Source organism: Nicotiana sylvestris, chromosome 6 (assembly GCF_000393655.2).
Source record: "Nicotiana sylvestris chromosome 6, ASM39365v2, whole genome shotgun sequence".
In the NCBI taxonomy this organism is placed as follows: Eukaryota; Viridiplantae; Streptophyta; class Magnoliopsida; order Solanales; family Solanaceae; genus Nicotiana; species Nicotiana sylvestris.
The window spans coordinates 204136399-204280577 of record NC_091062.1 but is presented as its reverse complement, the minus strand read 5'-3'; the positions used below and the strand labels follow the sequence as shown (position 1 = coordinate 204280577).

General features: G+C 38.9%; 8 protein-coding genes across 16 annotated transcripts; 5 read left to right on the top strand and 3 right to left on the bottom strand.

Moving 5' to 3' along the window:
• The first annotated feature begins 23321 nt into the window (after positions 1–23321).
• LOC104248783 (uncharacterized) lies at positions 23322–24570 on the top strand. The gene is made up of 2 exons (XM_009805107.2): positions 23322–23675; positions 24185–24570. The coding sequence occupies exons 1-2, from the start codon at positions 23465–23467 to the stop codon at positions 24328–24330; spliced, it is 357 nt and encodes a 118-aa protein (XP_009803409.1). The 5' UTR covers positions 23322–23464; the 3' UTR covers positions 24331–24570.
• Positions 24571–26641: 2071 nt separating this feature from the next.
• LOC104248785 (uncharacterized) lies at positions 26642–31014 on the top strand. Of its 5 annotated transcripts, none has more exons than XM_070147818.1 (6): positions 26642–26788; positions 26867–26974; positions 28284–28540; positions 29253–29340; positions 30571–30637; positions 30754–31014. In XM_070147818.1, the coding sequence occupies exons 2-6, from the start codon at positions 26907–26909 to the stop codon at positions 30805–30807; spliced, it is 534 nt and encodes a 177-aa protein (XP_070003919.1). In that variant the 5' UTR covers positions 26642–26788; positions 26867–26906; the 3' UTR covers positions 30808–31014. The 5 variants fall into 5 exon arrangements, with proteins under 5 accessions (XP_070003919.1, XP_070003921.1, XP_070003918.1 ...); XM_070147817.1 differs by having other exon boundaries at positions 26647–26788; positions 28279–28540; XM_070147819.1 differs by having other exon boundaries at positions 26649–26788; positions 28257–28540.
• Positions 31015–31783: 769 nt separating this feature from the next.
• Positions 31784–40785, bottom strand: LOC104248784 (ankyrin repeat-containing protein ITN1-like). Its single transcript, XM_070149873.1, has 4 exons — positions 40761–40785; positions 32969–33327; positions 32726–32743; positions 31784–32161 (listed from the first exon to the last, which is right to left on the bottom strand). The coding sequence occupies exons 1-4, from the start codon at positions 40783–40785 to the stop codon at positions 31784–31786; spliced, it is 780 nt and encodes a 259-aa protein (XP_070005974.1).
• A 34330-nt stretch (positions 40786–75115) lies between these two features.
• On the top strand, positions 75116–76617 carry LOC104248781 (uncharacterized). The gene is made up of 3 exons (XM_009805105.2): positions 75116–75604; positions 75742–75914; positions 76025–76617. The coding sequence occupies exons 1-3, from the start codon at positions 75167–75169 to the stop codon at positions 76305–76307; spliced, it is 894 nt and encodes a 297-aa protein (XP_009803407.1). The 5' UTR covers positions 75116–75166; the 3' UTR covers positions 76308–76617.
• A 7390-nt stretch (positions 76618–84007) lies between these two features.
• LOC104248780 (methyl-CpG-binding domain-containing protein 11-like) lies at positions 84008–87224 on the top strand. Its single transcript, XM_009805103.2, has 2 exons — positions 84008–84480; positions 86075–87224. Exons 1-2 carry the CDS (start codon positions 84388–84390, stop codon positions 87011–87013), a joined length of 1032 nt encoding a protein of 343 aa, XP_009803405.1. The 5' UTR covers positions 84008–84387; the 3' UTR covers positions 87014–87224.
• Positions 87225–87349: 125 nt separating this feature from the next.
• Positions 87350–89838, bottom strand: LOC104248779 (phosphatidylcholine:diacylglycerol cholinephosphotransferase 1-like). Its single transcript, XM_009805102.2, has 3 exons — positions 89277–89838; positions 88437–88574; positions 87350–87805 (listed from the first exon to the last, which is right to left on the bottom strand). The coding sequence occupies exons 1-3, from the start codon at positions 89556–89558 to the stop codon at positions 87446–87448; spliced, it is 780 nt and encodes a 259-aa protein (XP_009803404.1). The 5' UTR covers positions 89559–89838; the 3' UTR covers positions 87350–87445.
• A 27296-nt stretch (positions 89839–117134) lies between these two features.
• LOC138871946 (uncharacterized) lies at positions 117135–117563 on the top strand. The gene has a single exon (XM_070149872.1). It carries the CDS (start codon positions 117135–117137, stop codon positions 117561–117563), a length of 429 nt encoding a protein of 142 aa, XP_070005973.1.
• Positions 117564–125122: 7559 nt separating this feature from the next.
• On the bottom strand, positions 125123–129070 carry LOC104222072 (putative F-box/LRR-repeat protein At3g28410). 5 transcript variants are annotated; one of them, XM_009773254.2, is made up of 5 exons: positions 128875–129070; positions 128398–128504; positions 126974–128150; positions 126463–126651; positions 125123–125473 (listed from the first exon to the last, which is right to left on the bottom strand). In XM_009773254.2, exon 3 carries the CDS (start codon positions 128117–128119, stop codon positions 127070–127072), a length of 1050 nt encoding a protein of 349 aa, XP_009771556.1. In that variant the 5' UTR covers positions 128120–128150; positions 128398–128504; positions 128875–129070; the 3' UTR covers positions 125123–125473; positions 126463–126651; positions 126974–127069. The 5 variants fall into 5 exon arrangements, with proteins under 5 accessions (XP_009771556.1, XP_009771559.1, XP_009771558.1 ...); XM_009773257.2 differs by lacking the exon at positions 128875–129070 and having other exon boundaries at positions 126974–127160; positions 127241–128150; positions 128398–128632; XM_009773256.2 differs by lacking the exon at positions 128875–129070 and having other exon boundaries at positions 126974–127160; positions 127236–128150; positions 128398–128620.
• Positions 129071–144179: the final 15109 nt, after the last annotated feature.

Genomic DNA, 144179 nt, shown 5'->3' with positions numbered 1-144179 from the left:
GGTTATGGACCGGGTTGACCCAGTTCGAAATGGACTGGGTCGTAGGGAAGATTGGGCCATTTTTTGGGCCTGTGGCTTGAAATTGAAGAAAAGGCCCAATTCCGACTTTATTTATATTTTCGCTCTCTTTTCTTCTTTTATTTTTCTAAAACTAAATTATAAAAATACTTAAACTATTATTAAGAACTAAATTAAGTTATAAAAGCGCAAATTAACTCCCAATAACAATTAACGCACAATTAAGTATTAATTAAGCATAAAATTGTATATTTGGACATTAAATGCTAAAAATGCAAACGATGCCTATTTTTGTAATTTTTAATTTTTGTAAAACAAATTTAATTATTATCAATTGTAGAATTAAATCCTACATGCAAAATGCGACATATTTTTGTATTTTTTATTAATTTAGCAAATAAACATGCACAGACAAATACAAATAATTATTCAAAATATCACAAAATTGCACACCAAAGAAAAATCATTTTATTTTTGAATTTTTTGGGAGTAATTCTCATATTGGGCAAAAATCACGTGCTTACAGCTGCCCCTCTTTGCCCGAAGACACGAAGGGTTTTCGTGCAAAGATAAAGCGAGCGATTTTTTGCCCATCCGAGTACTCCGTGTGAAGCATTTTTTTTGAAAAAGATTTGACCGAACCTTTGCTTCAAAGGTTTCCTACATATCCTGGGCTAAACAGGAATCAGGTCAATGTAGTTCGGGAAGTCTTGGTAGCTGGGACTACCATGGGACTGCAATGTTACTGCTGTTGCATGCTACTTTTACTGTTTGCTGACCTCCTTATTACACCATGCTTAAAAAAATAAGAAGCTAGACTAAGCTAGAAATTACAGAATCTTATCTGTTTTCCCCCTTGCTCCGGTTGCCTTGCCTTTTGTCGGTTTGTGTTTCCTCTGGTGCCTTTTTACTAAGACTTCTGGCCCTTGATTTTTTTTTTAATACCAGTTTTCGTCATTTTGTTCGGTCCGCTGGGGACATGGCTTTCTTCATTAAGCTTTTTGGCGGTTCCTCTTGGGACACGATTATCTTCATCAGATTCATCAAGACGCGTCTTTTCTTTCTTTTGACTCATGCACTTGAATTTGCTCTGGGACTTCTTGTTGCCACCTTCTGCCTTCCGGTGTTGGGATTTTTATTGTTTCCTGCTGGGGATTCTTGTTGTAACCTTCTGCCTTCCGGTGGGGTTACTGACTTCAAAATCTGCAGTATAAGACTGAAAAGTATTCCTCTCGTTATACAGGTGGGTGCCTGGACATGAAATGAAAATGTATACCAGCATTATACTGGTGGGCGACCTGGACATGAAATGAAAATGTATACCCGCATTATACTGGTGGGCGACCTGGAAATGGAAAACTGAAATGTATGCCCGCATTATACTGGTGGGCGACCTGGAAATGGAAAACTGAAATGTATGCCCGCATTATACTGGTGGGCGACCTAGAATATGGAATGAACAAACAAAATGTATTCCCTCATTATACTGGTGGGCGACCTAGAACTGAAATGTATTCCCGCATTTTACTGGTGGGCGACCTAGAACTTAAAAGTATTCCTGCATTATACTGGTGGGCGACCTAGAACTGAAAAGTATTCCCGCATTATACTGGTGGGCGACCTAGAACTGAAATGTATTCCCGCATTATACTGGTGGGCGACCTAGAACTGAAATGTATTCCCGCATTATACTGGTGGGCGACCTAGAACTGAAATGTATTCCCGCATTATACTGGTGGGCGACCTAGAACTGAAATGTATTCCCGCATTATACTGGTGGGCGACCTAGAACTGGAAAAATGAAATGTATGCCCGCATTATACTGGTGGGCGACCTGGAAATGGAAAACTGAAATGTATGCCCGCATTATACTGGTGGGCGACCTAGAATATGGAATGAACAGACAAAATGTATTCCCTCATTATACTGGTGGGCGACCTAGAACTGAAAATGTATTCCCGCATTATACTGGTGGGCGACCTAGAACTTAAAAGTATTCCCGCATTATACTGGTGGGCGACCTAGAACTGAAAAGTATTCCCGCATTATACTGGTGGGCGACCTAGAACTGAAATGAAAAGATAAATGCATGCCCGCATTATATTGGTGGGCGACCTAGAACATGAAATGAAAACATAAATGCATTCCCGCATTATACTGGTGGGCGCCTAATTGGTAAAAAAATAATTTGAATTTGTTTCCTCGATTCTCCGAGAAAATTTTCACTTGTGGCAGAAAATTTTCTGCCCCAATTCTGGCGATCTTTCTTATGGCGTATCTTTAGGCCATCATCAACACTTTATTTTCCTGTTCAAATCAAAGAAAATTTAGTTAGTTTTTTTTTTTCGAATATGGCGAGTGGTCATGTCACTCCTGATGGGGATGATTGTCCCCTTTCCCTTATTCCTGTCCGGCGTTCTCAAAACTTGTTGGGGATGATGTTATTTGTTGGAGATAACATTCTGCTGGGGATGGTTTTTCCATTTATCCCTTCACCATTTTGTATCTCAAAAATTTCTGGAGGTTATTTTGCCGAAGATGGATTTTCCTTTCTTCCCTTCCACTTCTGTGTTGTCCGACCACCTCGGAGCTTGGTCGATATTCGGTCGGAGTACTCTGGGGATCGTCTTGGAACTTGGCTTACAATTTCCTCAACATGTAAGCCATGTTGGGGATCGTCTTGGGGATCGTTTTTCTGCTTGTTCGTTTTTTTTTTCCGGCTCTTCCCCGTACTTTCCTTGCCATTTTAGGACAGTATTATTCGGCCTGGCAATCAACGTCTTTTGCCTTATTGCCTTGTCTCTGGATTGCCCTTTTCACCTTTTATGTTGTACCATTTTGGCAACTGGTAGTAAGCTCTGAAAGACCTTTCTTAAAACATAAATTTCTAGAAAAATTCTTTTAAACAAAGAAATGAAAAGATAGAAAAATGAGAAAATCTTTCTGAACAAAAAAAATGAACTTATCTGGGTGATACAACCGATTCCAATGATCATGTTGTGCATTCCGGATTAATCAACCCAGTCTATTTGTGTCGATCAAACTTTCTGATGTCTTCACTTGCTGGGGATAAATAGGTGCCCAATTCTTCGCAAAATACGGATCTTTTCCGTCAATCTATCTTGTCGCCTTATAGTGCCCTTCGCGGGGTTTTCACTAACAAGGCTCTCTCATTTCTCACAACTCCCGTCGCCTTATGGTGCCTGTGAAGGTTTTCACCGATAAGACTCTCTCATTTTGTATTTCTCAGCTTACGTCGCCTTATGGCGCCTGTGAAGGTTTTCGCCGATAAGACTCTCTCATCTTATTTTCTCAGCTTGGGATTGGAGTGTTGCCGATAAGATTTATCTCTGCCGGGAATTCTTTTGGCTATAAATTCTTTCAATTCATGATCCTCATTCAGTCAGGGACCGACGTTTTATTCTTGGTTTTCATTTGCCTATCTTAACACCTCTCGGATACTGATCGGGAGGTCTTTTTTGGATATCAATATAGGTTTTAGAAGAAAAGGATATAAAATTCAAAATAACTTTGATGGGTAAAGTTTTACAACTCTTGGAATCAAACTCTTTTTTTTCTTTTTTTTTTCAAAATTTAGAAACATAATTTCTGCCCCAGTTTTCTTACTTGGGGATTTTTCTTTTGATTTTTTTTTCCTTTTTTTTTATTACCTTATGACCGAGCCGTGAGGCGCCTACGTATCCTCTTTGAGGAATCAGGTCGAACGTAGTTCACTGACTCCTTTGTTTTCTTGCGACCTTCAAAAAGTTTTTTTTTTCATACATTTTTTCATTAATGATTCCAAGAGAGGGGTATAAAAAGATAAGTATGGCTCAAAGGGGTAAAGCAAAGGTTAAAAGTGTTTGGATAGAAGAAAGAATTGCCTCCGTCATTTCATTATCCGATAAGCACTAAGTACAAACAAACAAATAAACAACAAAAGAAATTACACATAATATCTTTTGACTGCATCAGAATTGATAGCCATGTCGACGCATCTTCCTTCAACATCCGTCAGACGTAAAGCGCCATTGGATAATACTCTGGTCACAATATACGGCCCTTGCCAATTCGGGGCGAACTTGCCTTTTGCCTCAATCTGATGTGGGAGGATCCGTTTCAATACTTGTTGCCCTACTTCAAATTTTCTGGGGCGCACCTTCTTATTGTATGCTCTTGCCATTCTCTTTTGATACAACTGGCCATGACATACTGCTGCCAATCTTTTTTCATCCATTAAACTCAGCTGCTCTAGTCGGGTTTTGACCCATTCATCATCGTCAATCCCGGCCTCAGCGATAATTCGAAGGGAAGGAATTTCAACTTCCGCTGGTATTACTGCTTCGGTTCCGTATACCAACAAATAAGGAGTCGCACCTATTGAAGTACGAACAGTAGTGCGGTATCCTAACAACGCAAATGGTAGCTTTTCATGCCATTGTCTGGATCCTTCAATCATTTTCCTCAATATCTTCTTTATATTTTTGTTGGCTGCCTCAACTGCTCCATTCGCCTTGGGCCGATACGGGGTGGAATTACGGTGTGTAATCTTAAACTGTTCACATACTTCTCTCATCAAGTTGCTGTTAAGATTAGCACCATTGTCCGTGATTATTATTTTTGGGATCCCAAATCTACAAATGATATGGGAATGGACGAAATCCACCACTGCCTTCTTGGTTACAGACTTGAAAGTTTTGGCTTCAACCCACTTAGTGAAATAATCGATGGCTACCAGAATGAACCTGTGACCGTTCGAAGCTGCCGGCTCGATAGGCCCAATGACATCCATGCCCCATGCTACAAATGGCCATGGTGCGGACATTGTGTGCAATTCCGTTGGTGGAGAATGAATCAGATCTCCGTGTATCTGACACTGATGGCATTTTCGTACGAAACTGATACAATCATGCTCCATAGTGAGCCAATAATATCCCGCTCGCAGAATCTTCTTTGCCAACACATATCCGCTCATATGGGGCCCACAGACTCCAGCATGTACCTCTGTCATCACTATCGTGGCTTGACCTGCATCAATACATCTCAGCAATCCCAGATCTGGGGTTCTTTTGTACAACATTCCTCCACTGAGGAAAAATCCATTTGCCAGTCGTCGAATGGCTCTCTTTTGATCTCCGGTTGCCTGCTCCGGGTATATTCCCATCCTGAGGTATTCCTTGATATCATAAAACCATGGCTCGCCATCCATTTCTTCTTCTATTATGTTGCAGTAGGCATGCTGATTACGAACCTGAATATACAATGGGTCAACATGGATTTTGTCTGGATGGTGCAACATCGATGCTAAAGTGGCCAAAGCATCGGCAACCTCATTGTGAACTCTCGGGATGTGTCTGAACTCCACTGATCGAAATCGCTTGCTCAAATCGTGCAAACATTGTCGATATGGTATAAGCTTCAAATCCCGTGTTTCCCATTCACCCTGGATCTGATGTACTAGGAGGTCCGAGTCTCCCAAGACCAAGACGTCCTGAACATCCATGTCTGCAGCCAATCGTAGGCCCAAAATACATGCCTCATATTCAGCCATGTTGTTGGTACAATAGAAACGTAGCTGAGCTGTAACAGGATAGTGATGTCCTGTTTCTGAAATAAGTACTGCTCCTACTCCAACTCCTTTTGCATTAGCAGCCCCGTCAAAGAAAAGCTTCCACCCTGGTTCCTCATTCAGTTCTAACTCCTCTATATGTATCACTTCTTCATCTGGAAAATACGTCCTCAAAGGCTCGTATTCTTCATCAATAGGATTCTCAGCCAAGTGATCGGCCAATGCTTGGGCTTTCATGGCCGTCCTCGTCACATAGACAATGTCGAACTCTGTGAGTAATATCTGCCATTTTGCCAATCTTCCTGTGGGCATAGGCTTCTGGAAAATATACTTTAATGGATCCAGACGTGAAATAAGGTATGTAGTATGTGACGACAGATAATGCTTAAACTTCTGTGCTACCCAAGTTAGAGCACAACATGTCTTCTCAAGTTGAGTGTACTTATTCTCATAGACTGTAAACTTCTTGCTGAGATAATAGATGGCTTGCTCTTTTCTTCCTGTGATGTCGTGTTGACCCAACACGCAACCAAACGAATGATCCAGGACCGTTAGATAAAGGATTAATGGCCTCCCCGACTCAGGTGGAACCAATACAGGTGGATTGGATAAATAACCTTTGATCTGGTCAAATGCCTCCTGACATTCTGCCGTCCATTCTATCGCGGCATCTTTCCTCAGCAATCGAAAGATGGGTTCACAAGTTGTTGTGAGCTGAGCGATGAATCTGCTGATATAGTTCAACCTTCCCAACAGACTCATTACTTCTGTTTTGTTCCTCGGTGGCGGCAATTCCTGGATGGATTTGATCTTTGACGGATCCAACTCAATGCCTCGCCGACTGACGATAAATCCTAACAGCTTTCCAGATGGAACACCAAATGCACATTTGGCTGGGTTGAGCTTAATGTCGTACCTTCGAAGTCTTTGGAAAAACTTCCTAAGGTCTGCTACGTGGTCTTCCTGACGCTTGGATTTGATGATCACATCATCTACGTACACTTCGATCTCTTTGTGTATCATATCATGGAACACAGTAGTCATTGCTCTCATGTACGTTGCCCCAGCGTTCTTCAAACCGAATGGCATTACCCGATAACAATAAGTCCCCCATGGCGTAATGAAAGCTGTTTTCTCTGCATCTTCTTCATCCATCAAAATCTGATGATACCCAGCGTAGCAATCCACAAAGGAGCCGATTTCTCGCCCGGCGCAATTGTCGATCAAGATATGGATATTGGGCAATGGAAAGTTATCCTTTGGGCTTGCCCTGTTCAGATTACGGTAGTCGACGCATACCCTGATCTTCCCATCTTTCTTTGGTACTGGCACTACATTAGCCAACCAATCAGGATATCGAGAGACCCGAATAACCTTTGCTTGCAGCTGCTTGGTTACTTCTTCTTTAATCTTCACACTCATATCTGTCTTGAACTTCCTCAGTTTCTGCTTGACGGGAAGGCATGCCGGGTCAATGGGCAATTTGTGAACCACTAGCTTGGTGCTTAAACCCGGCATGTCGTCATACGACCATGCAAAAATATCTTTAAACTCAATGAGTGCTTTGATTAATTCTTCCCTGATGCCAGGCTCAATGTGGATGCTGATTTTGGTTTCTCGGACATTATCCGCATCCCCTAGATTTACAGCCTCGGTGTCATTCAGATTAGGCTTGGGTTTCTCTTCAAATTGGCATAGTTCTCGGTTTATTTCTTCGAAGGCTTTATCCTCATCATATTCAGACTCATCGTCATAATCGATCTCTTGTATCATTAAATCAGAGTCAGATTGATTTATTAGACTAGGTCGAAGATCCGTCGTGCATGCCATGTCATTAGAACCAGTAAAAAGAGAACTGTTCAGAAAGAGAAAAGAATAAAACAAAATTAAAATGAGACAAGAAAAGAATTTTATTAAAATGCGGGATAACAGGGTTCACACTTTTACAAGATAAAATAAGATTTGGATTACACCCTGAATAATCCGAAAAATAAGAAAGCAAAAATCAAAGCCTACTACCAGGACTCTCCCCGAGTAGGAAGAGGAGTAACCGTCCAATTGTTGGTTTTGGCCTCAGGCCCCATAAACTGTATGTCTGTTCCGCTGGAACCCTCTCCGACTTCTACCATATTGACATCAGTGAACAATCTTTCGAAGCTCTGATTCAGATCCCCGTCAATCCCAATCAATGGCCCGAGAACTTTCGGGACCGGTGACCCCTTGGCGCTTGCTCTAACAAAAGATCTTGAGAGACGTGGCACAGGTTTGGGAAGAAACCAAACTTTCTTCTTCATTTTCCGCGCTCGTTTTACATCTGCCGCAGTCGGTTTGAACCCCAACCCAAAGGTCTCCAAATTCTTGGGCAAGGAAACAGGTTGAACAATTCCCTGAAGTTCAGCTCCCAAGCCTTTTCCTGGCATAAACCCATTACCCAGCATTTCTGAAACCATCATAACCGTTGCGGAAGCTATCCTAGGATGCTGAATGATTTCACCCTCGGGGATCTTGTTTGCCGACACTGCATCAAAAATCTGGTAGACCCAGGGACCTTTGTCATCATTGGTCTCTATGAAGGGTACAATGGCGCCTCCTACGGTGCACGCAGTGTCCTCGCCGTGCAACACGACCTCTTGTCTATCCCACTCGAACTTGACCATCTGATGCAAGGTGGATGGCACTGCTTTGGCTGCATGGATCCACGGTCGTCCCAACAGAAGGTTATAAGATACCGTAGCATCTAATACCTGGAATTCCATGGTAAACTGGACTGGACCGATGGTCAACTCAAGTACAATATCCCCCACGGTGGCTGTTCCATTTCCGTCAAATCCTCGGACGCAAATGCTATTCTTTTGGATTCTTCCGTGGTCGATCATCAATTGGTTCAGGGTGGATAATGGACAAATATTGGCACTTGAGCCGTTATCCACTAATGCCCGAGTAACTGCCGAATCTTCACATTTGACAGTTAGGTAGAGAGCTTTATTATGCTCCGTGCCCTCCACTGGCAGATCATCATCTGAAAATGTTACCCTGTTCACCTCGAAAATTTTGTTGGCAATCGTTTCCAGGTGATTTACAGAAATCTCATTGGGCACATGAGCTTCATTCAGTATCTTCATCAGGGCCCGACGATGTTCATCCGAATGGATTAATAATGATAGCAGTGAGATCTGGGCCGGTGTTTTCTTCAACTGTTCGACCACGGAGTAATCCTGCACTTTCATCTTCTTTAAGAAATCCTCAGCTTCTTCTTCTGACACAGGTTTCTTTATTGCAGCTGGATTGGGTCTTCTCAACTCCGCCGGAGCAAAACACCGTCCTGATCGAGTCAGTCCCTGCGCCTCACAACTATTCTCCTCCACTTGTTGTCCCTTGTACATCACCACTGCCTTCTCATACTTCCAAGGCACAGCCTTGCTATCAATCATTGGTGTTTGGACTACTGGTTTTATGATGACCAGTTCCCTGCAGACCCCTTTCACAACAACCACGGGTGTAGATGATGCTCCCGTTATTACCAACTTGGCTGGTTCTGGTTTCCTTGTAGCGGCAGATGGATTCTTCCCCAATATCACCACTGGCTTGACATCTTCCCCCTTCAACTGTACCCCTGCTTCCTCATTGATCGATTTTTCTTTCGGAGTGGCACGGATCATCATCACTGTCTGTGAGGGTTTCTTCGGCTCCCCTCCTTCGTGCACAAGTTCGATCATGTGGGCTTCAGGGTGCTTTGGCAATGGGTTCTGGTTAATGTTGGGTGCCTCCGGTGCCTGTACCTCGATCTTGTTGGTATCAATAAGATCTTGTATTGCATGTTTCAGCCTCCAACATTTCTCGGTATCATGTCCGGGAGCTCCCGAACAATATTCACATCTTACCGAGTGATCCATATTTTGGGGTAAGGGATTTGGTAATCTAGGCTCAACAGGATTTAATAAACCCAACTGCCTCAATTTGTGGAACAAGGCAATATAAGTTTCCCCCAACTCAGTAAAAGTTCTTTGCCTCTGCAATCTTTCATTTCTGGCGGCCGGATTTCCCCTGAAACCCATCCCTGGAGGGTTCCTGTAGGCTCTTGGTGGTGGATAGGTGTTTTGTGGTGGTGGGTATGTGTTATGTGGAGGTGGGTATGTATTGTGGGGAACCGGCGCGCGCCATTGTGGGCGAACCGGAGGTTGGGTGTATGTCTGGGCTTGATGGACGGTGAAATGTTGTTCTTGTGGTTGGTAGTAGGGTTGTGGAGGGTAATTTGGAATGTGTGGGTAGTTTAGACGATGGGGTCTGGGTTGGTAATGAGGGGAAGGACCTCTAGATCTGGACCAATTGTCGGCCTCTAATGTCGTGACCTCCTCTCTCCTTTTCTTCCCTAGCGCACCTCCCGTGCCGCTCTGAATGGCCTGAGTTGTTGCCTTAATTGCCGAATAACTCAGGATCTTATTGGACTTAAGTCCCTCTTCTATCATACCTCCCATTTTCACAACTTCATTAAATGATTTGCCAACTGACGTCACCAAGTGACCAAAGTAAGTTGGCTCGAGAGTTTGTAAGAAGTAATCCACCATTTCTCCTTCTCTCATTGGGGGATCAACTCTGGCTGCCTGTTCTCTCCATCGGAACCCAAATTCTCGGAAGCTCTCTCCGGGTTTCTTCTCGAGCTTTAGCAATGTGAGACGGTCTGGGACTATCTCAAGGTTGTATTGGAAATGTCCTGCGAAAGCCTGTGCCAAGTCATCCCAGGTGTACCACCTGCTCGGATCTTGTCTTGTATACCACTCTAACGCCGACCCGCTCAAACTCTGGCCAAAGTAAGCTATTAATAGCTCATCTTTGCCCCCTGCTCCCCTCATTTTGCTACAAAAACCTCGTAGATGTGCCATAGGATCACCATGCCCTTCGTATAAATCGAACTTGGGCATTTTGAACCCTGCTGGTAATTGAACGTCAGGGAAAGGGCATAGATCCTTGTAAGCCACGCTGACCTGGTTACCTAACCCGTGTATGTTCCTGAAGGATTGCTCCAGGCTTTTAAATTTCCGCATCACCTCGTCCTGCTCTGGGCTCTTAGCCGGCTTTTCAATCTCCGCCGGGACCTCAAAGTGGGGATTATAGGTATGTGGCTCGGGTGCTTTGAATGTGAGTTCAGGGGGGTAGTATTGTGTATCGTGAGCCTGAAACAGTGGCTCACTAGATGATCTGTGCAATGGGGCTGGGGGAGGTGCCACAAAGACGGGAACATTTGGTGGAGGAGGGTTTTGAGTGGGTGGTGGAGCTTGGGAATCATAAGCCTCTCTTCCCTGATAATAGTGATGGCTTGGGAAACTTGTTGAAGGACCGGGAGAGGGGTATTCCGGCGTGTGTGTTGGTTGGAGGGTAGGAGTAACGGGTAGTTCTTGCCCCTTCTGGGCTCTAGCTAAGGCTATCTGCATTTCATTCATTTCTAGCCTCATTTTTTCCATTTTCTCCAGGGCTTCCTTCAGCATCTGATTGGCCGTTTTTTCTGACTCAACGCTGTTGTCTGACCCAGTCATGCTTTCTGGTATAGGACCTTTTGATCTTGTCTGATAATGGTACGGTGCCAGTACGCTCTAACAACTAACTGATATTGATTGGAAAAACAACAAACTTGTCAGTGTTAGAGTCTTAACAGATATTGTAATTGCACGTTAGGGGGATGCAATGCTCCTAGGCAGTTAATCATTTCTAACATGCTTTTGCTCTGACCGCATGCATCATCCCGGCTTATTTTTGCTCTGACAAATATATATTCTTCCTCTTTTTTTTCTTTTTTTCTTTTTTAATTACGGTCGAATCCTATAGAGATTGCCTACATATCGTGACCCCGCACGAATCAGACCAAGCGTAGTTCGTGCCATAAGACCAAATATTTTTTTTATTACTCAAAATAATGCTATTACAAGCCATCACAAAAAAAAATACAGACTTTATATATATATATATATATATATTTTTTTTTTGAGAATGTTTGAAGAAAAAAACATATGGGTAGACAACAGACTCGAAAAACAAACAAGTGCAAGATTGAACTAGGGATACATTAAAGCTTTGAATTTTGGTGCCCGCGAGGCATCATTCGGCCTTTCCGCGGGCTTGGGGGCCAGGCTTCTTTGCAAGCTTTTTAGTTCCTCCATGATCTGATGGACATAACCCATGATTGAGGCAAATAGGACATCACGAGGCATCTCTTCACATGTTAGGCACTTTGTGGTGATATAGCGCCCTATATCATTGATCCTACCCCTGATTCTATCCCTCTCTATGCACAGCTGTTCTATCCGTTGATTCTTTAGTCCCAATATTCGAGTATTGTCAATGAGCTGCTCTTGGAACCTCTCCATTTGTTCTTCCATCCGGGCTATCGACTCATGGCAGTGTTCTCTATATGTTCTAGCATCCTGGGCTTGTTTGAGGACCCGATTATTGAGAATGGAGTTTATCTCTCTCAATGTCGCAACACTCATTTCGTAGTCCCTTTTTACTTGCCATAGGTGCTCTCTCCGTGATGTTGTAACTGTAGCCCACCTGACCCGCATTCTTGTTATACAAGCCTGGGATCTCTCCAAGTCTTCTCGGCTTTGGCTGACTTGATTTCTCAATTCCGCTATCAACCTTTCATCAGAGCGACGTTTCTGTCGGTCGCTATCACTCTTACTGACTTGGCGAATTCGGGCTTTCAGTGCCTGGTTTTCTTTGGCTAATTTGTTCTTCTCACCCTGCTCTGAGGCTACTTGAACGTTGTTTTCAAACATAAGCCTTTCAATTTGTCGCTTCAGCTTCCCGATTTCAACCCGGTAGCCTTCCTCTCTCACTAACCAGCCCCACTGTTCCTGCGAATCATCCGTAAATTGTTGGACGTGAGCTCTTTTGGCAGGCCTCTGACGAATCTGGAACCTTTTCCCGAACCAAACATCGTATTTTGGGTCTACCTCACCCTTAGCCAGCTCTCGAACCATAGTCTTGGGTTCAAGGAATCTACATTCGTGCCACAGCTTTCTAATTTTTCCTTCGGGGAACACGACTCCTGGACTCAACTCAATGGCGTGCTTGCTTAGATCCTCATCAGTGGGAATTACCTGAAATCTTCCTAGTTGGCGCAGTACCCGATGAGGAGCATATGGTTGGATGCTACGAAGTCCCATCAAAAGAACATGACATTCCTCGGCCGCCATGTATATTACCTCAGTATCATTCAACCACCCAAATGCCCATTCAACTTGGTCGGCTGTTGTTGACCTCAATTGTGCAAGCCATGCTTCGACGCCTTCGGGAAATATGACGCCTGTCATTCGTTTCTCAAAGCCGCTAATGCAGTTTCTCTCAGTCAACCCGTGGTTCATGTATCCCACTCGGTGATGGAGGTGTTCTTGCATCCACAGCTGGAGTAACAGATTGCATCCCTGAAAGAACTTGCCTCCTTCTCGGCATATAGTTAAAGCTCGGTAGATTTCGGACAAAATCAAAGGAACCACAGTACTGTCGGTTCTTTTGATTGCAACATCGGCCATCCCTACAAGGCCTATCTCTATTTTTTTATCTTTGCGGGGACAGACCACAACTCCCAGAAATGCTGTGATAAATGCCAAAGTACGTCTTGCTTCCCACTTGATTCTGTTCCCAGTGTGAATTAATCCGAGGTTTGGTTCTTCCAAACCCTGAGGAATTCCGTACCGTTGATACAAGAATTGGAGAGTACAACATCCCTTCGACAAATCATCATTCTGTACCTTCCGACTAATGCTTAGCAAATCCAAGAACGCGTGCGGAGATACTGGTCTTGGTGAAAGTAAATACTGCCCTCTTAGTTTCCCATTCAACCCCGCATATCCGGCGACTTCCTCTAGTGTAGGTGAAAGTTCAAAGTCAGCAAAACGAAACACGTTGCGTGTTGGGTCCCAGAACGGTATTAGAGCCTCGATGATATCTGTCCTTGGCTTGATATTCAACAGATCGACAAAACCTCCCAAAACTCTTTCCACTATCTTTATACTATCCTTTCCCATATCATTCCACCACATGTGGAGTTGCGAAGGGACCTCGCTACACACTGAGAATGGTTCATTTTGACTTGTGCTCATCCTGCACATTTATTATAGTGATTAAAGAAGGAAAAACTTTTATTTGACTTAAAAACTATCTATATTCTAAAGAAATATTTTTTGGATTTTAATTTTTTTTTCTTGAAAAAAAAACTTTTAAGGAGAAAGGAAATATTTTTGAACCAATATTCTGAATTTATGAAAGAAATACTACAGAAAAAATATTTTTGAATTTTATTTTGAATATCTTTTAAACAAATAATTGGGATTTTGAGATTAAAAGGAAATATATATTTTTTTTTAAAAAAATTGAGGTCTAAAAGAAAAACTTTCTAAAGAAGTGAGTAATGTTAAATATTTTTGGATTTTTTTTGAATATGGTGAGCCGAAACCAAAGAGGTTTGCCTCTGATCTCACATCCGGTGAGAATCATACCCGCGTAGTTCAAGCTATAAACTAACTAATTTTTTTGAAAACAAACAAATTTTTCCTTTTTCTTTTATATCAAAAAAAACTATTTTCCTTTTTCATTTTTTTTTAAATAAAGCAAATTAAAATAAAAGACTTATTCCTACACACTTTCTGCTTTCTAGGCAAACCAACAATTCTAAAAGTAAAAATATATATGTTTTTTTAAAAAAAAATTCGGCAGCATTTCGACAGTACTTGGACACTGATTTTTTCTAAATTAATCAAATAACTTTCCACTTGCTATTTTTATTTTATTTTATTTTTTACACTCCCGAGACTCAGAAGCCGGTCAACATGCAAGACCGAGCAAATAAATGCACATAAAACAAATAAGATGCATCAGGATGGTCATTTTCATTTTTGGTGCACCTGTCCTAGACAGACCCAACCCCTGTGTTGAGCCTCCAAAGTCAGATGCACGTGATGCAAACAAACGTTCCTACTAGGGATCCGACATGTGGTTTTGTTATACTAGGTTCAGAACCTGGGTGTTTGTTCTAGACCTGGCTTACCCGAGCGGACAGCTCGAGCCGAGGGGGGGTAGCGTACCGGGAATACAGAAGCTTCACCGGCTTAGCAACTTGTCCGAACCTCGTTCTAAATTGGGATTTTACACTATACAGAAAAGAAGTCGTACGAAGTACACCCTTCTTCATGATTTAGAAGACTCAGAGAGGAGATGGGTTTCGGCACAGTTTATACACAGTTCATGTAATATCAAAGCGGTAAAAGCAGCATTTAGCACATTAGGCTCAAACATGTAAAAATCAGATAAAACCAAATATAACAATTTATATGAGCTCGAATTTCTAACCCTGAACCACTGGTTCTGGGTTAAGTCCCCAGCAGAGTCGCCAGAGCTGTCACACCTCCTTTTTCCGCACCGCGAGGTGCGTAGGGAGTTTTTCCAATTAAAGGACAATCAAAACGGGATTTATTTATTCATTTCAGAGTCGCCACTTGGGAGATTTAGGGTGTCCCAAGTCACCAATTTTAATCCCGGATCGAGGAAAAGAATGACTCCATATTACAATCTGCGTACCAGAAATCCGGATAAGGAATTCTGTTAACCCGGGAGAAGGTGTTAGGCATTCCCGAATTCCGTGGTTCTAGCACGGTCGCTCAACTGTTATATTCGGCTTATTTATCTGATTTTAAATACAATTATGAACCAATGTGCAAATTTAACTTTTTACCACTTTATTATTATTATTATTATTTTAAAAAAAATTGTGAACATCGTTTAAAACATGTCTTTGGATTACGTCACATGAAATGCACCCGCAATCCGGAACACATTTTTATTCAATGTTTTAAGATTTAGATTTGGGTCGCATGAAATGCGCATCCGAGTTTAAGAAGGTAAAATTGATTAAATCGCGCCTAAAGAGTCTAGCGCGTCATTATCTTTGGGGAAGGAAGTGAAATTCACTAAACAATCCATCCCAAATTCTAAAAAAAATTAAATAAATAAATGAGATTGGAGAATCCTGTAAATTTTGTATTATTTACATCTATTTATTTTTAGCGAAATCCTTCCTTATTTTAAGAATATCCTTTAATGACTACCTTTTTATTATTACTAAGTTTGTTTATAAATATAAAATCAATATCTACATTCTTGAAAATGACATATTAAATAGAAGAGAAAAACAAATATTAACAGAAAGTAATAAAATTATAATCATAAATACAACATGGAATTATCGAAAAGTAAAAAAATAAAAAAAAAAACAAAAAAAAACTAATTATCCCATAGTTGGATTAAAATTCAAATTGTTAGTAAGACTTAAGCTTATTGAAACTAATCATTTACAAATACTGAAAATTGAAAGAAATAAAAATAAAAACTTGAGTACTAAATCATATTTCTAAAAATTTAAACAATTTAACATTAACTAACTTTGTTTAATTCATCATGTCCTAATACTTGTTCGCAAACTAATTCATGTTATAACTGAAATTGACTACATGATTCTGATTAACTTATCGTTGACGAAAAACCTTATGAATAAGGAACTTAGTTAATTTTTGCCAAACTGATTCAATAACGCCATTTTTACGTTATTTCTTCTATTTTTTGTTATTAAACAGTTTTAATTAATAATCAAGCTTAAATATATTTCCTAATAATCTGGTTAAGGCGTTATTTAATATGTCGCTATAATATGCCTAGTTATGCCAAATGACAGTGATTTACAGAATAATAATACATGAATAACCTAAATACAATACAAAAAATTAAATTAAACTAAATTAAAAATTTAATTCTCCATTCTTCATTTCAGCTTACAAAATGCCAAAATTACAGTTGTGTACCTGATATTGTCAATATAAGAAGAAGAAAGTCAGCAACGTAATACGTAACACAGCAACAACAACAATAACCAGCAATAACCAGCCAACGAAAATCCCAGTGACAGTTTTGAAAAATTCAAAATAAAATCCAAGAATGCCGAAAATAACGGACAGAAACCAAGGGAAATTTTCAGATTTTTGAAAGGCTATTTAATCTTCAACCCTTAATTTCTACACCTGTATACCAGAATATTTATCAGGTGTGTACTACTTTCTCTTCTAATTTTCAACTTTTTATTTTTATTTTTCTCTTTGTATGTTTTTCTTTTCTTGAGAGTTTGAATGTTTTTTCGGAATAAATGTTCAGCTTTTTTTTTAATCTCTCTTTTTTTTCTCTGTCTGTATTTCTTCTCCCTTCTTGTGTTCAAGACTTCACATATATATATCTCATCCCATAAATCAATTAAAATCAATCCCTTTCTCTACCAAACCCATTATCTTCCCACTCATCCCCATTACATTAAATAAATATATCACACCACCCCATTATATTTTGTCCCCCATGCCTAACATAAAATAATGCAAGATTCCCTTTAAATTAAATCTTGTCCCCCCTTTATATTAAATAATCATATCACAACCCACCCCATTTCATTTTGTCCCCCATGCTTCAAATAAACAATTACAAAATGTACAATTCCTAAACTACCCCTTTCGACCTTACTGAAATTACCAAACTACCCCTGAACGTATTACAAATTTACCAAACTACCCATCAACTATAACACATCAATTAATCAAACTTAACCAAAATATAGACAATATGATCAATTTCTAACAATGTTCAAACAACAATATGAACACGGATGAACATCATAACAACAATATCATATGAACATGATTTTAACAACATTTCAACAACAAATCACATGAACACAAATTGAACAACCAAGAACAACCAAAATTTGATTGAACAATATTTTTGGCAACAACAAACCTATTTTTCGGATTTAAACAACAACAACAATCAAACAAGTATATTTAGATTCTTAAATTCAATAATATTGAACTTAAAATCAACTCTAACAACATTATAACAAACAATTCTTATATTAAACTTTAAACAAGATTATGAGACTAATTCAAGAAATAATCACAAATGGTAAACAAGAAATCAAACTATACACATTTCGGATTCAAAATCAAACAAACATAATATGAACATGAATGAAAAGATTCAACCACAATAACAAACTTTATTCAAATTTCGAATTGAACTTAAACAAAACAAATAAACATATTCAAATCACTAATCTTCAAATAATCAATTAATCTTTCTTAATTAAATCCAACAAAAAAAATATAACAAAGATACATGATCATGAATGAAATCTATATTAAACAAACAACGGATTCAAGCGATTTAAACTAAATCTAACAATATTAAACTTAAACTAACAATTACTTTTTTTGCAAAAATTAAATTAACTGAAAATCAATTAATTAAATTTTCATTTGACTCTGAAAATTAAACCAACCAAACATATAAACAAACTAAAAAAAAATTATTTCAATGATGAACAAACAAAACAAGAATTGAATCATTTATCGATTTTGGATCCGAAAAATACCAAACAAAAATATGGACGATAAATGAGATCCAAAAAACCACTAACCGGAAATGAAACGACGAACAACGACCAACCAACGACGAACTCGGACAGTGATCGACGACATCGACCAAAACTACTTCATGTATGCGAACTCGACTGGACTGAATGATGAAGACGAAATGGAAGCAACTGATGATGAAGAAGCCATAGCCATCGAGGTTTGCGAGCTCGATATGGACTGAAGCAGTAGCATCCGCTACTGCTGGACATCGGAGCTTAAAATGGACGCAGCAGCAGCTCGGACGCGAGGAGGAGCAGCGGCGACGGTGTGGAGGAGCAGCGGCGACGGTGTGAAGGAGCAGCGGCGAACGTGTGGAGAAGCAGCGGCGACGGTGTGGAGGACGACGAAGCAGTGGCTATGGCTGTTTGAACTGAAGAAGACGATGTGAGGCAGCAACTATTGCGGACGCTGAAGCAGAAGCAGCGGGTAGTCCTTGGTCGAGCTTGAGCTCGTCAATGGAGAAACAACGCTGGGACGATGGACTGTTGTGTCGTTTGTTTGTGTATGTGTGTGTGAGTGTGACGACGTGAGGGGGTGTTCGTGGTGGAGGGTGGTCGACGTTGGTGAGGGCAGCCATGGTTGTGCTTTGGAGTTTTGAGGAAGAAGAAGGAGAAATGGGGGAGGGGCGGATGCTTAGGCAATTTTTTAGGGTTTACTATTTTTTTTTTGTTTTTCTTTGTTTTATTTTTTGAAATGCAAGATAATAGGGTGTTGGGTTATGGACCGGGTTGACCCAGTTCGAAATGGACTGGGTCGTAGGGAAGATTGGGCCATTTTTTGGGCCTGTGGCTTGAAATTGAAGAAAAGGCCCAATTCCGACTTTATTTATATTTTCGCTCTCTTTTCTTCTTTTATTTTTCTAAAACTAAATTATAAAAATACTTAAACTATTATTAAGAACTAAATTAAGTTATAAAAGCGCAAATTAACTCCCAATAACAATTAACGCACAATTAAGTATTAATTAAGCATAAAATTGTATATTTGGACATTAAATGCTAAAAATGCAAACGATGCCTATTTTTGTAATTTTTATATTTTGTAAAACAAATTTAATTATTATCAATTGTAGAATTAAATCCTACATGCAAAATGCGACATATTTTTGTATTTTTTTATTAATTTAGCAAATAAACATGCACAGACAAATACAAATAATTATTCAAAATATCACAAAATATCACAAAATTGCACATCAAAGAAAAAATCATTTTATTTTTGAATTTTTTGGGAGTAATTCTCATATTGGGCAAAAATCACGTGCTTACACCCCTCATGAAGAGTGAGAATGCAGGTTAATATATAAGGTAAATACGTCAAATGGGGGTATGGTCATGCCAGATGACCCTGATCCTATTTTGAATGTTCGTACATCGTGCTAACCCTATCGCTACTGGCGAGATGTGGGTTTTGCATAGATATTGGTTATAACTTCTACTTTTATGTAGCAACATGACCTAGATTAGTACGATTGTTTCGAAAGTTTATTTACTGCTCTTTCGAGCGGGTGATGACATCTCGCCGATTCTAGATCTGAAGGAAACTAAGAAATTTGGCTAAGAAATCCCTACAGACGGCGCTAAATTGTTTGACAAAAAAAGTGTAAAACCCATTTGTCGAACTAAGTATTGATAATAAAGAACTTAAATCTTAGCCAATCATAATTAATTCCAGATCCAAGAGTGCGAAATAGAAGAAGAATAAGAACGCATAAGTTTTCTTAATATAATAATCGTATATTTGAATATGAGAGATGAGCTTACATCTAAGACTGATATACATCATAATCATGAGAGCAAGGAAGAGGAAGAGAGGTCAATGTTGATGATGAAAAGATTCCTCTTGTTTTTTTCCATCCTCCCCCTTTATCTCCCAGAATACCCCATATATATAGTTCCTTTCCCCTTTGTCCAACGGTCTTTGACCGGCGTACTTTCTTACGGCTGTACCTTTCGTCGTCTGCTCGAATACAACGTTCGTCCTATGATGTACGTTTTGCGACGACTTGTCCCCTGGCTGAGGTGCTCTTTGCTATCCTGCCCTGTGAGTATGATTACAGCTTGGTCGACCCCTTATCGTTCCTCTTAAGGACGACCACTCTAGTCAGATTTTGACCCATATACTAACATTATCTAATAAATTAGGGAACTCAAAAATTTGTGGTTAATGTAACCCCCACCTCCATCCAGGGGCACCGTGTGACCTAAAGTCAAAGTTTAATATAAGGCCTAATTTTTAAAAGAAAGTTATGATATATATATATATATATATATATATATATATTTTCTATCTTCTCGAGATACAAAGTTATTAATAATTCCTTTATAATCGATTTTCTCTAATAATTCCTTTCAATTTATAATATAGCCAGCCCATTTAATCTATCTTGAGACATTGTTAATCTCAAATAGAATTTTATCAATTATAATCTTGAAAATTTTCTTTCCTTTGAGGCAACCGCTATAGAAAAATTCTTGTTTTGTATGAAAAGTATTAAATATTACTTTTAAAAATAACTAAAAAACCTATTATTTCTAAAAAAAAATGGGGCCCCAAAGGCAAAAGCCTTACTTGGAAGTTGGAACAACATTAGAGCCACCTCCCCCCTCCCCCCTCCCCCCTAAAAAAAAAAGAAAAAGAAAAAAAGAGAAGGATATTCCATTAGTAATGAAAAAAGGGGTGGAGGGGATCCGTATATGTTGTTCAGGTCGATTAGAAGGTACATAAATAGCTAGAACTGAATATAGGAAGTATGAAAAAATATCTCGTAATTTATTTAAACAGAAAATAGATTATGCTCCTGCGGAAGTATCTACTCGTTATGGAATCTCAGGTGTAAAAGTGTGGATTTCATATAGTAAAAAAAAGGATGTGGTATATTCGAAACGTACGGAATATAGTAAATATCGTAAAGACAAATATAGTAAGGGTTGCAAACCGGGACGATACACAACTTCGTTTTGAAAGATATGTCACTAAAAGTTGTAGAGAGAAAAGAAAAAAAGGGAGAATTTCACATAAGAACAACTGAGCTTCCCATTTTTCAATTTTATAGCCCATATTTTAATTTACAACCAACTAGCCCAAAAATAATAGGCTAAGATTTAACATCCAACTCCAATAGGTTCTCAAAATTACCATTTAATTTTTAAAAAAGATTGATCAAGCTTTTAAATTAATTTTTGAATCAGTAACTGTGACTCAAATATTAGTTTAACAAACCAAATTCATTTGGGTGGCGAAAATTAGATTTTTAACAGCTTAAAGATGTGGGTTTAAATTTCGAATTTGATTTTGTGAGAAATTTGGAGTGAGTGTTATTTATACTTGTTAGAAATAGTATAAGGAGGTTGTATATAAAATTTGAAGTCATTTAATGGAGATTTGGACTGGTTTTGAACAAGAATTGCAACTGAAAATCGTCGAACAAATTCGTCTACAGACGTTTGTATAAAGGTGTATAAAAGTGTATAATAATATATAAGGTGTGTTTATACACTCATATACACTATTATACAAGATTATACATGATTATACAAAAAAACTGACTTCGCTTTCTTCCTTGCGTTTTTTCTGAAATTTAACTCAAATCTTGCACAAATCTACTCCAAATTACTTCAAATTTAAACTTTGAACTCCTTTTGATATTTTCAATCAATTGGAATAACACCCAATCCAAACAACTAAGAATTACAAGAAATTCTATTTTCTAAAGCAAAGCTTTGAATGTCCTTTAATGGTGGACTTCTACTCTTCAATTTTTTACATTGCAACCAGGTGATACAGGGGGAGAAGCACTAATGGCGGACGACCCCTTGAAGCATATATATGTAAAAAATGTGAGAAGAAGAGAGAGTAAAAGCAATGGTTGTGAGAACACAGATTTAACTCCATAACTTTTAGAAGCAATGGTTGTAAGAACACAGATTTTGAATTTGCAAGAGCTAATATTTTCAAAATATTTACAATATGGACTAAATAGGGTAAAACTAAAAAATATGAGCTTCTTGTAATTATTTCAAGAAAAAAAACCCATTCCATGACACAACGTAGAGTCCTTCTCGTGACAAGTACATGATTGGCTAGACTTTGCTTGCACATGCTCCGAAGTAGTACTAGTTTTGTAAAGAGAGAAAACTTCCACGTCTCTAACTCTCTTTCTTTTTCCCTTGAGCTATGCGCACATCGGCACAACGTCATGAATCTTTTTACTTCATTAAACACACATGTACGCTAATTAAACACACAAAGGCTGGCCTTGTGTGGGGACTGTCTAGACAACCTTAACTGAACGCCAACTTTACACAACTTAAAGTTTGACCATCCTTCTCCACCTTATAATTTCTTCTCTCTTTCCCCTGTCCCGCGGCGCACTATTGAAAGCGAAAAAACAAAAACCAAACCAGAATATGATTAAATTCATTCCACCACTTTCCTTTTTTACACTAGGGTCGTTTGGTTCAAAATATACCAAAATTATAATTTTGGAATTAAAATCAGGACTATAACTTTGACTCTTTGAGTAACTTATCCCATCTTCTATCAAGACTTTTGTATATAAATAATACCGGCTTTACACGAGATAAATTTTTAATCCCAAAATTTATATTAAGATAACCTACCTAATTCCTTGAACCATGGCAGTATAGGGTGCTTTTATATTAGTATATAATTTAACTTATTGTAACAGCTTAGTTGCTACTTCCTCCGTTTACTTTTAATCGTCAAGTATTTTAAAAATAAATTTTTATTTTTACTTGTCACTTTTCGCGAGAAAAATAATTTATTTTTTCTATTTTGCTTTTAGTATTAATTACTCATTCCAAATTATTTTTCAAATCCATAAAAGACTATGCACTAATTAATATAAGTATCATGCTAAATTATACACTTTTTTATTATTTTTAAGAGATGTGCAAAATTAATAATGGACAAGTAAAAATGAACGGCGGGAGTACTATTTATACTAATAAAGTGACATGATTGTATAAGTATGTTGTACGCGGCTACGCCATCACATTGCACTAATAATCCGTACTATATATTGTGTATATAGGAGTATATACAGACTTCCCACCTACTCTGTCCTTCAGCCTCATTTAACGATTGACGGCAACAAGTAGTAGTGCATCAATTTCAAATTAGCTGGAGCCGGCTAATACGAAAATCATCAATTTCCATATATTACTGAACGATTATAAGAGATCTTCAACAGCTGAACTCTTTTTAATTCAATTACACTGTTGACCATCCATTCTCGTCTTTCTTCAATTCTCCGACTGAACTCTTTTTCCGTCTTCTCGAGCGGACGATCTATCGGAAACAGCCTCAGTGTCTGCATATACACTGTCCTCTCCAGACCAAACTTGTAGGATTTATGGTCCGTTGTTGTTGTACAATTATGTCAAGCTTGATGGGCTCAAATGGTTTGGTCTTGGCAACAGCCATGGCTGTCTCTGCCGGCACTGTGCTTCTTTTTGATCTTCTTCAGGAAAAGTATTTGTCAACTATTCAGTTTGAACTTACAAACAATAAACAAGAATATTCCCCACATGGAGAGCATATTCTAAAGTCTTGTTTATCTTCAGGTACTATATCTTCTTGGAACACTACCGTTTGGCTATAGAATTTGCCAAAATATATTTAGAATTTTTTTTTTGGCAAATACATATTTGGCCACAGATTTTATCTATATTTTGGCAAATTCCCAAATTCCAAAACCAGCTAGTTTTGACACAAAATATCACTATTACATCTTTTTTAAAATTGCCCAAGCTTTTGTATTTTATAAAAAAACTTACCATTTATTATTTTGTAATAATGTTGTTTCGTCTTCTCGGTCTTCTGATAGCATATTATGTAGTTCATTATAAAAATGATAACTTTGTACCAAATTTATTTATGTTTCGGACTATGATTTGCGATAATATAATGAATGTTATTGATAAAAGTACTTTTGGTTATGTGTGATAGTTTTTAGAACTTGTGGGTATAAGTCCTTTTTTTTTTTTTTATAAAAAAAAAAAAGTGAAATATGTTTTGAAGCTAGGTTGATTTTTTTTATCTCTATTTGCATGTGACACTTCTCATATCACAGGTGAAAAGAACAAAGATTTGAGGAAGAAGAAGAGAGTTCATTTTGCAGCTAATGTGAAAGATTCAAATGGAAATGGCGAGGAATATAGAAGGGAATTTAATTATAGCAAAGTTCTTAGTAATTCTTGTGGTATGCCAGAATCGTAGAACTTTGTACACTGGGATTCTCAAGAATGGGGTGCATGGACTTCACTCATTGATCAGTAAAAAAAAAAGGAAATATTAAATAAATAAAAAATAGAAATTGAGAGAGGAAGATTTTAGGCTCTCCCAATTTGGTTGTAAATAAATCTTGATGTATGAACATTACTTTAGAATATGAATATCTAGTCGATTGTTTTCTGCCAATGAAATTAACAACATTTAATTTATTACTTGAACCATCAATTTTGAGTTCTCCCTTTAGAGTTGATCAGTTGAATCATATAACACTTGTATTTTATCTAAAATCCAATTTCTGCTATTCTAAAGTAGTATTTTTTTCTAACAGAATGATCTATAGTAGTATGATAAAAAAAAATTCCAAGATACTTGCTCGCAAGGGCGGCTCTAGGTAAGGACAAGTAAAGTTCGTTAAAATAGCACGGACTGAGCTGTTTTCGGATTGGTTATTAAAAAATAGTCAGCGTTTGTAAAATCATTGAAAAATAATCACTATTTTGCTACAACAGGGACCGATCCAACATAATATATTGGAGATCGATGCACCTGTATATGAACTTCCAGCATATTATGCTGGAACTCCAATACACGGAAAGTTCCAACATAATATATTGGAAATTGAAGCACCCGTGTATGAACTTCCAACAGATTATACTAGACATGTATATTATACTGGAACTCTTGTATATTATGCTGAAGTTCCAGTATACTTGGAACTCCATTATAATATGTTGGAGTTCCAGCATCAGTATATTATGCCGGAGTATTTTCCGGATTTTGAATAGTATTTTCGTTCAGATTTATCTTTATATAAAAAATGGTTAAATTTCGATTACTTTTAAAATTATGACTATTTTTGAATAACCAATTGTAAATTTGACTATTTTTGAATTTCTCCCATAAAGTTCTTGCCTTAGGCCCGTCAAATACATAAGGCCCCAAAATGGAGCAGTACTTTATATTTATAATATATATGTAATTTATATTATTACAATTATCAATAAAATATTTTCGATTTTAATATTTTTTTTAAATTTGGTAGAGATAAGATTGAATAAGTTAATAGAATAAACTTTTCTCTAACTAAATTAAATTATATATTTATCTTCTCATCAATTCTATTTTTTTTATGTATAGTCTTTTTTCATATTTTTCTTTATTTTACTTTCTAATTTCAACTCAGATTCTCTAAGCGCTGGGCTAGCCCGTTTTGATAGCTCGACTAATCTCCTTACCAGATGAATCGCTTCCGTAGTCGAATGCTCCGGCATGAATCCAAACTGATACTCAAAAATAAACACGCACCTCCTCACTCTGGCCTCCACCACCCTCTCCTAAACCTTGATAGTGTGGCTCAACAACTTGATACCTCTTTAATTATTGCAATTTTGGATATCACCATTTTTCTTGTAAAACGGAACCATCGCACTCCACCTTCATTATTCGGGCATCTTCTTTGTATTAAAAATAATCTTAAACGCCTAGTAAACCACTCCAAACTTGCCCGCCCTGTGGTCTTCCAGAATTCCACCGGGATTTCGTCTGGCCCCGTCGCTCTGCCGTTGCACATCTTACTCATTATCCCCTCCACCTCCTCTACCGTAAATCGCCTACAGTACCCAAAATCTCCCCGACTTTCAGAGTGCTCTAACTCACCTAGCACAATGCGTCTATCCCCCTCCTCGTTCAACAGTTTATGGAAGTATGTCTACCATCTTCTCCTAATACGTGTCTCGTCCATCAACACTTTACCATCCTCATCCTTGATGCACTTGACTTGGTCTAGGTCGCGGGCTTTTCTCTCCCTCACCTTGGCTAATCGGTAAACAACCTTTTCCCTCGAGCTCCTCGTACAAACAAGCAAACGCCACGTGTTTAGCTATCGTAACTGCTAACTTCGCATCTTTCTTTGCCTTTCTGTAACACTCCCGATAAGTCCTTTTTTCCTCCTCGTTTGTACTCTTCACTAGCTTCAAATAAGCAGCTTTCTTAAAGCCCTTCGTGACCCTAGGACCTCTCTAGCAGTTACCCTTATGCAATTCGCAGTCGTGAACCACATATTAGACGCGTCCCCTACTCATCCAAGCCCTCATAGCCAACAACTTCTCCCCTGAGCTTTGTACTTGGTCAAGTTACCCCTTGATCTTAGGTTGTTTGCACCCCGCCCTCTTACTCCTACACCTCTTGATCTCCATTTGAAATTTACCAATAATTGGTGGATCAAAAATGCAATTAACCCATTTGGGTCTACATGGGGCCCCAAAAAAATAAAATGTTAAATCCATGCTTGATCATTGGGCTAGCTCTCATTTAAACAGTAGAGAAGCAGCGTGAAATAGCCATCTGATGATTGATTGAAAACGCAATTCTTCCCCTCTCCGGCACCGAATCCATTCCTGGAGCGGTATCTCCAGAGGGAGATTGTCCTGACTTTCTCTCTCAGGTATTTCATTCCTCTTTATCTCTTTCTCTCCTTCGATTTGTGCAATAATTTATTACAGTTTCGGCTTATCCATTTCAGGCCCTGTGAAATTACTTTCATTTTCGTGGGCTCGGTGTTTATGATAGCAGCATTGTTTCTAATCGGATCTATTTTAGCTTGGTTTCTCCAATTCATTGCATGCATGGGGTAATATACTTTTGACCTCCATCATTATTATGGATTTTTGTTGGTTTTTGTGCTTTTTATTTAATTAGGGCTTTTTTTGTTAAGGCATTTGACGATAAATTATATTTGAAGAAGGAATTATAGAAATTTTGAACACTAATGGTTGTGATAGGTTGAAAGTCAGCTTAAAAATAGTCTAATTATGTCAATAATCTGAATTGAACCAGTATAAAATGGATACAAAGGATTTATATAGTTAATCCAACTAATTAATCGAGGCATTTATATAGTAAATCCTACTAATTAATTGAGTCATTCTATTTTTATTAGGAACCCATTGGCCTGACCAATCCAAGTGTAGGGCCCAGTGTGAAGCCCTTCCTGCCAGTGTTTCTCCATTCCGCGGTCTCGAAGCCGAGACCTCTGGTTAAGGGTGGAGTGATCCCATCCACCCCACACCCCTTGGTGGTTTGAGTTATACTTGATTGATAGTGTATAGCTTTGAATAGTGATAAAATCAGTTCACTAGGGAAGTATTTAATTTGTTCAGATTTGTAATCCCGAACTTATGTGTTTTCTAACATTTTTGGTTCTCGATGTTTAAATTTCTTTATGAAGTAATTAGGTTGTGGTGGCCGAAAGATGGCGAAGGAGGAAGGCGGAACAACTTTATACATTTAAATTTGATTCTTTGAGGAAGAACTTTTCACAACATGTTTTTAGATGCAAAAATTGCAGTTCACTTGTCTTTGATGATGTAGCCTAGGAGTTTAGAGCAGTTATAAAAACTAGCTACTGCAAAATGTAGGTCTCTAAGTTATTTTCCTCAAAAGGTAATCAAACTTAAATCATGCTGTTATGTGCTCGAAGCCAGTCTATACGATGACGGAAGAAACTATACACGTAAGGGATGGTACTTTGCTCTTGTCATCAGATAGTCCAAAATCTCGATCTCACCATCCCGTATAAACCTCCATGAATTTGTAACTTATCATAGATAGGTAAATAAACTTGACATTTCAAATTGTTTATACAGTAGTTTAGCCTCTAAACCTCATTAAGAATACAGGTCCATATGGTTTTCATCTCAAAGAAAAAAAAAAGAACACAGGTCTATATGGTTTTTATGATCTCCAGAAGAGTCAATCTTGATGAGGTGGAAAAGTTGGTTCCTCCTTGCCCTATTGCCATTTCGTGCTTTCCATCATTTATGTAGCACAGGAATTACTTTTGAATTAACTGACTGTAGACCTCAGTTTTATGTACTCTTTACTGGTTTATGTATTCTAATTGATTCTTACAGAAGCAAATGCCATTTGTAACAGAGCAGTGGTTGTCTGGGATCCGACAGTAAAACCAAATTAACTTCCTCAGTACATGAGCCATTGAATGGGCAGGAATATCTAGATCAGGTAGTCCATAAAGCTAAACTATCAAAGGATTTTTGGACAACCAGCACGTGTGACATGGAGAGCAACAGTGCCGCTCAGTCACGAGGAAGTATCTCGTCAATTAGTACATCTACCCAGACACATGATGCTCATGGCGCTGCAAATACGAATGAACATTCCGAATTTGTTAATCATGGTAGGTATTGAATCTCCTATTGCTCACTTACCTTAATACCTTTTCATACCTTTCTTTGTTGCCTTGTTTTACGACAAACCACTATGCTTCCATTGCAAACTCTTCTACTCAACACGACCAACATAAGAGATCTCAGTTTGAATCTGAACTTTAGATGGATAAAGCAGTATTCATGCCTCAGCAATAGTTTTTTCCTTTCCTTTGTTCTCTGGTCCTTCTCCCTCCCTTTCTAGACGGATGTGGACCTGTTGTCAGCCATGGATCGTATCGACTGATTATTCTTCTCAAAATGTTCCTTTTCTTGCCCCTAGTGATTTTCTAGTCTTGAAAATGATTTCATAATGCCTCGCGAGCAAATATGTGGCAAGAAAGTTACTCCAATTGACAAACCTAGTGGGTGTTTGTTGTCAAACTTCTCTGGAGCCTAAATCACTTTCAATATAAAAGAAGATACTTGTAATTTTTATCAAATATCAATTCTCCAGAATGCGGATGCTCCAGATAATTTCTCCTAATTCCCATCCGGAATGTTAAAAGTTCTTAAAGATTGCTCTCTGTGTCTGTGTAAAAGGTCCTAAGTTTAATCAACCAATAGGTTTTGATTAAATATATTTTTTGATTTGTTGAATCTTTCCCTTGTTTTTCTGGTCCTTGTCATCATCTTTTGTCTATTTCTATGAGTTATCTTATGCAGCTAGTTCTCTTCTGTTAGGAGTCCTTCTCTGGAGCCAAATCAGACAGCAATGGGTTGGACATAAAATTCCCGAGAAACCAAAACAGCTGCTTGAACCCAAATTAAGGTTTGAAAGTTATAATTTTTACCGTACTATCTGATGTGTTGAGAACCCTGCACTGTCTTGCATCAAATGACTAAAAATGACCTAGTACTTCAAGTTTTAGGTTCTTATTAAACAACTGAGGCATGTTTTATTGTCACTGCCTTTTTCGGTTCTTTGATAAAAAACAAGGAATTAAATCGTACATGGTGTTAGGCTGCACCTTATTTGAAAAAGTGTGCTGTGCGGCAGCTAGATGCAGAAAATTGAAATTTAATTTTCGCCATCGATCCATTTGTGGAATTCAATTAAAAGATAATAATTTTGATTTCCACATGGCCGAAGGATCCAGTAGTAAATTCTTCTTTTCTTTACTCAATGAAAGCTATGTTTCTTATTAGACTAGACTAGATTCAATACTTGTGGAATGGGTAGTTCTCTAAGTAATTGAGTTTCTGAATTGTGATAATAAAATGTAGCGTTCTATAACACTGGTATGGCAAATGTACGACATTCACAATATCTTCTCTCTTAAACAAACTAGATCCAAGCAAAATAAGGCCCAACATGTTCTGTAGTATTGATGTTAGTTGTAAAGTTTTGCACTAAGGAGCTATGTTGCTCGGACTCTTCGAAAATGTCAGTGGGTGCGTGTTGGATCCTCCAAAAGTAGTGCATTTTTGGAGGATCTGACACGGGTGCGGCTGTATTTTGGAGAGTCCGCACAACATAGCTAAGGAGCATATTCAACGGTCTATTAGTTGGTGTGAACACCTCTTTGGTTTAATAACCTTTTTTAATGAGACATGTTGTAGCAAGTTTTAAAAATCAAACTGCTTAAAGCTCCGTAGAGGTTTTTATATCCCATGTGAATATGGCACACATTAGAGTTTAGGGGAGGCTCTTTGGCCTTCGCCAAATATGTTGAATTGTTTAACCGCATAATACTATTATCATCTTCTGTCTCATTACTGATCGCTATGTATTGGCTGTAGCATTTCCCTTTAAAGTTGGATACAAAGGTCAAAATTGAGTCAAAATTTGCTTTTCTATGGTGGTCCTACCTTAGGATTTAAAACTGAAAGAGGTAAGGCAGCAGCGGGGATGATGTTTGTCAATGATTTGCACAAGTAGGATATCCAAATGTTTAGTGTGGATTTTAGAAGAATAATCATGCTTGGACATTTTGTTCTCTGCTCAAGTACATTTTTTCTATTGATGGATCTTACTTTCAGAGAAAATTTGGTTTTGCAGCTGGAATGCTACCTATGATAGTCTGCTGGGAAGCAACAAGCCATTTCCCAAGCCTATTCCACTTGCTGTAAGTCCTCTAGACTAAAAAGCTTAGATGCACTGAATGCTTCTCATAACTTTCCCACTGTTATAAAAAATGAGCTTTATTTAACTGTTATATATCCGCTCATATAAAACGGGCAGGAAATGGTAGATTTTCTTGTGGATGTTTGGGAGCAGGAAGGAATGTATGATTGAGATGTTGCAAGGCTGTGGAAAAATCGTCAAAGGAGTAGGGCTTTTTAGGATGATCTAAACTTGATTTGGTTCACGGAGAGCTTACTAGGTGTGGCGTGTTTTGTAAATGACATGTAATCAATCTACTTCGGCGTACATTTAAACGAACTCTTGTGCTGGGAAAGTTGTTCACATTTATGAAAACTGATGACTCTTCTGGTTTTGGCAGTGGATGTTTATTTCTTATGCTCTATTAATCGATTAAGGGAAAAGTAGAGAAATTCCACATTTGGGCCGACGGATATGAAGTTTATCTTCAAAGTCTATCCTAATTAAGCAACTTTAAATTCCGTGTGATCATCTCCTCCTTTCAACCAGAGGGAATAATGGTTTGATTTCTTTGTTTTATTTTCTTCTTTGTGTCTGACGAAAATGACTTGTAAAAGCTTTATTAGTTTAGTTTTATAACAGAAACCGAGCATGTATCATTTCCTGTCCCAAGCATCGGGCCAGCGACAACTCAGTGGCATTACTACTAAATGGTTAATTCGTCAACCTTGTCTTCTATATTGGTTTGATTGTTCCTTCCGTCTTCAGATTTAAAATAGATGTGGAACAGTGATAAAGTTCGATAAATAATTTCGAAATGCGTTTAAATTACTGAGAAGTATAATGTTAACTTTCATAAAGTAAGTGCCCTAAACTTAAACCAGGGATAGCTTTACCTGTGATTTGTGAAGATGAGTTGGACACATATTATTCAAAATTGAAAGGAGCCTAGTAAATATTTTTTGATTGGCAACCGAGTGAGGTAGTGTAGCCTAGTAAATGTTAATATACAATAATAACTCTATTCACAGTAGATATTTAGTGGATTTTTTCCCCCACGGTGTGGGATAAGATTGTGTATGTTGTTGTTGTTAGTGAATTTCTTTTTTATGGAAATACAATGTCTACGCAAAAGTTACGGGATTTCCGGGAACCCATATACTATACTCTAAATCCGCCACTGTTTCCAGAGCCAAGGAAAACAAGATGCAGACAATAAAGCAACAACGCTTACCTCTGAACGCTTTTTCCTTGTGGCAATATGCAATGCAGTATTGCCAAACTTATCAGGCAGCATTACAATGGCTGGATCTGCTTGCAGAAGCAACTTCACTACTTCACTGCTAACGCCTTTTACAGTCATGTGTAGTGCAGTCTGTCCTTTCTCATCAGTTCTTCTTGCCAGTTGCGGATCCTTTTCCAGCAATGCTTTAACAATGTCCACATGGCCTTGACGGGCAGACAAATGTAACGCGTTTTTGCCATTGGATCTTGATATCTGGCTTGGAAAGCAATTCATGGACAACTGATGTATGTCCTTTTGTGGCTGCAGATACAAGAGGAGTTGCATTCGATTGGCCAACTGTCTTGCTCAACTATGGCTCATGCTCCAATAGTAACTTAACAATAGCTGCACATTACATTTTTCAGTAGTTAGGTTCTTCTCAGGCTTCGATGGACTATCTCCATCCTTCTCAAGTACTTGATCAAATACTTAGAAAGACAAAGTACGAGCTAAAATATCATTTCTAGGATAATACCAGTCAAACCAAAATAATGCATGGCAGTGCACAAGGCATTCCATATTCACGTAGGATCCGAGGAAGTGCCGCACCCAAAGGGTGTGATGTAGACATCCTAGGATAATACCAGTCAAACCAAAATATCATTCCATATTTCTAGGATACGAGTTAAAATATCATTTCTAGGATAATACCAGTCAAACCAAAATAATGCATGGCAGTGCACAAGGCATTCCATATTCACGTAGGATCCGAGGAAGTGCCGCACCCAAAGGGTGTGATGTAGACATCCTAATTTAATGCAAGCATTAGTGACTGCTTTCACGGCTCGAACCCGTAACCTATAAGTCACATGGAGACAACTTTACCATTGTTCCAAAGCTCCCCTACATGTTAAAAATAATGCATTGAAACTTAAAAACCAACTAATTATGGACATTGAGCCTAATTTGGCCTCAAAAACTAATTATGAGCTAAGAATTGTCTCAGATCATACAAAGAAAAGTTTTTCAATGAGATGACCACGCAGTTTTCACATACTAGTAACAACACCAAGCAATCCAATACTCTTTAAAGAAAATTCTTCCAAGCAATATACAAATGTTCATAACCTTGGTGACCTTGGCTAGCAGCAATATGCAAGGGATCAAAACCAGAGCGATTCCTTCCTTTGTACTATAAGGAAGCAATTCCTTAACCACATCAATATATCCCCGCTCAGCAGCGGTGAACAATGCCGTTTCCCCTAATTCATTCACCTCATTCACCATTGCCTCCCTTATCGCCGCCACCTCTGCATCAAACTCTGCTCCGCTCAATGTTTTCAACATTTGTGCATCGATTTCCTCCAATATCTCCCTCACTGCACCCACGTCCCTGCGCTGAGCCGCGAGGTGTAGCTCCGTGTCGTTGTGTCGCCCCGTCACCTGCTTCACATACTTTTTTTTCCCTGTAGGATCTATCCTTTTCCCTGAAACAACACATATCACAATATGACATTTTTAATATTCTTTAGTATTGATAGCAAAACGAAATGAAAATACTAAAATGAAGGGGTTTGGTTGTTACAGATATAGAAAAAGAAAATAGATCACCGATTATGACATTTGAGAAATAATTTCATGTCCTGGTTCTAAAGGTTTATATTTTAAAGTTATTTCTATATAATTCGAATAATCCAAGTCAGTTTTGACATAGTTTGTGTCCGCGCGAATACTAGTTATTCAAAATTGAAGGAGCCTAGTAAATATTTTTTGATTGGCAACCTAGTGAGGTAGTGTAGCTTCAACTCGAGAATGGAAACTGAATGACTTAACATAACGAATAGAATCGTCAAGTTAAACTCCAAGATTTCTTGCAGTTAATGACAGGAATATGTCTATGTGATGTCATATCAGATGCCACTTTAATATTTGGATTTATGGAGGACAGCACCCTGAAGCAGCTAGCCTAAACAACAGTGAAAAGACACTGGGTTCCGTTTGTGTACTCAATCTGGATCATATTCGTTAACAGGGGAAAAAAAAGTTTCTTTTTACAAAGTGAATCTCAATTTTTCTAAGTTCTTTTACTGGATTCTACGTTGTACTATCACTCAACGTGCAGAGTCGTTTCCAGATTAAACTAAATAAGTGGGAGGCTTTCGTATGCATGTGGGAAACAACCTTCCTACCCCACAAGGTAGGGATAAGGATTGTGTATATACTATTCTTCTCGGATTACGTATACACTATCCTTCTCACACCCCACTTATTGCTGCTTTTGTCTGCCTATCCATCTGGTCTTTTTAGGTGATAGTAACAAAAGTGTACTAAAATACCTTCACCAAAAGCAATTGGCCAAAGAAATTGTAAGGCATATATATTATAGTATAACTAGGTAAAAATCCCATATATATTTTCTAAGTTTAGAAACTAGAGGCTTGAGTTAGGAAGTTTTAAAAATGGGAAAAATATTTGCTAAGCTTGATTTGCATTTTCCATTATCATCAGTTTCATTTCTAAAGGAACACTGACAATTGTCGTTACCCTCAAAAACAAGGAAAGCAAAAGATTTGATTAATTGATTTGACTGATCAGAATGACCTGTTGAAAATGTTGGAACAATCAAGTTTGAACTTTGATGTAAGCAAAATTGTCAAACAGTCAACTAAGATGCATTGTAACCAGCAGCAATTCCCAGATAGAGGCACAGAAAATTTCAGAATTAAAGTTTCAATGTGAAATGTCATGTGATTGGTGAAGAAGCTTTTGGTATCAGCCTATTGTCCCTTCTTCTGGAAACATTAGTAAGCCTTTTCTATTCATAAATACCATTCCACTGCTTATAGTTCTTTGCTCATCCCCTGCATATAACTTTAGGACAAAGCCATTAGCAAACTAATGTCTCTTTCAAATACATGCATGTTTTGTCTGAAGATTGTAGTTACATTGGTCCTTTTATTGTCTCTTACATTTCAACCTTCTGAATCAGGTGAAGTCACAAGTTTACTTTTTGCTGAAATTTAATTCTTGTTTCAATTGTAGAAAGACTAGTGCACTAAGCTCCTGCTATGTTGGGGTCCAGGGAAGGGTCGGGCTCAAGGGTTTATCGTACGCCTTACCATGCATTTCTGCAACAGGCTATTTCCACGGCTCTTTTTTTCAATTTTAGTGGAAATTAAAAATTAACACAGGTGATGAGAGATAAATATTTCATTTGCTTTTTTTGTTAGATTGACATTTGTGTTTGTTTCAGTGGGAATGTCAAGGAAAATGGTGATGGGGTCAAAGCCACCAGATTGTGTAAACAAGTGCATGAATTGCCAGCCATGTAGGGCAACTCTAGTCATCCCACCTCGCCAGAAGAGGAACGCTAATGAAAAAGATAGCAACTATTATCTTCTTTCATGGAAATGCAGTTGCAGAGATAAGCTTTTTTGACCAGGGGCGGAGCTAGAAGGTTGTTCGACCGACAATGGCGAAGTCAGGAATTTTCCTAAAGGTGTTCAAACTTGAAAGAAGTGAAAAAAATTCTCCGACAAAGTAGGTTCAATATATATTATATACATCTAAAACCTAATACTTTACCTATATACACAATATAATTTTTCAACGAAGGCTGGTCAATTGGCCACCCTTGTAACCAGGGGCGGAGGGAGAGTAGGAGATATGGGTTCGACCGAACCCAGTGGCTTTGGTGCAAATCATGTATATGTCTTAAATTTTTTTATTAAATATGTATAAATTATTAATTTAGAACCCCGTAACTTAAAGAATTTAGAATCTCGAACCCACAAACTTCAAATTTTAGCTCCGCCTCTGCTTGTAACTATGTAGTTTCGCCCATGTCGACCGAAATGGATAGCTTTAGTTCAAATACTGCATTTGTATTAAGAAATCCAGCTAAATATATGTACAAAAATTAAATTTAGAATCCAATTATTAATGTCTTATGTCACTATCATAGAATTTAAAACTCATAATAAGAGATCAGAAATAAATTAGAATGATAAGTTAAGCAGTGGAGGGGAAACTACCAGCTTTTGAGTGTAGATTAATGTTCTATATCACTACTTAGTATATTACTCCCTCCGTTTCAATTTATGTGAATCTGTTTGATTGGGGAATTTGTGGTCCTAAACAGGTCAAAAAGTGGTCCAGAGTATTTGTGTGGTTATAAACCCTTCTCATGAAGGGTAGAATTGTAAGTTTAAGCTAAATTGTTACCAAATTTAAAAAGGGATCATTCTTTTTTAAACAGACCAAAAAGGAAATAGATTTACATAAATTGGAACAGATCAACATTGCTCCAATACCAAAATATAGTTATCTATTATCGCTGGAATATGCTTGATCATCTTTAATGCATGGGGAGGGAGATAGGGGTTGAGGCGGGGGCGGATTTAGGGGGCGCTAGGGGGTTCATCCATACCCCTTCGCCGAAAAATTATACTGTATATATAAGGCAAAATCTGTTTTTACCTCTATATATTAAGTTTTGAACCCCCTTAATACAATCCAAAAGTGTAATTTAATGGTCAAGGGGGTTCAAAATCTACCTAAGGTCATGGGTTCAATTCCACTAGCTACAATTTTTTTTTTTGAACCCCCTTCGTGGAAATCCTGCCCTTGCCACTGAGTTGAGGGGCTTATTTATTTAATTGTTTCTTCACAAAGTAACAAAAATAAAATAACATAAAGATCTACAATTTTTGCTTTGTGACTGTGGGGTTTGTTTTAGAACAGAGAAAAAAGCTACTATTGTGGTTGCTGCTTAATCAAATTTCGAGCTGTTCTTGTAAAAGGTCAAACTTGAATAAGCTGTACTAGTCCTTAAATTCGGTGCAGAGATTTGTATGTCATAAAGTTTTAAGTTATTCCATCCGTTCACTTTTACTTGCAACGTTTTAACTTTCTACGCTCCTTAAAAAATAATAAATGAAGTGCATAATTTATCATGATACCGTAATTTCAGATTAATATACAATAATAACTAAGTTCATATTTACCAATATTTGGTAAATTTCTTAATATAAATACAGAATCTACGCAAGAGTTACTTGGTTCCCGGGAAACCATAGTCTATGCAGTAGGTCCGCCCTGTACCCATATTAATTGATATATATTTTATTGGATTTGAGAAAATGATTTGAAATGAGTAATAAATAATGTGGATATAACAAGAAAAAAAATTATCATCTCTTGATATGTGTAAAATAACAAGTAAAAATAAAAATATATTTTTAATATACCTGCCAAATAAAAATGGAGGGAAAGAGTATAGGCACCGACGATATAAGAAATATTTATACAATCACGTAATCGGTCAGGTACAAGGAACTCATTATGGTAAGCATTAACTGCTAACATGTAAAAATGGTAAGGAACCTACTACTCTCTCCGTTTGAATTTATACGTACCATACTTTCCATTTTAGTCGTGATTCAAAAAGAGTATCGCTTTCTATATTTAGTAGTTTGTTAGCTCCAACTTTTCACATGGTATATTTAATACCATAAGATTTAAGCAGGGCGTATCTAGGTTAAGAGGTATGAGTTCACGTGAACTTATGCTCCTCTCATTAAACCATGTATAACGATTTTATATTTTTTTAAAATTACTCAAATATATGTGTGTGTACCCACGCTTAAAAACTCCTCAACAACAACTATCCAGTAAAATCGCATAAAGTGGGGTTTATGGAGGGTAATGTGTACGCAGACCTTACCCCTGACCCGATAGGGCAGAGAGGCTGTTTCCGATAGACCCTCGGTTCAGAAAAACGAAAATAAAAAAACAAGAAAAGACAATTCATTAGTAACACCAGCAGAAACCTATAAGTGAAATTGGCACTAAAATTTCAAAAAGAATATAATCTACAATTTCAAAAGTATATTCGGTTTATGGTAAGAGACTAAACTAGTCAAATGTAAATTTTAAATTCTGCACCCATCATCTTGAAATCATGGATCCGCCTCTGGATTTCAGGAAATTTTGGCATATTACGCACATCTTTAATTTAAAACGACAAGATTTAAAAGTATTCTTTACTTTCTTAAAATTTATATTTTGTCAAACTAAGACACATAAATTGAAATAGAGAAAGAAGTACTACATATTAAACTATATTAATAAAAAAAATCTTATGTTCTGTTGTTTCAGCATGCCTTAAGATATAAACTCTGAGCTACTGTTTAGGGATGACGCACTCTAGTGATGCTTGGGAATTAATAAAAGAAATTCTGGATATATTTTGCTTGGACCGAATTCAATCAATTTCATCAAGTTTGCAACTTGAATGCGAGACACTATCTGTTATGAAAGTGATTATGCTTGTTCTCACCTCATGTATTATTGCTTGTTATCTTATCAATTATCATCAAAGTGAACTTATCTAGATAAAATCTGACGTGACTAATCTGAAAAAGAAGTATGATATGAGTAAATTTAGACAAATAAGGATATTGATAAAACACACAAAGAAATGTATGGTGGGAGACCAAAAAAGGTATAACAAGTTATCGATCCATATATTTATATGACTTGCACAAGTTTTAGATTCTTGCCCAAACAAATGTTTTAGGTATACAGATTCTTTTTTCATATCAAATCTCGTATAAAATAATATATAGATCCAAATAATGCATGTATTAGTTACTTTGTTTTGCAAAACACTACTACGTCGGAAACTAGATATTACTATAATACATACACCTATATATATCATTTTCAAGAAATGAAATTGTCTTAAGCGGGAGTTGAAGTGAGGCTTGACTCTCAAGTCATTCCCAAGAGGGGTAGTTTCAAGTACCTTGGATCGGTTATTCAGGGGATCGGGGAGATTGACGAGGATGTCACACACCGTATAGGGGTGGGGTGGATGAAGTGGAGGTTAGCGTCGGGAGTCTTGTGTGACAAGAAAGTGCCACCGTTACTAAAAGGTAAGTTTTATAGAGCAGTGGTTAGGCCTGCCATGTTATATGGAACTGAATGTTGGCCGGTAAAGAACTCACACATCCAGAAGATGAAAGTAGCAGAGATGAGGATGTTGAGGTGGATGTGCGGGCATACAAGGATGGATAAGATTAGGAATGAAGATATTCGAGAGAAGGTGGGTGTGGCCCCCATGGAGGACAAGATGCGGGAAGTAAGACTCAGATGGTTCGGGCACATTCAGAGGAGGAGCACTGATGCACCGGTGAGGAGGTGTGAGCGACTGGCTGTAGTGGGCACGCGGAGAGGTAGAGGGCGACCTAAGAAGTATTGGGGAGAGGTGATCAGACAGGACATGGCGCGACTTAGGATTACTGAGGACATGGCCCTTGACAGGGAATTATGGAGGTCGAGCATTAAGGTTGTAGGTTAGGGGAAAATTGTGAATATTTCTACAGCACAATAGAGTGAGACTAGCCAGTTAGGAGTTAGACTAAGAATGTCATTGCTCGTCTATTGATGCAGGGCTTTACCTGCTAGTTTTTACTATACCAGCCATCTATTTCGTATTTCGTATTCTGTATTTCATATCTCCTATATTGCTGTTATTTTATTATGCATTTTTATGGTACTAATATATCGTCTCCTGTTGCTTTTTTGAGTCGAGGGTCTCCTGGAAACAACCTCTCTACCCTTCGGGGTAAGAGTAAGGTTTGCGTACATAGAACCCTTCCCAGACCCCACTTGTGGGATTATACTAGGTTGTTGTTGTTGTTGTTGAAAGAGTTCCCATTTGCGGTATTATCTCTCAACTTCACTTTACAAGATTGGTGATTACTGATTGCTGGAGAAATTCATATTATCAAAAGGGACCAACCAGGGTCGGAGCTAGAAGGCCGGCTACAAGTTCATATTATTTGCTCAAATAATATATTTGTATTCAAAATTTTATTAAATATGTACAAATATTAAATTTGAAATTCATTTAGTAGCACTTGAATTAGTCATTCTAAAATTTAAAACTTATATATAAGTTAAAATCTTTGTTTACCCTAAAATTCTAGTAATAATTAAACTTGTATTGTGGTTTTAAGGATATGTGATTTAATTTAATGCCAATTGATAAACAAGGAATTAAATAGATAAGTTAAAGAATAAAGTAAATTAAACCAGTGTGTAAGTTAAACCTCGACCTCAACCTATGACAGTCTCGAGGTATGAAGATGAGAATAACAAATGATAAAACAATTCTGATGAACAGTAAGTGAAATAGCAAGAGAGTAACGTGCGTATATTTTTTTATCAGTGAACAATATCTCTTTCAAATGAATGAGATCTCCCTTTATATAATAGGGGAGTCCTGAATAAGGTAAACTTCTAGTTATAGTAGGAAACCATATTTGACAATTGTTTAACCGCTGAAGATCAATCCATTCCGAAATTCACGCCGTGATCTCCGGCCCGTTGCGGGTATCTCGCTCTTTCTATTACTGAATCATATCGGCGCCATCTCGAAGCACGCCTTCTTCTGACCTTAGTAAGTGTTATCGACCTCGACCTTGGAAAGGAACTTCGATCCCGAGCTCGATGTCATGGTCTTCCGATGTGGTATCACTTTTTCCATCGAGGGACGAAATCGGGTGGCCCTGATTCCACCGTATACAGATAATTCCTTGTTTCTTAGAATAAAATGATAAGAAACAACTTGAGCCTCGATTTTTTAGAGGCCCCGATAATGACGTCATCCCCGTGACATAAACACTCGAGGTGACCAAAATGTCCCGTCGATTCGGTTCCCCAAAACATTAAATGCTTTCCAGTGACGGTCGGCCACTAACACCACCGAACCGTCGCTGTGAACCTATAAATACAGGTTTCCCATTTAAATCAAAACTTTACTTTCATCTTCACCAATTTCTCTAAGTCCTTTCTTTTCTCCATCTCGTCTCTTCCACCGGCCGTTGATTCGATCTTTTAGGACCAAAAATACCAAACTCCACTTCTTTCCGCTTCATCTCATCTGAATCAATGGCGAAAACCTCCAAAATCGTCCCTCAAAAGGAGAAAGACTCTTCTTCTTCTTCTTCTTCTTCCCAGCCAGCTGGTGACAAAATGCCGGTGAAATCACTCCTTTACGATATTGTTCCTGACCCTTGTTTCCTAAAAAATGACTTCAAAGTCGAGAACCCTCCGTCCGTCCCTGGCCGATGTGAACATGTATCGAGGTATTTTTTCGATAACGTCGAAATTGCTCGACATCCTGAAGGAAGACTTTAACTAGGGACCCGAGGTCATGGTACAGATCCCCGCCCCCGAAGAAAGCATCACTACTCACATGGAGGGGTTTCTAAGTTTTTACACTTACCCCCTCATAATGGGTCCCCTTGACCCAATTATTGTCGATTTCTGCAAGACGTACCAGGTTAACCTCGGCCAGGTGCATCCCTCGTTCTAGCGTATAGTGATTATGCTCTGTTGCATCTCTGGTAATGCCAAGGGGTTGGAATTCACTCTCAGCCACCTTATACGACTGTATCGACCAAAACTTTATCGAGGATTAATCAAGCTACAACGCCGATCGATGAAGTGCTTTTTTGTAAGTATCGATAAGGACAAGGACCGAGGTTGGATGAGCCGGTTCGTGCGAGTAAGGACCTGTGACCTCATCCCCGAGGAGAAACTGCCGTTCCCCGATAAGTGGAACCACGATCGTAAGTATTAGCCATTAATCTTCGTACTTTATTTTTTGTTTTGTGTAACACTCTCATCTGTTATGCAAAGGTTGCCTGGATGCCTCTGTGGTCCCTGACCTTGAAGACTGGGTTCGGAAGCTGGTTGCAACTGGCGTGACTTGGCAAGGGGTAGATGGAAGGCTAAAAATCATGGTAATTTCATCTTGTATGCTTATGACATCCTTTTCTAAAACATTTCCTCTTACGCATATTTGACTTCCTTTTACGCAGGCCTCCGGGATGTTACTGAATTGAGGTCGGCCCCGCTGGGGAAGTGGTGGCTCCCAAACTGGCCAAGGACAAGAAGAGGAGAAGGGCCTCACTTTCTGATACCCCGGAGCCTAAGAAGAGTAGGCTCGTAAGCCAAAGGATGACTTTGCTACTCTGTCTACCGGCATATCTCAAAAGCTACGAGATGAAGAGGGAGAAGACGCCAGTTGTGAGCTGGTGCCTCGAAAGAGAGGGAGCGTCGAGGCTCCAAAAATAGTTGGGCCGGTAATGGTAGAGAAGACTCATCCTTGGACTGAGGAGATCTCGGAAGGTACTCCAAGCAAAGTTCCTTGGCATCGGGGGTAAAAGATACTTCCTGCCGTGATAAACAAATGATGAGTGTGTCCGAAGGGTCTGGTAGTAGGGCTCTTTGTAAGGGAAAGAGCGCCCCAAATGTCTCTCTTGGGGCAATTAATAACGACGATTCGCCGCCCGACCCTGAATTCTCTGAAGGGAAGTTTCGGGAGGCTCGATCTTTGGAGACCCCCGATGTGGGAATGACCCACGATGGGGAAGACATATTTTGTGGCTGCCTTGCGTGGGTCGATGACGTTTCCAACCTAGATGCGACAATGGTTTTTGATGAGGCCCATCGTATCCTAAACTAGGTAAACTTCATTCCCCGTTATTACGTTTGCTTTTATCTCCTCCTTGCTGGTTTCTTTCCTTTCTCCATAGGTTGTAGTGCTTCATCGGGAAGCGTTCAACAAGTCCCAAACCGAGCTGAGCTAGTGTAAGGCCAATCTCAAAAGGCTTACTGAGGAGAGAGATGCCCTCAAACGCCTTTATGTGTAGAAAGAAGAAGAGATCAAAGCCCTCCGAGCTGAATTGGCCCATGCTCGTAAGGAAGAGGCGAGCTAGATGAGCAGTTAACTAACCTTTTGAAAGAGTACGGTCTCTACCCAACTGTGGAAGCTAATACTTCAATATCTCAGTTGCAGCAAAAGCTGGAGAGGATCGAGCTGCGCCAAGGGGAGATTGACCAAGTCAAAGCCGATTGTGACCGGTGGAAGAAGAACATGGAATGCCTTGCTGCAGAGAAAGAGACTGCTTTGTCCAAACTGTCATCGGCCGAGGCCCAACTTCGGGGCACTAATGATACAGGTTCATCCCAGGCCAAAAGGATGGAAGAGCTTGAAGCCAAGCTTGCTGAGGCTAAGGCAGAGGTCTGGGAGACGAAGATTGCGGCTGACAAATCCATAGTTGTGTACTTGGCTGATGCCGAGGCTGCTCAAACACAGCTAAGGGAGGCTTCCACTCGAGATCAACGAAACAATGACTAGGCGAAGTGCCTATCCCGGAGGGAAACCCTCGAGGAAATCCACGCTCGAGGTTTTGACCTCTCCGAAGAGATAGCTCAAGCTAAGGAGCTTGAAGCTGATACTAGGTTTCTTATCTCCCCCTCTTCCGATGATGATGATAAAAGCAACCAAGGCGGGTCCGATAACGACGAGGGGCCCAAAGGAGAAGTTTCCCCCGAGGGAGAAACCAGCCTCGGGCATAGTTAGGATTTTATTTTTCTTTCCTTTTTTTGTAAGACCCTTGCAGGTCTCTTGTACATATCCTTCTTCACGAAATATAAGAGAATTTTTTTCTTGAATGCCTTCTCAATTTTTATAAACATGTTTTTTGCCTCGTAAAATTTTCAACACAACCTTATGCTTTGAACGGTGTGTTCGAGGCTTTGGTTTTGGGTGACTTTCTCGAAGTCACCATGGTCGAGTTCGAATAAGGTTTGAACTTGAGGAATATGCCCTTTAGACTTTGTGTCGGATAATGGCGAGTCTCCGAGCCATAGTCAAGTTATTCTTTATTTGGGCTCGGGATAGTCGAACCCTTGGGTTCGGATAGAGTGAGAAGAAGATCTCGAACTCTGAGTGTATTGACCCTTAGGCTCTTTAGATCGGGCCGATATCGCCTCTAAATGATGGATATTATTCCATTCTTTCGGTTAAAAATACTTAGTGAAAATTTGTTTATGCCTTAGCATGTATTTTTTACCCATTGGGCTTTTTGTGCCTTAACACATTTGTGTTAAAATAATTTGATACCTCTTAAGGTTTTTCGAGGGTTAATTTTATTGAAGCCCCTTTTGATTATTTACCGAGGGTTGCCTTTTTTAATTATTTTTTCAAAGAATTCAAAGGCCTATTTTTTACTACGGGATTCGAACGTCTCCGAGCTACGTTAATTTGGTAGTAGCCTTTGGGTATGCCTCTTGGGCTTATTCCCCAATAATATTTCGAACTTGTTCGAAGTGCTAGTCCCCGAGAATGATGATCTTGGCCTATAGATCGAGGGATGCCTCTTTGAGGTCTTATGAATTCGAGTTTAGATAACTCAAACATGTCGATAGATGACAGTCCCCGAGTGTTTGAGGTATATTTGGGCTTGGCCTTTGAGCCATTTCTCATTAAATCATAAGTATAGAGCTCGTATAGTCGAAAGTTTTCTTTGAGACACAAAAGTTTTGATATAGAAAGAATGCTTCTTGAAATAATTTATACATGCATATATGTTTTGCCATCGGGGCTTGACTAATCTATATGGACATGGTTCATTCGACCATTTGGCCCATTACAAAGTTTCTCTATCGAGACCGTTTGACATGAAGTATTTTCCTCAAAAATATAACCTCCGAGGGTGATGCCCCCAGTATTTGAGGTTGATTGAAAAGAAGCCTTGGATACTGTTAAATTTTCCTCAGGTAGCACATAATTGTTACCTCATTTAAAACCTCGCTGGAAAAACCCATTTAGGATAAAAATCGATCTAAGGGAAAAGAGTGTAACGCGTGCTTTAAAACCTAAGGTCCTAGTGTTGAAGAGTTTCTCGACTTTTTCAATCGAACACCTGCAACAAGTTAGTATCAAATACAAATGGAAAGGGTGAAAGTCATACCTTAGCAATACTACCGTTTGAGGAGTGATATATTCCAATTGCTGGGCAATTGTTCGCCCTCCATCGTGGCAAGTTTGTAAGACCCCTTTCCGATGATACCGAGGACTCGATATGGTCCTTCCCAATTTGGGCCTAGTTCAAGTGTTGAAAGTGGCTTTCCTTAGAACTAAGTCCCCGATTCCGAAGTGGCAAATGTTGGTTCTTCTATTATAGTATCTCTCAATTCTTTGCTTTTGCGCAGCCATCCGAACGAGCACAACTTCTCATTTTTCATACAATATCTCGAGACTAGTATTCATAGCCTCGTGATTTGACTCTTCCTTCGTATGTTGAAATCTAGCGCTAGGTTTCCCGACTTCGACCAGAATCAAGGCCTCAGAGCCGTATACTAAGGAAAACGGGGTTAGCCCCATACTAGACTTTGATGTTGTTCGATATGCCCAAATGACTTCGGGTAACATTTCTCTCCACTTACCCTTAGCGTCATTCAAACTTTTCTTTAAGTTTTGGATAATAGTCTTGTTCGTCGATTTGGCTTGTCCGTTCCCGCTAGGATGGTACGGTGTTCCTTTTTATTTTGTGCTCCTCAAGGAATTTCATTACCTTGCTGCTGATAAATTATTTCCCATTGTCATACTATTTCGGCGGGTATCCCAAATCGACATACGATGTGATCCCAGATAAAGTCTATAACCTCTTTCTCTCTTACTTTCTCGAACGCCTATACTTCAACCTTTTATAGAAATAGTCAGTAATAAATAAAATGAACTTAGCTTTACGTGGGACCATTAGTAGATGGCCGACGATATCTATCCCTCATTTCATAAATGTCCATAGGGATAGGACTGAATGAAGTTGCTCTCCGGGATCATGGATCATCGGTGCAAAACTTTAACATTTATCACATTTTCGAACAAACTCCGTAATGTCTTTTTCCATTCTATACCAGTAGTATCCTGCTCTAATGATTTTATGAATGAACGATTCGGCATCGGAATGGTTCCCATAAGTGCCTTCATGGACCTCTCTTAAAACATAATCGGTGTCTCCTCGTCCTAAACACACTACCAATGGTCCATCGAATGTCCTTCTGTATAATGTTTCGTCTTTATCTAATGTGAATCGAGCAGCTTTGGTTCATAGGGCCCTCGATTCTTTGGGGTCCTGTGGGAGTTTTTCGTTATTCAAGTATTCAATATTTATTCCTCCAATCCCAGGTCAAGCTCGTAGATTTTATCTCGGCATGGCCTTCCTCGATCATCGATCTTAAGAGTTGAATGACAGTTCCCGAGCTGATCTCGTCTTCCTCGACCAATGACCCCAGATTTGCAAGTGCATCGGCCTTGCTGTTTTGTTCTTGAGGTATATGCTGTAAAGTCCATTCGTTGAAACGGTGCAAAGTTATCTGTAACATGTCCAAATACCTTTGCATTCTATCCTCTCGAACTTCGAAGGTTTTGTTTACTTGGTTCACCACTAGTAAAGAGTCACACTTGGCTTCAATGACTTCCGTTCCCAAGCTTTTAACTAGCTCAAGACCTGCAATCACGGCCTCGTACTCAGCCTCATTGTTAGTCAACCTAGAAATTTTGATAGACTGCCTAATAGTGCTACTCGTGGTCGGCTTTAGAACGATGCCTAACCCGGACCCCTTACATTCGAAGAACCGTCTGTGAAAAGGGTCCACACCCTCAATGATGTGCCTGATTTTAACAAAAGTTCTATTTTAGCCTCAGGTACGAGGGTTGGCGTGAAATCGGCCACGAAGTCCGCCAAAATTTGGGACTTAATGGCTGTTTGAGGTTGATACTCATATCGTACCCACTGACTTCGATGGACCATTTGGCCAATCAGCCCGATAGTTCGGGCTTGTGTAAAATATTACGAAGTGGGTAAGTGGTTAATATGCATATGTGGTGACATTGAAAGTATGGTTTTAACTTTCTAGAAGTGCTTATCAGTGCAAGTGCCAATTTCTCTAAGTGTGGATACCTAGTTTCTGCTTCTCCTAGGGTTTGACGTACATAATAAATGGAAAATTGCGAACCTTGCTCTTCTCGAACTAGGAAGCCACTTATTGCGATTTCCAATACTGCCAAGTACAAGTAAAGTTCTCGTCTACCTTTGGAGTGTGAAGTAGTGGTGGGCTCGATAGGTATTGCTTCAATTCCTCTAATGCTTGTTGGCACTCTGGCGTCCAGGTGAAATCATTTTTCTTTTTGAGCAATGAGAAAAATCTGTGGGTTTGATCTGACGACCTCGAGATGATACGGCCTAAAGTAGATATCCATCCAGTTACCCTCTACATGGCCTTTACACTGTCCATGATGGTGATGTCTTCGATGACCTTGATTTTATCTAGGTTGATCTCGATCCCCCTATTCGCCACCATAAAGCCCAGGATTTTTTTCGAACCTACCCCGAAAGCACATTTTTCGGGGTTAAGCTTTATGTTATATTTACTCAAAATATCGAACGTTTCCTGCAAATGAGCCAAATGGTCCTCTGCGCGCAGGGACTTAACTAGCATGTCATCAATATAAACTTTCATTGACTTACCTATTTGTTCTTCGAACATCTTATTTACTAGGCGTTGGTAAGTAGCTCCAACATTTTTAGCCCAAAGGGCATTACGTTATAACAATATGTTCCATACTTGGTGATAAGTGAAGTCTTTTCCTAGTCTTCCAGGTTCATTTGAATTTGATTATACCCGGAATAGGCATCGAGAAAGGTAAGGATCTCGTGACCAACTGTGGCGTCGATTATGCGATCGATGTTAGGTAGTGGAAAAGAATCTTTGGGGCATGCCTTGTTTAAATCCTTATAATCTATGCACATTCTAAGTTTGTTCCCTTTTTAGGGACTACGACTATATTGACTATCCATTTGGGATATTTTTACCTCCCGAATGGACCCTATTTTAAGAAGTTTAGTTACCTCGTGCATTATGGATGCGTGCTTTACCTCGGATTGGAGCCTTCTCTTATGTTTTACTGGTTTGAACTTGGGGTCAAGGCTTAGCCGATGCCTTGTTATCTCCAGTAGGATCCCTATTATGCCTAAGAGGGACCAAGAAAAACAATCCATGTTATCAATTAGAAATTGAATAATCTTTTTCCTGAGTTCGGGGGTTAACCTTGTTCCCAAGTATACCTTTCTCTCGGGCAGATACTCGATCAGTATAACCTGTTCCAGCTCTTCGACTGTTGATTTGGTAGCGTCAGAGTCTTCTGGAACAATAAAGGTTCGAGGGGTCAGAAAATACTCCTCTTCTTCTTCTACCCCTGCTTTCCCAATTCGGTCGAGGATGGTGGCTGTGATTGCTATTTAGCTTCCTATTTACCTGTGATGCTCGACCTTTCCGAAGTTGATGATGTTGATATCGGTGTTACCTCATCAACCGCAAATATTTCCTTTGCGGCATGCTGCTCCCCGTATATGTTTTTACACCGTCCGTCACCGAAAATTTCATTATTTGGTGGAGAGTCGAGGGGAGTGCCCTCATGTTATGGATCCAAGGCCTTCCGAGTAGGTAATTATACCTCATGTCGCCCTCGATCACGTGGAATTTGATATCTTGAATGGTTCCAGCCACGTTCACCGGTAAAATAATCTCCCTTTTAGTTGTTTCACTGGCCATGTTGAAGCTGTTTAACACCCGAGCTGCAGGCACGATTTGATCTCGTAGGCCGAGTTACTCCACGACCCTCGATCGGATGATATTTGTTGAGCTACCTGGATCCACTAAAACACGCTTAACTTGAACTTTATTTAATAAGATAGAAATTACCAAGGCATCGTTGTGTGGCTGAGAAATGCCTTCTGCTTCTTCGTCGTTGAATGATAAGCAGCCTTTGGGCACATAATCTCGGATTCGTTTTTCCCTAGTGATTGACACCTTAATGTGTTTGAATATGGGTCCATGTGGAACGTCGACCCCACCGACGATCATATGAATGACAAGTTGGGGTTCTTCCTATTGGTGTCCCTTTCTCTGAAATGATTCTTAGCTCCATCGCTGTGGAACTCTCGAAGGTGACCCTCATTGAATAGACTGGCTACCTTTTCCCTCAGTTACCTACAATCCTCGATTTTGTGACCATGCGTGCCATGATACTTGCACATAAAATTTGAGTTTCTTTAGGAAGGATCAGTCTGTATGGGTTTGGGCCACCTAGTATCTTTGATCCTTCCGATTTTCGATACAATGCCCGATGCATCGATGCTAAATTTATACTCCGATAAACGAGGTGCCTCCACGGGATCGTCATGCTTATGAAAACCACTTTTGCTCATAAGTTCCCGAGAATTTTGCCCTTGATCGTTTCTTCGTTCATTCCGGGAGGGATTGCGTCCTGAACCATTGTTCCTTCAATCCACTATATATGGTTGATATCGTTCTCTGTTCGACTTTGGATCCCTGTCGACGTCTCTTGAGGTTTTAACTTCCAACCTGTTTAGATGTACTAAACCGAATTGGGCTCCTAATTGGTCGTCCTCGACCCTGATCTTCGATTGATACCGATTGTGCACATCCACCTAAGTCACAGCTCGATACTCGACCAAATTTTGTTTCAACTGTCAGGATGCTATCGAACTCCGCTCGTTCAACCCTTGGGTGAAAGCTTGAACGGACCAACATCTATGACTGGCAGCAACTCCATGCATTCTATTTGAAATCGGGATGCGAACTCCCTCAGCATTTCGTTATCCCTTTGTCTTATCTTGAAAATGTCAGATTTCCTTGTTACGACCTTTATGGACACGGCGTGTGCCTGATCAGGTCCAAGCCTGCACTACTATTGAGTAGCGAGGATGGTCGATGCAGTTTTACCCAACAAAGTCGGGGTCGAATCCCAAAAATTGATTGGGTCCAAGCCTGCACTACTATTGAGTAGCGAGGATGGTCAATGCAGTTTTACCCAACAAGGTGGGGATCGAATCCACAGGGAGTTAATTTGTTTCGAGTTAGGTTTATATCCAAGTAGATATGCGAGTTTTGCTCTTAATTGCACTTCCACAAATGGTTGGTTTGTTTTCTACTTCTACTTCTATTTTATAGCATGCAATATTTGAAAGTAAGTACAATATTTTTGTTGCTGATTTTCAAGGGATTAAAGGGACTAGGATAGTGACTTCTACCTAGGTGGATATCTAACGGGTAGCAAGAATCTGGGGCAATTATGTGATTAATTGGGGTCGTAATATAGCTATCACACTCGGGTAGTCACTCTATACCTCTCGGTAGTTTGAGTGATTTTGCCCTGAGTGATTTTGCCCAATTTGGCTTTCTCAAGTCCAAATGGGTATCCATGCAATTCAAGTGATTTTAGCTCAAGTCGGGTATTACTATCTCTAGGTTTAACCCTTTAATTGAGGCTATCAATTTCTTGAGTTCACCCCAATTCCTTATTAGCCTAGTTTTCCTAGACTTGATCCCGCTTTCTCAAGTAGAGACTAAGTCATAAAGGCATAAATCAGTTTTTGCCCATCAAATACACATACTAGGATTAGGTCACAACCCTAGTTATGGGTTTATCTACTCATGGAAATAGCAGAAATCAAAGATAAAATCCATAATACTAGATTAAAAGATGAAAAGCTAATGCTAAAAGTTGAATCTAATAAAAATTGCCCGAAATGGTATTTCTAGCCATCTCACGTACTCAGCAAAAACAAAACTTAACCTAAAAATGTCAAAAAGATCTATTTATACTGAGCTGAAATTTCCGGATAAAAATACCCCTGCGGAGGTTTCGCGACTGCATAATTCTAACCACGGCCGCACTCTTGTTTTCGCAGCCGAATAATTTTGATTGTGGTCTGCGTTTCTTCACATTTGGGATTGGTTTGAACCTTGTATCGCGGACCGTGTAATTTTCACCGCGTCCACGTGAGAGCCTTTCGTGGCCGAGTAATTTTGATACAGACTGCTCTTAACAATTTTTTATACTTTGTGAGCTCTTTGAACCTTGCCAACTGCGGTCCGCAAAATTCCAATTGCGGCCGCGGTGTTACTTTCGTGGCCTCCGCATTCTGACGTGGTCCGCATCCATGTCTATGCCTAAAAACCACCTCTATGATTCTCCCTTTCGCAGTCCATGAACTAATGACCGCGTACGCGTTGACACTTTCGTGGCCGCACTTTTCTGTCGCGGTCTGCGTTCCACAGCTCTTTGCCCAGTCTTGGTTTTTGTTCAAGTTTTGATTCCTTTATGAGTTGATCATGGATATTTTGTCTCATTGTGAACAATCCATGCAAGCAAGCATATTACATCAGTTTTCGAGATTACCTTTACGCATTTTAAGCCCAAAGCGCAAGTAAAAAAAAGCAAATAATGGTTAAAATCCCCATTTATCAACTCCCCCAAACTTAAGCATTTTCTTTCCCTCAAGCAAATAAGATAATTCCCACCTCCAATAAAACAAAACAGAGGATATTTCAGCTACCCTAATGTGAATCAAACATTTATCAATTGGGACTAATAATTACCCTTAACACAAATGAATCGTCAACAATACACAACCTTTTGAGTACCATAGTTCTAGTGCGACACAAGAGCATCAAGAGTTGACTTAACTCACCAAGGAAGCTCGCTCTACTACGTAGGTCATTGTGGAACCCAAACTCTTCCTCCTTTACTCTCCATAAGCAAATCTCACTTTAGATTGCAGCACTCAAAACAAGGATTGTGGAGAAGTACACTTATCTCTATCAAGGGAATGTCACAAGTCCGGCTCTAAGTACCATAAGCTTGCCCGTTATGTAAATCACCGCTAATGTAAGCTCACTCAACTCGAAATCATATAGGGTTTTTGCGGGAATGTAATGAAGGCTTTTGGTTCAAGGTAGGGCTTATTAGCATATGATGGTTTCATCTTTCCTTAAGCACTCCATTTTCTCAATTTGCCTCACACTTTCTTGACTCTTTGAGTCATTTTCTTCTTCCTTAGGGGAACTAGAGAGACACACTGTAACTCTTTCTTGCTCATGACGATCATTTTTCTCCTTTACTAATTATTCCATGCCTTTCATCATTGCTTTCTTTGAATCCCTTCACTTTTCTATCTTATTCACTTTCTTTTTGACATACTTCTTTTTGGCTTTTCTTTCTTTTCTTTTGCCTTCCCTTTTCTTCAATTTGTACCTTTTATCACTTTCACATTCCTCATCTCTCCCCCAAACTTATGCTTTTGCCAATTGTGAATTCTAAGGAAAGATCGGGTGCCAAGAGAGGGTCATTATAGAATGGATAAAGGCTTGTATTGTGGTTATTGAAAGAAAAAGGGCTTCGGCTCAAAGGGGTTGACTAGGGATATTATATTGGTAGGCTACGGAAGCTTTAAGTTTGACATTTGATCAAGGAGAGCCTATAATCATTTCTCAAGTCGAGCTACACTTAGAATTTCGCCTAGACAAACATTCAGGGCAAGTTCTAGACTTATTGGCACGGGACTTGGACTTGCAATTCGATACCTCATCTCACAAGCTGTAGGATTGTTAATGAGAAAAGAGTTGAGGGCCCACAACAACCCTAGCTAAGATTGAGCATGACAAATGGCTCCAAGAAGCCACTTGATGATTGCTTAGTCAACACAAGAGTCTAAAGGTCATAACTAGAACTATTCTTCGCCAATCAAATTGTTTCTAACCATAAGGTCGGAGGTAAATGTGTTAGGCCATGTCCAAGTGAAGCTTGCCTGAGACACTTCTATTAATTACTACTATTTACACAAAAATATAAAGAAAACAGACTCAATTCCTTAAGAAGATTGTCACACTATCCATCATCAGGAAGAGCCACCCAGTTTACACAACATCCACCTTTGTAAAGAACTGTTGCATTAAGAAAATCAAAGGCTTATTGTCTATATAAAATGTAAAAAGAAGCTAACAACTTAATAAGAAACTACTAAAGGAAATAAGAAGCTATAGAGTAAATTATGAAAATCAACTGAATATATACAATATTAAAGTAAAGCAAATATTTACATAAATGAAAATGAATATATACATCAAATGGTAAAAGTATATACATACCAAAAGTAAAATAAAGAGAAGTAAAGATAAAGAAAAATAGTCTCATAGTTATTACATACCAATGTTATCCAATTATCACCAAATCAAAATAGACCACCCCACCCCAAAATAATAAAAGATAGCATTTTCCTCAATGCTAATATCAAAATAAGATCAGAGAAAGGGTTAGAGAGTAAAGAAAACTCCCTATGTGGTCTGCATCGGGTCCACACATGAGTGGTGTCCTCGGACTGCATAGGATCAGCAGCTCCCCCGGGTCCTCTACTTGGATCTCCAAATCTGAATGGGAACCACAGGGTTGCGGAGCATCTGGATCATCTCCGCAGCAGTATATGTAGTGGCAGTCGGCTCCTCAAACTAGCCAGCTTCTAGTGCCTCATCTGTTGCCTGTGCTGCTGTGACTTGCTCCTCCAAGAGCAAGTCTAGTGGAATGTCTCCAGCCAAAGTAAACCTCTCTACATCCTTCTTCAGCTGCTCCACTGACTCCTTTGAGGCCCGAGTCGTCTTCATCGTTTTCACTTGCTTGCCCAAATCTTTGATGGCCTTTCTATGTGTTTCCAAAGTGTTCAGGATCTTCTTCTGGTTGTCCATGAGCTTCTTCTGGTTGTCCAAAAGCTCCTTCAATGACTCCTCCACTGATGGAGGTACTTGAGGCTGTGCCGGGGTTGACCATGCTGCTACTATGCTTGATAAGACAGATAGCTTTGATGTAGCTGCCTGCATCTAGTTGTTGATGCTGGACAATGCCTGAGAAACCAGTAGTGTAATCTGAGGGTAAGTGGAAAAAGAGGGCACAAACAATGGCATGGTGATGGATGGCCCGGATGAAGAAGGAGGTATGACAACTGAAGATCCCCCTGCTATGAAAGGCTCTGACCCGGCTGCTACTACTCTTGGCTCTTTAGACTGGCCAGTAGAGATAGCGACTTTATCCTTTGCTTTAGGGTTGTCCGGTCCTTTGGTGCTATACCAGGAGAAAGACTTTTTTGGCTTTGGCTTTGTGTCATAAATCTTCATCTCAACTCCTTGGTCCTCGAAATACATGGTGAGGAAGTTGGGGTAGGGGTAGGGTCTTTCTTCCTTTCCAACTGCCTTTGTGATATGATAGTACATGAGGTTCCCCACATTGATAGAATACCCCGCCATGATGGAGGCTATCAAAACACATCGAGTGAGTGGGAGGACATTGTCGTGCTGACATGGGTCTAGCCGGCTGCATACAAAGGTGGACCACCCCTTGGCTTCAAAGCTGAGGGTGTTTCTGTATATTGGGACACTAGTTGTGAGCTATGCCAGTGTCGTCCCTGGGGCTAATATCTCCACCAACCATGGTCGAGCTGCTTCATCAAGTGCCAGCTTCTCCAAGTATTGCAGTGCTTCCACATCCTCAAAACCAGCATATTCATTCAACATGTGGGCATCAAAACGGAACTTCAAATTCCGGACCTTTGTCACAGTGGTGCCTTTTTTGAAGTAGGCGACTTTTGCATAGAACTCTTTGAAAAGGTATTCATTAGCATCTGAAACTTTGTTGGTAAAGAACTTCCACCCTATTCTCTCCTGAAAGTGCCTCTAGACATTTGGATTGTGGGGAAGGAGGTCTCTTTCTATGAACTGTCTCTCAAGGGTGAGTGACCTTTGGGGCCACCATTCTCAGAACTTTTTATAAGCTAATTCACTTACAAATCTATCAGCCCATACCTCGGCTTTTCTGGATCTGTCCACCCCATCTCCCGTCATCCGGGACCTCATCATCATCATCTACATCAATAGGGGCAGCTGGTGAAGCCGAAGTTGTAGCAAGTGGGGAATATGGTGCCGAAGCCTCACTACCTTCCTCTAAGCCATCAGACGACTCAGAAGAAGATGTAGGTTCATCTCGTAACTGGAATTTCCCCTTGAACTATGTGGGGACATGAGTTGGCACAAAGTCTCCTTCCGAATCTTCCTAGGAAGGGACTGTGCTCACTAGTATCTGAATAGTCCATGACTCTATTCGTAGCTTTGATGGCAGCTCTCTTGTTGCCAATTGACTTTTGTACTGCTAGAGGTATTTTGGTCTTTCCTTTACCACTACCTCGGGAGGGTTCTGCCCTCCCTTTAGAAAAAAATTAAAATAAAAAAGAAAAGAGAAGAAACAGATAAAATCAATTCAAGGATTTGAACATACCAGTTGTGAAATTTTAGTAGGAAAAGAACTATTGATCAGAAAGCGATGAGGTTGAGAGCCAGAGAAGATGAAAAGTACTCTTTGTGGTGAATTTTTAGGGGTTGAAAAGTGTAAAAGGCTTAAGGACCCCTATTTATACTTTGCAGATGTGGTACCCACTGCCTTACCTGAACGCGACCGCGAAATTCTATCATGGTCTGCGTTTTGTTACCTGATGAAGCACAACTTCAAACACCTGTGCGCGGTCCGCAAAATAATGGACGCGACCGCGGAATACACCACGGACCGTCAAAATATAGACGCGGCCGCGAAAGCTGGAGGGCATTTGACAGTCCAACTTTAGAGAGTTGGCATTTTGCTCTTTCCAATTACGCGTCCGCGAGCAAAAAGTTGCGGCCGCGAATTGCTCACACGAACCGCAAAATTTTAGGCGCAGTCCGCGAACTTCCAACACTTAGCCAACTTTTTCCTTTGTTAATTTGCTACACTGCACAACCAATTCCGACATGCACTTCACAACCAGTTAGTCCAAAATAATGCCTAATCTAAGAAGAGAATCAAAAGAAAGAAAAACACATGGGTTGCCTCCCAAAAAGTGCTTGATTTAACGTCACGGCACGACGCATGTTACCTTTATTCACTTGAAATGGATCAATGCCACAACGTGGACATCATCAACCTTTCCAAGGTAGTGTTTCACTTGGTGGCCATTGACTTTAAAAATCTCACCATTCTTGTTTTTCAAATCTAAATCACCGAAAGGAGCCACATACACCATTTCAAAGGGACCGCTCCATTTTGACTTTAGCTTTCCCGGAAACATCCGTAATCGAGAGTTGAATAAGAGAACAAGGTCACCTTTTTTATGAATTCTTTGTTCCATATATACTTATCTTGTAGGTACTTCATCTTGTCCTTATACAAGGACGAACTGGAGTAAGCATGGAACCGAAACTCATCAAGTTCATTCAATTACTCCACCCGAAGATTTGCAGCTACATCCCACTCTAGGTTCAACTTCTTCAACGCCCACATGGCCTTATGCCCTAATTCCACGGGGAGGTGACATGCTTTACCAAATACCAATTGATACGGAGACATACCAATTGGAGTCTTGTAAGTTGTTCTATAGGCCCATAAAACATCGTCAAGTTTCCTTGACCAATCAGTTCGGTTTGCATTGACAGTATTAGAAAGAATACTCTTGATCTCCCTATTGAAGACCTCAACCTGTCCACTTGCCTGGGGGTGATAGGGAGTTGACACCTTGTGAGTGACACCATACTTGGAGAGTAAAGTGTCAAAAGGCTTTGTTACAAAAATGAGAACCCCCATCACTAATGATGACCCTAGGGGTGCCGGTCCTTGTGAATATATTTTTCTTCAAGAAGGTCACCACACTCCGTGCTTCATTGTTGAGGAAAGCCACAACTTCAACCCACTTGGTGACATCATCCACAACAACAAGAATATAAGTGTTCCCACATGAACTCACAAATGGACCCATAAAGTCGATACCTCACACATCAAAAATGTCGATCTCAAGGATGGTAGTGAGAGGCATCTCATTCTTCTTGGAAATACCACCGGCTCTTTGGCACTCATCACACCGCTTGACAAGCTCGCTAGCATCTTTGTACAAGGTAGGCCAATAGAATCCTCATATTAGGACCTTTGTAGCAGTTCTCGCCCCACCATGATGACCACCATAGGACGAAGAATGACAAGCTTCAAGAATACCCAATTGCTCTTCTTCTGGAACACATCTCCAGATAACACCATCGGTGCAAATTTTGAAAAGATATGGCTCGTCCCAATAATAATCCAAGCAGTCCCATTTGAGCTTCTTCCTTTGGTTTGAAAAGAACTCATTCGGGATAATTCCACTTACAAAATAGTTAGCCACATCAGCAAACCATGTATCCCGGTCAAAGACATGGAAAGGGTTGTTCATCCGGAAACAAATCACTGATCTCAAGGCCATCATGGCGCTTTCCTCCTTTTCCAAATAGGACAAGTGGCCCGCCACTTGATTCTCACTCCCTTTTCGGTCTATGATTTCAAGATCAAACTCTTGTAGAATAAGTACTCACCTCATCAATCTAGCCTTTGAGTCCTTCTTACTCATCAAATAGCACTCCGCGTGATCGGTGTAAACAATCGCTTTGGTACCCATGAGGTACAGGGCAGACCTTTTCCATAGCAAAGACAATGGCTAAGAGTTCTTTCTCGGTCACCGTATAGTTGACTTGGGCGTCGTTCATGGTCTTACTAGCATAGTATACCAGAGGGAATATCTTGTTGAGTCTTTGTCCCAATAACGTTCCTACCGCCACATCGCTAGCATCACACATGAGCTCAAATGGTAAGCTCCAATTTAGTGCAGTAATGATGGGAGTGGTAGTCAACCTATACTTGAGTAGATCAAAAGCCTTCATTCAATCATCATTGACAACAAATTTTGCATCTTTTTCCAATAACTTGCACAAGGGGTTCACCACCTTTAAGAAATCCTTGATGAGTTGACGGTAAAACCCCGCATGCCCTAGAAGGCTCTACACTCCTTTAACAGAAGTATGAGGAGGGAATTTTGATATCACTTCAATCTTTGCTTTATCCACTTCAATACCATTCTTGGAGATCTTATGGCCGAGGACAATGCCTTCCTCTACCATAAAGTGACATTTCTCCCCATTAAGCACCAAGTTAGTTTCTTCACAATGTGCCAAGACTTTATCAAGATAACCCAAAACACTCATCAAAATAATCCCCCACAACAGAGAAATCATCCATGAACACCTCGAGGAAGTCCTCGACCATATCCGTGAATATTGCCATCATACACCGCTGAAAAGTAGCCAGTGCATTACATAGACCAAACGACATCCTTGAGAATGAAAATGTGTCATACAGACAAGTGAAGGTGGTCTTCTCTTGGTCTTCAAGTGCAATAAAAATCTGGTTATACCCGGAATACCCATCCAAAATACAATAATAAGCACGTTCGGCTAACCTATCCAACATTTGATCAAGGAATGGAAGCGAAAAAATGGTCTTTTCGAGTCACTTTGTTGAGCTTCCTATAATCCATGCATACCCTCCAACCGGTGACAGCTCTTGTGGGGATTAACTTATTGTTGTCATTTGTAATCACAGTCATGCCCCTTCTTTGGGACACATTGTACTGGCGAAATCCATGAGCTATCATAAATGGGGTAGACAACCCCAACATCTAACCACTTGATAACCTTTTTCTTAACAACCTCTTGCATGGCCTCATTCAACCTTCTTTGATGTTCCACGGAGGGTTTGTCATCCTCATCCAATATGATTTTATGCATGCAAAAGGCAGGGCTTATACCTTGAGTGTGCGCTAATGTCCAACCTATTGCCTTCTTCCTCCTTTGGAGCACCGCAAGGGTGGCATCTACCTGCACATTAGTTAAGCACGAGGAAAGAATAACAGGTAAAATAGAACAAGGGCCTAAGAACTCATACCTGAGGTGTGAAGGCAAAGGCTTCAACTCCAATATGGGAGGCTCCTCTATTGAGGGCTTTGTTGGTGGAGTCTTCCGGTTCTCAAGATCCAAGGAAAGTTTTCGGGGCTCATATGTATACGAACCCATTCCTTGCAAAACATTGACATATTCCACCAATCCTTCATTCTCAGTCACATCATGGTTCAACAACATAGCTTCTAAAGGGTCTTCTACATTAATCACAACACTTATGTCTTTAACAATCACTTTGGTCACAAGATCCACAAATGAACATATTTCGTTGCTATTGGGCCGCCTCATTGACTTGCAAACATGGACACAACTTTTTCATCACCCACCCAGAAGGTGAGCTCCCCTGCTTCCACATCAACTAAGGCCTTCCTTGTTACTAGGAAAGGTCTCCCCAATATGATCGACACCTCGTAGTCAACCTCATAGTCAAGTATCACAAAATTTGCGGGAAGTATGAACTTGTCGACCCGAACTAGCACATCATCAATTATCCCCAATGGCCTCTTTATTGTCCTATACGCCATTTGCAATCTCATGGATGTGGGCCTAGGTTATCCAATCCCATATGTCTTGAACACAGAATATGGCATCAAGTTAATGCTTGCCCCCAAGTCACACAAAGCTTTGGCAAAATCGGCACTACCAATAGTGCATGGGATTGCAAAGGCGCTGGGGTCTTGTAACTTTGGAGCCATGGAATGCATAATAGCACTCACTTGGTGTGTCATTTTGATTGTTTTACAGTTCATTGATCTTTTCTTTATTACCAAGTCCTTCATGAACTTGGCATACCCGGCATTTGTTCTAGACCTTCAACCAAAGGCACATTTATGGACAAACTTTTCATCATATCAATAAATTTCTTGAACTGGTTCTCATTATTTTTTTTGCAAGTCTTTGAGGATATGGTGGAGGAGGCCTTGGAAAAGGAGCCTTGGCTTTGGGCACTACCATCTTCGGTATGTCTATTACGTGTTCCCTAGAGGGGTTCACATCATTTTGTGTCTCCTCCACGTTGTCATCAATGTCTATCATCACCTCTTCATTCACATTCTCATCACTCACTTGCACATCATTTCTTGGATCATCATCATCTTGCACCAACACATCATCACTCAAAACTTTTCTTGGATTAGAGGTACTAGCAACTCTATCTCTACTACTTCTTGTAGTCACCGCCATAGCATGGCCCGTATTGTTTCCACCCTTCGGGTTTACTATCGTGTCACTTGGTAGTGCCCCCTTATGGAGAGTGTTCAAAACTTGAGAAATTTGGCTAAGCTGGACTTTCAAGTTGTAGATAGATGTGTTGCAGGAGGCCAATTGGTCATCGGAGTTGGCGTTTTTCTTCATCATTTTCTCAAACATTGACTCTATCCGCCCCATCTCATTATTGAAAGAGCTCAAACCTTGTGATGGATATGAAGGCAGGTTGTTTGGTTGTTGATACATCAGAGGCCTTTGAAAGCCCGACCCCCGATTCCCTTGATTACTGTTGTTCCAACCCCCTTGGTTGTTATTGCCGCCCCAATTGCTATTATTGTTGCCACCCCAATTGCTTAGTTTCCTTGGTTACCCCAGTTTTGATTGTTGATGTTCCCCCAATTGCTTTGGTTATTGTTATTGCCACTATTCCAATTTCCTTGTTGATTTTGGTTTCTCTAATTTCCTTGGGATCTCCACTATTGTTGATTCGGAGCATTGCCCCGTTGACCTTGGTAGTTATTCACCTATTGAACCTCTTCACTTTGATCATCATACACATCATCTTGATTTTAACCATTACCACTTTGCTCAAATTAATCCGGATTGCCTTGAACTTGTTGACCTTGTTGCCTCCTCTTATTGACCATCATATTCACTCCTTCCATGGCATTCACTTGTTTTGGTCCTTGAACTTGTTGCAACTAAGCTTTGGCCAATTGGTTCATGGTCGTAGTTAACTCGGCTATTGCTTGGCCGTGGTCATGCAACTCCTTGTGTAGGTGAATGACATTGGGATCACCTTGTGGCATATTAGCTCGACTTTGCTACTCCGAAGAAGTATCTGCCATCTCATCAAGTATTTCACATGCCTCAGCATATGGCGTGTTCATGAAGTTTCCCCCGGCGAGTTGGTTAACTACGCATTGGTTGGTAGTGTTGATGCCACGATAGAATGTTTGTTAGATCATGTCTTCGGTCATGTCATTATTCGGACATTCTTTACCCATCGTCCAATACCTTTCCCAAATCTCATGAAGTGGTTCATTTGGCTCTTGTTTAAAAGCAAGGATCTCATATCTTAGTGTCTCCATGTGTCCCGGCGAGAAGAACTTTGCTATGAATTTTTCGATCAACTCATCCAAAGTGGTGATGGAATGGTTGGGCAACCTTTTAAGCCAATCCAAAGCCTTCCCCGTTAGAGAAAATGGGAAAAGCTTTAATCTCAATGCGTCCTTAGAAATGTTAGTTTGCTTGCTCCCGCAGCATTATCAACAAAACCTTTGAGATGCTTGTAGGAGTTTTGGTGTGGAGCTCCGATGAAGAAACCCCTTTGTTTCAAGAGTGTAAGAGTGACGTTGGTTATTTGAAAGTTCCCCGCCCTAATCCGGGGCGGGACTATTGCACTTGCATAGCCTTCGTTGGGCAACACCCGGTATGCTATCCTTGCTAGAGGTGGGGGAAGGTTTGGAATATTATCATGAGGCGGTCGGCCTCTCCTTCATGCTTGAGGTTCGGGTTGAATCTCATCCACATTATCATCATCTACCTCCTCCCCCAATGGCAAATTTTCGGGGGCATCATTGTTAAGAGCCATTTGGTACCTAAAAGCAATTCACAAATAAATTAGAAAAAATGGAAGAAGGAAAAACAAAACACACAAATACTCAAATATATAGATAAAACCGTTTAACTCCCCGGAAATGGCGCCAAAAATTGATCGGGTCCAAGCCTGCACTACTTTTGAGTAGCGAGGATGGTCGAAGCAGTTTTACTCAACAAGGTCGGGATTGAATCCCAAATATTAATCGGGTCCAAGCCTGCACTACTATTGAGTAGCGAGGATGGTCGATGCAGTTTTACCCCAACAAGGTCGGGATCGAATCCACAGGGAGTTAATTTGTTTGGAGTTAGGTTTATATCCAAGTAGAGATGCGGGGTTTGATCTTAATTGCACTTCCACAAATAGTTGGTTTGTTTTCTAGTTCTAATTCTATTCTATCGCATGCAATATTTGAAACTAAGTATAATGTTTTTGTTGTTGATTTTCAAGGGTTTAAAGGAACTAGGGTAGTGACTTCTACCTAGATGGATATCTATCGGGTAGAAAGAATTTGGGGCAATCATGTGATTAATTGGGTCGTAATATAGCTATCACACCCAGGTACTCACTCTATATCTCTCGGTAGTTTGAGTGATTTTGCCCAATTTGGCTTTCTCAAGTCCAGATGGGTATCCATGCAACTCAAGTGAATTTAGCTCAAGTCGGGTATTACTATCTCTAGGTTTAACCCTTTAATTGGGCTTATCAATTTCTTGAGTTCACCCCAATTCCTTATTAGCCTAGTTTTCCTAGACTGGGTCCTTTTATCTCAAGTAGAGACTAAGTCATAAAGGCATAAATCAGTGTTTGCAACTACTAATTCAATAGTTCTAGCAAGAACTAAGCTAAATATCACTAACCCATACACATTCAGCCTTAAAATTCAAGGCCCATCAAATACCCACACTAGGGTTAGGTCACGACCCTAGCTATGAGTTTAGCTACTCATGAAAATAGAAGAAATCAAAGATAAAATAAAGATAAAATGCATAATACTAGATTAAAAGATGAAAAGCTAATGTTAGAAGTTGAATCTAATACAAAATTGCCTGAAATGGTATTTCCAACCGTCTCACGTAATCAGCAAAAGCAAAACTTAACCTAAAAGCGTCAAAAAGATCTATTTATACTAAGCTAAAATTTTCGGACAAAAATACCCATGCGGAGGTTTTGTGGCCTCATAATCTAACCGTGGCCGCACTCTTGATTTTGCGGCCGCGTAATTTTGGTTGTGGTCCGTCTTTCTTCACATATGGTACTAGGTTGAACCTTGTATCGCGGACCACATAATTTTTACTGCGTCCGCATGAGAGCCTTTCACAATGCGGACCGCTCTTAACAATTTTGCATGCTTTGTGAGCTCTCTGAACCTTGCCAACTACGGTTTGTGGAATTCCAATCGTGGTTGCGGTGGTACTTTCGCGGCCGCCACTTTCTGAGGCGGTCCGCATCCATGTCTGTGCCCAAAAACCACCTCTCTGATTCTCCCTTTCGCAGTCTGCGAATTAATGACCGCATCCGCATTGACACTTTCACGATCGCACTTTTGTGTCGCGTTCCACAATTCTTTGCTCATTCTTGGTCTTTGTTCAAGTTTTGACTCTTTTATGAGTTGATCATGGCTATTTTGGCTCATTATGAATAATCCCTACAAGCAAGCATATTACATTAGTTTTTGGGATTACCTTTACGCAATTAAAACCCAAAGCGCTAGTAAAAGAAAACAAATAATGATTCAAATCCCCACTTATCAGTGCCTTCATGAAAGAATCTGCTAACATGGCAAATGAGTCTATGAAATTTGGTGGAAAGTTGTGATACCAAATCATTTCTCCCTTTGACAAAGTTTCCCCAAATTTTTTCAACAAAACAGACTCGATCTCATCATCTTCTAAGTCATTTCCATTTATTCCGCATGTATATGAAGTGATGTGTTCATTGGGATCGGTGGTCCCGTTGTATTTAGGTATATCCGGCATACGAAACTTCTTAGGAATGGGCTTTAGAGCCGCACTCTGAGGAAAAAGGCTTATGTACGAACTTTTTCGAATCCAAACCCTTTAAGATCGGGGGTGCCCCCAGTATCTGATCAACTTGGAAGTTGTATGTTTCCACTTTTTTATCATTATCTTCAATTTTTTTCTCTCCCGACTCAATTCTTTTAGTGAGCTCCTCGAGCATTTTCATTATTGTAAGATCACCATTCGACCTTTCTGGCACTAGCTCGGTATGGTGAGTGATTTCTGGCTCGACCATACTTGGAGTTTTATGTTGATTTTGCAATTGAGTAATAACGACCTGCTGAGCCTGTAACATCTCAAATATTATCTGTGTTACACCCTATTTTTTCGTACGTAAGAGTATGTCGTAAGTCAATTGATGTAAGCTCAGAAATGAAATCATCTTTGAAAAGTTTACAAAGTTAGATAATCATGTTAACGTGGAGGTTACAAATGTTGAAGATTATGAACAACAAGTACAAGGAAGGTTGGAAGGTTCAAAAGCTAAACGAATTGAATAAAACAATGTTTCGTCGAAAGTCGACAAGTTGGGAATGTTATAACATGTACTTTTGGGGTGAGGATAGGGTTCTTAACCTGATGAGGAGGTTATTTTATGAATTAGTTTATTCGTATGATATCTGTGTGTTATGTTTTGAAGTCAAGCGAGTTGTGGAATAAAAATCGATGAAAGCCAAAGAGCCCATTTAAGGGCTTATCTCCTGCAATATAAACCTCATTATATATCAGAAATAAATAGACCTAAACCCCTGCAAACTTCCTCCCAAAAATTACCCACAAACCCTAATTGAATTTCTCTCCCTTTCAAGTTCTAATTGGGGGTAAAACCTAGTGTTTGAAGAACCAAGATAAGGGTTGAGTTATCCAACAAATAAGGTGAGTTTACTGCTCTCTTTCATCTATTTTTTCTGCTGTAAATTCATGCTAAGTCATTTTATACTTTTAAGAACTCATGGGACGGTGATCCGAAGTTGTGAGTTCTAGTTATTCACTTGTAGCAGATTGTTTTGTGAATTGTTTTATATTGCTGTTGGACTGCGTGTTTTACTACTATTTTCTAGAGTTTTGGAGGAGGAAGGGTGTGGAGAAACACCATATAGATGCAGGGTGGTGGGCTGGTTGTTCGTCGTAACATTTCCGGGTCGTTTGACACTACTATGGTGGTCGTTTTGTGTATGAAAAGATTGAAGTGTGTTGGGTTGTTTTGTGGTATATTGTGATAGAGATAAGTTTGAAAAATGATGCATACATGTTTTTATTGTTGTGTTGTTGTTACTGTTGGCATATGATATTGGAAAATGGCCTTGTTACAAGAGAGATGCTGCCAAAATTTATGTAAACGAGCTACTAGTTTAAGTTCCGAACATAGCCTTTACTCAACACTGATTTTGAATCTCCTTATGATGTGGTAGATTGAGTTGAGTTGTGTGAAGAAGTGCTTGGAAGGTATCAAGGACTCAATATAGTTAAGGTATGTTAAGGCTAAGCCCTTCCTTCATTTGGCATGATCTCGTAACTACATGTGTTTGATAATGAGACATAAAGAGAAGTTCATATTCCTGAATTTATGTACATTTTCCTAGTCTCATAAGTTACAGCATTCTTCCTTATCGGGATTTCATATTCAGTTTAGTTTTGTCTTATTTCAACCAAGAGAACAAAGAGTCTATATATATACAGTATTACCATAATTTCACTACCATCGAGCTATAATCGATGGGCAGACCCCTATTGGGCAACCTCTGATCAGATAGTGAGTTATATACCGAGTATACTATGGCTGAGCGCCTATAAGCGAGTGGTATGGCCAAGATACAAAGACTAGTATGGCCAAGCACCTATGAGCGAGCCTACTACGGCAGAGCAGTTACACATATCGAGCCTTATAAGGCCGGACAACTATTTTACTTACTATATTGAAAGAGTTGAGTCAGTATCGGCAGGTAAGCATATCTTCAGATTATCTTTGACTCCTAGTTACTTTCAGTTATTATATTATCAGTTTAGTTTTAGCTTTCAGTTATATTGTTGCCTTACATACTCGGTACATTATTTTGTACTGACGTTCCTTTTGCCGAGGACTCTGTATTTCATGCCTGCAGGTCCTTATTGACAGTTGGAAAGACCCTCCCAGCAGACAGAGTTAAACATCAGCTTAGTTGGCAAGCTTCACATCCTCGGAGTTGCTAGGTCTAGACCTTGGAGTCCATTTTATATAAACAGGTTTGATGGGTAGGTTGAGGCCCTGTCCCGACCATGGTACAGTTCAGTTATCTCTAAAGGCTTGTAGACAAGTCCTATATAGTTTGTATATGAGTAGATGTTCATGGTGGCCTCGTCAGCCTCCACAGTTATATTATATATATATATATATATATATACACACACACACACACACACACACACACATACTTTTGGGTTTGTTTACCCCACAGATGAGAGAAATATTATTTTCAAACGATTCAGAATATGGCCTCATCGGCCTAAGTTGAGGGTTACCCCTCCAGAGTCCATAGTTACAGAGTGGTACGCTCGGGCCGAGTACACCACCGTGTGCCGGCCACGCCCCCCATGTTCGGGGCGTGACAAACTTGGTATCAGAGCAGTTCTGTCCTAGGGATTCTACAACCCATATCTGGTAGAGCCTTGTTTATAGATGTGTTGTGCACCACATTATATAAACAGGAAGTTACAAGGCACTTAAGAGTCTGTTATGCTTCTTTCAAATCCAAATCGTGCTATAGAGGTTCATAAGAGTTTGAGCCAAAGCTTATGTTTGCTAATGATCTAGAGATGCTTTCAGTTAGAAAAATTATAGCTAGCTAGAGGGCTAATACAGCAGGTAAGGGCATTAGCATAGAGAGAATTCTTGACGATGTGGCCTTGTTTGAGACCCTATTAGATCGTGCATACTAGATGTGCGAATTTCCCACTTACCCTAAGACGGGAACATCTAACATACCCCGCGAATAGCAGGCCATGAGAGTATCAAAAGGTAAAAGTATAAGTTTCAACAGGTGACAGAAGCAAGGTGAAGAAGGGTACGAGTTACCTAGTTAATGAAGATTATCCGAATTTCCACGTCAAGCAGAGAAATAAAAGGATTCTAAGTTACCTTCAACATAAATGGAGGTATGTAAAATTGACCAAACCCATCTCAGTTATGCCCTATGGGAGCTAACATATATGGTTTAAGAGAAGGATGAGATATCAGGATCCAGCTTGGGTTAGAGTAACCTGAAATGGTAGATTGAGCCAGGGGAGCTAAAGGTGAAATAATGTTTTGTTGAAGTTTTCAGAATAATAAGGTAGACAAAAGTATTAGCAGGAGAATAAGAGGAGAGTAAATGAAGCATTATGAGTAAGGCATAATAAATAGGTGATAACGGTAAATCAAAATACAGTAGGATGACAGAGTCTATGGTCATGTGAAAGAAAAGACAAGAGATGAAAAGTTTTGTGACTATAAAAGAGTATATGCCATGAAGTCATATCCTTATTTCGAGAAATGAGTTAGTGACTCCAACATGATTACCAAAAAGCTAAGTTAGACCCCCAGAGAGATAGAAATCAGCATAGGCTAGTAAACAAGATAAATCGAACATTATTTAGGGACCGAAAGATTCGATAATAGACGACATCGTGAGAATTTTAGAGATCGTACTCCGACAAAGATAAAATGGACAATTGAAGAATAACCTTTAAAGGTCATTCAGGAAGACGCTTCCCTAAAAAGAATGTGACTAGAGTTAAGCTTAAGGAACTAAGTATGCTAGTTACACTATGTGTCACCCTCGCATGTAAGAAATTTAGTTATCCCTAGTAGAGAAAGGCTACCATAAAGTGAGTAAGAATCATTGAAGATGTGAAAAGACGCCGAAGATAAAGAGGTAAAATATTTGTAGGTGAATCTTCATAGCATTAAATGTTATTACTCACCTAAAGGGGGGAAGATGGGGTAATATGGTATTAAGTCAGAGTTAAGTGGTTCATGTAACTACGAAATAGTAAAGGAAGAATGTGGTAAGAAGGCGAAAGGAGTGAGAGTAAATTTATTCAGATCATACATATATACTACGACTCCAGGACACTATGCAAACATGATGCTGGGGAGAGGCAGTAAGGGTTTCCGGCCAGGATGTTATTGATAAATAAGTGGGAATGGGAAATTAATACATATGAAGCTAGTACGAGAGGTAAGTTAAGGAAAAGGACATAGCCCAAGAGAGGTTACACAGAATATAAATATGAGCATGGACTAACGGGTAGTTAGTAGTTGATCCAGAAAGAGCTTGGCTATGGCTAGACAAGAGTTCTCAAATAAATCAGTAGATCATGCAAGATAAACGTAGTGAAACCCAACAAAGGAACTTCAGTCTCTCAGACACGACATCGTAATCCTCAAGAAATATTCAGATAAGAGTTGGGGTAGTAGAATGTACAGTATAAGTATTACGTAAAGAAAAAACAAAGGAGTTCCACTAGGGAGACTATTAAAATTTTGGTTCAGAAGTAACCCGACGAGCGTAAGGGCACGAAGGTAAGTAACTAAGGATAATTATAGACGAGTAAGAACATAAAAAGTTCTATCTTGTATACAGTGTAATAATCTCGCATTTTTACAAGAGTCAGAGGATCTCCCTTAAGTGTTACAATGAAAGACTAGCTCAGGAAATAAGGATGAAGGCATCAACATAAGCATAATGACCTAAAGAAGAAATGATCTTGGAACAATAATCTCCCTCGACATTGTATCCTCTCTATAGCAAAGTGGCACATGTCGTAACTAAGGAACGGGAAGTAAAATCCAAAGTAATATTCGAGATCACATGAGTTGCACAAAATTCCAATATATGTGGGAACTAAGATAAGCCAAGTAATCATGCAACAAGTGGCAGAACGACCAAGAAAGATAATTGCTTACTTTTAATGAAAGCTAAGAAGGCACGAAATGAATTATTTGATCTATGACCCAGAGTTAGTTACATTATGAACACACATTATATATTAGAGTGTTATCCATGCAGCATATATGTTGACAATGATACGAGCTACTAGTTTAAGTCCCCCGAGATTAGCCAGTGGCACCCCGACTCCTAGAGCAATTACATTGTCGTTTTCCCTGTGAAATCCGAGACCATCATCACCATGTACGAGTGTGTTTTGTGAGTTTGCCATGCTTTAACCTGAGAGCAAGAATAGACAAGAACAAGTGTGAAAACACGTGTGTTATCAGAATCAGCACTGAAAAAATCACTATTATCCTTAGCCCAACGGCGGGCGCCAAACTGTTTACCCTAAAATTCGGGTAACAATTAAACTTGTATTGTGGTTTTAAGGATATGTGATTTAATTCAATGATAATTGATAAACAAGGAATTAAATAGCTAAGTTAAAAAATAAAGTTAACTAAACCAGTGTGTAAGCTAAACCTTGACCTCAACCTGTGACAGCCTCGAGGTATAAAAATGGGAATAACAAATATAAAACAACTCTGATGAACAGTAAGTTAAATAGCAAGAGAGTAACGTGCGTATATTTTCTTATCAGTGAATAATGTCCCTTTCAAATGAATGTGATCTCCCTTTATATAATAGGGGAGTCCTAAATAAGGTACACTTCTAATTATAGTAGGAAATTATATTTGACAACTGTTTAACCGCTCAAGATCAATCCATTCTGAAATGCATGCCGTGATCTCCGGTCTGTTGCGGATATCTCGCTTTTTCTGTTATTGAATCATACTAGCGTCATCTAGTAGCACACCTTCTTTTGACCTCGGTAAGTGTTATCGACTTCGACCTTGGAAAGGAACTTTGACCCCGAGCTCGACATCCTGATCTTGCGACGTGGTATTACTTTTTCAATCGGGTGGCCTGATTTCCACCGTTCACAATCTTAACGTCTGGGACCAACTATACTTCTACTCAAGTAGGAAAGTGGGTGGCTTAGTCTTATTGGTTTGGTTTGTGAAAATGAACACGTACCACATTCTGTATTTTGTAGTTGTCAATTATCATTGTCTCTATCTAATACTACATGTTTTGTTATAATCAACATGGAAGAGGGACCTCCTTCCCCTGCATTTTTGCCTTCGTGTCGTTGGCGCATTAGACGAAGCCATCACGGGGCAAAGCACAAAACTTTCGCCGCTTCGAACATGTGGCCGCAGCTCTTCGCCAATAAATGAGTTCAACTTTATTCTCTTCTATTCGAATTACACTGTATATTTATTGACTTGAAATCGTAAAGGCTGATTTATGATTTAAATTTTATGAGTTTAATTTTAAGATTTTAATATTGAACCCATTATATTTTTAAAGTTATGAGTTCATATTTTGTTTACCTTTAAAATCGGATAATAATTAAATTTATAAATAGTTTTAAGGATACGTAATTTTACCTAACACCAGTTGATAAATATGATAATTAATAGTAGAAATTAACAACAAAATAAAGCAAACCAGTATTGAAATGCAACTCAGCCCTCGAGCTAGGTCCCCCTCGAATCGAGTGAGTGAAAATAGAGTTATAAAATAAACTAATGAACAAGAGAGTATAAGAGAAAAAGAATATTGTATTGCTTTGATATGCGAGAATGAGATGGTTACAAATGATTAGAACCCCCTTTATATAGTAGAGGAATTCCACTTATGATACAATTCTAGTTACAAAAGGAAATCCGATGGTTAGCTACATAACCGTACTTGATTTGATCCGTTTCTGGATTTCCGCCATGATTCTCGACCAGTCACGAATATCTCGCCTTTCCGTTATTATGCTATCTTCGATCTCGCTCGATGTCTATCATGTTTGGTCTCGATCATTTCCGGGCTCGATCTTGACCGGTACTTCGAATCCTGAAGTCAATACCTTATCCTCATGTCTCGGTCTGATATACAACGGGGTCGATCCTCGATCCATCCCCTGGTCTCGGTTAATCAGTAAAATCGGGTGTGTCCGATTTTAATCGTATACATATATACTATTTATACAATTTTAATGAATTTTTATATACAAATTTTTACTCTGGGGTCGAAAGTTATGAGTTCTGATCAGTTGAACCCGTAGGTAGTACACTACATATCCGCCTCTAATCGTAATGCTTATAATTTTAGATGAAATTTTACAATCGAAGAATTGAGATATTATCAGCGTTTCACTTATCTTTTTATTAAGCACATTGAGTTTAATACAGAGACGTTGGTCAATGCACAATGAGACCTAAGGATATAAGTTACATACTATGTATACATATAATTGTTACATTGTAAGTACAATTTAACCATTTATGATATCTCATTACTTTATTTTCGGATTATTATATCAAGTTTTTTTTTTTTAAAGAATCACTTATATATCAGTTTAACATAGTAGTGCAAAAAATTTATATTCTGATTCATTGCACAAAATTTAATATTCCACAGGTAAGCGCAAGTGAGGATGGAATTGTTTGTGCATTGTGCTAGTCGTTTTCTCCCGATGAAAGTCATGGTCACTCCATTAAACGGCTTATAGAGTATAGACTTGGCATAAGTCATTCGGCAAGGTGGGGGTGGGGGGAAGGTGGGTGGGGGAGGGGGGAGAAGTACTGTTCCAAAATATCTTCCATCTATTCATTCCTAAACTTAACATTTGCGTCATAAATAAAGATTTTATCCGCTTCGACTATTTGCATTAATTAATTGTATTAGCTTATTATGATGACAACAACAACAAAAAATCCATTATATTCCCGTCAGGTGGCAAAAGAGGGATGCAACACGAGAACTTTCTAGAGAGTCACCCATCCTAGCACTATTCTCGTCCAAGCACGCTTAACTTTGGAGTTTTGATAAGATTCGATACGTTAGCACTGGTTTGATCTCATCCTAGTCTATCATGATTATGTTATTTAATAATGTAATAATATATATCAATTAACGATAGTTGAGTAAAAACGTTTGTGTTCAATCACATATCATATATTCTTTAATTTGGTGTAAATATTCTACGGTGATGTACTTTTACCGTACTACTATACTAAAAAAAGAAACAGGTTGCTGACTTATTTGACGCTTGAAGAGTGAAGAAGACTACTCCTTCCGTTTCAATTTACGTGAACTCATTTGATTGAGCACGGAATTTGAGAAAAGAGAGAAGACTTTTAAACTTGTGTAAAATGAGTCACATATATTTTGTGTGGCTATAAATTATTGCATAAATGTAAATTGTTTCCAAATAAGGAAAATGATTATTCTTTCTGGCACGGACCAAAAAGGAAATAAGTTCACATAAATTAAAACAGAGGGAGTATATTGTACTCGAATATAGTACATTAGTTTTTAAGAAATCGCAATCTGTTCTACTACTCCCTCCGTTTCATATTAGATGAGGTAGTTTGACTCGACACGAAGTTTAAGAAAAAAGAATAAGACTTTTAAAACTTGTAGTCTTAAAAGCTTAAGATGTAAAAGGTTTGTGGGGCCATGACCTTTGTGTGGCTATAAAAGCATCTCATTAAGGGTAAATGGGTAAAATAAAATAGTTTAAAGTTGAATTATTCAAATTTAAAAATGTGTCATTTGTTTTGGAATAGACTAAAAAGAAATGTACCTCATCTAATATGAAACAGAGGGAATATCTGTTAAAAAAAAACTTGGTTATATGCATGGTTTTTCAACTCCCAACTTCGTAGCTTGGCTGCTACTACCTTCCCACCAAAATGGACAACAGTAATAGAAATACGAGGATTAATGTATTTGATTTTCGTAAAAGTTCAAAACTTCACTTTTTAAATATTTTACAAATAATTATTTTAGTATCTATAATAAATTTTCGAGTTTTATAATTATATAAAAAGTATTAGCATGAGCTAATTAATTTAGGCTTAAAGTATTTAATTAATTAACAATACTCAATGAAAAATTTATCTAAAACCAACAAGTTGTGAGAAATTTGATCACCGTATTGGATGTGCGAGTTTCATTCTCCATAAGTATTCCTATCCCTTCTCCCTTTTCCTACTCTTCTTTCGCATGACAATTTAAAAATTAAAATGAAAATTAAGAATATATATATATATATATATTCTAAAGTAGAGATAGTAATACTCTCTCTCTCTCCATCTCAATTTACGTATCTTATTATTCATTTTATTTTATTTTTAAAATGTGTCTTGTTTCTACACTTAGTAAGTGTCTACCTCCGACATTTTATTTTACTTTTAGTGACATTCTGTAATGACCCCGCTAGTCGTTTTGAGCATTTGCATTCCGTTAAGCTATTTGATGTCTTGAGCAGCATCGTATGATATATTATGACTTGTGTGAATCATCGGTTTTGGTTTCAGGTTATTCGGAATTGATTTGGAAGAATGATTCTCAACTAAGGAGCTTTAAGTTGGAAGAGTTGACCAAGTTTGATTTTTTTAGTATTTGACCCTGCATCGTAGTTTTGATGGTTTCGTTAGTTCCGGATGGTGATTTTGGACTTGGGCGTATGCCCAAATTTGCATTTAGATATTTCTAGAAGGTTTCAACACATTTTGGCGAAAATTTGAAAGCAGAAGCTTTGGAAGGTTGACAGGTTTGACCGGAAGCTGACTTTGTTGATATCGGGTTCGGATTTCGATTCCGGGAGTTGGTATAGCTTCATCGTGTCATTTGTAATTTGCATGCAAAATTTGACGTCATTTCGGGTTGATTTAATATTATTCGGCGCGAGTTGTAGAAGCTGAAAGTTCCTAAGTTGTTTGATGTGATTTGAGGTACGATTCGCAATTTTGACGTTGTTTGATGTGATTTGAGGCCTTGAGTAGGTCCGACTATATTATGGAACGTGTTGGTATGTTTCGACGGGGTCCCGGGGCCCCCAAGTGTGTTTCGGATGGGTTTTGGGCAATTTCGTCATGTTTTAGAGTTGCTGGTTTTCTGATGCTTCACGTACTTTGTGCGATCCCTTGTTTGTTGTCGCGATCGTGATATGTAGTGGGATCTGGCGTGGTCCTTCTTCGCGTTCGCATAGCTGCTACCGCGTTCGCGATGCTTGAGTTGGTTGTTAGTTGCGATCACGATCGGTTAAGCTTGATACTTACTGGGTACCACTGTTAGATACTCATGCTACACTTCTGCATATCTTTGTGCAGAACCAGGTACTTCGGATCGAGTTAATTTTGAGACTTATGCCTGTGCGCCCGGAGACTTCAAGGTACACCTGTTGTACGTTCGCAGGGTCCGAAATCACCTTCTGTTGTATTTTATTTCCAAATATTTCCTATTACTCCGGGATAGTGAAAATTGTTATTTCTAGTGACTCTTAGAAAAGCTTATGACTTGTACTACCGATTTTGGAATATTGTATCATGTTGAGATTGTCGGCTTATTATGAAAACTTATGTTTCATGCTTAATAGTCATTTGGTTAAAAATCTATTACTTAATCAATAAGTGTTAGGCTTACCTAGTCTTATAGACTAGGTGCCATCACGATATCCTATGGAGGGAAATTGGGATCGTGACACGTTCTCTTGTAGGAATGACATGACATTTTTAAGTCCAAATACATATACAACTCATTCAACTTGGCACCATTTTTTATTTTGGCACTCTATCTCTCCCTTGTTCCATTTTGGCCCCCCAAGTCTATTTCTTATGTTGCACTTGAACACAAAAGCTGAAATCAGTGCAAAAAATATAGCGCATGTGTATACACAAATCTGAGGTATAATAAATATCCAATTAAATGTTGCCACTTGATTTTTCCATCCATTGTCAAACGGGTCAATACAAAAATACCCGAACACGACCGTATTTTTCATCCACTGTTGCCCCGTCTTCATTCTCTAAGTTCCAAAACTTTCATCTGCCGATTTCATACCTGGTCCGTTTAGATGAAATAAACCAACAAAAAATATGGTCGGGTTCAGGTATTTTAGTATTGACCCGTTTGACATGGATGAAAAAACCATGTGGCAATAATATTTAATTAAATATTTATTACACCTCAGATTTGTGTATACACGCGTGCTATATTTTTTGCACTGATTTCAGCTTTTGTGTTAAAGTATAACATATGAAATAGAGTTGGAGGACCAAAATAGAACAAAGTAGAAATAGAGTGCCAAAATGAAAAATAGTGCCAAAGTTGGATGGGATGTATATGTATTTGGCTCATTTTTAAAACTGCTATATCAGAAGTGTATATTTGATACATCATACACATATTAGTTTGAGTCGATTCAATTTTTATTTTTTTAACATACTTATACTTTATGCCTAATCAAATTAAGAAAGGTCAAACGAAATGGAGCTGGTAGTATATGCCATTCGCAGGGTTTTTTTCCAGAAACCTAGTATGCCCTACGCCCAACCTTTGAGAAATAATACAAGTAGCAGAGAGGGACGTGGGAATGCCTTTGGACCGTCCTCCATTCATGGCCGTCAAATCTCCATTGTCTAACCCTTGTGCTCGCACGAGTTTTATGGGACGTATCGTTATAGCATTGGCTGCTCGTTCACAATACAACAAGCAGACAGCAACCTCCCGATTCCATTTCTAGGACCAGATCGCAAAATTCTCTTTTTACTGATCATATCAATATATAATGCTAGCAACAACTACTTATATTATGGCCGTAAGCCAAAATTTTCTCAAGGGTATTTAAATTTGAAAAAAGTAAAAAAAAATTTTATCAAAGAGTGTTCAGTATATGTTATACTATATCTTTAAAAGTAATATTTTAGTTATATACGCACTGTAATTTTTCATAATCAATTAATTCTTTTAATACATGTAGCTTTGGGAGATAAGCCCACTGTCCCCACCACCATCATTCAACGGCTTTCATTCTTTTCGTCAGTCGTCCCTTTTTCCTCTATAAAATCCTCGACTTAATTAAGCCACCAAATGTATATATATCTCTCTTTCGAAGGGGGAGCTCATCTAGTTCTAACTCTAACAGATGATGTTAACAAGATCATCGTGTCCTATACTTCATTCATGGATTCCCAACTCCCCTGGATCGTCGCCCGATTCCGCACTGGCTAGGACACGATCATGCTCCTTAACAACGTCGTTTTTTCCGGAGCATGAAACCGCGACCAAGCTTGCAACTAGCTGTTGCATGCGAGAAACAGAACCCCGAGATCCTGTAGTTAAGAAGAAGAAAAACGACGGTATAACGAAGAAAGGGAGGGTGTCGGAGTCACTGCTGGTGGGTGGTGCAACGAAAGGCGGCGGCGGAGGCGGTGGGTGGGATGGTGGAGATGGTCCAGGTTCAGGTTCGGATTCGAATAGTTGGGATGGGCATGAAAGTACAGAAGCCTACTATAAGAAAATGATTGAAACTAACCCGGAAAATGCACTTTTACTAGCAAACTATGCCAGCTTCTTAAAAGAGGTACGTAAATTCGTAATCATTCGATTCAGTCTCTTTATGACTTAAGTACTAGTGCTGCTACCTTTGAATAAGTGATTTAATTATTTGCTTCTGAGAATTAATGTAGTGATTAATATAATTGTGTGTTGAATCAACAGGTTAAGAGGGATCTAGCAAAAGCAGAGGAGTATTACGCAAGAGCAATATTGGTAAATCCGAGAGATGGGAATGTGTTGGCACTTTATGCTGACCTAATTTGGCGAACCCAAAAAAATGCATCTCGTGCCCATGCTTATTTTGATCAAGCTGTTAAATCTAGCCCTGATGACTGGTGAGTACTTTTTCCTTATTTTCATTCTAAAAATTCAAATATGATTGACCAATTAAAGCTTTATTCGGATTGAGATTCTTTATTTATATTTCATTTATTAATTATTACAGTTACGTATTGGCATCATACGCTCGGTTCTTGTGGGATGCCGAAGAGGCGGAGGATGAGGAGGAGGAGGAAGAAGTAAAAGAGCAAAGTATAAAATGTGGAATAGAGAGTGAAAATTCAGCAGCCACAAACTATTTAGGAGGAGCGCCGTCTCATCATCGGCCACCCTTGGCTGCAGCTTCTTCAAATTCATGCAAAATATATGCTTCATCTTCCACAAAAACCAGCCTATCTTCAATTCAAAGGAACAGTTCAGTGTTGGAAAAGTCACAAAGTATATCGTAATCCACAAATTTTAACGGACGATCTTATGTTTAGGAGGTCACAATTCAAAGCCAAAATGCACGGATTCGGTTTTAGTGACTTCTTGGTCACAGTTACTCGATTGGGACTTTCCTAATTGGAAAAAAACTTGGCAGGCTTCATTTAATAACTATGTATAAGATAAAATTTCATGAATGGCCAACCTGGTGCAACTTATGTACAAATAGGTTTGATGTAACTATTATAGAAGGTAGCTAATCCAATATGTAACATGGAAGGCGGCTCCTTTCCTTCCCTTTTGGTCTCAAGGTTTGTACTGCTGTTTGTTTTACTGATAATCTTGGTAAATACTAGTATTAAAGTAGTCATGTTGTGGTTTCTTTACTATTAGTAATATATATTGGTAAATATTACACTAAACTAATGAATAGGGAGTAATAGGTTATCTAAACTAGCCAGTGGCTGATGGAGCATATATAAACTAACACAAATATATATGTTAACTAGTACATTAATAGTTTGGTCATATTAGACAGATTACCCGATATTAGGTTTAAATTTGACACCACTACGTTTGCATTGTTACACTTTTTGGAAGTTGGAAGTTAATAATCTAGCTTCCCAATACTATACTCTTGGGCTTTACATCCATTATTAATGGGCCTCAAACTAATTTGGTCCATTGGGCTTTCGGTGCATCCTCCTTTCTTGGGCTCGGTGAAGTGGTTACTCATCCTTAAAAAAACGTTAAAATAGCACGGGCTAGCGAGTTTTCGGACTGGTCATTCAAAAATAACCAGCGTTTACAAAGTCATTGAAAAATAACCACTATTTTGCTGCAACAGGGACCGGCCAACATTATATACTGGAGATCGATGCACATGTGTATGAACTTCCAGCATATTATACTGGACCGGTATATTATACTGGAATTCCATTATAATATGCTGGAGTTCCAGCACTTATGCTGGAACTCTAGTATATTATGCTGGAGTATTTTTCGGATTTTGAACAGTGTTTTCGTTCAGATTTATCTTTACATGAAAAATGGCTAAATTTCGATTACTTTTGAAACTATGACTATTTTTGAATGATCACTTGTAAATCTGGCTATTTTTGAATTTCTCGCTAAACAAATTGGCCTAATACTGGGCTTTGACATTTTATTTATCAGGAAAATAACATAGTATGACAACGCATATTGAGAATTAGTACTTTTTTAGTCTTATATAAAATTTGGCAAAAGCAACCTAAATGTGCTAGGCTGATCTCCGATACATCCATTCAAAAGTGGAGTCCTAGTCCAGATTGTCTTTTATTTTTATTTTTATGAGACAAGTAAGAAATATCTTTCTTGAGTTTTGAATTATACACCATTCAGGGGCAAATGTAAAGTGATGATAGCGGGTGTAATGAAGCAAATAATGTCTTAAATATATATATGTTTGACTGAAAAAAAAATTCCCAACATACATATAAATATTGCTCAATATGTTCAGAGGTGTGTGTCAAGTTCTAAGCTCGATTCAAGCCAAAATCACAATTATAGAAAATTCAAACAATAAGTAATTTTTGGGACAATTTTCTATTTATTGACTGAACTCAATTCAAGCCAAACCACAATTATAGGAAATTCAAACAACAAGTAATTTTTGGAACAATTTTCTATTTATTGATTGAAATGTAAGTATTACAACTAAACTGAAGGAAATGAAATGAAAAACAACACTAATAGTTGAACGTCATTGTTGTGAGCTCGAGTCTGCAACAGAAGAAGAATAGATTTAGGTGAGAAGAGAATTTGGATTGAGGGAGAAAAAATCAGAAGAGAGAGAGGAATTTAGTTACCAGAAGTTCGTTGTTTTCTCCTCTCCACTCAGTCATTATTTTAATGCCTTTGGAATTAATTTGAGTCTTTGATCTATACCTGCTAAACAAATCTCAACCATCTAACTTTTTCGTATTTTGCAAGGAGGTCCTTCCGCCTTTTATAATTGAATGCTGCCCCATTTTTAATTATAACAACTCTACAAACCATGACATTTCCTTCCCCTTGAAAGGATCCTTGTCCTCAAGGATCAAAATGAGGGAATTTAGCTTTTAAATCTGCATAATCTTCCCAAGTGGCATCCTCAGGAGCTAAGTTCGACCACTGTACTAAGACCTTAACAGCAGCTGCATTTCCTTTCTTAACCATTTGCCTTTGGAAGATGGCAACTGGAGCAACCAAAAACTGCCCATCCTCTCCAGTCTGTGGCAGTGTAGTCTGAGTAGTGACCTTGGATCCCACCTTCTTTTTTAATAGAGAAACATGAAATACAGGGTGTACCTTGGAGGTAGGAGATAGTTCTAGTTTGTAAGCGACATGCCCCACCTTGGAAATGACTTTGTATGGCCCATAGAACTTGGAGCTGAGTTTGAGGTTCCTTCTAAGAGCTAAGGATGTTTGTCTATAAGGCTGGAGCTTTAGAAAAACCATGTCGCCCACATGAAATTCCCTTTCAGTTCTTCTTTGATCTACATATAACTTCATCCTCTCTTGAGCCTTTATCAATTTATCCTGCAACAGTTGTTGAACTTGCTTCTTCTCATAACAGCATCACTAGCAGCTTGGACATTAGTATCTAACAGTGGCCCAACTGATAACTGTGGTGGAGTAAAGCCATACAAGGCTTCAAAGGGAGTGCATCCTAAGCTGGTGTGAAAATTTGTATCGTACCACCACTCAACTAGGGGTAACCATTACTTCCATTGTACTGGCCTATGAGAAGTCATGCACCTAAGATAATTCTCAATGCATTTATTTACCCTTTCACTTTGGACATCACTCTGAGGGTGGTAGGCAGTAGTAAAATAAAGTTGAGTGCCCAATAGCCTAAATAGTGCCTGCCAGAAGTTGCTTAAGAACACCTTATCCCTAACAAAAACTATAGAGTCAGGTAACCCATGCAGGGTATGCACGTGCTTGAAAAACTTGTTAGCCACATTCACTGCAGTGTAAGGGTGAGTAAGAGTCATAAAGTGAGCAAATTTTGACCTCATATCAATTACCACAAAGATAACTTCCGTGCCTTTAGACTTTGGTAGTCCTTCAATGAAATCCATGGTGATATGTTTCCAAACCTGGTCTGGAATGGGTAGAGGTTGCAGTAGGCATTGGTAAGGAACATTTTGTTTCTTTGGCACACATCACAAGCAAATACATAGTCAATCACCATCTGTTTCATACCAAGCCAATAGAACAATTGTGAAAGCCTTTTTAGAGTTCCAAGTTGGACTGAATGCCCACCAATTGGTGAGTCATGAAAGGTTGTCAATAACTGTTGCCTGAGTGGATCATGATCCCCTATGTAAATCTTACCCTTCTTTCTCAATACTCCAGCTGTGTAATGGTATATATGAGCTTGAGTAACCACTGTTACCTTAGAGATTAAGGCAGCTGCATAGGTATCCCCGTTGTAGCTATTACTGACTTCCTGCATCCAAGTAGGAATTGTTACACTAATGGCCATGAACTCAGCTGGATTAGACAAGATTTCACCTTCTTGACCCTCAAACTACCTGGAGAGTGCATCAGCAACTTTATTTTCTGTCCCCTTCTTATACTGAACTTCATAATCAAGTCCCAGTAGTTTAGTTAACCCTTTCTGTTGAATGGCAGTGGTCACTCTTTGTTCCAGTAGGAATTTGAGGTTGTGATGATCAGTTCTCACTATAAAATGTTTATATTGCAAATAATGCCTCCATTTTTCTACTGCATTTAAGAGATCCATATATTCTTTCTCATAAATAGACCTTCCTCTGTGTCTAGGAGCAAGTACTTTACTCAAATAAGCAATGGGTTTTTCCCTTTGTAATAACACAACACCTATACCATTCTGGCTAGCATCAGTCTCTACTATAAAGTCTTGAGAATAATCAGGCAAGGCCAAGACTGGGGTGTTGATCATGGCTTGTTTCGGAGCTTCAAAGGCAGTTGTAGCTTCCTCATTCCACTTGAAGGCTTCCTTCTTAAGCAAATCAGTCAGGGGTTTAGCAATAACTCCATAATTAAGCACATATTTTCTGTAATAGTCTGTTAATCCCAGAAAGCCTCTCAAACCTCTCAAGGTAGTAAGAGTGGGCCAGTCTACCATAGCCTTGACCTTCTTAGGGTCAGTAGAAACTCCTTCCTTAGAGATCACATACCCTAAGTACTCCACCTTTGATTGCCCAAAAGAACACTTAGATTTCTTCATACAAGGTCTGAGCTCTCAGGATTTTGAACACTGCCTCTAGATATGTCAGGTGTTTAGGTAGAGATTTACTATAGATGAGGATGTCATCAAAAAATATCAACACAAATTTTCTGAGTAGAGGTTGAAAAACTTGGTTCATCAATGCTTGAAATGTAGCTGGAGCATTTGTTAGCCCAAATGGCATCACCTTGAATTCATTTATGTCCCAAATGAGTCCTAAAAGCAGTTTTGTAAATGTCTTCACTCTTCATCCCGATTTGGTGGTACCCATACCTCAGGTCAATTTTTGAGAAAATAACTGACCGAAATAACTCATCTAGCAATTCATCCACTATTGGAATTTGATACTTATCTTTGATGGTTATCTCATTAAGTCCTCTATAATCCACACAAAACCTCCAAGTCCCATCTTTCTTCTTTACTAGTAAAGCTGGTGAAGAAAAAAGCGACTGAAGATCTCTAATGATCCCATTAAGCATTATTTCCCTTACTTGTTTCTCTAGTTCTTCTTTTGAAAGAAATTATACCTGTAGGGCCTCAGGATGACAGGAGCAGATCCTGGTTTGAGTGGAATTCCATGATCTAGGGCCCTTGTAGGAGGTAAGGATTTAGGCTCAGCAAACACATCTTGATAGGTGATTAATACTGTCTGGATGGAGGGATCAATGGGCTCCTCCTTTTTTGCTGCTACTGCTTGCACCAAGAACAAGTGTGCCATGAGAGTTTGGCCTTTTTTTATTAGTTTTCCCATAGTTCTTCCACTAGTCCATCCTAATTGCCCATGTTGGTTGATGCCCTGTAACACCACCTTATTGCCCATTTTTCCAATGGTCGCACAGTTCTTCTCATTGTCAAATTTGGTTGGATTGAACTTTTTCATCCAATCATTTCCAAGGACTATGTCACAACCTCCTAATTGTCGTATTCTCAAGTTTTCTTCAAACAATTTCCACCCATCTTCCAGCTGAACTTGGGACAAACAGAGTTGGTATACATGTAATTGCCATCAACCACTGTTACTCTCAAGGTATTAGAAAACACTGGTGTGTAGCCAGTCTCCTTGACAGTAATCTCGTTAATGAATTTGTGAGTGCTACCTGAATCCACCAAGATAGTTAGCTCCTTTCTTCTAAACACTCCTCTGACTAATATGGTATTGACTCCCATATTAGTACCAGAAAAAGCATTAAAGCAAACAACCTCTTGTATTTCCGGTCCCATGTCTAACTCAATCTCTATCTCATGTGGGGGATCTTCTTGTATAGTAGCTACTTCCTCCACTTCTCCAGTTAAGCATTGCAATTGTTTGAATTGGCACCTGTGACCAAGACCAAACTTTTCTCCACACCTGAAGCATAGTTGGTTGGCCTTTCTGTACTCATATACCTCTGGAGTCAGTCTCAAGGGACTTTGTTTGGATGGAGCAGTTGCAGTTAGTCTTTGCACAACTGTTGGAGCTGAAGCCTTAGCAACAATGGTCACTCTTGCCACTGGCTGGTTCTTCTTCAAGACAGCCTCAATAGCCCTCTCTTGCATTCTAACTTGCTCAATAGCACAACTCAAGGTTTTGGGTTTGAACAACTTCACTGAGTACTTGATTTCATCCTTCAAGCCTCCTACAAAGCTAGAAAGGAAATGTGCCTCATTTAGTGCAGGGTTCCTCACTATCATCTGAGCTTTAAGGTCATTAAACTTCACCAATAATCTTCCACATTGCTTGTTTGTTTTAGTCGATTAAATTCTTCCAATACATCCTCCATTAGCACTTCCCCAAACCTATTGCATACCTCCTCATTCAACTCATCCCATGTAATCACTCATCTGCTTAGTATCAGGGAATTATACCATAACTCAGCATTACCATTCATATACAAAGCAACCCCTTCTACTTTAAGATCCTCAGCTACCTTATACAGATTGAAGAATCTATCACATTTTCGAATCCATACCTTAGGGTAAGTACCATCGAAGCTTGGTAATTCCCATTTGGGATTAGGAACCTGCCCTTGTTGTGGTCTAGCTGCTCTATTCTCAGCCGGTAAGGGAAGTAGTCCAAATCCAACTCTGGAAATTTGCTCAGGTGGCCTAGGTTGCCTACGATTCATGATATCCAACCTCTCCAACAGCTGTTCCAAGGTGCCTTGAATACCGGCTTGGGTATCCTTCAAAGCTTGCTGCCCTTCTTTCAGCTCGGCCAACAACTTGTCATGGTGGTTTAATTTTTCATCCATCACTTTCATGCGAGTTCCTTCAACCATTAGTAGCTCTGATTTAGCGTGAAATCGACAAAGCTCTGATACCAATTGTCAAGCTCTAAGCTCGATTCAAGCCAAAACCACAATTATAGGAAATTCAAACAACAAGTAATTTTTGGGATAATTTTCTATTTATTGACTGAAATGAAAGTATTACAACTAAACTGAAGGAAATGAAATGAAAAACAACACTAATAGTTGAACACCATTGTTGTGAGCTCGAGTATGCAATAGAAGAAGAATAGATTTAGGTGAGAAGAGAGTTTGGATTGAGGGAGAACAAATAAGAAGAAAGAGAGGAATTTAGTTACTAGAAGTTCGTTGTTTTCTCCTCTCCGCGCAGTCGTTATTTTGATACTTTTGGAATTAATTTGAACCTTTGATCTATACCTGCTAAACAAATCTTATTCTAATTTTTTCGTATTTTGCAAGGAGGTCCTTCTGCTTTTTATAATTGAACTCTGCCCCATTTTTAATTATAACGACAGACTATGACAGTGTGTAACTGAAGAGTCAATTCAGGTAAGCAGCATATAAAAGAAAAAATTCATAAATTGGTAACAACAGGTAGATATACTAGTAAAATAAGGAAAAGATGTTATTGAAAAATATTTGCGGTTTTTAGATAACAAAAGTAACGCTTGAGAGAAATTAATAGACCAACGTACAAAAAGCAACGCCACTTTTCCTTCTTTTTTTTTTTTTTCCCAGAAAAAGTGCCAAAACTGTTTAGTTCATAAAAGAGTGTGGTTTTTGTTAAGAGTGGTATTATTCAAAAATACTTACTCACATGGTTCATGTGTATTTAATATTTACATGAAAGAGATATTAGGTATTTATTAATTATTAATTTAACGTAAATAAAATTTTCGAATATATGATCAGGTCAAGTCCGATTTTCCGGACCTAAAATCCAATTTCAATTCAATTAATAGTAGCATAGCAAAGGGGAAACGATATCTAAAACCATATCCACTACCGCGGGTCCCATGTTTGATGTTCCCCGGCACAGGCCATAAGCGGAAACAGCTCGACATAAAGAGCGTGCATCACACCGCCACAATCTAACGACTTGTAATATTTGCGTGAAGGACACTCTCTCTTTCGAGGTTGGAGAATAATAGACAACATCACAAGTGTCACCATCTCTTCTAGGACCTTCTGCCTTACGTTTCTAGTGACAAAAAAAGCAGCTTTAACGAACGGATCTTCGCCTCCGAATATACCACTTGGACCGCTCTCACTGCAGACTTTCGAAATATAATATATTCGGAAATTATAATTAATTAAATCAAAGATAATTCGAAGAACAAAATTCCAGAAACTATTTTTAATATTTTTGTTTTTTCAAAAACTTTGTTACCAATTTTTTCAAATAATAATATTTGTAGAGTTGAATGTGATAAGGCTCCGAGTCCTGGAAACTTGGCAACGTGGCACGTGTGGTCCATCTGCTTCACGGCGTGGCGGTTGCTATCAATCAAGTTTGAGCAACTTTATCAAAGAAAGAAACTTCCTCTTAATTTTAGTTGAAATTCAACTGTAAATTTTCTCTGTGGGTTTTGCTCAAAACGAAGCTGAGGTTCTCTGATTTTGTCACTTTTAAGAATGGCAAGTCCTATGGAGAGGGAGATTCATAACGTGATTAATGAGGAAATTGTGTCGGTGGAGCTTCCTGCACCTCCTTCCTGGAAAAAATTGGTACAAATTTTATTTTCTCAGCTTTACCTGCAGACTAGCTCTGTTATTTTACTTGAGCAATTTCAAGTTGTAGAGTAATAACATAAAATTTTGAACTTTCTGTAATTTTCTGTTCTTTGCTTGCCCCAATTCATGTATTATAGTTGCTTGAACGTTTCTAGGTTTTGCTCAGCTTACTCCTTTTTGTTAATTCTTAGTGTTTTGGTTCCCATAATTAATTAGGAGGAAGCTCAGCTCTGTTTCCAGTTGTTTCTTTTTTAGTTTAAGTTGAATTTGCAAACGGATTAAAGATAGATTTTTCTCCGTTTGTTTGTGTCAAAATTGGTTTTAAGTGGGAGTTTCACTATTTAACTAACGTCTTCAATTAGTTGCTTGGATTTTGTATTGGTCTTCATTAGCTTACTTCTTTCTGTTAATACTTAGTTTTCTGTAGAAGGCAATTTAGTTAAGAGGAAGGTTACAGCTATTCCAGCTTCACTTAAGGTTCCCCCCCCCCCCCCCCCGCCCCAAAAAAAAAAAAATCCACCACCAGCCCAAAATAATTTAAGTTGGATTTCAAAAAACTGTTAGTACCAGTCAAGTGGATAGCTGCAAATGGAAATTTTTGTTGGTTAGTTAAAGAATTTAGAAGTTTGGGTAGGAAAAGCTTGTCAGCTAAATGAAAGGTCTCAATGGTAAATTGGATAAGACAGAAAGGGGCGAGGGAGGGTAGGCAGATACACGCGTGAGCCTTATTAAATTCTTGACACCAAATAGAAGATTCAAGTTTTCACTCACTAGTTTATTAAAAATTTAATTAACAAGTCGATATAACAAGCTAAGTTTCTTTTTTAACAACCCTGAGATGTCAAATACTGCCAAGGTTATCGTCCAACTTGGGTGGGTGACATATTTAAGGATAAAGGAGATTGAGTTCAGACAGGGTGGGTAAAGTTAGTTAAACCTGTATCGTCGCATCAAAGTTTGGGCTAAAATGAGCTAAAAGAGCACAGCCTAACAGGTTGATTCTCAACTCTCTACTTCAGGCTAAAATACTTAACGAGTAAAAGATAATAAAAAATGAGGGGGGCAGTGGGGATAAAGAATGAAAGTGGATAGGAAGGGGAAAAATACTTAAATACCCGACCGTAGACAGTATTCCGAAACGATATTGACCTGAACATCCTTCATGGTAGTTTGGGTCATAACCAGTATGATTCGATCCGTATATTTACCTCAAAAGATGAGAAGAAAGAGCCTTTTTTCTTGTTCATACGTTGTTTTATGTGTTTATCATTTTTCTCGTGAGCTTAGATAGTTCATCTTTGGTATCATGATAGGGGATTCTAGGTCCTTACTTTAAACATTGTGAAGCACATCAGTGTTAATGTAACCCTTCCTAGTTGCCACAAAATCAGTGTGCAACCTTAGATGTGAAAGGTAGAGACTAGAGAGTTTGTACCTGGGTTGAAGATGGATAGTTGGAGAATAACTGTGTTTTGTAGTGTACTCTGGAGATTCTTTGGGAGAGGTCGTATCTAAGGGAATTCAAAACGTGCTGCTGTGTAGGCTTACTTGTACACTTGACATAGATTTTACCTCTGTCGCTTTGCAGTTCATTCCAAAGCAAGGGAGTACACCAAAGAGGAATGAGGTTGTATTTATTGCTCCAACAGGAGAGGAGGTCAAGAACCGCAAACAGTTGGAGCAGTATCTCAAATCACACCCTGGTAACCCTGCAATATCAGAATTTGATTGGAGTACCGGCGAGACTCCAAGGAGATCAACAAGGATCAGTGAGAAGGCAAAGGCAATGAGACCACAATCACTACTTGAATCACCAAAGAAAAGACGCCGAACATCATCTGGTGCAAAGAAAGAGAGCAAGGAAGCGGAAGCTGCAAGAGTTGACCAGGAAAGTTCAGAAACAAAAGAGATGGAATCTGCCAAAGAAGAAAATGAAAACTTGGAGAAGAAAGACGGAGGCGCAGAACCTGAAATGGATGGCAAGGGGAAGAAAGAGGTGGAAGCTGCGGATGAAGAGGCAGAGGGCATGAAGGGTGCTGAACTACACCCTGAGGAGAAGCCAGAAATGGATGACAAGGGGAAGAAAGAGGTTGAAGCTGCGGATGAAGAGGCAGAGGGCATGAAGGCTGCTGAAATACACCCGGAGGAGAAGCCAGAATCTGAACCCGAGAAAGTTAACAGTGCTGATGATGGCAAACTGGACAAGTCAGAAAATGCAAAGATTGAGGACAAACAAGTATCTGGAGAAAAGCTGGAGTCTCAAAGTGACAAAGAAAGTCCTGCAGCTGATGTGAATGAGAACAAGCCAGAAGCTGTCACCGCGGAAGGGATCAATGAAGCAGTAGGGGGAAGTTCCAAAGATGTGGAAAATGCTGTTACTGGGGAATCTAATGAGGGCAAAAATAGGTCGCAAGAAGAGGAGAAAGAAATGAAAGGAACTGATTTGGTTATGGGAAATAACAAGATGAACCAACCAGGGCCGGCTCATTCCCAGCAGCATCAGTCACCTGCACCTATTAGCTGCTGAATGTATCTCCCTTTAGGACATCTCATGTTACATGTTTACTGACTTTTGGATTCATTTTGATTATTGTAATAGAAATCTGTGGTAGTTTAGGGTCTAGATTTCAACTTGATCTTTTATGTGTATGTAGTTTGTTTCTATTGTGATACGCTGATCTGTCATTAAACCTTGATGTAGAATATATTAGCTGAATCAGCGAGTTTACGGTTTCCTATTTGCTGGAACTTGTGTTATTTGCTATAGCAAGCTTTTGAAAAGTCACTAGTTAGGCATGCTTTGTTCATTGCCCAATTGAATCGATTTATGGAGTAGGTGCAGCCAAAGAAACAGAGAACCTAGTTAGCAATCCAAATGCATCACGACCTTATATAATCACTAGGCCAGAGTTGTTTTTACAGTTAGAAAATGATAATGACCATATTGGAATGAACAGTTTTAGTGTGAAGAAACACTTAAATATTCACCATTTTCGTGCACTTGCACATCATTACTGGTGCCATTGGGACTACCTGCAAGTAATTCTTTTTTCCTACTCTCCTCATACTTTCCAGCCAAAGAATCAAACAAAATCCCAGCACCAATTCCTACTGCCAAATCAATAGTGTAATGACCCCTGGTACTCAACAATCTGATCATTTGCAATACGTTCAAGGTGTCAAATAAATAAGCCAATTTCCATCTCTGCATACGCTTCATATCAAGTGATGCAATCACCGATGCTGCAACATGCCCCGAATAGAACAAGAAAAACGACACATTCCCAACTGGAAAATCAACGCCTGACCCCAAGAAATCCTATATTTCACAAAATAAGAAAACGATCAGTTGTCCGAGCAAATAATTTTTGTGCGCCATTTTCCACTTTTGGCACTGCATCATGTATAAAAGTAGACTTTAACTTCTATACAATTGCCAGCATAAACGAGTTTTATACTATTAGGTTACTTAAAATATGATTACATGCAACCATATATAAAAAATGAGATTAATAACCTTAAAAATAAGGGGTGTGTTATTTGTTTTATAATAGCTGGTTAAAGTACACTCATAGTGTAAAGTTGTTTACATTAAGAAAAAAGTAGTGGTAGATGGAAGATCACATGGAATACATAAACTATAATATGTTCAACTTTAAAATATGGGGTACCACAGATTCTGTTTGTAGAAAAGTGGAACTGCTAAGGAAGAAATATTATTATCATATTTGTCGAGATAAGTACAAGAAATTTGTTAGATAGCAGAATATGCTGATCAAGAAAAAGACTAAAATTAACAGTTGGACACCCTGGTATCCTATGCAAATGGTCTATGGTCCTAACTCCCTTATGACTTCAAATTGAAGAGTAGATCTTAAAAATGAAACTTTTATTCATATGAAAAGATAAAACAAAGAGCTTATAGTATAATATTTGTTGGTTTTTTTCACCTCTGGTAATGGCAGCTGCGTAGCATATCCAAGAATGCCTCTGCATGTGAACATGAACAGAGCTGAGATGGTAGCTCGTGGCCGTCCTTCAATTAAGAAAGTCCATACTATGTATACCATTTGCATCCCTACAAAGACCTATGAACAAAAACAATGATCTCATTTCTCCTGTTCTCTACTATGTCAAATCACTTAAATCAATGAATTTGGCAAATTGTATAACAGAACTAGGAAAATAATTTCAACGCATAAAGCAACCCCCTTAGTTTTTACTGTCAAGTAATTCTGATTTTCTTACCATATTTGGTTTTTCTATTTGTTAAAGAAAATGACAACATATTTACTATAATTGCCTTTTCCTTCCCGTAGAAGTAAACTATAAATCTTCAATATTTAGCTAGTCCTTTTTCTTGTAGGAAAAAGTTTGAACTTCTATAAATTAAGATCATTCCTTTTAATTCAAAAACATCCACAATATAGCCATAGGGGGCTTGAGAGTCTTGTTTTGGGACAATTGTGTCACTTGCATTTGCCTCTTCGTGAGGTTGTTCTCTCGATATTATGCACGCGCAGGTTAATTGACCGCACCATGTTAAATATTTGTCTCGTTTGTTATATTTCTTTTCTGTTATCCGATTTATCGTCGTTCAAGTATTGCTTTATTAGCTTTCGCACGAGACCTGATTTTTTCGATCCTAACATTTCCTATATTCCAACGATTACAGTAATTGAACATAAAAATGTAGACACATTATAGATTCATTAATGAACTATATACGATGTTGTTAAATTGTATGATCATTTCATCTAAAAATATGCGGGTAGAACATGCGTACGTACCGTGTTAAGGCCAGCAAGAACAGAGTTGAGAGTAGGTCTGGAAGCAAGAAAACGATGCAGTGGACGCGTAGCAATGAATCCTAGATCGAAAGGCGGGGAAGAAGATTGGATCATACGAAGAGTGTATTCCACACCCATGAAAAACAACAACGAGGCAGCGAAGATGCACGGTACGGGATGGTACTTCACCACACCGAATATATCCCCTGCCGTCCATCTCATGAAAAATGCATTACTCAGCCACCCACAATTACACAAATCAGAGGATGATCTCTTCTTCATGACTACAATGATCTTATAATAGTCGTCCTCTTTGGTTTTCTTCTTGCTTTTGAATTTAACGCCGTTAAGGAAACCGTTCTGTTTAAAGAGAACAGAACGGTTTCGAAATCAGAAAGGATACCGTTCGAGGAAATCGTAGATCTCACTTTCGAACTCAGATCGCAGCAGGGAGAGATTGAGATTGAGATTGAGATTGAGATTGACAATGAAGTGTAGGAAATTTGGTATGGGAGAGGAGAATGTGGCCCTTGACAGGAAATTATGGAGGTCGAGCATTAAGGTTGTAGGTTAGGAGAAAATTGTGAATATTTCTACAGCACAATAGAGTGAGACTAGCCAATTAGGAGTTAGACTAAGAATGTCATTGGCCGTCTATTGATGCAGGGCTCTACCTGCTAGTTTTACTATACCAGCCATCTATTTCGTATTTAGTATTCTGTATTTCATATTTCTTATATTGCTGTTATTTTATTATGCATTTTTATGGTACTAATATATCGGCTCCTGTTGCTTTTTTGAGCCGAGGGTCTCCTGGAAACAGCCTCTCTACCCTTCTGGGTAGGGGTAAGGTCTGCATACATATTACCCTCCCCAGACCCCACTTGTGGGATTATACTGGGTGGTTGTTGTTGTTGTTGATTTGTACCAGATTAAAAGAAGCAGCAGCCTGAAAACGTGCTTTATACGCGTAGAGAAACTAGCTATTATTCTGCGATAAGAAAATAGTTATACTTGAAATAAAACAATAAAGAAGAATATTGCAAAGAAAGAGAGAGAATTTTATTGATTTTGAGATGATTTACAATGGGATAAAATCCCTCTATTTATAGGGGAAAAATGACTTAGCTAAAAAGTAACAAACTCTCTAAAAGATAGACATTCACTCTAAGTACAATTTTATTCATAATACTCCCCCTTGAATGTCTACTCAATAGGTAATGTGCCTCGTTAACACCTTAATTAAAATAAATTCCAGTGGGAAAAAAATTCTAGTAAAGGAAAAAGAGTACACATATTTAATCATACGCCTTTTGGTTGCCTAGTTAAAAACCTCGCAAGGAAGACCCAGTGGGATAAAACCTTGTAAGGGAAAAAGAGTACAACGCGTATTAACTCCCCCTAACGAGAGCATCAATTCACATCTTTGAACTTTTGCATCCCAATCTTGTACCCCAACTTCTTGAAGGTTGACTTTTTAGAGATTTGGTAAACAAATCAGCTATATTATCACTTGAACGAATCTGTTGCACATTGATATCACTATTCTTTTGAAGCACCTGTGTGTAAATAACTTCGGTGAAATGTGCTTTGTCATATCTTCTTTTATAAATCCTCCCTTCAATTGGGCTATGCATGCTGCATTGTCTTCATACAAAATCATAGGTAGTTTGTCACATTTCAAACCATATTTGTCTCGAATAAGATGTATTATAGACCCTAACCACACACATTCTCGACTTGCTTCATGAATAGCCATTATCTCAGCATGATTAGATGAAGTAGCCACGATTGATTGCTTAGTCGATCGCCAAGATATGACAGTGCCTCCACAGGTAAACACATAGCATATTTGAGATTGAGCCTTGTGTGGGTCGGATAAATACCCAGCATCGGCATAGCCAACAAGATCGGGACTGCATTCGTTGCCATAAAATAAGCCCCATATCTGTAGTCTCTTTTAGATACCGCAATATGTGTTTGATTCCATTGCAATGTCTCCTTGGGAGTAGAACTATATCCTGTTAAGACATTAACTGAAAAAGTTATGTCAGGTCTTGTAGTATTAGCAAGATACATTAGTGCACCAATTGCACTAAGATATGGTACTTCAGGACCAAGTAACTCTTCATTCTTTTCTTGAGGTCAGAACGGATCCTTATTCACGTCAAGTGATCGAACAACCATCTGAGTACTTAATGGATGTACTTCATCCATGTAAAATCGTTTCAATACCTTTTCTGTGTAGGCAGATTGATGAACAATTTGCAAACCGAGATGTAATTCTATCTTTCCGAGATCTTTCATCTCAAATTCCTTATTTAAATAATCAATTGCCTTTTTGAGTTCTATAGAAGTTCCAATAAGATTTATGTAATCAACATATACGACAAGTACAACAAATTCTGATGTTATTTTCTTTATAAAAATATATGGACAAATGACATCATTTATATAACCTTCCTTTAATAAATACTCACTAAGGCGGTTATACACATTTTTCCTGATTGCTTTAGACCATACAAAGATCTTTGCAATTCGATTGAAAATATTATTCGGGACTATGAATTATGTGCGTCAGGCATTTTAAATCCCTCAGAAATTTTCATGTATATCTCATTATCAAGTGAGCTATAAAGGTAGGCTGTAACCACAACCATTAAATGCATGTCAAGCTTTTCGTGGACAACAAAACTAATGAGAAAACGAAATATTATTGCATCCATAACAGGTGAATATGTCTCTTCATAATTGACACCAGGCCTTTGTGAAAATCCTTGGGAAACGAGGCAAGCCTTATATCTTTGTACCTCATTTTTCTCATTTCTCTTGCGTACAAAGACCCATTTATAACCAACCGGCTTAACACCATTAGGTGTTTGGACTACATGCCTAAAAACTTCACGTTTCGCTAGTGAATCCAACTCGGATTAGATTGCTTCTTGCCATTTTGGCCAATCATATCTTTGTCGACATTTTTCAACAGATTGAGGTTCAAGATCCTCACTATCTTGCATAATACTAGATGCAACATTGTATGCAAAGACATAATAATCCATTATATCCAATCGATTCAAATTTGTCTCAATATCGATTGGATTTATTTGTAGTTCCTTATTTTCTTGAGTCTCAGGCTCAATGATTTCATCATGAATCTCAGAATTGGTTAAATTATGGATTTCTTAAAATGAGACTCTTTCGTAGTGTCATCTTGATCATTTATTTTTCTTTTTTAGGATTTTGATCCTTAGAACCCAATGGTCTACCACTCTTTAGGCGTGCTTTTGACTCATTAGCTATGACACTAGAATATTGTCCAATAGGAACATCAATACAAAGTGGAACATTCTCTGGATATGTGATTTTGTTATCCTTTTCAGATCTGTAAATGCGTCACGCATTTGATTTGCTATTGTGAATGATATTTTGCACCTCTTTTTACAAATAAAGGCATGTGGATCAAGATGAGATAATGATAGATTTTTTTATAAAACTTTCCGTTTGGTTTTACCAATTTCTCCCCTAATTTAAAAAAAGTGTCTCATCGAATCGACAGTCTACAAATCGAGCAGTGAACAAATCCCCCGTTAATGGTTCGAGGTAACGAATAATGGAGGACGATTCAAACCCAGCATATATTCCTAACCTTCTTTGGGGACCCATTTTGGTGCGATATAACGGTGCTACATGCACATATACTGCGCATCCAAAAAATCTTAAATGAGATATATTAGGTTCATGACCCAAAACTAATTGCAACGTGAATATTTATGATAATTTGTCGGTCTGAGACAAACTAGCATTGCTGCACGCAAAATGGCATGACCCCAAACAGAAGTAGGTAACCTCGTTCTCAAGAGTAACGGTCTTGTTATCAATCGTAGACGTTTAATCAAAGACTCTGCAAGGCCATTTTGAGTGTGAATATGAGCTACATGATGTTCCACTTTTATCTTGATAAGCAATAATCATTAAATTCTTGGGATAAAAAATCAACAGCATTATCAAGTCTAATAGACTTAATTGGATTATAGAAATATTGTGCCCATAATCGGATTATTTGTGCCATTAATTTTGCAAACGCCAGGTTGCGAGATGACAATAGGCATACATGAGACCATCTAGAAGATGCATCTATTAAGACCATAAAATATCTAACGACCCACTAGGTGGGTGAATAGGTCCACAAATGTCCCCTTGTATACGTTCCAAAAACGCAGGGGACTCAAAAAACCCAACCTTTATTGGTGAGGTCTAATAATTAACTTACCTTGATAACAAGAAGTTCAAGAAATTCATTATTTAAAAGAATCTTTAAATTTTTTAATGGATGCCCATTTGAGTTTTCTATAATCCGTCTCATCATAATTGATTCACGATGTCCGAATCGATCATGCCAAAGTACAAAAATATTAAAATCAGTAACCTTTTGGTTACGATAGAATGTGCCTCAATTGCACTAATTCTTGTCCAATACAGGCCACAAGATAAAGATGAGAATTTCTTAATAACCCTTTTCTGGCCAGAGGCATTTTTCGTAACGATGAGATATTCAAGATTATTCTCATCTATTGTATCAATATGATATCCATTTCGGCGGATATCTTTAAAACTCAACAAGTTCCTTCTGGACTTGGAAGAGAATATTGAATTATCTATGATAAGTATTATTCCCCTAGACAGAGTTATAGTAGCTTTTCCATAGCCTTCAATTAAATTACTACTACCAGAAATTGTTGTAATATCTGCCTTACACATATTTAAATGAGAGAAATATTTCTTCTCTTTGAATATTGTATGTGTCGTACATGAGTCAACTAAATAAATATTTTTATAATTGAACTTTGATCCAAGTTTGCTTTGTGGGATATCCATGTTTACATCTAATGGTTTGGCATACAAAAGAAAATATACGAATAAATATTAGTATTTCAGAGAAAAAGAAAAGAAATAAAGTTAAACCAATGATTCAATAATAATCTTTTAATGTCATTTCGAGCAAACTCTGATTATGGTACAAATAATTATATAGCTAATACTAATACAATTGTGAGTACACTACACATATAAATAATACAACTACAACAAATTTATTTATATGATGTTGTATTAATACATGACTTATAGACTTTACATTAATTTATTGTTAAATTAATTCTTTGCTATTTAATATTGTAATTAATAAAATGGACATGATAGAGTAAAATAATGCAATTATTGAACTATGTTCTGTACGAGGCTTATAAGAGTTTACAATAGGTTTTGCAACTTACATATGCACTTTTGGTCTGTTAATAAGATCAATATTCATAATAAAATTCAAACTCAGTAAACTTTGGAGGCTAAGTTTTAACCTTGCCATATTGCATCTGTTAGCGAGTAACAAACAGACTAAAACCAATAACTTTATTCAATGAAGTATTATACTAATTCGACATATTAATTCTTGCTTATTCGTATTAGCTAGTGAATAAACATCATGTAATTTTCATATTTTACATGATATTTATTCACTAATTAATACGAATAAGCAAAAATTAAAATCAAACTACTCAATCTTCTTTAATCACGAATCTATTACCGATCAAGTGATCTATTTTTCCATCAGGGTGCTCAAAAAAGTCTGCCACATTCTAGTGAGTGATGTCAAATTCACTGTCATAGACAAATTAGCTTTGAGGCCTTTATTCTTTAGAGATGCTTGATAAAGCTCAACCAAATGACTTGGTGTGCGACAAATATTTGCCTAATGCCCCTTTCCACCACAACGATAGCATTTAGTTTCTAAACCATTTGCCTTTGGCTTCTCATCTTTCCTTTTTCACTTTTGGTGATTATTTTTCTTTGGGGGATGATTAACACTTGGAAATTTTTTCCTTTTCTACGGCCACGGCCAAGAACAGGGCCACGACCTTTTCCACACTTAGCATAATAGGAATACACCTCATCCACTTCAGGCAATAGTGTAGACCTAGTGGGTCGATTATCATGATTTCATGAGAAAGTCATTGTTTCGTTCAGCTACAAGGAGAATAGAAATCAACTCAGAATGCTTCTTGAAACCTTTCTCTCGGTACTGCTGTTGCAAGACCATATTGGAGGCATAAAACGTTGTGAATATTTTTTTCAAGCATATCATAGTCAGTGATGCTATCTCTACAGAGTTTCAATTTAGAAGTAATTCTGAACATCGCGGAATAATATTCAGAAACAAACTTAAAGTCTTGGAGCCTCAGATGAGCCCAATCATATCGTGCTTATGGAAGACTGACCAACTTTAAATTGTCATATCTTTCCTATAAGCCATTCCACTAAACAAGTGGATATTTTATTGTGGGATATTCTATTTTCAACCCTTTATTAAGCTGATGGCGCAAGAAAATCAAGGCCTTAGCATAATCTTGGGTAGATGCTTTATTTTTATCTTTATTGGTGTCTCAAAGATTTGTTGCATCTGAATGAATTTCAGCATCCAACACCCATGTCATATAGTTCTTTCCTGAAATTTCAAGGGCAACAAACTTTCTTTTCATAATATCAGTCATAATTAAAAGAGGATAAAAATTATACATTAATCTTCTCAAAGAGCTTCTTGAGACGGTAGAGTCTCGTGCTGATAACGTGAAATAAAACAATAAAGAAGAATATTGCAAAGAAAGAGAGAAAATTCTATTGATTTTGAGATGATTTACAATGGGTAAAACTCCTCTATTTATAGGGGAAAAATGACTTAGCCACAAAGTAACAAACTCTGTAAAAGATAGACATTCACTCTAAGTACAATTCTATTCATAACAATACTAATAGTTTTATATATATATATATAAAAGATTATTCCCAGTATAGATATGTGTTATAATTCAGATTTTGCAATCTTTTAATAACTAACAATAACATACCCAATATAATCCTACATAGTGGGGTTTGTATTGGTAAAAATAAATATTACATGTGGATTTATAAGAGTGGTTGATATGTCGAGACACGTGGATCAGTAAGAAAGCAACAGCTAGAAAGATGCATTAAAAGAGGCACGAGTCGTAACAGATACGAGCAAATCACTCACGAGAGGGGAAGGCATGAACACTCAAGTTTAAATGATTACATGAAGAGGTACCGACAGAATGAATCAATATAGTAAAGAGGAAAGATTCATGAATCATTAATTAATGAGCATGAATGACCTCAAACGACACAGAATCTTCATGAACAATTACGATTATCAATTATAACGTCTCGCTAATATCATTAATACTCTTAACGATTCGGTAATAAAAGGAGAAATATGTTGTACTTGTAAACTCCTATATAAGGAAAAGAGATATTATTTGTACAGAAACGTTTTGATTATTATTGGAATACAATTACTTTCTTTTGCTTACTATTTTTTATCTTTGCTCTCATATTCGAATTTCCTTTCTTGATACTAAGTAAATATAGAATTTCTTGATTATCAATAGCCCGAGTACTTCTTAAAATAAGCTTTGATCGAATTACACAATTTTTGGTTAAATAAATTGGTTCCATTACCGGGAATCTGATAATCTTTTCACTTTCCAAATTCTTTTTTCTATCAAAAAATCATGTCGACTTCTAACGACAACAATCAATAAAATCAGCAACACCCGTTGAACTAGCAAGAGGATGGAACTCCAGTCCCTTCACCACGAAACTCTTCTCGACAGTCCCGAGAAGGGTCACATGACATATCAATATCACATGCGAATGACCAACATGGGATGATAAAGCTATAGATGGAGCATTGAAGCAATTAATCGCAGAACAAGTCAACAATGCTCTTCAAGCTTTTGTTAGTGGGTTGTCAACTGTACCACCAACTCCACATCTGAATAACACCGTAACCATAGAAAATCCACGCTCGGGACTCGCCAATTCGGGAAGTGGAGGAACTCCCAGCAAATCACGTGATGGAAGGTCAGGTATACCAATTAATTCTGATTTACAAAGTTTAGTACTAACTTTGCAGAAACAGCTCAAGGAGCAGAACGATCGCATAGAGCAGATACCTGGTGTTCCACCTATAATCAAAGGAGTGGATATGGATAAATATTCTCAACAACCCTGGAAGCCAAGTGTCGCTCCTTTGCCTATTCCAAATAAGTTTAAGATACCCGATATCCCCAAGTATGATGGGACAACCGATCCACGAGATCATGTAACTGCATTTACAATTAGCGTGAAAGGAAACGAATTGACCAAGCAAGAGATTGAGTCAGTGCTGGTCAAACAATTCAGAGAAACACTCAAAAAGGGAGCACTATCATGATATTCTCTTTTACCTAAAAATTCTATTGATTCTTTTGCTGAACTTGCAGATTCATTTATAAAAGAACACTCAAGAGCTCAAAAAGTTAAAAAGATGATGGAAGACATATTCAAAATAAAACAAGGAGATACTGTCACGACCCGAATTTTTCACCCTCAGGAGCCAATTATTAGACAAATTACCCTTTTACCAGTTTTTATTCTCTTTAACATTATATAAAAAAATAATGTGTAAACAACGGAAATTTAGAATAAGAGGAAGAAAGTAATAAAATATCTAAACATGCGTCTATTACAACAACTTACACCTTAATCACCAGAACTGGTGTCGCAGTACCACAGACGGTGTAAGACTGCTAAATACAAGGTTTGAAAATACACTATTTCTGAAGCAAAGAGATGAAACATGAATGAAAAGGATAGAGGAGACGCTAGGGCTTGCGGACGCTTGTAGGTCTACTTTGGATCTCCGCGTGGACTAAAGGTAGCTTCCAAACTACGGTCCAAGAGCTGCTCCGGGATCTGCACATAGTGCAGAGTGTAGTATCAGCACAACCGACCCCATGTGCTGGTAAGTGCCTAGCCTAACCTCGGCGAAGTAGTGACGAGGCTAGGACCAGACTACCAAATAAACATGTGCAGTTATATAATATACAACGGAAAGTAAAGCAGGAATAAACAAGTACAAATGGGAGGGGGAAAACATGCTTCGGGGAATAACAGGTAAAAACAGAATATCAAGAGAATTATAAAGGAACCAACATCCAACTACTAACAAGGATAAGGGAAACAAAGGCAGAATTCACTTTCATTTCACATCTTGTTGCAGACGTGCGACCCGCTCCCATTTCATTTATCTCGTGGAAGGCATGCCACCCGCTCTTATTTCATTTATCTCGTGGCAGGCATGCCACCCGCTCTCATTTCATTTATCTTGTGGCAGGCGTGCCACCCGATCCCAGTTACAAATCAACAACAATCACAAAGAATCCCGGCAAGGGAACAAGTATAACAACATCCCGGCAAGGGAACAAGAGCAATATAACAATATCCTGGCAAGGGAACAATAATATTTCAATAACATCCAGCCAAGGGAACAATAATATTTCAATAACATCCCGGTAAGGGAACAATAATATTTCAATAACATGTGAAGTGCAGTAATTTACAACGGAGTCATAACAATTACAATACAAGACTCATGGGCATGCTTGACACCGACGTATAGATACTCGTCACCATGCCTATACGTCGTACTCCACAATTAACACGTAGCAAATAAGACACAACTCCTAATCCCTCAAGCTAAGGTTAGACCAAACACTTACCTCGATGCCACGAACACAATTCACGTTTCAATTATAGCTTTACCCCTTGATTCTACCATCAATTCGCTCGTATCTAGTAACAAGTTACTTAATTACATCAATAAATGCTAAATGAATCAACCCCAATGCATGAAAATGAGTTTTTCAAAGTTTTACCCAAAAAGTCAAAAATTGCCCCCGGGCCCACATGGTCAAAACCCGAGGTTCGAACCAAAACCCGATTACCCATTACCCCACGAACCCAAATATATAATTTGTTTTGGAATCCGATCTCAATTTGAGGTCTAACTCTCCAAATTTCAATATTCTTAAGTTTTTCCCAAAGTTCCCAATTCCACCATGAAAACCCTAGATTCTAGGATGAAATCTTGTAAAAAGAAGTTAAGAAGTAAAGCAAATGAGTTAGAAATCACTTACCCATGTTTTGGAGAAGAAAGGTTATTTGAAAAATTGCCTCTTATGTTTTTTGGGGTTTTGAAATATAAAAATAACTGAAAATCCCGTTTTAATATACCCCTCTAAGACCCCATGTGCGGACCGCACAAAATCGAGTGTGGCCACACAGCCCTCCATGTGCACTGCAGTGACATGCTTTAGTAGTTTGGTCATAACTTTCTCTACAGATGTCCAAATTGTAATTTCTTTACCTTTATGGAAACTAGACACGACGGGCTACAACTTTTGTTTTTGAAGCATCTCAAATTCATTGTAGATCAAAAGATATAGTCTTCCGAAGTCGGACCAGTGAACCTGTGCGGACCGCACAAAATCGAGTGCGCCACCGCACAGCCCCCACCGCGGACAGCACCAAAACCAATACGGTCAACACTGGCGGGTTCAGAGATTTGCACTTCTCTGAACCTACAACATCCATGTTTTAAGCCTAAGACATCCAGGAACCTCCCCGAAACTCACCCGAGCCCTCGGAACTCCAAACCAAGTGTGCATACTAACTCAAAGACATCATATGGACCTACTCGGACGATCACATCATCAAAATAACATGTAAAATCATGAATTAAACCTCAAAACTCAACATTTTCATCAAGAACTGTCAAAGTTCATAACTCTTCAACCGGAAGTCCAACTCACGTCAAATAAACTCTATTTTTCACCAAATTTCACAGTTATCTTTCAAATACTATAACAAGTTTGTACCGGGCTCCGGAACCAAAATACGGGCCCGATAACAATAGTTTCAAATATTAATTCTTTTCTTCATTTCTTAGATAATTTAGTAAAGTAATTTCTTTCAAAAATTAATTTCTAAGGCTTGGGACCTCAGAATTCATTTCTGGGCATACACCCAAGTCCCATATTTTACTGCAGACCTCCCGGGATCGTCGGAACTCGAATCCGGGTCTGTTTTCTCAAAATGTTGTCCAAAGTCAACCATAATAAAAATTTTAACAATAGAAATTTCTATTTCTCATATTTTTGCATAGAAGGCTTTCCGAATATAGGTCCGGACCACGCACGTAAATCAAGGTGAGGTAAAAAAGAGGTTTTTAGGTCTCGAAACACTGAATTCACTTGAAACACAAGTGATGATAAGGTCATCACATTCTCCACCTCTAAAACAACCGTTCGTCCTCGAACGGACATAAGAATGTAGTACCTGAGTCGGGAAAAAGATAGGGATAACGGCTCCACATATCGGACTCAGACTCCCAGGTCGATGCCTCAGCAGGCTGACCTCTCTACTGAACACGAACAGAAGGGAAATTCTTCGACCTCAACTAACGAACTTGCCGGTCTAGAATAGCTACCGGCTCCTCCTCATAGGACAAGTCCTTGTCCAACTGGACAGTGCTGAAATCTAACACGTGGGATGGATCGCCGTGATACTTCCAAAGCATGGACACATGAAACACTAGATGCACGACTGATAAGCTCGGCGGCAACGCAAGTCTGTAAGCCACCTCTCCCACTCAATCAAGAATCTCAAACGGGCCAATGAATCTAGGGCTAAGCTTGCCCGTCTTCCCAAATCTCATCACGCCCTTCATAGGTGACACTCGAAGCAATACCCGCTCACCGACCATGAATGCCAAATCACGAACCTTGCGGTTGTCATAACTCTTTTGCCTGGACTAAGCTGTACGAAGCCTATCCTGAATGATCCTGACCTTGTCCAAGGAATTCTGCACTAGATCTGTACCCAATAATCGAGCATCTCCCCGCTCAAACCATCCAACCGGAGACCAACACCGCCTACTATATAAAGCCTCATAAGGAGCCATCTAAATACTCGACTGGTAATTGTTGTTGTAGGAAAACTCTGCTAAAGGCAAAAACTGATCCCATGAGCCTCCAAAGTCAATGACACAAGCTCGGAGCATATCCTCCAAAATCTGAATGGTCTGCTCAGACTGCCCGTCCGTCTGAGGATGAAATGATGTTCTCAACTCAACCTGTGTGCCCAACTCTTGCTGAACTGCTCTCCAGAAATGTGAGGTAAACTGCGTACCTCAATCCGAAATGATAGACTCGGGCACACCATGAAGACGAACAATCTCCCGGATATAGATCTCAGCTAACCTCTCGGAAGAATAGGAGACTGCCACATGAATGAAATGCACTGACTTGGTCAGCCTATCAACAATAACACACAATGCATCGAACTTCCTCTGAGTCCATGGGAGTCCAACAATGAAGTCCATAGTGATCCGCTCCCACTTCCACTCAGGAATCTCAATCTTTTGGAACAAACCACCAGGCCTCTGATGCTCATACTTAACCTACTGACAATTCAAACACCGAACCACAAATGCTACGATATCCTTCTTCATTCTCCGCCACCAATAATGCTGCCGCAAATCCTGATACATCTTTGTGGTGCCCGGATGAATAGAGTACCGGGAGTTATGGACCTCCTCTAAAATCAACTCTCAGAGCCCATCCACATTAGGCACACAAACTTGACCCTGCAACCTCAAAACTCCATCATCCTCTAAGGTAACCTGCTTGGCACCTCCGTACTGCACTGTGTCTCTAAGGACACATAAATGGGGATCATTATACTGCCGATCATGGATACGCTCCAATAATGAAGAACGAGTGACTGTGCAAGCTAACACATGGCTGGGCTCAGAAACATCCTACATCACGAACTGATTGGCCAAAGCCTGAACATCCAAAGCAAGCGGTCTCTCACCGATCGGAATATAAGCAAGACTGCCCATACTGGCTGACTTCCTACTCAAAGCATCGGCCACTACATTGGCCTTTCCCGGATGATATACGATGGTGATATCATAGTCCTTTAACAGCTCCAACCAGCTTCTCTGCCTCAAATTCAACTCCTTCTGGTTGATCAAGTACTACAGACTCTTGTGATCCGTGAACACCTCACATGCCACGCCATACAGATAATGCCTTCAAATCTTCAACGCGTGAACAATGGCGGCCAACTCCAAATCATGAACTAGATAATTCTTATCATAAATATTCAACTGCCGCGAAGCATAAGCAATGACCTTGCCATCCTGCATCAACACCGCACCAAGCCCAATACGAGATGCATCACAATAAACTGTATATGGCCCTGAACCTGTGGGAAAAACCAACACCAGTGTCGTAGTCAGTGCTATCTTGAGCTTCTGAAAGCTCGCCTCACACTCGTCTGACCATCTGAACTGGGCACCCTTCTGTCAACCTGGTCATCGGGGCTGCGATAGATGAAAACCCCTCCACGAATCGACGAGAGTAGCCTACCAAGCCTAAGAAACTTCGAATATCTGTAGCTGATGCTGGTATAGGCCAGTTCTTAACTGCCTAAATCTTCTTCGGATCAATCTGAATACCCTCTGTTGATACAACATCACCTAGGAATGCAACCGAACTCAACCAGAACTCACACTTCGAGAACTTAGCATATAACAGACTATCCCTCAAGGTCTGAAGAACCACTCTAAGATGTTGTTCGTGCTCCTCCCGGCTGCGAGAATATATCAAAATATTATAAATGAAGACTATCACGAATAAATCCAAGTAAGGCCTGAACACTCGGTTTATCAAATCCATAAAAGTTGCTGGGGCATTCGTCAACCTGAATGACATCACCAAGAACTCATATTGCCCGTACCGAGTGCGGAAAGTTGTCTTAGGGACATCGGATGCCCAAATCCTCAACTGATGGTAGCCAGATTTCAAGTCAATCTTCAAAAATACCTTGGCACCCTGAAGCTGATCAAACAAATCCTCAACTGATGGTAGCCAGATTTCAAGTCAATCTTCAAAAATACCTTGGCACCCTGAAGCTGATCAAACAAAGCATCAACCCTCGGTAATGTATACTTATTCTTGATTGTAACCTTGTTCAACTGTCGGTAATCAATACACATTCTCATCGATCCATTCTTCTTCTTAACAAATAACACCGGCGCACCCCAAGGTGAAACACTGGGTCTAATGAAACCCTTCTCAAGCAAGTCTTGCAACTACTCCTTCAACTCTTTCAACTCAAGAGGGGCCATACGATACGGCGAGATAGAAATGGACTGAGTGCCCGGAGCCAAATCAATGCAAAAGTCAATATCCCTGTCGGGTGGCATACCCGGCAGGTCTGAAGGGAATACCTCAGGAAACTCACGAATAACGGGCACAGAATCAATAGAAGGAACCTCAGCACTAGAATCACGAACATAGGACAAATAGGCCAAACACCCCTTCTCGACCATATGACGAGCCTTCATATACGAGATAGCACTGCGGGTAGAATGACCAGGAGTCCCTCTCCACTCTAAACGAGGTAAAACCGGCAAGGCTAAGGTCACAGTCTTGGCATGACAGTCCAAGATAGCGTGGTAAGGTGATAACCAGTCCATCCCTAATATGACATCAAAATCGACCATGTCCAGAAGAAGCAAATCTACACGAGTCTCAAGACCTCCAATCACAACTACACATGAATGATGGACTCGATATACCACAATAGAATCACCCACCGGTGTAGACACATAAACAGGAGCACTCAAAGAATCACTAGGCATGACTAGATACGATGCAAAATAAGATGACACATAGGAGTATATAGACCCTGGATCAAATAACACTAATGCAGTCCTACTACAAACCAGAACCGTACTTGTGATAACTGCATCGGAAGCCTCAGCCTCAGTCCTGGATGGAAGAGCATAACATTGGGGCTGGGCCCTACCACCGTGAACTACATCTCTAGGATGGCCTGCTACTGGCTGGCCTCCACTTCTAGCGGCCTGAGCTCCACCTCTAATACCTCTACCTCCACCTCTAGCACTTCTACCCTACCTTTAACTGGCTGGGCGGGCTATGGAACACTCGGTGCCTGAACCATGGCACGGGAACCCTGATGCTGAGAGTTGCTCGATGCTCAAGTGCAATACCTAGCAATGTGCCTCGTGTCGCCACAAGTAAAACAAGCCCTCGGCTGCTGGGGTTGACGACCCGGGAAACTCTGAAGTGATAGTGTACTGATAGGAGCTGGTGGTGCACTGTAGGACTGTTGATCAGAATACTGCATCTGAGAACCACGACCACCTGAAGCACCATGAGAAACTTAAAGTGCTGACTGAAAAGGCCTAGGAGGATGGCCTCTACCATATGAATCCCTACCTCTAGACGAGGTACCACTGAATCGGTCTGAATGACGAGGCCTCTTGTCAGACCCCTGTCCACCTCCCTGCGATAGAACCATCTTGACTCTCCAGGCCACATTGGCCGCCTCCTGGAAAGATATCTCACTCAAAGTCTCCCTAGCCATCTGAAGACGAATCGACTGAATAAGTCCATCAATGAACCTCCTCACCCTCTCTCTCTCTCGGTGGGAAGTATAATAAGAGCATGATGGGACAAGTCGATGAATCTGGTCTCATATTGGGTAACAGTCATAGAACCCTACTGGAGATGCTCAAACTGCCTCCGATAGGCCTCTCTCTGAGTGATAGGGAGAAACTTCTCCAGAATTAGCTGAGTAAACTGCGCCCAAGTCAAAGCTGGCGATCCGGCTGGTCTAGCCAACAATAATCTCTTCACCAAGTCTTGGCGGATCCAGACAAGCGAAAAGTAGCAAAATCGACCCCATTGGTCTCAAATATCCCCATATTCCTGAGGACCTCATGACAGCTATCTAGATAATCCTGGGGATCCTCAGAAGATACACCGCTGAAAGTAGTAGTGAAGAGCTTGGTGAACCTATCCAACCTCCACAGGGCATCGGTAGACATAATTGCTCCATCACCGGTCTGAGCCACCACACCCGGCTAAACTGCTCCAACTGGCTGAACTGCTGGAGTTTGGAACTGGGGAGCTACCTGCTCCGAAGTGCGAGTAGCAGGAGTCTAGGCTCCTTCTCCAACCTGAGAGATGGCTGGTTCTATAGGAAGCAAACCTGCCCGGGTGACACTCTTTATAAGGCCCACTAGACGGACCAGAGCATCCTGGAGTATTGGGATAGCAATAAACCCCTCGGGGACTTGAGCTGGGCCCACCGGAACTACTGGGGCCGGAACCTCATCATCAAAGTCAACCTGAAGCTCCGCTGCGGGTGCTGCTGCTCTGGGCTGAGCTCTGCCCCTACCTCAACCTTTAGCACGGCCTCAGCCTCGCCCTCTGCCCATCGTGGGAGCTGCTGTTGGGGCTCGGGCTACTGGTCAGTGGATGAGGAAGCACGTGTTCTCGCCATCTGCGAAAGAACATAGTAGAAATTTAATTAGCATTGAGAAACCAAACCGCACGATAGGAAAGAATGAAGGTGAAATTTTCCTAACTCTGTAGCCTCTGGGGGATAAATACAGACGTCTCTGTACCGATCCCTCAGACTCTACTAAGCTTGTCTGTGAACTATAAGTCCCATGTAACCTAGAGCTCTGATACCAACTTGTCACGACCCGGATTTTCCACCCTCGGGAGTTGTGATAGCGCCTACTAATGTGAGCTAGGCAAGCCAATTATTAGACAAATTACCCTTTGTGAGCATGTGATTTTTGCCCTATACGAGAACTACTCCCAAAAAATTCAAAATAAAATAATTTTGTTTGTTTGCAATTGTTGTGAATTTTGTTTTATTTTTCTTGTATTATTGGCTTTTGTCTATGCATGTTTTTATTTGTTAAATTAATAAAAATACAAAAATATTTTGCATTTGCATTTAGGATTTAATTCTACAAGTAGGAGTAATTAAGTTTGTTTTACAAAATGAAAATTACAAAAATAATGTACTTTGCATTTTTAGCCTTTAATGTCCAAATTGTGTGATTTTATTTTAATTGGTGTTTAATTTTTGGTGATAATTATTATTAGGAGTTGATTAGTATTTTAAGTTAATTTTGGTTTTATTGATTTAATCTAGGATTTTTGGTTTTTAAATTAGGAAAATCATATTGGGCTATCCCCAAAATCAATCCACCCAGGCCCAAAATACCCCTCATACCCGGCCCAGGTCTGTCAACCCAAAGACCATCAAACGACGTAGTATAGGGCAAGTACTACGTCGTTTTGATGGTACCCAGTCCAGTCAATCTTAGAGACAAACCAAACGACGTCGTTTTAGTAACGCTCAATCTGGGCCGTTGATCTCAGTTGATCAACGGTCCAGATCAACTCCTCCGTCACCCGACTCATTTTCACCAAAGACCAACCCGGTCTCAAGCCTATCTAAACAACGCTGTTCCGTTTAGTGATTTGATCCAAGCCGTCGATCTTAATTGATCTAGCAGCCTGGTTCAGATCCCTCCCCCCGTTTATAAACGTGTAACGTACCCTGCCCCCCCTTTCAGACCCCCCTTCACCTCCTTGTCTCCAAACCTCAAAGACCAAATGCATCTGCCACCCTTCACCACCGTACTCCGCCCACCGGAAATCGCCTCACGACGGTTCCGATGGTCCAAATGACCCCATCTTTACACCACTGATTCCCCTCGACCTCCCCATTCCGAATCCATAACCCTTATCCCTCGAATCCCAGTCGTTTGCTTTGAATATTAGATCGAAAATTGGACCGGAACCCTAGTTCGTCTAATTAACCCCAAATTAACACCACATACCCCCCTTGACTCCTTCATAACGAATCCATCATGGATCTTTTTCGAATCAAACCTAAGTGTTTCGAATATTCATTCGAAGGTCAAAACCTAGCGCCGCCACAAGATTCTCTGGTGGCGGCGCCATATTCAAACCGTCCCTAACTAACACCCAGTAACCTCCTTGACTCCCTCACCCCAAATCCCATACCAGTTTCCCTCGAATCCCTATGAAACTGGTTGAATTTCAAATCAGAGGTAAAGCTTGAGTTTGACGAGCCCTAGAAGAACAAAACCTAGGAATCGATCCAAAAGAAAATTGAGGTCGTGGCCGATCTTAGTCGTATGTTCTCAATCGAGAACACTCGATTAAGGTCTGTTTCGGCTTCAAACCTCAAGTCGAAGTTTCGATTGGAACGGATTGGATTTAGCCTGTAGTTTTTGAGGTATTCCTTCTCTTTTTTCTTATTTTTCTTGTTGTTATTTTTTTTATCTAATTAAGTTCCGTTTTAGTTCATCACTTCTGTCAATTAATTCTCCTCCTTTTTCGGACCTTTTTCTGGTCCAGTTTCTCTCATTTTGGTCGATTGGCATATGTTGAATCAATTAAATGGTCTCGTCGATTGGTCTGTTCATGTCTATAGTTCAGTTGTTCTCTTCAAGATATTGGATGTTGTTTATCTTCTGACCTTTGTATTCTCAGCCTCAGGGCTCATAGCTAGTATACTTGTTGTTCCAGCATTTTGTTAATTTAGAGTTATATTTGTTCCCACTATAGATAGCTTATTCTTATGCATCTGTGTGAATCAATTTTTGACCTTAAAAGTCCAGTCTGACTATTGTCTTGAATCATTGAATCCCTATCTTGGTTGAAATGCTGTTGGATTTGATTTGAGTTCAATTGATGATTGAGTTTAGTGATTTGAATCTACTTGATTGTTCTGGTAAGTTTGTTCTGATATGAATCTGACCTTGTTGAATTGTCCTAATGTTGTTGATTGGGAGTTAGTTTCATGTATCTAATTAGTCAATTGACAGGTTTGAATTGGTTATAGCCGAGGTTTCATACATGTCTAAAAGGATTGGGGTAGGATAGTAATCACAGGAGTTTCAGTGGATAATTTGGGACTTAAAAGTTTAAAAAATGGTTAGTTTGAGTGTTTGTCCAGTAAGTACTAGTGTGACATTAAACTAATGCATTTGTTTAGTAGTAGTGGGGAACAAAACATAATAGCATGGGGAGGCCTAATGAGAATGTAATTAAAGTATGTACTGCCCATACACCTTTGAGTTAAATAATGAAATTAGACACTTAGTAGTGGCTGTCAGAGAATATGATGGAAGAAATACATTTCTTAATGATCTAAGTGTTAAAAGAGGCGGGGAAAGGGGTCTGTCTTTGGGTATAAAAATACAGGGCAAACCTTAGAAAAGGGGATGTGTTTTGGAGATATTGAGAGAGATAGAGTGTTAAGACATTCAGCTTCAAGATCATTTAGAGAGTTTTGGGAGTTGAAAAAGAATAGCTACTATTTCACTGCCTCGCCTAGGATCTGAAATAGCTAGAGCCTTTCTTCTTTTACTTCTGCTCTATACTTGGAGTCGTTTATAGGTTTGGATCTGTTTGTTTGAATCAAAATTCAATACCAGTTGGTTTGGTCAAGGTTGTGTTTGGTTTTTTTTTTTGGGTTTCTACTGGGTTCATGCTATTCCTGGTTTGGTTGAGTTAAGCTCTGGGCTATTGTTGATTTCTGCCTGTTACTGCTGACCTCTCCTTTTCTATTTGATTCAACTTCCAGGTACACATCTCAGACTGTTTCAATGTATTATCTCATGTCGGAATGGTGAAAATGAAACTGAAGTTTTCTGCCGTAGATCTGTTGTCCTCATAGTTTCATTATGTTTTTATACAACTTATGTAGTTTGGTTCGCTGTACGCTGTAATTAATTGGGGTGTATAACTGGACTGATTAAGTTGAATTATGTAAGTTGCTGGACTGTTGATTTATGGTTATTTCTAGCTTTAGACATAGTATGGTTAGTATTTATTTAGTTGAGCATTTGATCATTTAAAATTTAAGAACCAAAAGCAGTTTAAAATTACAACTAAGTTGAAAGCAGGAGGCACTGACCACATCAAGTTTATTTCTAAGCCAAACGTGTGTCAGTAGCTGGAATTTTGACATAATGGTTAATATTAGTTCAGGGCTTAAACCATTTCTCATGAGTAAGTTTCTTTTATTTTTGATTGGCATGTGAACTCAAAATGGTCCTCCCAAATTAATATTAGTGTTTGAGCATAAGTCAATGAAGCAATGGTCAAGTCTGTTAAGTTTTGGTCAATAAGTTGGTCAATTTGATTTAGGTAGCATAAGTTGAATCCATATGATAATCGTGTTTTCCATTTAAATAGCAGGTTCATTAATGTCAATTAGTAATATTAGTTCGGATCAACCTAAAAAATAATCGGGTTTTCATGATCGTGTTTCCAGTAGCTAATACATAAGTATTCTGAGTCTTAAACAAGGATTCTAGGGATCACTATTTCATTAATTTCTAATAAGTGAATACGACTTTTCCTTGATTATAATTGTTAAGCACGTTTGAACAATCTGGATAATCTCAGTGAATAAATTAAGATTTCTTTTTTTTTAAAGACAAATAAAGTAGAGAATCATAGTTGCTTTTAGGTTTGCCCTTTTAAAAACACATGAGATGAGCCTCGCCGATTAAAACACATAAATTGCGGGGCCCTCGATAATTGTATATATTAAAATACTTAGATTTCGGGACGGGCCGTTTAGCGAATTTCACGGTTTTCCCCCAAAGTAATAACGCGCTAGTCTCTTTAGGCGCGTATTTTAATAAAGTTACCTTCCTAAACTCGGGTGCGCATTTATGTGACCCAAATCCGAATCTCAACGATGTTAAAATATGTCAAAAACCACAGGTGCAGTTATGTGACGTGGTTCAAGACTTGTTATAATGACGTTGCAATTTTCCTTAAAAAATAAATAAAAAGCGGTTGAAGTTAAAATTTGCACATATGTTCAACATGTATTAAAATCAGATAAATAAGCCGAATATGACTGTTGAGCGACCGTGCTAGAATCACGGAACTCGGGAATGCCTAACACCTTCTCCCGGGTTAACAGAATTCCTTATCCGGATTTCTGGTTCGTGGACTGTAATACAGAGTCAATCTTTTCCTCGATTCGGGATTCAACCGGTGACTTGGGACACCATAAACCTCCCAAGTGAAGACTCTGAATTAAATAAATAAATCCCGTTTCGATTGTCCTTTAATTGGAAAAACTCTCTTTACACCCCTTCCGGGGTGTAGGTAAAAAGGAGGTGTGACACCCTTTTACCAATTTTTATTTTCTTTAACATTATATAAAACAATAACGTGTAAACAGCGGAAATTTAGAATAAGAGGAAGAAAGCAATAAAATATCTGAACATGCATCTATTACAACAGCTTAAACCTTAATCACCCAGAACTGGTGTCACAATACCACAGACGGTCTAAGACTGCTAAATACAAGGTCTGAAAATAAAAGACACACTGTTTCTGAAGCAAAGAGATGAAACAGGACATAAAGGATAGAGGAGACGCCAGGGCCTGCGGACGCCTGTAGGTCTACCTTGAATCTCCGCGTGGACTGAAGGTAGACTCCAAACTATGGTCCAAGAGCTGCTCCGGGATCTGCACATAATGCAGAGTGTAGTATCAGCATAACCGACCCCATGTGCTGGTAAGTGCCTAGCCTAACCTCGGCGAAGTAGTGATGAGGCTAGGACCAGACTACCAAATAAATCTGTGCAGTAATATAATATACAGCAGAAAGTAAAGCAGGAATAAATAAGTAAAGATGGGAGGGGGAAAGCATGCTTCGGGGAATAACAGGTAGAAACAGAATATCAAGAGAATTATAAAGGAACCAAAATCCAACTACTAACAAGGATAAGGGAAACAAAGACAAAATTCACTTTCATTTCACATCTTGTTGTAGGCGTGCAACCCACTCCCATTTCATATATCTCGTGGCAGGCGCGCCACCCGCTCCCATTTTATTTATCTCGTGGCAGGCGTGCCACCCGCTCCCATTTCATTTATCCCGTGGAAGGCATGCCACCCAATCCCAATTACAAATCAACAACAATCACAAAGAATCCCGGCAAGGGAACAAGCGCAATATAACAACATGCCAGCAAGGAACAAGAGCAATATAACAATATCCCAGCAAGGGAACAATAATATTTCAATAACATCCCGACAATGGAACAATAATATTTCAATAACATCCCGGTAAGGGAACAATAATATTTCAATAACATGTGAAGTGCAATAATTTACAACGGAGTCATAACAATTACAATACAAGACTCACGGGCATGCTTGACACCGACGTATAGATACTCATCACCATGCCTATACGTCGTACTCCAAAATTAACACGTAGAAAATAAGACACAACTCCTAATCCCTCAAGCTAAGGTTAGACCAAACACTTACCTCGATGCCACGAACATAATTCACGTTTCAATTATAGCTTTACCCCTTGATTCCACCATCAATTCGCTCATATCTAGTCACAAGTTACTTAATTACATCAATAAACACTAAATGAATCAACCCCAATGCATGAAAATGAGTTTTCCAAAGTTTTATCCAAAACGTCAAAAATTGACCCCGGGCCCACCTGGTCAAAACCCGAGGTTCGAACCAAAGTCCGATTACTCATTCCCCCACGAACCCAAATATATAATTTATTTTAGAATCCGACCTCAATTTGAGGTCTAACTCCCCAAATTTCAATATTCTTATGTTTTTACCAAAGTTCCCAATTCCACCATGAAAACCCTAGATTTTAAGATGAAATCTTGTAAAAAGAAGTTAAGAAGTAAAGAAAATGAGTTAGAAATCACTTACCAATATTTTGGAGAAGAAAAGTTGTTTGAAAAATCACCTCTTATGTTTTTGGGGGTTTTGAAATATGAAAATAACTGAAAATCCCGTTTTAATATACCCCTCTCAGACCCCCTGTGCGGACCGCATAAAATCAAGTGCGGCCGCACAACCCTCCATCTGGATTGTAGTGACATGCTTTAGTATTTTGGCTATAACTTTCTCTACAGATGCTCAGATTGTGCTTTCTTTACCTTTCTGGAAACTAGATACTACGGGCTACAACTTTTGTTTTTAGATCATCTCAAAATTCCTTGTAGATCAAAAGATATAGGCTTCCGAAGTTGGACAAGTGAACCTGTGCGGACCGCACAAAATCGAGTGCGGCCACACAGCCCCCACCGCGGACAGCACCAAAACCAATGCGGTCAGCACTGGCGGGTTCAGAGATTTGCACTTCTCTAAACCTGCAACATCCATGTTTTAAGCCTAAGACATCCCGGAACCTACCCGAAACTCACCCGAGCCCTCGGAACTCCTAACCAAGTGTGCATACTAACTCAAAGAAATCATGAATTAAACCTCAAAACTCAATATTTTCATCAAGAACTCTCAAAGTTCATAACTCTTCAACCGGAAGTCCAACTCACGTCAAATAAACTTCGTTTTTACCAAATTTCACAGTTATCTTTCAAATACTATCACAAGTTTGTACCGGGCTCCAGAACCAAAATACGGGCCCGATAATAATGGGTTCAAACATTAATTCTTTTCTTCATTTCTTAGATAATTCAGTAAAGTAATTTCTTTCAAAAATTGATTTCTAAGGATTGGGACCTCAGAATTCATTTCTGGGCATACGCCCAAGTCCCATATTTTACTGCGGACCTCTCGGGATTATCGAAACACTGATCCGGGTCTATTTCTCATATTTTTGCATAGAAGGTTTTCCGGATATAGGTCCGGACCACGCACGTAAATCAAGGTGAGGTAAAAGGAGGTTTTTAACCCTCGGAACACTGAATTCACTTACAACACAAGTGATGACTCAAAAGGTCATCACAGATATGGAGCTATTTAGGGAATTCGTGGATAGATTCCATTGTGAAAGAATGATGTTACCACGTGTACCTGACAATTGGGCGGGTATGGCATTTGCAAGTAATCTAAATGAAAAAAGCTCAGAAGCCACAAGGAGACTCAAAGAAAGTTTACGAGAATTCCTTGCAACAACTTGGAATGATGTTTACAATAGGTATAGCACGAAGCTGCGGATAGAAGAAGATATTATCACTCAGTCATGGGGAGATGAAAGAGTAAGTTCGAGGAGACTAGAAACTGAAAAAAGATCCGGTAAGAACAGGTACAAACCTTATATGGGACCAATAGGAAGGGATTCACGTACAAAACTAGAGAACCCGAGGTACGATTCCAGATCAAGGGACAAATATTCGGGTTCGTCATGCAAGTTTGGAAAGGAGCGAGACATGCGAGATACGCGGGACAATGACAGAAGTTCAAAAACGAAGATTGGTGGTTACAGTATCATGTTAACATATCTGAGTTGGTAGATTTTTTAAGAAGCATGAGAGATAAGGTGCAGTGGCCAAAAGAAATGAGATCGAACCCCAACAGAAGAAACCTAGATTTCTGGTGCGAGTTTCATAATGATCACGGTCATAAAATAGCATATTGCAGATTGCTACAAGGTAAAGTAGAGCACTTGTTAAAAAAAGGCACTTAACTGATTTATTTAGTGAGAAGGGTAAGCAAGCATATATGAAGAATAGACAGGAGCCACCCAAACCTCTATCACCAAAGAGAATGATTAATGTCATAAGTGGAGGAGAGGAGGTTAATGATGTGACATATACAGCTGCAAAAAGGTGTCAAAAATCACAGTCACCCACGGGAAGCGAGTTCGCCAAGTTTTGGAAGAAGACATTATAATATTTGATGATGCAGACGCAAATGGCGTGTTGATCCCACACAATGATGTACTGTTAATATCTTAACTTGTACATGATACTAATATGAAACGAGTTTTGATTGATCCAGGTAGCTCTGTTAATATCATTCTTTTAAGAGTGGTAAAAGAGATGCAAGCTGATGAAAAATTGGTACCCAAAGCACGTACCTTATCTGGATTTGACAATTCAAGCATTGTCAAAAAAGGGGAGATAATACTCACCACATTCGCAGAAGGAGTAGTCAAAGATACAAAATTTCAAGTAATAGATATGGACATGGCGTACAATATGATCCTCGACAGACCTTGGATTCATGAGATGGATGTTGTTCCATCTACTTTACATCAGGTTATTAAGTTCCCTTCGCAATGAGGAATTAGGCAAATCCGTGGTGATCAACAGGCTTTAAATCAACGGCAGATTCAAGCATACAAAATGATGTTGCAGATGAAAAATAGCAACTAGAAAATTCAGTTGAGGTTTTAACAACTCAAACCTCAACTGAAGATGGACAAACAGATGTAGACTCAAGTCCTGATACTATTCAAGAGCTAGAAGAAAATGAAAACATCAAAACAACAATCGAGGAACTTGAAGTTGTGGTGCTGTTTATACATTGGTCGGACAGAAAAGTTTACATCGGAACCAATCTGAGCCCATAATTGAAAGGTAAGTTAATTGAATTCTTAAAAGCTAACGCAGATTGCTTTGCTTGGTCGCATTCAGATATGATAGGTATACCCCTGGAGGTGATGACCCATAAGCTGAATGAAGATCCAACATACCCACCTGTTAAACAAAAGAAAAGGAAGATCCTTCAAAAATCAGGTGATTCACGATGAGGTACAAAAGCTTTTAAAAATTGGGTCTATCCAAGAGGTAAATATCTTAAATTTTGCTAGCTAATATTGTACTGGTACCCAAAAATAATGGTTAGTGGCGAGTTTGTGTAGACTATACTGACTTGAATAAAGTTTTCCCTAAAGATTCTTTTCCTTTACCGCACGTAGATCAACTAATTGATGCTACTGCAGGACATGAATTGTTATGTTTTTTAGATGCCTACTCTAGATATAATCAGATAAAATGGATCATTTAGATGAGGAAAAAACTTTCTTTATTACAGAAAGGGGGACTTACTGTTATAAAGTCATGCCTTTCGGTCTAAAGAATGTTGGAGCCACATACCAGAGGTTAGTAACGAAGATGTTCCAGGAGCACCTGGGAAAAACCATGGAAGAAGTCTACATTGATGATATGTTAGTCAAGTCAACACAGGTGGTGGATCACATCCAATATTTGTCAGATACATTTCAGATTCTCCGCAAATTCAATATGAAGTTAAATCCCGAAAAGTGTTCATTTGGCGTGTCATCAGGTAAGTTCTTAGGTTTCCTTGTTTCTAACTGAAGAATGGATGTAAATCCAGCGCAAATTAAAGCTATTGAAGAGATACCGAATATACTCACGAGCAAAAAAGAAGTGCATAGGTTGACATGTAGGATAACAGCATTGGGAAGATTTATTTCTAAATCTTCGGAGAAAAGCTTTAAGTTATTTTCAGTGTTTAAAAAGCAAAGCCAATTTGAGTGGACTGAAGAATGCCAACAAGCACTCAAAAACCCAAAAACATACTGGACAAATCCACCGTTGCTGGCTAAACTGAATGTTGGAGAAAGGCTACTCATCTACCTCACTGTGTCGGAGATGGCTGTAAGTGTTGTGTTAGTTCGAGAAGATAAAGGTAAACAATCTCCAATTTATTATGTTAGTAAGTCCTTATTGGATGCTGAAACTCAATATCCTCATTTAGAAAAATTTGTTTTAGTACTAATAATGGAATCTAGAAAATTAAGGCCTTATTTTCAATATCATCCCATCTCTGTAGTGATCGCCTACCCCTTACGAAATATATTGCATAAGCAAGAGTTATCAGGTAGATTAGCCAAGTTGGCCATAGAACTAAGTTAATATGACATCACATAGCAACCTAGAACTGCGATAAAATCACAGGTTTTAGCAGATTTCATGGCAGACTTCAGCCCAGGGATGGTAACAGAAGCAGAAAAGGAACTACTAGTATTTAACGGGTCTAATCTAGGTATTTGGATCCTGTTTACCGATGGCTCCTCGAATGTTAAAGGAGCGGGTTTAGGCATTGTTCTAATCCCACCTTCGGGAGAAACTATAAAGCAACCCATAAAGTGCCATCCTATTAATAATAATGAAGCGAAATATGAAGTTGTGATTGCAGGCTTAGAATTGGCATGAGAGCTCGGAATAGAGCAGGTTATAATCAAAAGCGACTCGCAGCTCGTAGTTAATAAAATGCAGGGGACTTATATAGTTAGAGAGGCGAGGATGCAACAATATTTGGAAAAGGCACGAGATTTGATCAGGAAATTCTAATCTTGGAAAATTGAAGCAGACACATTGGCTAATCTTGCATCCGTTGTAGAAGTAACAAATGAAGAAAACGCTTCTGAAATACATTTGTTTCATTCGAAACTTGATCAAGATAAAAACGAGGTAAATTTCAATAATTTAACCTGGGATTGGAGAAACGAGATCATTAATTTTTTGCATTACGGAATTCTACCTGAAGATAAGAAAAAGGCTCAGGCACTTCGACGAAAAGCCGCCCGTTATTGTTTGGATCGAGGCAACTTATATCGAAAGATGTTCGGTGGTCCTTTAGCAAGGTGTCTCAGACCTTCTCAGATAGAGTATGTTATGAGAGAAGTACATGAAGGACATTGTGGAAATTACGCAGGAAGAAGATCCTTGGTAAAATTTGTAATTAGAGCAGGGTATTATTGGCCTAAAATGGAAGAAGAGGCAGAAAACTTTGTGGCTAAATGTGACAAATGCCAAAGATATGGTAACAATATGCATCGCCGAGCAGAGTTATTACATCGGTTATTGCACCATGGCCTTTTATGAAGTAGGGGATGGATATTGTGGGTCCACTACTACAAGTTAAAGGAAATGTATGATTTTTATTAGTACTCATTGATTATTTTACCAAGTGGATAGAAGAAGGTGCCTTCAAACAGGTGCGAGAAAAAGAAGTCAGGGACTTCATTTGACGAAACATCATATGCCGGTTTGGAGTTCCAAAAGAAATCGTGTGTGATAACGGCCTACAATTTATAGGCGCAAAAATTACAGAATTTTTTCAAAGTTGGCAGATTAAAAGGATAACTTCAACACCTTATCATCCAGTGGCCAATAGACAAGTTGAATCAACAAACAGGGTTATTATTGATAACCTAAAGAAAATATTAAAGCAGTCAAAAGGAAAATAGCCGGAAGTGTTACAAGGTGTCTTGTGGGCATACCGAACAACAACAAAAACAGGTATGGGAGAGACGCCATTCTCACTTGTGTATTGTGTTGAGGCCTTAATTCCATTTGAAATAGGTGAACCAAGTACGAGATACACCCAAGCAACCGAAGAGTCAAATGAGGAAGAGATGCAAATAAATCTCGATTTGCTTGAAGAAAGGATAGAAACAACCTTTATAAGAATGGCAGTGCAGAAGCAAATTATTGAGCGATATTACAATCAGAAAGCTCATCTTAGGTACTTCAAGATTGAGGACTTCGTACTCAAGAAAGTTTTTCAATCAACAAGAGCATCCAATGCAGGAAAGTTGAGCCCAAATTGGGAAGGACCTTACAAGATTCAAGGACTTGCAGGAAAGGGTGCATATGAGTTAGAAACAATGGACGACAAAGTACTCCCATCAAATTGGAATGATGTTCATTTGAAGAAGTATTATTTCTGAAAAGGAGAACCCCCGGTCAGGTATCTTTTATCCAAGGTCTAAATTTATTCTTTTTTAGTTGTACTAACCATTTTAGATGATAGGCACAAAGCTAGCCCACACCAAATGATGATCTTAGACCTAAAAGACACGCGGGATACAAAATCATCCTCGGTCTGGGTTACAACTTTTTTGATGGAAATAAAAGGGTTAAGCAGTCATCATCTAAAATTATACCTCTGGGTCCCATTTTTCCTTTTTCAGGAAATGGACCACATGGAAGGAATAGTCAAGTGCTCGAGATTTCATACTTCAAAGATCTAACACTTGGGGAACTATATATATATATATATATATATATATATATATATATATGGGAGGCGAAGAAGACTAGAAAAGTCAGAATTTGAGTCAAGCGTGAAGCAATGTACCCAACAAATGAAAGTTAAGAACGAGTAAATCAAGAGCCAAAAAGCCAAAAATTCAAGCCTGATTCAAAAACCGATGATGAAGAATACACTCGCATATGTAAATTACAAAATCTTACGAGTATCTAGGTTTAAGGCAATATTTAGTTGTGGGTTGCAAGATATACCCTTGAATCTTGTAAAATCTGTTATAAAGAAAATAGTTATAAAAGAGTTGTAGACGTTATACAAATACATGTAAAGTTTACAATTTGAAAGTTCAAGAATACAAAACTTCTTCAAGTTATTCTAAGAAATATGTATGTTCCTACTTCTTCTTTCGTATGTTTACACCAATATCAAGTTGAGACGTCTTCTTCATTAAGTGTCGTATATAAAAGGGTCCTCTTTTGTAATTTGTGCTTATTCAAAAGAGTCACGAATCATTGAAGCATTTTTAATGGAAAGTTAAATAATAAAGGATAAAGCAACAACCCAAACATTGAAATAGACGGAAATAAAGCCCAAACTTATAAATATAAGACAAACATTTTTCTTGAAACCCTGAAATGAGGAGAGGGTAAACCGCTAAAAGAGTATAACAGAAACTCGAAATAAAGTTATTATAAGAGTTAGACAAAAACTTAATAATATTATAAACTTGGTTAAAACTAAGTATAGAATTTAGTTCCAACTTGATTACTTAAACCCCAAATAGACTAGGGGTAAAACTTTTCAAACATTACTAAACCCCCAAATAGGACCAGGGATAAAACTTCCAAATATTCCACGAATTAAAAAAAAGAGAAACAACACTTCAAACTCTTCAAACTTTCACTTTGGGACAAAATCTGAACCAATAAGATGAGGAATAGTATCATCAATAGCAGGAGGAACAAATTGAGCAGAAGGATATTGAATAGCAGTTTCACCAGGAGTAACTTCATCACCCTCGGGAACGTCAATCGCAGGTGAAGAAAAGGTTTGACTCTGTTGGGTTTTCTTAATAGTTTCTTTTATCTTTGCAATCTCAGCAGCTAAGTCAAAGCCTTCCTGGCTTGCCTCCGTTAAAGTATCGAAGCGTGTGTTCAAGAAAGCCCAACTAACTTCAACAACGGCCTTATCTTTGAGGGCTTCATAATCTCTTTCCTATTGCTCAATTTCATTTCATAGTTCTTCCTTCTCATTCAAGGCAGCATCATACGAAGCCTGTAAGGGGGCTAGTGAACTCTCTAAAAACTGAACACTGTTAGAAGACACTCGGAGATCTTCTTGAGCTTGGGTGAGCATTTGAACAAGCTCCCCAGCGTAAACTTCTTTCTGGCTCAGTAGTTCCCTCAGACCCCTAATTTCTTTAGTAGCTTTAGAAAGTTGCTCAGCAAATGAAGATTTGAGAAGGTTTTTATCTTTGCCCGTCTGATTAGATGAGGCTTTCTCAACTGCTAACTCTGCTACCATTACTTTCACTTGTTGCTCCAAGGTACACTTTTCTTCCTCTAAGATTTCTTTCTCAAGTTGAAGGCCATCAAACTGTTCTTTCCAATTTTCTGCCTCGATGTGATAATTGTTCATTAACTGCTCTGTGTGGACTATCCTCTTCATCATATCCGTTCCAATGAGGTTGATCTACACAAAGAAAGGAAAAATGTGATACCAATAAAAAGGAAATCACGTGCAAAATAAAAAGCTAAGGCTTATACCTTTAAAGATGAATGTACGATATCATTCATCCACGTTAAAGAACTGTGGGTCTCCAATTTTGACTTCTCAACTGGGCCAATCAATGGTTTCAGCCATACATCGGCTTGGCCATATTTCTTTAGAAGATTACCATCCTCAAGAACTTCGATGGTAATTCTTTTCGTTGCCCTACTAGAGGAACCAACTTCAGCATAAGAAGTTGTAACAGTAGGAATAGTCGAGGAGTCAAAATAGCCATGGGCAGAGCAGTAGCAACATATGCGGGGATCTGAGGATCGATTGGAACAGACACAGGAAAAGAAGCAAGAGGCGTTTCTTCAGAAACAAAGTCAAAATCTTCATCAAACCTACGAGAAAAGAGTTGTTCAGTAGAACTGTGGGAAGAAGCAAACATCTCGTCATCAGAACTCACTAAGGTAGCACTTTCATGTTCGTGCATGGGAACAAAATTAGGAGGAGAAGTAGTTTTGTCATCTAAAACGATACGTCTCCTAGCTCGAGGCTTGCAAACCAGCGAGCCTTCATCCCGTTCCTCTTCGCTCTCAGAACTGTGTGCTCTTTCAGCTTTTCTTTTTGATAAAGAACTCAAGATTATCTCTTGAGCCATTGCCATAGAGAGTTTTGAAGTAGAAATCACCCCGAATGGGAAACCCTAGTAAAGAAAAGGGTTAATAAGTCCCAAGTAAGTATAAAAGCAAAGTAGAAATTAGAAGAGAAAGATACCACGAGTCTTCACTTTCCATCCAAACCTGTTAGAAAGGTATTTCCGGGACCTTACTTCCATAGAATCAACGGTTAACAATTTTTTGTCCAAGCACGGATATCTGGGACTTCCTCAACAGCTTCTATGGCTGCTGAAATAGAAAAATAAAACAATCATGAGTTCTCAAGTTCTTCACAAAACAAAGAAGAGAAATAATAAATGTGAAAAGAAACTTACGTGCAAAGTTCCACTTTTCTGGGAAAGGCATGTTCTTTTCTCCCACTAACCCAGTTGTGGGAGCAACAATGAATCAGGTATACCAACCACGATCCTTGTCATCTTCAGGGCTCACTAAAACCCTCTTACTCCTAGCCACAAGAGTAAACACCCCAGAACGAAATAACTTGGGGGAATAAAGATGAATCAGATGATAAAAGCTGAAGGGTAAAACAGCCAAGTTTGACAAGTATTTAAGGCATGCCACGACCCTCCATACAATAGGACCAATCTGTCCTAAACAAACATTGAAGAAATGACAAAACTCTATGATGACTGAGTCAATAGGAGGTCTAAAACCCAACGTAAAGGGATATGTATACACAAAAGAATAGCCAGCTTTGAACGAGGTGATTCTTTGATTTGCATTAGGAATTAAAATTGGGAAATCAAATTTCCAATGGCAGTCTCTCCGCACAAGGGAAATCAAACCCTCAGTAATCTGAGAGGGGTAAACATCAGCACGATCGTGAGAAGTCATGGAAGTAACTTGATTTCTAATCGATTCTCTATCAGTAAAGAAGGAAAGTTCAGCAGGAATAATCTCATCTACAGTAGGTTCACGAAGTGGTTCACTAGAATCCCTACTCCAAGCAGAAGATCTATGTGAAGAAGAAGCCCTAGTTCTAGAAGACGACGGGGTAATGGTACTAAGTTGAGAAGAAGAACCACGGATAGAAACAGACCCTAAACTGCATAGACTACTACCTCTTCTACTTTTGGTAGGAGCAGATAAAGGGGGAAGTTTATCCACTATAACAACTTTATGAGGATCAGGATTTGAAAAAGACATAGTTATATGAGAAAATAATATGAGATGAAGAATGAGAACTACTATGAACAAAGAACAGCGAGGAATTGTTTTTGCAGAAGATGTACTTATATGAAGGAGTAACCGTCATAAGAAGTGAGTCATGATGGGAACGTCATAATAAAACAGTTGCTTCATGACTAATGCAGCCGCAAAAAAGCCCTAGAAATCACTGGAGAGTTGCAGGACCAATTAACGAAGGCCACGTGGCATATGAAATAAATGGAAATGACATATGACGCTACGGTTCTGAAGGAAACATAATGGTACATGGGAAACGACGGCAAAAGTTCCCGCCATAAATACATACCACTTCCCGAATATTCAATTGCAGAATATTTGGCAAGTGGGGGGACTATCTGTATTGGTAAAAATAAATATTACACGTGGATTTATAAGAGTGGCTGATATGTCGAGACACATGGATCAGTAAGAAAGTAACAGCTAGAAAGATGCATTAAAAGAGGCACGAGTCGTAACAAATACGAGCAAATCACTCACGAGAAGGGAAGGCATGAATGCTCAAGTTTAAATGGTTACATGAAGAGGTACCAGCGGAATGAATCAAGACAGTAAAGAAGAAAGATTCATGTATCATTAATTAATGAGCATGAATGACCTCAAACGTTACAGAATCTTCATGAACAGTTACGATTACCAATTATAACGTCTCATTAATATCATTAATACTCTTAATGATTCGGTCATAAAAGGAGAAAGACGTACTTATAAACTCCTATATAAGAGAAAGAGATATTATTTGTATAGACACGTTCTGATTATTATTGGATTACAATTACTTTCTTTTGCTTACTATTGGTTATCTTTGCTATCTCATATTCGAATTTCCTTTCTTGATACTAAGTAAATATAGAATTTCTTGATTATCAGTAGCCTGAGTATTTCTTAAAATAAGCTTTGACCGAATTACATAATTTTTGGTTAGATAGGGTTTAGGGAGGATAGTGTGTTACCTCTACCTTGTGGAAATAGAGAGACTGTTTCCAATAAAACCTATGTGAGGAAAGCATAAGCACCACATTAATAAAAATAAAAATAAGAAGGGACAACACCGAGAAGTCTTGTAAAAGCAGCATAAATAACAACAAGATAGTAAGATGATCGAAATAAAATAAATGATAGGTAGTCATAAAAACCTATTACCAACAACTACACCATGTCTTTCGATTTCTTATTCTTTGATAGGTTATGAGAAAATTAGATTGTCAGTGTTTGGACTTTATCCTACTTGTTATTCGCAACATTTAACTGTGTCAGGGTCCTCCAATTAATGTTTGAGGAAAAAACAGAGGAAAAGAAATCCGTAATGGCTATTCTTTAGCTTCCATACGTTGATATAATGTAACAATAACTTGCAAAAACGATTTCCCCCTAATTTGTTGGTCTTATTAATCATATCGATATATTTTTCTCTACCAGTGTTTTAAAAGGTTTTTTTAGGACTCGCCTCGGAACTTGCTCCGGAGCTGGACGATATTAAAATGCCTTGAGACTCATGTGTGGGGCTTAGTTCTGTGAGGCTTACGCTCCCAAACGTCCGACTGTGCGCCCTAAACACACCTAATGCTCAATGCTCGGGACTCGCCCAATAGTTCCTATGCAAATCATGTGTTGAATTCATTAATTTGCACTGTTGACTCTTTAAATTCTTCAACAAATGAATGATTAAAGTTCTTTTTATCTATAGGAATATAAAAATTGTGAATAACTCAAATAACGAACCATAATATTGCATATTTACTAACTGAAAATATTGTGATGGTGAAGATCATTTGAATATTTCTTCTAAAAATAGATGACCAAAATTTATGTCCTTACTTGATAGATCTTCATGTCTTAGTTCTATGTCTCTCAAAATTATCATACATTTCTTATTTTACTATTTAAAAATAATTTATTTTTACTCATGAAGGAGTAATATTTTAAATTACAGTGTTGATAAAATTTATTTAGTATTTACTTTTAAAGAGGTAAAATATGGAGTTTGGTAATATTTTTTAAGAAATTATAATTTTTAATTGTTTGAATGTTAAGAGGTTATAGTTAATTTATATTTCACAGTAACTTTAATAATATTGTATTCTTTATACTTGTAAAATATGCTAAATATTTTATTTTATATGAGTTTCTTTAATTGTTTTTAGTCTTTTGAACTTTTAATGTATCTTTTATATTTTTTTTGTGTTACAATGCTATATTATTAATTCATAAATTAAAAAAAAATCAAAGATCCGTGGGGCTTACGTTCTGTGTTTCGAGACTTTTGCCTCATCCCGTATTAAGTAAAAAGCCCCGCCTGACGCCCCTACCTTTTAAAACACTGATCTCTACCATTGGGTTTAATTCTGCTTTTTGAGATTTCAAAATACGAAGATTAGATTAAATTGGTACATAAAATTCTAACTTCTACTGTCAACCCACTCTGTAGAAGAGTTGTTCGCTGAAGACACAAATAGCGCCAATATTGTAACTTGTAAGCAAATTGAGAATAGCTAGTATAGCATCGCTAGAAGATAAAATCTTTGATAGGAAAGAAATTTCACAAATTGTGACAATCTTTTTGTAATGTTGCAGTAGATATCAAAATTTTAATGGATCAAATTTAGGTTAAATCATAAATTCAAGATACTACACTAAGAGTCAATTAGAATTACTTGGAGGCTACTTTTTGAAATTAGTACAGCATGATCCTTTGGGAATAGTCTTTGCGAAATATCCTTATTTTTTACGGTCTTAAAAAATGTCCTCTTTTTTACTTGAACATCATAGTTCTTTAATTTTTAAAAGGTTGAAATTTTTGTTTGGTAGTGAAAATTAAAAGTTAATGAACAATCGATTATTATTAAAATCGTTTGAATCTTGATAATTTGTACGTAAATTTGTTGCAAGGTTGTATCATCCTTATCAAACAGTGAAACACCAATATTAAAGATTTCTCTACATCATAGCTCCATCCACCAACCAGAAAGAAAGAAATGCAAAAACGCAAAATATGTTAGTACGACAAATTCGTGAAATTGGAAAGTCAACATGTTGTTACTCCTCGTTATTGATTTTACTGTTTCTTAAATCAAAATAATAACACAAAACATTAGCTGATTTAGATTAAAATAATAAGAACATCAAATTCCCACTTATACAAAACCAAGGGGCTCCAGAAGTTAATGAATCACAAATTTCTACGCCATGAATGTGTTTGGACCAAAAAATAAGATGTCATGCGGAAGCTAGTAAAGCAAATCTTAAACAACGATAAATAAAATAACAAAAGAGAAATATACTAAAAGAGACACAAATATTTAATGTGGTTCGGTCAATTGACCTACGTCTACGGCAGAGATGAGCAATCCACTATATAAAAAGAGAGTACAAAATATCGAGAGAACAACCTCACGAAAAGACAAACACAAGTGACACACTAACACTTGTCCTGTAAAGTTCTCCCCCTAAACACGACTCTCAAACCCCATATGGCTACATTGTGGATGCTACTGAATGAGAAGGACGGATCTTCAATTTAAAAGAACTCCAAACTTTTACTACAAGAAAATGGACTAGCTAAATATGGAAAAATTATATTTTCCTTTTAAGAAAAAGAAAAACCCAGTTATGATAAATATGTTGTCCTTTCCTTAGGAAAACCAATTATGGTAAGAAAATCTGGCAAAACAGAATGTTCTAGGATAATTTACTTAACGATTCCGCAAATAAGAGGAAAAAATAATAACATTGCAACCAAATGTCCAATCTGCCCCTAGTACATCATCAGAATAAGTCATGAGCAAATTTATTCAAAACATCCGTAAGTTGAATTACAAAGGCAGCATCCTGGTGGATCTTCAATTATCTCCAATACATCTGTATTTGTGAGAAAGTAGTTTCTCAACTTCGGTAGTTCCATACATGTAAAGTGTTGCAAGTTGACTTTATTTAACTCATGCCTCCAACATTTCCAAGGTACATATGCACAACAAGGTTTCTCAGCTTCATCAGTTGTATCTCTGTATGTAAACTACAAAACCAGGAAAACTAGTCACAATCAAACTATGCACAACAGGAACAAAAGTAATAAATGTCTCCATTAACAACTTTGTAAGGGGCTACACAGAATTTTTTAACCTAGCTAATCTTTATAACGAAAGGGAGCCTTGGCGTAACTGGTAAAGTTGCTGCCATGTGACCACGAGGTCACGGGTTCAAGCCGTGAAAACAACCTTTTGCAGAAATGCAGGATAAGACTGCGTACAATAGACCCTTGTAGTCCGACCTTTTCCCGAATCCCGTACATAACGGGACCTTAGTGCACCGGGTTACCCTCCCTTTTGCTAAGCTTTATAATATGCTCAATGACTAATTTGTAGGTGACTGCAGTTTTGCATGTTGGTTGACTAACTTTTAGGTTTTGGCTAATCTGCTCATAAGTGGACTGTTAGGTAAACTAAAGATTTTAAACCAAGTATGCAGGCTTTTCAACTAAAATGAAGAATCAAAAGGCAAGTAAGAAAAGGAACTAATTGCAAGGAAACATACATGAAGAGTAAAGGTTCAATAAACCTTAGAGTGACCTCTAATCTTTTCGTACATTAGTGTTATCGATGGCGAAAAGTGCAAAAAATCTCTAAGGCATGTTGGGGCTTTAAAGCACAAATAAAGTGTGGGCTTTAATGAAGAAAGACACAATTGGAGAAAAAGCTACAAATATGTGTGCGTAGTCCAAGACTAGTATCTATAAGCATGGATACCAAATATATAGACCAAGAAATTGAAGAAAAATTACAATAAAGTGAAATACCAATTGTTTAGTATCGCTTCTTCCTAATTACGTTCATTAGCAAGGAAAACTATGCCTTAGAGCGTTGATGACGACACTGAAACGCCCACTAAACGAGGCAAAGCGCTCAACATGTTTTGAGCCTCGTTTCAGGACTTAAGCGTGCCTTTGATAACACAGTCACGCATATATACTACAAAGTTAGTGCCTTTAAAAGATAAACATATTACCTTCAGGGTCCTATAGTCTATAATCTGGCCAAAAGATAGGGTGCCCAGTTGAGGAGAAACCCAAAACAAACTCTCAAGAACGTGTACCATAGCTGAATGACTCAATAGATTATTAATTTTTACGTGCAAACGAGTACCATAAAGCAGAGGAAGCAAGTTTTCTCTCATGCGTTTTGGTATAACTATCACCTGCACAAGCAAAAAGAAGAATTATGAGAAATCCAGAACTGCTTTTTCTTTTTTTGGGGGGAAGCGGGGATAAGAAATCCATAACAGCTTCCAGAGGCGGAGGTAGAGTGTTGGGTATGGGTTCAGCTGAATCCAATAGTTTTTGCTTAGATCCAGAATTTTTATTAGGAAATCCATTAAATAAGTATAAATATCTAATTGCGGGCCAATAACTAAGATGAGATGTGGGTTTGGTGGCCAGTTTAGAACCCAGGCATAAACTTCAAATTCTGACTCTGCCTCTGCTTCCGGCAAGGGAAAATAGACAATTTGTTGTACGTACCTTGTGATCATCACAGCTTAGTGCAATAGCCTTGACATTATTAAAGTTCCCGAGACACTTAGTGAGCGTAGAGTACCAGCGAGTGTCAATGGGGGTTTATAAGATGAATTTAAGATTAACTTCCGACAGATGTGAAGCTTTCAATTTGAATGTAGGCAACAGATCAATACCCCCTTGGAATACTTTTCTGCAATAACGAAAATCAGATGAGAATACCAATAAGTTAGGAGTATCCAAATCAACCGCAATCAGGTTATTGCACCTGACCACTTTGAAATACTTGAGCCGGTCACTTGAGATTTTCAAAGACTTCAACGACGAACAAGAAGATAAGTAAAACAATTCAAGGTTGGGTAGATTTGGTAAAAGGTTCTCTAACCATTGGTCAGTCACAGCCACAGAAGAGAGGTTCAAATTCTTTAATGATGATTTACAAGCAGTTATCTTAATTACATTCAGTTCCTCAATAATGGAGCTAATGTGAAGGTATTTAAGATCAGGTGCTGTAATATCAACCCTCTGGAGTAGTTCAGGGCAATTTACCAAATTTACTATCCTTAGTTTAGGTAAAGTTCCAGCAATTTGGAAACAGACTAGTCCGCCGAATTCCCTGAAAGACAAAACTTCTAAATGACTACAACTTGCGCATAAAGCATCAAGTACTTGGTCGTCCAAAAATGATTTAATAAGATGTAACTCTCGCAAAGATGAAAACTTTATGCCATCCGAGGGTAATTCGAGCTTAAATCCACCCAAACAAAGCATATTTAGAGCTTTGGCAGCAAAGATTGCTTCAGGCAACTTGTTAGTGGATGTGAAAACCTCTAAATGCAACTCTTTGATATTACCGGCTACCAGTATTTTAATCCAATTATCCACATACTTTAACCGATTATCTGGTAACTTTGCCTTGAACCTTTGTATAGAGATGTTCTGCTTTTGCCGATTTGCTAGAATTTGATCCAGAACGTTTTTTGACTCCATGAAAACAATATCACCAAAATTTAAGCACGACAAGGAACTCCAAGCACTGTTCCATGTCTTGGACAAAACACTAGTTTTCGCAGCATCTTTAACAATGAGGAAAGACAGGATGTGCTGCAAAATTGGCATCGGCAGTTTGGAAAATTGATCTAAGCCATCCATCACTGCCAAAATATTTTCTATAAGGAGGTGCCTGCCACAGAATAAATAAAGAAGAACATACTTATACGAGTAAAACTCATCCTAAGCCAATTGGAGAAAGGATTCACAAAGTAAAAGGAAAGAGAGCGATTCTAGTCCAAAACCAAGTTGTTATCGGATTTAGGAAGTGTAAAAACCAAATCCCACAAGAAAAAGGAAAAACAAAAGCAAGAGGAAAAAAGACGATGTCCCTGGTGTGCGTGTGCGTGTGAGAGAGAGAGGAAAGAAAAGTCAATTACCGGATAGATCTTCTTCTGAACGGATCCACAAGTCTCTCCTTCCACCGGATAAACTACTCTATGCTCCTAGGCTGCACTTGTGTAATCTTTTTATTTTTTCGGCTAAACTACACACAGGAAAAGGGTAATGGAAAACAATCAAAATCCAACACAAACATATTTTATATCGGAATTCTATTTATACTACACATTAATTTTGCGCGTGTATCATATATCATTGCATACAAAACTTTAAGATTAAACATTATGAAATATTCTTTATAAACTAATTACAAAGCTTACAGATAAAAGTACAAGCGCCTAAAAAATGAAGAAATATTGTCCTATGACAGTGCTCACCCGATGAAAGGCATAGTAGGTAAAAAAGTTAGGAATTTTTACGTCCTATAACAAAGGTTAATACCTTATTTATTTTAAACAAATACCATTTAAAAAATTATATTCTATAGATATAGCAAAATATTTAATTTTGGTTACCTCCTAGCCCTAAGCCACTAAATACGTTAATCAGTTACACTATTTTCTTTCTCTCTCTACTTTGATACATCCCATTCTCTTCTCACATCCCATTAAAATTAAAATCAGCTATCACCAGCGTATCAAAACTTCTGCCGCCGTTCTTGACTCTTGATTATCTAACGAGTGCCATTTACGAGAAAGAGAATCCACGACACTATATATCAAAGCTATCAAACATGGAATTCACCACATCAATTCCGACATTATTTTCCTTCCCCAACATGAGATGTCCAATAGTTTCCTCCTTTGTCCTTCTTAATAAATATTTACGCAGAATTGATACTAAGTGTTGTTTTCGCTCATCAGTAACTCGAACAAATCTATCCGGAGCACTTGATCGCTGACCATGTTTAAGGGGCTCATCGTAAAATTCTCGGAAGTGTTCACGTGTCCCCAAGCAACCGGGTTTCACCCAGTCGAATAGATTGAACAATTCCATTATTATATTTCAATGTAATTTCAACGTATTACGATGTATTCATGATTTTCATTGTATTCATTATCTTTTTTTCATTGTAATTCAATGTATCTCGTTTTATTCCATGTATTTTATTGTATTTTCTGTCTTTTTATTGTATTTCAATGTATCCCGTTGTATTCTATGTATTTCATCGTATTCACTATCCCGCTGTATGCCATGAATGTATTCATAAGTTCTTTTTAATTAATATAATTTATGTATTCACATGTATTATATAATTTCTCCGAAGATTGCTATGTTTTTGGGGTATTTTTTTGTTGAGAATCTTTTTTATAACTGAAAATACAAATTTTGTGTGTTATAATTGAGTTTGTTGAGTTATATTAGGAGTCTATTATGTTAATTGATTCACTTTCCGTTTTAAAAACAGTGTAATCCCCTGTTTCACGCCGTGAATACAGTCGAATACAATAATCTGTCGAGCTGTAATCTCATGTATCACTCCATGAATACAGTCGAATACAACAACTGATTAGCTGAACTTCCCTGATTCACGCCTATTTTTGCTACTGTATTCATGAATACAATAGCTTAAATACATTAAAAACATCTTATAACCACATAAAATGTATCTACAATCCGTAATATAGCAAATGATATCTATAGATGACTAATTACTACTAAAAGATAGTGCTTTATAAAAATTTCTCAAAAAGTTATTGGTTGCTTTACTTCCTTACCTCGGGTAAGTTGAAAAAGTTGTTATTATTGGATCCATAGAAACTGAATTACAATGAATTTTAATTTGCTAGGTAAATTCTCTAGGTTTTTACTACTTAACATAACGTGCTTTTGAAATTATGAGTAAATAGACAAAGAAAATTTAGGCCCATTTGGACATAAGAATTTTTTTACTTTTTTCGAAAACTTTTCACTTTTTTTCAAAATTAGTGTTTGACCATAAAATTTTCAATTTTCACTTGAAAATGAATTTTGGTATTTTTCGAAATTTTGAAAAAATTCAAAAACTACCCAAAATTATATTCATGTCCGAACACAACTCTAAATTTCCAATACCATTTTCAGTTGAAAAAAAAATTCACCTTTTTTTTTTTGAATTTTATAATTCTTATGTCCAAACGCCCACTTATATAAGGTAAAATTATGTATAGTTCAAATAGACAAAGAAAAAATTATTAATAAAAGAAAGACCCATAATCCACAAATAAGTCCAAAAGGCTCATTTTTCACCTAATAAATTTTATAAAAAATTAGTCCTAATAAGTTAGTACCGAAACTTTTCTAACTTTCCCACGTCAAAACTTTATTAACTAAAGAAAAATTAAAACTTATAGGCAGAATTTTATTAACTAAGAAAGCCTCCTCGGAAACCTAAAAAAAGAAATTTGGTACTCCTAAATATAAATGGAGTTGAATGAAAAACTTTCCTACTTTAGAAATATTAGGAGAACAATTAAATGACTATCCTAGATAGTAGGAAATTAATTGAATGGCTATTCCTAAATATTAAGGAAATAACAAACTTTCCTAATTTAAAAATATTAGAAGAATAATTAAATGATCATTTCTAAATTGTAGGAGATTAAATAAATGACTATTTGTAAATATTAAGAAAATAATAAAATGACAAATTTCTCTAATGTGAACTCAATTTTTAAAGAATAAAAAAGTCAAACGACATTTCGCTAAGGACTTTCGTGAGTTTAATATAATATAGATATAAATATAGATATTTGTTGCACGTGTGTACAAACTACAAAAGGAATAATATTGTTACGCATGACCCCATATTAATGAGTGCGCAACCTTTATAAAAACTATGTAAAAACAACGTATAAAATTATATAAATGAGTTATAAAATATAAAAACTATTAAATAATATGTTTGAGTGAGGTCTCGTAAAAATAATAAATTCAGATCTGATCTAGCTAGGGCGCTCTCTCTCTATATATATATAGAGATAAAAAACTTATATTAAAGGTATGAAGCCTATTGATAAAATATTATTTACCTTTTTTACCCTTTAAAAATAGATTCACACGGGACAAAATTATAATTTAAGTTACTTTGATAGTATTTAGAATATCCAAATCAAATAAAATTTTAGTTATTCCTTATTTGAACTATGTAAAGAATTTAATACTTAGAACTTTAAATGAGTATTTTTACCCTTAAAATCGGATAACAATTGAATTTATACTCGATTCTAAGGATATGTGAATTAATTTAATATAAATTATCAATAATGTTAGATAAGCAAATTAAAAATAGGATAGATAGTCAAACCAGTAATAATATTGAGTTCGGGCTCGGTTGTGAACTTACAATAGTCTGCCTTCGATTTGGAGCCAAAAACATGTGAAAGACTATGAAAAAATAAGAACCTTTAGGATGGCTCAAAAACAGAGAAAACAAGATTATATTGCTTTGATATTCGTGTTATAGTATCTATATTGAATAATAAACTTCCCCTTTATAAAGTAGGGGTTTTTACCTTAAGTACATTTCTAAAAAAGACAAAATCTTCCTTTTTGCTAATCACTGATCTGCTACCGATATAGGCCGGGATCCGTGCCGTGATATCGGGTTGAGCGCGGATATCACGACCCTTCGTTAGTCATGGTCAACCGTTGGGTAATGCTCTCCGAGGTCTTGGAGCTCGAATTGGATTCAGGGGGGGTTGTCGTCTAGATGGCTTCGGTAGTAAACGTCTCGCTCAGGCCCTAGTACGAGGGGTTCTTAGCTCCGATTCCATGTAGTTAAGTCCTTGCTTCGTTTGCCCTTTTGAAAAATTGGGGTGCTCATTAGCCCCGATTTTACCCGTATATAGATAGTCCCATCGTTTCTCAAAGAGTACGAAACGATGAGAAACAATAGATGTTCCCCGGTTTCTTCCTTTGTACGCTACGACCCAAATAAAGAAACCAAAATGTCCCATCAGTCATGTCGTTCTGACTCGGACACGTGTCGACCATCAAACGGTTTCCTCCGAATGTGAAGCGTCACATACCTCCCCTATAAAAGCTCCCACGCTCTACTCTTTTTCTACTTTTGGATCAAGCTTCTACCGTCGAATCTTCTAGTTATTACCAACTCTTTCAAATCTTCATATTTTCACCTTTGATCTTCAAATTTATGCTATTGTTTTTAAGTTCTTTCCTAGATCTTCATCTTTCCTTCAAGTCTTCATACTCCTCTTTTCAACCTTTAAACTTGTTCCTTCAAATTCCATACTTTCTCAGATAGTAATGGCTAAGACTTCAAAGTCAGTTCCTCAGCAGTCTGCCTCTTCATCTTCCCAACCAGTCATCGGTACCGAGGTGGTCGCTCCTGAAATAGTTGTCTGCGAGATGGCTGCCACCGAGTCGGCTGCTATCGAATCGGCCCCCGAGCCCCCCTTGAAAAGATTTATTCCCGGGGAATGTTCAATTGCGGATGGCTTTAAGGCCGAGAAGGCCTCGTCCAAACAAGATCGAGGTGAATAGACATCAAATATATATATGCTCAGTCACCGAAGATACACTACAAAAAATAGTCAAATTGCGGTAGTTATTTTTAGAAATTGCAGCAGTCGGTAACTCCCGCAATTTGTTGTTGCAGCGGTTCACAAAACTCCCGCAAGAAGGCTCACCGCAATCAATTTACAGTAGTTCTGCCACGACTGCCGTAATTAATTAGTGGGAGTTAATTTGCGGCAGTTCAACCCCCGTAAATTGATTATTAAATTATTAAAAAAATTATATTTTTTACAAGTTCCGGCTGTTTGAACCTATGCAACATAGGGAATCATTATTTAGCAATACAAAAATTTTGGCGGTCAAAACCCATGCTGTGATGACCCAGCCAATTGGGTCATGAGTTACCGCTCCATTTCTCCCATTTCTGCTTCTTTATGTCTTGTTATCCATGTTTTATGGTATCGGGTTGGTCGAATCGAATCCAGAAGCACACATTGTATAAAAGAGGAAGGGCTGAAAATAGAGAGGGGTACAAGACAAAAAGGCTGATCTGAACGCCTTTTTCTTCAACCAAATCAGACCCATCCACGGTTCTGCATTTTCTTCAACCAAACGGACCCTACCCCTGTATTTGATCTTCTTCGTTCCCTTCCCCAAAAACAAAAAGGCTGGAGAACGGAAAAATAGAGAACCACCCCTTCCCCCCTTATGTTCTTCACCTTCTTCAACAAAATCACACAGCAGTCATTTCTCAACAAAGGGATCCCCACGCCGTCCATCTCCTAGAGCAAAATATAAAAAAAAAGAAACTAAAAAAGCTTCAGCAGTTTTTGGACCACCCCCATCTCCAGCTTTTTCCACCCGTGAACAGTCCCAAACCAGTCTTGCACCACCCATGAACTAGCTGCGCAGAATCGTCAAAAAAACAGGCCTAAATCCCAGTGTAAACCACACCTCCAAATATCGAAAAAATAGCACAACATAAGGTCACTAATGATGTCGAGTTGAGTCCGTTTGAGTCGTCGATTCCGGTTTGGAGTATCGTTAGCAGCGAGGTCCTTAATCTGAGATCGTTTAAGGTCCTCGGCAAGGATTTTGTTTTGTGTCAAGTCTCCGTTTTGCTTTCAGACCATCGCTTTGTTTCCTGTACTCATGGGAAATATTCATTGCTGAAGGTGCATCTCTTTTTTTATATAAAAATGATTTAGCAATATATTGGCTTTGTTTTGGTTTCTTTAGTTGAATATTTACTGGGTTTGGATTGTTTGATTCTATGTTCAGCAAGTTTGCTAGTGTGAATGAGATGTTTGGTTTGAGTGTTATTTTGTTTTCTCTGCTGGTTTGTGGTAATACTTCATTGAGATTTATCGTTTAATCAAGTAATTGGTGCTACTACTCCATTTTCACTGCTATTTTATTTTTGTGATTACTAGTAAGAAAGAATTTGCTGAGGTTTATTTGGCTCTAAAAAATGTTCCATTTTAGCAAATACATAGCAGGAAATAGTTTTTTTTTTAAGATTCTTGGTTTGGTGCTTTACTGGTGGGTTGGCATTTGTTTTTCCGAAAGTGAAATGTAGTTTCGCATGGTTGGAAGGTGGCATTCCTTAATGCAATTAATTCTCACCTTGTTAATCCCTATCTATACAAAGTTTGTTATCTACCAACAGACTTAAACGTTGGTAATTAGTAGTACTATATTCCATTTTAAGGCATGGATTTCGTGAGTTTATTTAAGGCTTGTAATTGTCTTGGTTATGAGTTAACGATATTATAAAGCGAATTGCTTAAATTTCATTTGGAATTGCTAGCCCCTTTTATTCACTAGTTTAATGTGGGCGTGATTAATAAATAAATTATCATGGCCATGGGTACGATTCCCGTGGCATGGTCACGATACACAATCTAAATCCAGGTGTGTATTTCATGTGACCCAATTCTAATTTCCAACAAGGTCAAATAGAATGTGTCGTGAAATCGTTAAAGAATCCTGTCGCTCTGATACCAATTGTTAGCGGAAACGTAAAAGAAAGAACACAAGATTTAACGTGGTTCGGATCAAAATAATCCTACGTCCACCAGAGAACAATTGCCCTTTTAATATTAACAAAGGAAGGGGAGATTTCCCAATTACACTTAAGAGAATTTCTCTCTTAACTCTCTACTCACTACAATGTATTGTATTATTTTGGGATGATTTCTACAAGTGAAGGAGTGCATCTATTTATAGAGGTAAAGACCTCCTCTTGATGTCATTGGTGACATCAAACTACCTCCTCTTGATGTCATGGGTGACATCAAAGGAGGAAGCTTCCTCCTAGCATCCACACCAACTCTTTCCACCAACTCTTCCAATTGGCATGCCATTGTTGACTAAACATAAACCAACATTTTCAGCATGCCATTGTTAACTAAACATAAACCAACATTTTCAATCTCCACCTTGGTTTGCGTTTCGAGCGTGTGAACAACTCTGGCCAAAACTTCTAAGCTTACTGGGCAACCCCGTTGTAAGAAACAAGAAGAATCAAACCATTGTTGAACATACCACCTCCACCTAGCAACTGTTCTCTTCGGAGTTGCATCAGTTGATGCACACCCCCGCCAAGTCCTTGCAGTGTGCAAACTTAGCGAGCGGGACTATCTTGGTCAACATGTCTGCAGCATTATCGTCTGTGATAACCTTCACGACCTTGATAGTTCCCTCATCAATAACATCTCGAATAAAATGAAATCTGACATCAATGTGTTTAGTGCGCTCATGAAATCTCTGATTTTTCATTAGATGAATAGCACTCTGACTATCACATCTAAGAGTTGATTCCAGCTGAACCAAACTCAATTCCGCTACTAAACTTTTCAACCAGATAGCTTCCTTTACCGCCTCCGCTGCTGCCATGTATTCTGCTTCTGTCGTAGACAAAGCGACAATCGACTGCAAAGTCGACTTCCAACTGACGGCACTGCCAACGAGGGTAAAGATGTATCCAGTTGTGGACCTTCTTCTGTCAAGATCTCCTGCATAGTCAGAATCCACATAACCGAGAATTGAAATACCTGTACCACTTTTTCGAAAGGTAAGACCAACACCAGAAGCTCCTTTGAGATATCTCAATATCCACTTGACAGCTTCCCAATGCCTCTTTCCTGGGTTGGACATGTATCTACTTACCACACTTACAGATTGAGCAATATCTGGACGTGTGCATACCATAGCATACATAATACTACCAACTGCACTGGCATAAGGAATCTTTGACATATGCTCCACCTCATCCTCGGACTGAGGCATTTGTGACTCTGAAAGTTTAAAATGAGGAGCTAATGGTGTACTTACAGGCTTGCACGTTTGCATATTGAATCTCTCGAGAACCCTTTCAATATACCTCTTCTGAGAAAGATGTACAACATCGTCTTCTCTTGAAATCTCCATACCAAGGATTTTCTTTGCAGCTCCTAAATCCTTCATGTCAAATTCCTTACTCAATAGTTTCTTCAAAGCATTTATCTCTGTAATGTTGTTAGCAGCAATAAGCATATCATCAACATACAACAGTAAATAAATCATTGAGTTACCAGACATCTTCTTGTGATACACACAACTATCAAATGCACTCCTTGAGAATTCATGTGTAGTCATGAATGCATCAAACCTCTTGTACCACTGTCTAGGGGATTGCTTCAAACCATACAAAGACTTCTTTAGTTGGCATACGTGATCTTCTTTTCCCTCAGCTAGGAAACCTTCAGGTTGATCCATATAGATTGTCTCTTCTAGATCACCGTGTAAGAAAGCAGTTTTGACATCAAGCTGTTGAAGCTCCAAGTCAAATTGTGCAACCAATGCTAGTAGCACGCGAATTGAGCTATGCTTCACGACCGGAGAGAAAATCTCATTGTAGTCAATTCCCTCCTTTTGGCTGAAACCTTTTGCAACCAATCTCGCCTTGAACCTAGCATCTTCCACTTCAGGAATTCCCTCTTTCTTTCGGTAGACCCACTTGCATCCAACTGTCCTCTTCCCCTTTTGTCTTTTCACTAAGACCCATGTCTGATTCTTGTGAAGAGACTCCATCTCTTCAGTCATGGCTAACCGCCATTGTGCGGCATCCTTGCAAGAAGTTGCTTCAATATACGAGGAGGGCTCCAGATCTTTAATCTCTTCTTGTGCAGCTACGAACGCATATGCAATCAAGTTTGCTTGATTTATAAGGCGTTCCGGTTCTCGTGTCTGCCTCTTCTCCCTCCCCTTCGCAATTGTGTATGGTTCATTGACAGCAAGTTCTTCAACGCCTACATCTTCTGACTCATCTTTAACCTGAGTCTCTTGATCCTTTTCCTTGGCAAGCTCCACCGGAAGCTCCACCTGCTCGTTGTTCTTGTTTCCTGAAAACTCCACGGAAACTTTACGGGGATCAAGTATAGAGGATTCATCGAAGGTGACATCTCTACTAACTATAAATTTGAGTAAAGACAAACACCAAAGTTTGTACCCTTTTACTCCATCCACATACCCTACGAATATGGCCTTCTTAGCCCTTGGTTCAAGCTTTCCTTCATTAACGTGATAATAAGCTGGACACCCAAATACTCGTAAGTATGAATAGTTAGAGGGTTCACCTGACCATACCTCATTCGGAGTCTTAAAGTCAATTGCCGATGCTGGAGATCGATTGACAATATGAGCAGCAGTGTGAACTGCTTCAGCCCAAAATACTTTGGACATTTTGGCTTGTAGGAGCATACAACGAGCCTTTTCAAGAAGAGTTCTGTTCATTCTCTCGGCAACTCCATTCTGCTGTGGGGTATGCCTGACAGTCCTATGTCTTGAGATCCCATGAACCTTGCAGAATTCATTAAACTCTTCATTGCAAAACTCCAAGCCATTGTCTGTGCGAAGATACTTGATTTTCCGCTCCATTTGATTTTCAACCAAAATCTTCCACTCTTTAAATGCTTCAAAAGCATCACTTTTTGCCTTCAAAAAATACACCCAAACCTTTCGTGAGAAATCATCAATAAAAATGAGAAGATACCTCTTTCCGCCCTTCGATGGAAGTTTAGAAGGACCCCATAAATCTGAATGGATGTAGTCTAGCACTCCTCTTGTCTTGTGTTTGCCAGTGCTGAAGCTGACCTTCTTCTGCTTCCCTAGAACGCAGTGCTCACAGAAGTCAAGCGTGCTTGATCTTCTCACCTTCCAAAAGTTTACGATTGCTCAACATCTCCAGTCCACGTGCGCTCATATGACCCAGTCTCATGTGCCATAGTCTTGCCTTGTCATCATTAGATAACTGCACTGTAGATGCATTTGCAGAGCCAACAATGGTGCTTCCGGCCAATGTGTAAAGGCCGTTCTCCAGCTTGCCTTTCAGCATGACTAAAGAACCTTTAGTCACCTTCATAGTTCCTGCTTCGCTCATGTACCTGTAGCCTTGTTCATCCAGAGTACCCAAGGAGATCAAATTCTTCTTCAGATCAGGAACATGACGGACTTGTGTAATAGTCCTCACGATTCCATCATGGCAGCGAACCCGAACTGAGCCAATGCCAACTATTGCACAAGTTGCATTATTGCCCATTACTACGGTTCCTCCACTTTTCTCGTAGCTGCTAAACCAGTCTTTTCGGAACGTCATATGCAGAGTACAAGCAGAGTCTAACACCCATTTGTTTTCATAACTACTATTATTATTACACGATGTTGTTAGTACATAATCATTATCAAAATTATGTACCTGTTCAACTGTAGATGCACTCGCCTTTTCCTTGGACTTTGACATTGGGCAATCTCGTTCAAAGTGCCCCTTCTTGCCACAACCCCAACACTCTGTATTCTTCTTGTTCACACGAGACTTTGATCTGTGCTTTGATTTGGTCTTTCCCTGTTGGCTAGTCCGGCCTCTTACAAAAGGCCATTTGCCTAGTCATCTCTATCTCCTTCAATGTGCCTCCGCACATCACTAGAGTTAAGTGTCTGCCGCACTTGCTCAAGCTTGATAGGCTCCTTGCTATACATCATTGAATTCTCAATATCACGATATCCTGAAGTCAATGAAAATAGCAAAGCACATGCAAGCGTCTCCTCCTCCCTTTTAATTCCTGCAATCTGTAAGTCCATGACAAGTTTATTAAACGCATCTAAATGATCTTGTAACGAAGTACCTGACCCCATCTTAAATGTGTGAAGACGCCGTTGTAACAACATTCTTGTTGTCACTGATCGGTCTTGGTATAGCCCTTCTAGCTTTTCCCACAACTGTTTGGCCGTCTCTTCGGTACCCGTACTCACTTCACAAAGCACGTTAGGTGCAAGGGATAGTTGGATTGCACTCAATGCATCCCCTTCAATCTTCTCCTTGTCGGGAGCTGATATATCCGTAGGATACTTTCCGTCAATAGCATGGATTGAACCTTCCCTCCGCAGTAACGCCATCATCTGGATCTTCCAGATATTGAAGTTGTTGCGTCCATTGAATCTATCAATTTCAAACTTCATGGAACTCATATTTGCTTGTTCTTTCTCCTTGGATCGTTAAAGAATCCTGTCGCTCTGATACCAATTGTTAGCGGAAACGTAAAAGAAAGAACACAAGATTTAACGTGGTTCGGATCAAAATAATCCTACGTCCACCAGAGAACAATTGCCCTTTTAATATTAACAAAGGAAGGGGAGATTTCCCAATTACACTTAAGAGAATTTCTCTCTTAACTCTCTACTCACTACAATGTATTGTATTATTTTGGGATGATTTCTACAAGTGAAGGAGTGCATCTATTTATAGAGGTAAAGACCTCCTCTTGATGTCATTGGTGACATCAAACTACCTCCTCTTGATGTCATGGGTGACATCAAAGGAGGAAGCTTCCTCCTAGCATCCACACCAACTCTTTCCACCAACTCTTCCAATTGGCATGTCATTGTTGACTAAACATAAACCAACATTTTCAGTATGTCATTGTTAACTAAACATAAACCAACATTTTCAATGTGTTTTAAATAACCTTGAATTTTCCTGAAATACTAAAAACGGTTAGAAAGATAAAAAAAATGCACAATAGGTTTAAAACATGTAGTAACTCAGATAATTAGGCCAATTTTAATAGTTGCGATTTGACTTCTCAATGCTAATTGAACTTCTACTATGTTCTTTCGCAGATGGCGAGAACACGTGCTTTTTCATCCGCTAATCAGCAGCCCGATCCCCTAGTAGCAGCTCTTGTGAGGGGCCGAGGCTGTGCTAGGGCCTGAGGCAGAGCTCAACCCAGAGCTCGAGCAGCAGCCCCAGTGGCGGAGCTTTAGGCAGAGTTTGAGGAGGAGGCTCCAGCCCAGGTAGTTCCAGTAGGACCAACTCAGGTCCCAGAGGGGTTCATCGCCATCTCGGTACTCCAAGATGCTTTGGTCCATCTAGTGGGCCTTATGGAGAGTGTCGCCCAGGCAGGCTTACTTCTGGTAGCACCAGTCGTCTCTAAGCCTAGGGGAAGAGCACAAAACTCCTGCTACTCGCACTCCGGAGTAGATGACTCCCTAATTTCAGACTCTAGTAGCTCAGCCAGTTGGAGTAGTTTAGCCGGGTGTTGTGGCTCATACCGATGATGGTGCAACTATGCCTGCTGATGCTTTGTGGAGGTTGGACAGATTCACCAAGCTTTTTACTACCACTTTTGGCGGTACATCTTCTGAGGATCCCAGGATTATTTGGACAACTGTCATGAGGTTCTACAGAACATGGGGATAATGGAGACCAATGAGGTCGACTTTGCTGATTTTCGTCTGCCAAGATCCGCCAAGACCTGGTGGAGGGATTATTGTTTGGCTAGACCAGCTGGGTCACTTGCTTTGACTTGAGATCAGTTTTCTCAGCTATTTCTGGAGAAGTTTCTTCCGGTCACTCAGTGGGAGAACTATTGGAGGTAGTTTGACCGTCTCCAGCAGGGTTCAATGACCGTCACTCAGTACGAGACCGGATTCATTGACTTGGCCCGTCATGATCTTCTTATACTTCCTACCGAGAGAGAGAGTGAAGAGGTTCATTGAGGGACTCGTTCAGCCTATTCAATTGCAGATGGCTAAGGAGACGGGGAACGAGATTTCTTTTCAGGATACGACCAATGTGGCCAGAAGAGTCAAGATGGTTTTATCACAAGGGAGTGGTCAGGGGTCTGACAAGAGCCCCCGTCATTCTGGCAGGTTCAGTGGTGCCTCGTTTGGAGGCAGGGATTATTTTGGTAGGGGCCATCCTTCTAGGCCGTTTCATTCAGCACTACAGAAATCTTATGGAGCTTCAGGAGGACATGGTTCTTATGTACCTCCTTTAGAACAGCCAGCTCCTATCAGAGCACCTCCACTTCAAAGCTATCATCATGGTCAGCCGGCCCGCTAGGGTCAGTCTCAGTTTCCTCAATCGCATCACTTAGGTGGATGCTTTGAGTGCGGTGAGTATGGTCATATCTAGAGGGATTATCTGATATTAGTGGGTATCCAATCGCAGCATTAGGGTACCCGTGTCATGGTTCAGGCACTGGGTGTTCCACCGCCCGCTCAGCCAGCTAGAGGTGGAGGTAGAGGTTTTAAAGGTGGAGGTAGAGGTCAGGCTACTAGAGGTGGATGCCAGCCAGCAGGAGGCCAACCTAGGGATGTAGTTCAGAGTGGTAGGGCCCAACCCCGATGTTATGCTCTTCCAGCCAGGCCAGAGGCTGAGGCCTCCGATGTAGTTATCACAGGTACTGTTTTGGTTTGTAGTAGAGATGCTTCAGTTCTACTTGATCCAGGGTCTACATACTCCTATGTGTCATCTTATTTTGCCCCATATTTGGTCATGCATAGTGATTCTTTGAGTGCTCCTGTATATGTGTCTACACTGGTGGGTGATTCTATTGTGGTGGATCGTGTCCATCGTTCATGTATCTGATACTTTTGGATATAGTTGATTTTGATGTCATATTGGGGATGGACTGGTTATCACCTTACCACACTATCTTGGACTGTTATGCTAAGATTGTGACTTTAGCCTCGCCGGGTTTACCTCGTTTAGAGTGGAGGGGGACTCTTGGTCATTCCACATGTAGGGTTATCTCATATATAAAGGCTCGACATATGGTTGAAAATGGGTATTTGGCCTATTTGGCGTATGTTCGTGATTCTAGTGTCGAGGTTCCTTCTATGAATTCTGTGCCTGTTGTTCGTGAGTTTCCAGAGGTATTTCCTTCAGACCTGCCGGGGATGCCACCTGACAGGGATATTGACCTTTGCATTGATTTAGCTCCGGGCACCCAGCCCATTTCTATCCCGCCATATCATATGGCCCCGCCAGAGTTGAAAAAATTGAAAGAACAATTGCAAGACCTGCTTGATAAAGGCTTTATTAGACCTAGTGTCTCACTTGGGGTGTATCGGTGTTGTTTGTTAAGAAGAAGGACAGATCGATGAGGATATGTATAGATTATCGGCAGTTGAACAAGGTCACAATCAAGAATAAGTATCCATTGCCGAGGATTGATGATTTGTTTGACCAGCTTCAGGGTGCCCAAGTGTTTTCTAAGATCGATTTGAGATTTTAAGGATTAGGAAATCCGATGTCCCTAAAATAACTTTCCGCACTCGGTACGGGCATTATGAGTTCTTAGTGATGTCATTCGGGTTGAAAAATGCCCCAACAGCTTTTATGGATTTGATGAACCGAGTATTCAAGCCTTACTTGGATTCCTTCGTGATAATCTTCATTGATGATATTTTGATCTATTCCCGCACCCGAGAGGAGCATGACAACATCTTCACGTTGTTCTCTAGACTTTGAGGGACAGTAAGTTATATGTCAAGTTTTCGAAATGTGAGTTCTGGTTGAGTTCAGTTGCATTCTTGGGTCACGTTGTGTCAGCAGAGGGTATTTAGGTGGATTTGAAGAAGATAGAGGCAGTCGAGGACTGTCCTAGACCCGCATCAGCTATAGAGATACAGAGTTTCTTGGGTTTGGCGGGCTATTACCATTGGTTTATGGAGGGGTTTTCATCTATTGCAGCCCCGATGACCAAGTTGACCCAGATGGGTGCCCAGTTCAGGTGGTCGGACGAGTGTGAGGCGAGCTTTCAGAAGCTCAAGACAGCTTTGGCTACGACACCGGTATTGGTATTGCCTACAGGTTCAGGGCCATATACAATATATTGTGACGCATCTTGTATTGGACTTGGTGCGGTGTTGATGTAGGATGACAAGGTCATTGCATATGCTTCGCGATAGTTGAAGATCCACGAGAAGAATTATCCAGTTCATGATTTGGAGCTAGCAGCCATTATTCATGCGTTGAAGATTTGGAGGTATTATTTATACGACATGTCATGTGAGGTGTTCACAAATCACAAGAGTTTGCAATACCTGTTCAAGCAGAAGGAGCTAAATTTGAGGCAGAGGAGGCGGTTGGAACTATTGAAAAACTATGATATCACCATCTTGTATCATATAGGAAAGGCCAATTTAGTGGTCGAAGCGTTGAGTAGGAAGTCAGCCAGTATGGGCAGTCTTGCGTATATTCCGGTCGGTGAGAGACCGCTTGCTTTGGATGTTCAACCTTTAGCCAATCAATTCGTGAGGTTGGATGTTTCTAATCCCAGCCATGTGCCAGCTTGCACAGTCGCTTGTTCTTCATTATTTGAGCGTATCCGAGATCGGCAGTATAATGATCCTTATTTGCTTGTCCTTAGGGACACAGTGCGGCACAGAGGTGCCAAGCAGGTTACAGTCGGAGATGATGGAGTTTTGAGGATACATGGTCGAGTTTGTGTGCGTAATGTGGATGGACTTCGTGAGTTGATTCAAGAGGAGGCCCATAGTTCCCGATATTCTATTCATCCGGGAGCCGCTAAGATATATCAAGACTTGTGGCAACATTATTGGTGGAAGACGATGAAGAAGGATATTGTTGCATATGTAGCTTAGTGGTTGAATTGTCAGCAGGTAAAGTACGAGCGTCAGAGACCTGGTGGTTTGTTCTAGAAGATTGAGATTCCTGAGTGGAAGTGGGAACGTATCACTATGGACTTCGTTGTTGGACTCCCACGGAGTCAGAGGAAGTTCGATGCAAAGTGGGTTATTGTGGATAGGCTAACTAAGTTAGCATTTCATTCTTATGGCAGTTTATTCTTCTAAGCGGTTGGCAGAGATATTACGCCCCGCAATATTACGTCAATATTATGTTCCGCAGTATTATATTACGACGATGTTAGGCTCTGCAGTAATATGTTACAATGGTGTTACCCTCTGTAGTAATATATTACGATTGATATTACGTTTCGCAGTAATAAGTTACAATGATGTTGCACCCTACAGTATTTTACGTTGAATTTGTCGTAAGGAAATTGACATCAGT

Coding starts and splice junctions, on each gene's coding strand:
- LOC104248783 (XM_009805107.2), top strand. CDS start 23,465: ATGGTCCGTTGTTGTTGTACAATTATGTCAAGCTTGATGGGCTCAAAT. Junction 23,676..24,184: donor AAAGTCTTGTTTATCTTCAG/GTACTATATCTT, acceptor CTCATATCACAG/GTGAAAAGAACAAAGATTTG.
- LOC104248785 (XM_070147818.1), top strand. CDS start 26,907: ATGATAGCAGCATTGTTTCTAATCGGATCTATTTTAGCTTGGTTTCTC. Junction 28,541..29,252: donor TTCCGAATTTGTTAATCATG/GTAGGTATTGAA, acceptor CTCTTCTGTTAG/GAGTCCTTCTCTGGAGCCAA. Junction 29,341..30,570: donor CTGCTTGAACCCAAATTAAG/GTTTGAAAGTTA, acceptor TTGGTTTTGCAG/CTGGAATGCTACCTATGATA.
- LOC104248784 (XM_070149873.1), bottom strand. CDS start 40,785: ATGAAGCGGAAAGAAGTGGAGTTTG. Junction 33,328..40,760: donor GCGGAAAGAAGTGGAGTTTG/GTATTTTTGGTC, acceptor GTGTTGTTTCAG/GGAAAAGGATAGATCCTACA.
- LOC104248781 (XM_009805105.2), top strand. CDS start 75,167: ATGATGTTAACAAGATCATCGTGTCCTATACTTCATTCATGGATTCCC. Junction 75,605..75,741: donor ATGCCAGCTTCTTAAAAGAG/GTACGTAAATTC, acceptor TTGAATCAACAG/GTTAAGAGGGATCTAGCAAA. Junction 75,915..76,024: donor AAATCTAGCCCTGATGACTG/GTGAGTACTTTT, acceptor TAATTATTACAG/TTACGTATTGGCATCATACG.
- LOC104248780 (XM_009805103.2), top strand. CDS start 84,388: ATGGCAAGTCCTATGGAGAGGGAGATTCATAACGTGATTAATGAGGAA. Junction 84,481..86,074: donor CTCCTTCCTGGAAAAAATTG/GTACAAATTTTA, acceptor GTCGCTTTGCAG/TTCATTCCAAAGCAAGGGAG.
- LOC104248779 (XM_009805102.2), bottom strand. CDS start 89,558: ATGAAGAAGAGATCATCCTCTGATTTGTGTAATTGTGGGTGGCTGAGT. Junction 88,575..89,276: donor TTCTTGCTGGCCTTAACACG/GTACGTACGCAT, acceptor TTTTGTTCATAG/GTCTTTGTAGGGATGCAAAT. Junction 87,806..88,436: donor CGCAGCTGCCATTACCAGAG/GTGAAAAAAACC, acceptor TGTGAAATATAG/GATTTCTTGGGGTCAGGCGT.
- LOC138871946 (XM_070149872.1), top strand. CDS start 117,135: ATGGGAGAGACGCCATTCTCACTTGTGTATTGTGTTGAGGCCTTAATT.
- LOC104222072 (XM_009773254.2), bottom strand. CDS start 128,119: ATGGATGGCTTAGATCAATTTTCCAAACTGCCGATGCCAATTTTGCAG.